General features: G+C 41.6%; 1 protein-coding gene and 1 long non-coding RNA gene across 2 annotated transcripts; one reads left to right on the forward strand and one right to left on the reverse strand.

Annotated features, from left to right (window-relative positions):
• The first annotated feature begins 25,004 nt into the window (after positions 1–25,004).
• LOC311026343 lies at positions 25,005–27,918 on the forward strand. Its single transcript, XR_014598472.1, has 2 exons — positions 25,005–26,581; positions 26,690–27,918. It is a non-coding gene; the product is annotated as an uncharacterized lncRNA (long non-coding RNA).
• LOC311026341 (polypeptide N-acetylgalactosaminyltransferase 10-like) lies at positions 27,532–90,730 on the reverse strand. Its single transcript, XM_084029855.1, has 12 exons — positions 90,395–90,730; positions 68,273–68,375; positions 67,053–67,191; positions 61,591–61,757; positions 46,400–46,585; positions 45,310–45,493; positions 38,886–39,003; positions 34,772–34,879; positions 31,435–31,656; positions 30,773–30,889; positions 29,778–29,927; positions 27,532–29,351 (listed from the first exon to the last, which is right to left on the reverse strand). Exons 1-12 carry the CDS (start codon positions 90,575–90,577, stop codon positions 29,187–29,189), a joined length of 1,842 nt encoding a protein of 613 aa, XP_083885981.1. The 5' UTR covers positions 90,578–90,730; the 3' UTR covers positions 27,532–29,186.
• Positions 90,731–144,179: the final 53,449 nt, after the last annotated feature.

Below are 144,179 nucleotides of genomic sequence, written 5' to 3' on the forward strand. Positions count from 1 at the left end.
AAAATAACTCATTCAGCTCATTCATTTGATGCATTTTTGTTCAGTTTCTCAGCTTTTTGTCTGCTTCTTTTCTTTTCTTATACTCGCATACTTTTCTTTATTCCGTCCTCCATCGGGGTTGTACAGTAGGTGCTTTGAGACTTTGGTCGACCCGAGCAGTCAGCCGGTGTCAGCTGTCAGCGCTGATCTCCAGAGAGGGAGCTGAGTGGCAGTTTGAGAGAATTATCTTTCACAGAAGAAAAGCAGTAATGAGCTCCCCTTGCATTTGATAGGGATGACATTAAAGATTGCGTCGTGACTGATCTCTATAAAAGTTTTGTTAATATAGTCTAAACAGAATGCACCCTGGGATAAAACATACTCTGTCCTTCTATTTAATTGCAATAAAGTTCAACAGCTCCACAGCTAGGTTCCCCTTAACCTTAGCCTTTTATTCTCTATTCTTGGAAAAGGAAAATGCAAAATTGCAAACAGGACTTGATTGACTTGTACAACCAAGGCACACATTTTTTTCGCATGCATTTTTTCACATTTTCATGAGGAGGGATCCATTTTTGTGAGGGAGCGGCCCTACTATCCCTATCGGTTCCAGGTGGACTTGAGGATGTCGGCGGTCCAGTTTGCAGCACTACTGGGACCGCACATGAGAACCAAGACCACCTCGATCCAATTGACCCTGCAGCGAGTTGGATGAGCTCCTCTCTACGGTGGCTCTGACTGGTCAAACAACTCTCTAGATGCTTTTTGTCAGATGCGAAAACCTCAGAAAATCCAACCTGTTCCGAAAACGCTTTTGACGGACGAAAAGTGTGAAAACATGAGGAAAACCTCTGTGTGGAAACGCCTTAAATCTGCAGCCACACTGTGGCTAACATGCTGATCCTTAGCAGCTACAATGTCCACCATCTTGACTGAGTTTAACCGAGGCTTCCACTAAAAGCAGCAGGATTTGTATCCGCTCATACCTGCGTGGCAAGCCATCCGGCTTGTTGTTTGGAGGGTTTCGGTCTGGATGATAGTGGTGGAGCCACCGGGCTGACAGACCTGCTCAGAGCTGCTACTGGGCGAAAAGCACTGACGATAAAACAGCGGTGACATTTGCAACACTGACTCCTCTTTATTCCCACCATTTGTTCTTGTGCTTTCAGTCGGCGTTTGAGAGAGGAAGTAAAAACATCTGTTCCACTTTCTCATATCTGAACAGTAAAAAGCAATATTTAGACCGACAGCAAGATGTACAACACACGACTAAAGAGATTGAACATCTCTTTAAAAGGTACGTGAGAAAGTGTAACATTATGTTCTGAGAATCTCATCCCAAACTGCCCTTTATTGTTCTGAACAGTGTTTTTTTGCCGTCGTCGTCGCTGTTGTTGTTCTCCCGCACTTTTACGGTTTTACTGTCACAGTGTGCTTTATGTTTCTCATCTTCTCTCTCTGTTTGAACTCTGAAGGAGAGAGCTCTGTCTCTTGTAAAAAAAAAACAAGCATCATTATTAACCCTGCTGCTCCCACATGCCATGATTCTGCCATTATCGAGACCTTGATCATCCCACACAAGACGATGCATGGTAGGAAGACAGAGGGAGAGAGACAAGGTCCAATTAGCATCTCTGCAGCAGTCTGACTCTCGGGATCTCCAGGTGGTCCCAGGGATCTAATTTGAAAAAGGCTTTGAGAACTCAAAAGTTATCTCAGGCGTTTTATTGGAGAAGAAAGGTTTCCAACATAATATTCATGCACCGCATACCTGCACCTGCCAATCACTGAGGTTATTATAAATCCTATGCAGTCCCTGTTTACTGCCAAGATGTATTATAGATTTTCTTTCCTTGTTTTGGAAGCTACTGTATGCATTTCTCCTTGCAGTTTTATTTTGTAAACTCCAAAAATGAAATAAATAATTCTGGGCAAAATCGCAGCTTTCAGCTACCAGGTTTCTTACAAAAAAGATAATAAATTTGACCACATTACAGCCTGCAGGTCTTTACACAAGTAAAGGACCAAAGGAATCTCATTCAGCTGAAATGATGCCCAGAATAGATAGCAAATCTCAGTTTATATCAGGTGGCAACCGTGGGTTCTGAAAAGTCATTCTTGAAGTGCCTTAAACTTGTATTCTCTCTGCTGGCCATCAGGGGGCGACTCCTCTGGTTGCAAAAAGAAGTTTGATTGCATGGAAAATGACCCAACTTCTCACTTGATTTATTGGTTTTCAAAGATAACTTTAACACTCAGCTGTAAAGTTTACCTCGAATTACGGAAGCCAGATCCAAATATAGTCACTTCCTTCACTGGTTGCAAAAATTCCAAGATGGCGATGGACAAAAGGCCAAACAAGAGCCAGTGGTGTAGTGGAGGGTATACGCAGGTATACGGGGTATACCCACCTCTTTTTCTGGCAGTTTGCAGTATACCCGCCTATCAGCCAGAAAGCCATTGGACTATATAGGAGAGTATACCCACTTCCTCCTCTGTAACCTCCCATCTACCTAGCAGTACACCCACCTCATCAACTACCACTACACCACTGACAAGAGCCTTTAGGGTGACGTCACGATGACAATGCAATATTGGTAGATGGAAAAACACTTAAATTATTTGTCATAATGAAAATTGAAAATTTTAGTTCATGATTTTCCAATATGAACTGCCATTTTAAATCTTTGCACATTAAGATAACCATTAAGTTTAATTATAACACCACATGAAAATGTAAAATCTCCAACGATCTGTGATTTTTATTCCATCCACACAGGCAACATTTTTCCCAATTTGCACTGCGTATGATTCAGCCAGCGGCTCTATGGTGCGTATGAAATGCACTACAGATGGAAAGATCGTCTCACTTTGCAGCTTTGATGTTTAAGTATAACGAGAAGTGTCTTACAAAGGATCAAAGCCCGAGGTCGTGCCTCACCCTTAAGTTGCGCCCGGATCTCTTCCTCGTGTCATTTCCCGTTCTCTTATTATTCTGCAGAATGCATTCTCAGTGACAACATCTCACATTACTCTCAGACTTCAAGGAGTCTGAAGTACATGTCTTTATTTTTTCTATTTTTCTCAGCGGCACAAATGATTCACCTCCATCTTTGTCCTCTCTCTTTTTGGTCCACTTTCCATCTTGAGGAACCAAAGAAGAAGGAAACAGCCAATTTATAAAAAATGTTTAATCAACTTTAAAATCCTCCCTCATTAGCTGTGTGCCAAGCCTCTATTATACTCATGATTCAATTCAATTTGATGATATAAATCGGAATTTCTCATCCAGCGTCTTTTTTCATTAACGTTCGCTCTTTTCACTTCGAAACACCGATGGGTGCCCTCTTCCCTCAAAGCTTCCCACAGAATGTGCTCCAAGTGAGCTTTTCTTCCACATGTCATTGAAAGCTCTTCCCTTTGATTGGATGATGATAAAGAGGACAGAACAATAGAAAAAATCCAGATCAAGCAAAGACCCTGAACTAGTCAGCGCAAACAGGATTATTTGTTTGGATTCAGGCACATGAAGGCGTCTATTTTTCGATATAATTTTTCTAGATGAGAAAGTGTACACTACTTTGTGCTTTTTCATAGCAGGGAGCTATTGGCCCTAATGCATTGTGATTAATTAACTTTTTTGTTGTTGTTTTTATTCTGGTACAAACTTGAAACAGCGGAAAGCCCCCCTAAAATAAGTTCAAAGGGATGACAGCAATGGCATCATGTCAAAGAGGAATCATGTCGGCTTTTATACAGTCTTTTGAAAGGAAACACACAAAAAAACAGTCGGATATTTTTCAGGTTTCAACAGCAGTTTGACTTTGATCATCTCGCTTTGATGTGAAAATGTCCCGAAAATGTATCGACTGTTTTTCTCCCGACGTTTGAATTTGACCACGAGGTGATGCTGAGATGGGCTAAAAGGAAAAAAGGGAAACCATACAGGTGACACTGATGATGATGACATGACTATTACACATAACACTTTTCTAACATTAGTTATTAGGTATTTGACAGTAGCTGCCACTGAATGAAACATGAATGAATGGGTCTTTACCGAGGGTCTTCACCTTTACCGAAGGTCTTTACCGAGGTCTTTACCTTTACAGAGGGTCTTCACCTTCACCGAAGGTCTTTACCGAGGTCTTTACCAAAGGTCTTTACCAAGGGTCTTCCTTTACCGAGGGTCTTTACCTTTACCGAAGGTCTTTACCGAAGTCTTTACCTTTACCGAGGGTCTTCACCTTCACCGAAGGTCTTTACCGAGGTCTTTACCAAAGGTCTTTACCAAGGGTCTTCCTTTACCGAGGGTCTTTACCGAGGGTCTTTACCTTTACCGAAGTTCTTTACTGAGTGTCTTTACCTTTACCGATGGTCTTTACATTTACCGAAGGTCTTTACAGAGGGTTTTTACCTTTACCGAAGGTCTTTACTGAGGGTCTTTACCTTTACTGAGGGTCTTTACATTTACCGAAGGTCTTTACCGAGGGTCTTTACCTTTACCGAAGGTCTTTACCGAAGCTCTTTACCGAGGGTCTTTACCTTTACGGAAGGTCTTTACCGAGGGTCTTTACCGAAGGTCTTTACTGAGGGTCTTTACCTTTACCGAAGGTCTTTACCGAGGGTCTTTACTGAAGGTCTTTACCGAGGGTCTTTACCTTTACCAAAGGTCTTTACCGAGGGTCTTTACTTTTACCGAAGGTCTTTACCGAAGCTCTTTACCGAGGGTCTTTACCTTTACGGAAGGTCTTTACCGAGGTTCTTTACCAAAGGTCTTTACTGAGGGTCTTTACCTTTACCGAAGGTCTTTACTGAGGGTCTTTACCGAGGGTCTTTACCTTTACCAAAGGTCTTTACCGAGAGTCTTTACCGAAGGTCTTTACCGAAGGTCTTTACCGAGGGTCTTTACCTTTACCGAAGGTCTTTACCGAGGGTCTTTACCGAAGGTCTTTGCCTTTACCAAGGTCTTTACGAGGGTCTTTGCTGAATGTTATTACAGTTGAACAATGACATTTTGTAACACTGGTATGGTCCTTTAACTTCGTCTTAGTTTAACATGTCATTGCGAAGATATTGTGTGTTTCCCAGCCTACAGATATAGCAGTGTAATTATTCAAATACAAAAATATATTTGGGCTTCCAAGATGATCCAAAACAATTAACCAAACTCAGCCTCATTTTTTCACAACACACACACACACACACACACACACACACACACACACACACACACACACACACACACACACACACACACACACACACATATTGAGGGTGTTATGCTTTGAGGCCATGTCTATTAATATTATAGCAGTTTCAAAATTTTGAATATAAAAATGGAAAAATGCCAAATTGAATGTTGGGCCATTCCAGCAGCAACTAATCACTTTGCAGACACAAACTCAGGACTTTGACTAACTTTTGTCCTTGTTCCACTTCAGCACCTGTTTTTTTTTTTTTTTTTTTTTTAAACAACAAAAATACAATGACTGATTGCCACAGTGGCTAATTGCAACTAAGTGCAGGGTTATACTTTGTGCCAGTTTGATGTAGATTGAAGAGATGTTTCACTACCAGGTATAGACTCTCCAACATAGCAACGCGTTGCTTGAATGGTGCTCAGCTGAAACCGTGGAGCTCCATTCGTTTCATGCTGAGTGCTGAAGAGTCCTTGAGTAAAAACAGCTCACGCTTCTCCATCGCTGCTCTTTTGACGAGTGGAGAACTTTAATGAGTTTAAAATGTTAAATGAAGAACAGACAGCTGAGAGGTAGAAACAGTCTGCAGGTGTGATACTTTATGGTGTTTTAAACACGCATGCAATAGCAAGCATATGTTAAAGTCAATATTAAAACAGTTTTCATCCTGGAAAATCAGTTAGTACCAACTCATTTCAACCAATAATATCATGGCATCCATCAATCAGTCTCACTAGACTAGAGATTTAGATTTTTTAATTCATGTCAAAATAAATACAAAAAGTGTAATACAGAAAATAAAATATTACACAACTGGAAAGCATAGAAATATATGAATAACATTTTTTTACATGTCCGAAAAGGAGTGGGAAGAATTCTACTTATTTAATCTCACCCCTTCTTCATAATTCATATCCTCTGCCATACATAGATTTGATTTATGTTTTTAGTTCATTCTTTATCATAAGATCTTTTTTTTAGCTAATCTTTTTAACCACATCAGATCTAAACCAAAGTCCTACAATGTAATGGTTTTGCTCCACACAGACCAGCTTTTTGCCCCTAAATGAAGGAATACTATAAGCCGGGTCCCCACAATGTTTGGATCATCCGACTTCTTACCGAGGAAACAAGATGCCATCTAAACACCATTTCATGTCGCCTCTAGCGGGTTGGTTTTACTTTCCAAGCAGTAACTCTGTATTAGTGGTCTTTGTGTTTGTATTGCTTCTGTTTTACAGCCTCTGCACCGACACTTACATAACTTATTACCTGTAATTCATCACACCCCAAACAGTGTGCATCTCCCAAATAAGCGAGAGGTTGTTTTTGCTGTGTTGATGTTTGAAAGTGCTGATGGAAGCAGCCAGACTTTTCTCTAAATTAAACGAAAATAACAACTTGTCAGCTTCCACAGCCGGAGCTCTTTATTGATTTTCATGGCTCATGTTTCAGCCTCATTACTCACGGAGCTAGAGTAAAAAAAAAAAAAAACAGGGCTGGGAACTTCAGAGGAGGGGAGGGGTACTGCTCACCCACACAAAACTGCCAAAATCACCAGAAGAAAGCACCAAATCCCAAACCTAATCGAGAGCCAATCAGTTTCGATTAAAGGATTTCCGTTGGGTGTGTGATTCCTGCTTTGGATGCCACTAACGGCAGCAGTGGCCCACTCACAATATGTTATCGTGCAATTTGATCAGAGTGGGTGGGGCTCCCAAGAGTCTCTCTCCGTCATAGCTTTGGCTCATTTCACTTGATTTGGCTTGTAAAAAAACAAAATGGCCAGTGATTTCTGGGGCTGGAGGTATAAATGGAGATGGAGAAGCAAAGCTGGAATTTGAGCAGAAGTTAAGTGATGGCTGGTGTTCTTAACCACATTTTATTTTTTGGTAAAAACCAAATCATTTATATGTTGCAATAAAGTTTTAAACCAAACATCAATCTTTTCCGACTGTATTTGTACCAGTTTTGGAAGGCATTGACATTTGTCATATGATTATTTAAAGGGTCGCCCATGAAGTTGTAATAATAAGCAAATGTCTTGTCTTTCATAGTGCCAAACAAATGTGATGCATGAATTCATTTTCAGCTGGGTAACATAATGTAGTCATTTCAGCTGGTCAAACGCGATTACTGATGCATTGAAATAGGAATAAACAGACGATTGTGTCTGAAAACAAAATATTACAACTTTATGGGCAACAGTGTTGTTCTGGAACGCAGTTACAAACATTTTGAAGTTTGTTGTTGTGACCTGGTTTCAAACTTCTAAATTGCTGCTTGCAAACTGCCAACATATAATCTCTTCTGTGTCAGATAAACATGAAGTCTGTGGGACGCGATCTCGCTTGCATTTGATCAAACCTCCAAAAAGATACAAAAGATGAAAATGTTTGATATAAAAGTCTGAGTGTTATTTTTCTTGTCCTGATCCCAAGGACACACACAAAAAATGACATTTCAGCTAATGGGGTCCAGCTTCTACAGACAAAATTGATAGATATTTTTCCTTACTCTTCAAATATTGATCAGTCTCCTCGGCATTGGAGAGTGACACACCTTTTAGCTACTGTGCGACGATTCAACTAACTTGTATAAATGACACGAAGCAAGGAATTGTTGTTATTGCACAAACATTGACTCAGAAAACAGATCAGAGAAGTTTTTTAAACTTCGGTGCAAAGGCACTCTGTAGTCAGTAACACTAGAACTATGTGACTGTGGTGTAGAATTGTTGTTTCTCGACACACTGATGAAACATTAAGAACAAAGCCGAAGAAAGCTGAAATATTCACAAGGTGTGTTGGATCGTCCGGAGATCAGGTTGAAAAACAAAACAAGTTAAAAATAAGGTCAAAGAAGACAGAAAGAGGAGCTGCAGATTTTTGCATGAGATAGAGAAACAACACCAATATCTCACCTGGTCAGAATCACATTTTTGACAGAAAATGCCCCTTGAAATAAATATGAAGTAAATAGCAACGAGAGGAGCTGAGAGTCGGCCGCACTTTGCTGTTTTTAATGCGTCCATCAGCCAGAAAATGGCGTCTCTGCCATCTGATCTGCTGACCCCCCCGGTATGTACACATGTTCTCTCCATTACATCTGTGAAATACACGCACACTTCATCACTCATCCCATTAAAGGAGCTTCGCTTCGTAGCGCTTAGCAACGTGATTGCTTTAGCGTCAAAAATCAATAAAGACCTGCTTCACATTGCACTAACAGCAATGCAGGTTAGTTGTTTGGGAAGGTCATGTTTTATTTTTAAAGAGACGTGGTTGGCCAGGATGCAGATTGAGTTAAAACATTTGATCGTTGCTGGTTGCTTATTAATATGTTTTCCATCTCACTTACACACAGAAACAAATTGATGATATTTGGGTCAAACTGCTCAGACTTTAGCTTTTAATAGAGTTACATTTAGAGTGGGCAATAAAAGTCGCAAATTTGCAAATTCTTAAAGTAGCAAATTTGGGAGTTTATTACGATGCTAACAACTAGCATCTATGCTAGCTTACTTCCCATGAATTTTATTTTTCTAATTAATAATCCCGACGTGTGACGGAGCCTTGTTTAGGTCCTTAGGGTGATGATGTTGATGCTTATTGTTGCTTTTATTTATATGAGGCCAAATTGTCATCTTTCACTTGTTGTCATAGCAACGGCAAACATCCTGCAACTTGTTTGAATCGGTTACACATTTAGTCCAACAGAATAATAAGTAATTTATGATATTTCCCTGATATGTTATTTGCTTTGTGATGACAAACATGACATAGTAGTACTTGCATTGCTGTTTTAAAATACTTTATAATTCTTCTTTCTGGTTGCCGAACCCTCACCATACCTTCACCATGATGAGCTAGGCTTCCTTCCTCCCCATTTTTTAAAGATCGTGACCGAAGTCCGAATCGGCAGACCTCACGTCCCATATGTCTGCCATTAAAGGCGATAAAAAAGTCTGCTGTGTTCATTTTAATCTACTAATGTTCTTGTTAATTTATAGTAGTGCTGCAGTAAACGTACACATTATAACTGTATGCTGCGATGAAATAAATCATAAACGTGTTGTTCAAATAGCCTACATATCATTTTGTGTGTGTTGATTTATTAAAGCACCTTATTCATGTTTGGTGGATGATCTCATTAAAAAAAAAACATTGTCATAGGACATAATACAGGTTTTTTCAGAACCAATAACAAAGTACTTCACTGCTGATAGCGTATAGAGCCATGAATGGAATCCCCACTGATGATAGTAATAATATTAATAACAAGAAGCCCATTGACCATCTCCACAGAATAAACACTGAATTATTTCTCTCTGACAATAGACTAGAAGAAGTAATTTGAAATATTTGTTATCATTTAAATCATAATAAAGATAGTTTTGGTAATTTTTTACCGTAATGTTTATTATTAATAATAATAATAATAATAATAATAATAATAAATAATAATAATAATAATAATAATAATAATAATAATAATAATAATAATAATAATAATAATGAAGAAGAAGAAGACGAATTATGATGATGATTATTAATATTATTATTATTATCATCATCAGAAACAAACATTATTATTTTTTAAATCTACAGGAAGTCCCCGACTGGTAACATTTTAATAAAATGTCTTTCATTTCATGAAAAACCACAATCTCAGTCTGACATTCTGCTCATGCAAAGTCGAAAATTGGATTCTTGATCTCCCATTTTTCTCATTTCTCTCCCTCAAATGAACATAAAGTGTGATTGTGATGTCGTGAATCACAGCGTGACGCCACGCGTCCTGGACCCGTTTGGTCCAGATGGCTCGGATTCCCATTCAGCGGCTCCAAACGCGACAGGTGTGACGGCACCTTCATCCTCCGGAGTGACGGATTAGACGAGTCAGCCACACAAAGGAAAACATGTCTGCTCACTGAAAAGGGGATTGTTGGAATTTTATCTGTTCTGCTTCCAATCTCATTTTTCTCTGTGTTGGATGGAATCAGACTGGTGGCGGTAAGTATTGTGTCATCAAAAAGTGTTTTCATGCTGGTGAATGAAGACTTTGTTTTAAAATAGGACAAGCCTTTCCACAAAAACGAGCAGTGGGACAGCAAAAAAAAGAAAAGAAATAAAAGGAGTATTCTGGTGAATCGTGTGATTACACACGGTTTTACATCAAAACCAAAAGCTAAAAACCACCTTGACTGTGTGCTGCTGTCAGTCAGGATTCAGGTCTAAAGCTTCAAACACACAATCACACAAACACACAAATACACAATCAGACAAACACACAAACACACAATCACACAATCACACAAACACACGATCACACAAACACATAAACACACAATCACACAAACACACAATCACATTGTTTTTTTTGTTTTGTTTTTTTTCCTGCAGTGGCCCTAATACGCCGTCAGATTTTAGGACCACTGTAGAAAAAAAAAGAAACAACAGAGCCGAGAGAGGCGGGCAATATTCTGTGAAAGAAAGTCGCAAATTTGCAACTTTATAAATAAGTATATATAGCTGATATAAACAAGTTCCACTAACACCGGATGTTTGCCATTGCTATGACAACAAGTGAAAGCTACCTCTAGCATCTTAGCCCAACCGCCCCGATCAATAAACACCCATAAGATGACAACATGGCGTCATATCAATAAAACCAACAATAACCATCAACATCATCACCCTAAGGACCTTAATGAGGCGTTGGCACGCGTTGGGATGGATTCGGTTTTTTTTTTTTTTGTATGTGAAAATGTACTTGGCTACTCCTTTCTGATTCTGATTCATATGGAAAGCCTGTATTATGTATTAATTGCACTCAACCTTTCAACGTATTTGAAAGTAAACTGATCAAAATGTGAAAACCCCGGACCGGACGATGTTTTCTTCTATGACGTGTTTTTTTACTCCTGCCTGACCGACCGATTCGGTTTTTTTCTGCTCGGAGAGTTCGGACGTTGCGAGTTTGATCCTCAAACGAGCGCTAGTTAACTTTCAAAGCCTGCGTCCGATTGAAAGAGTGAAACAAGCTCCGAACCATTTGAACCCATCAGGATGATCGAAGGCCGAGTCCGAGTGATGTGTGTTTGATCCCCGTTGAAGGAATAATTAATTCCCAAGGTCGCTGTTTTAATGGAGAGCTTTAAATCTGCTAACTGAAACAGAGCAGCGCGGAGTAATTCAATATGTCAGCCGTTTGAAGACCGGGCGGAGGGCCTTAAGGTCTCCGTTGGATCCGCATCGAGGTTCTGGAACATTTTCACGGCTCCTGCTGTCCAAGAGCTGTGTGTGTGTGTGTGTGTGTGTGTGTGTTTCTGTGTGTGTTTCTGTGTGTGTGTGTGTCCTTAAAGAACTCAAATATTGTTGGGTGTTGCATACTGTTTTTAAGGAATTTCTAATCAATACTATACTATGATTTTTTTTTTTTTTTATTTTAATTGGATGCAACTTTTTATAACTTTTTTATGACCGGCTAGTATTGCCGATACTGATACTTTTTACTTGAAAATTCCTGATCATTGAATGATTTTGTACTTTTGCCTTTAATGAATTGATTATGATTATAATAATAATAATAATAATAAAACACAGGGCAAAGATGTTAGCCAAATAAGAAAATAATATTTATCAACCCAAGTTGCAAACATGAACACTGCAAAACTGGAGAACTAGGAAATGTAAATTAAAATATAAAACATTTTGTCTTTTCAGAATGTAACAATATCTTACTACAAAAACCATGTAATAATATCAATATAACAATAAAGTAAATAGTGCAAATAGAGTGCAAACTACTACTGAACCTGGCTGGAATTATCCCTTGAATGATTTGCTAAACTTATAGAAGAGAAACTACACCAGAAATATGGATCTCATCACGCTAGTATCGATCCAATACCAATATTCACCTTGGTATCGATACTATCGATATTTGGATCGATCCGACCACCCCTACTTTTTAACCCTGACATGTAATTTCCGTTCGTGGAACCCAACGTTGTGCAGAGCAGCTGTTACTTTGCTCTATAAGGAATATTCAGCTCACACACGTCCTTCATTAAACGTTTATTTGAAGGTGCCTCTCATTATTCCCCCCTCCGGGGAGGAAAATAAATACCTGGAACGACACAACAATATGTTCTCAAACTAAATTAGGGGTAAATTAGATGTGCATTGATGAGAACAATTAGTCGAACCAGCGATCGCTGTCTGTCTGCATGCGGGGCGGCGGCGTCTTCCATCAATCAACGTCTGATGTGACACGTCGTTTGTATAAATTAATTTCATCCGTCTTCACGTGACCTCTTTCACCTGACCTCAGAGGAAAACCTGCTTCCTGTTTGAAAGTTTGTTGTGGCGTCTTTATTGCCAAGTCGCTTCCCTCGTGGCAGATGTGATGGAGTTTTAAAAACTGGCAAAGAAAATACATTTGGCCATGAAATCCACCAGATGTTGCCGATGCAGGGCAACGAATGGAATTACTGCATTTGGCTAAAGATCACGTTTGTTTACATCACCGGTATGATGTCGAGTTTTAAACATTTACAAACTCAGTTTGTGTGCAAATTTACTTTTTGGGGGGAGGTTTAAGGATGCACTTCATCTCAGTGAGCTCAAATCCAGAAACTTGAATTGATTTGTTACATTTTGAAACTTAAACTAGTCAGCCTTCAGTTCTGTGTCGGTTGATTTGAGTCATTTGTGGCAATAATTCCAGAAGTTTCTTCAAAATATCATTTGTGTGGAATAATGGGCCAAAAATGTCTTTCATAGACAAGATGGATGGATGGATGGATGGATGGATGGATGGATGGATGGATGGATGGATGGATGGATGGATAGATAGATAGATAGATAGATAGATAGATAGATAGATAGATAGATAGATAGATAGATAGATAGATAGATAGATAGATAGATAGATAGATAGATATTTATATTTATTTATTGTATTTCTCAACAACTTGCCTCAACCTCATTTAAAACATAAATTCATCATAGATTATTCATTAAATAATTATTTTATCATATAATATTCATGATTACTCTCAAAATATGACAATTGACAACACAAATGCAACAATATCAGCCAGACCGTCCGGGGACATGCTATTGTAAGTACAAGCATTTCATACTAAATAGACTATTCCTTTGGAAATGTCACTCGATTTAACTGAGACAGCTGGAATAGAATCATCACTTTTAGACATTTCTTTAGACAAACACTAGAGAGGCTGCCTTCATTGAGACAACAGAATATATTTCAAATGGACGAAAGAAAGACAAAGCTGTTTCATGAGATAACAATCCAAATCTATTTACCACAATGTGGTCATGAGCATTACGTTGGAGTATTTTTCACGACATAAAAAATACAAACCTATTTACCACAACTTGAAGTTGTCACATAAAATCAATAAATCAAGAAGAATAAAAGGCAGAATGGAGATGACCACACTGTTCAAATCGTTTCTGATGCCAAACAGACAGTTGGAGTTAGATTTTTATGCTCACTGCTGCAAACGTCGGATCGTTACATCTACAGGTTTCCCTCCGCTGTTCGTCTGCTTTAACAAGCTCCTGCTGAGAGAAACCACCTCCGTGGAGCTGCATCACTTCCTGAACCTGAGCCGGGCGTTTCCCATCATGCCCTGGGTCTGGCTCTGAAAACGTCAGGTTATCCGTGTGCATGATGTCAGGGCAGGTCGGACACAGATTGATTCTGCAGAGGCCTGTTTCCTCTCTAATCAATTTTTGAGGGGTAATTCGATTTTTGCGAACCAATCACGAGGGGCCGAGGTATCCACCTGAAAGTGATGTCATTTTAAATTGACAGGTGATGTGTTGCCTCACCCTAACCAGCCTAGATAGCCTCAGTGGAAGACAAGAGGTCATGTCCCACCGCAGACCGGAAATTATCCTTTTTATTAAAAGGAACCAGAATCTTTCCCGAACAATATCCAACACTTAAAGAAGTTTAACATTTTTGGAATGAGCTTGCATGAAAAATCTCTTAAACTCTTATATTTAACCACTAGATATGAAGCCAAGAGATGGTTAGCTTAGCTTAGCATAAAGACTTGAAACAGGGGGACCAGCTAGCCCAGCTCCATCCAGAGAGGCAGCCGGAGGTAAAAAAAATAATAAAATAAAGTCACATTGACAGAAACGTCTTCCTCTAAGGAGATCCACTTAAATAGCACACAGCCAACGTTTTAATGTCTTGGGGGGCCGACGGAGATGCTGTGATGTTTTCAAACATCTGTCGGCTCTTTTCTTTTTTTTAATCTCCCACTCTGTTTACGAGGCGGTGACATTCGGAGGCAAAAACCTCATCACGCTATCATTTTGAGACATCTGTTGATCTTCGTCTTTGATTTCTTTTTTCTCTCTCTTCCACTCACATGTGGATCCAGAGCACAGCATGGCAATCCGTTAATTACGCAGCTCCCAACGTTCAATATTTCTCAGGCCATAACTACAAAGGAAAGAATGAAAATGTATAAATAATGAATTCGGCATTCTCCGTGATTAAAGCGGAATATCAAACCAATCAGACAGTCGTTGCGGCATCTAATTCTCATTCCCACTTTATTTCCACACTTTCCTCAGCTATCATGCTTAAAACACCAGGGAACACAAAAGTGGAGGGGAAAAAAAGCATGAACTTGTTATTCATGAGTTCATTTTATTCAGATTTCCCTCCGTGTGATAGTTCATATTGAGGCCTAATATGGTCTCATGGAGACGAGCGTCTCAAGTGAGGCTGCGGAGTTGATTTCGTCTGCCGGAGACAAAAGAGACGACTTTGAACTGTTTGGACAGAAAGTGCAAAAAAAAAAAAAAACGTATTCACATTCTGACTCACAAGGTCACACACACACACACACACACACACACACACACACACACACACACACACACACACACGCACACACACACACACACACACACACACACACACACACACACACACACACACACACACACACACACGAGGGGTGTCAGATGAGGGCCTGCATCACTTGACTTAGATGAATAATAGATAGCAGCTCAATTTTAAACACTTTGTTTGCACGTCAGCGGCGTCTTCCCGCAGCACACGACCCTCTTCTTTGTTTGGAATATTTCAATTTAATCAGGAGAACTTCATGCAATCACTTTATCCCTTCCTTTCCTCCTGATTTCCTCTTTTCACCACCTTTCTCATTTTCTCCAAATCCATCCCCTCAGAACGCATTCAGACTAAAGTTTAAGTATCCGGATCACATTAAGTCGAAAGAGTTCTCCCATAAATACAAATCACATCGACGAGACTGGCCACCCGGAAGTTTCTTTATATAGAAAGCAAGTTAGCATCACACTGGTTCCCTTTAATAAACATAATCTTTATCAATGAACACCACTTATGTGATGTTTGAAGCGTGAACGCAAATCGGCAGAAGTAAGAACACTAAAGTTAGAGGTACTCCCCCTCTGCTCCTGTTTTTAAGCAGTTGGTTGTTTTTTTATATATATATATATATATTTATCTTTATATCTACTCATCTTTGTTTTTATTAGTATTGTTAATGCTTATCCTTTGTATTATAAACTCGTCATCATTGAAAATGAGGGAAACCTCAATGTCTTCAAAGTTTAAATAAAGGTTTGATGATGATGATGATGATGATGATGATGAGGTTAACGTTAGACTAGAGACGAACTACAGTGGAAACAAGAGGATGTGAAGGTGAACTGGTCGCCATGACGACGTTCAGCAGTCTCATTTAGGATTTTTTCTGGAACGACACGTAAACACTTCAAAATTATATTGAGCACTGACTTCATCAGGAGAGAACATGCTAATTAATTTCAACGTTTTATGACTCCTTTTATACCACAAAAACCCACATTCGTGCTCAAATTGATGCCGATGTTTGTCTTTTAACAAAACCATCCTCCGATCTTTTTCTGAATACCAATGTTGCTTGGAGTCGCCATGTCAGTATTAGATTTTGATCAAACAATCTCATTCTTTTATTGAATGCTGAATACAATTATGGGAACCATGGGAACCATGAAGGGGGCGCTGCAGGGAACATCATCTCAAACCGTTTGAAGGGCTTTGAGACGAGACCGGTCCAGGATCTGGATCCTTCTAATGATCGGGACATGAAAGTCATCCATCTGTGTTATTAACGAAAGCCACACAGATATTAGTTACTCAATGAGACCTTCATGATCATGTCTTTGCACCTGGATTCCTTACTGTTTTATCTCCGATTGTTGCCTCAATTCTACTGTGTTTTTAGCATAACTGTGTTATAAATAAGAATATTTTCTAAAAAACAATGCAGAGCAGGTTGCTTTTCCCCCCCGAGGGCTTCAGAATGCATCTCGCTGCTCCACGTCGTCAGAAACTCGGAGCTGGCAAGACATCAGCCGCAGCATCCTGCCGAAGCCATTAATGCTGTTATTTGTTTAGAGGCTGATGAGGATATTAAGGCAGCAGTGGGGAGGAAATAAGTGAGTAAATGGGAAGGACGGTCGGCTGCGATCTGCACGCTGAGAAAGGATGTGAAAAATCGAATTTGCTGCAAATAGAGTATAAAGGTCTTTATTGTCAACATCCCCGGATCCGAGGCGTTTGATTCACCTCATAGCTCAGATAATCAAGTTACATGTAAGAGTCACAAGCATCCTCTTAAGCCCGGATAACAACACCTCGGCCCCCGACGTGTCAGATGCACTTTGATATAACCAGCATTTTCATAACCACGTAGTTTTGCAATATAAGAGGATATAAGCTCTCCGGAGGCGAGAGAGGTTCATGTTTTCATTTCATCCCGAAGACTTAAACAGATATTTAATTAGGAAGGGATAACTACGTGCCATCAACATCACCATGACAACACCAGTGTCCGTTTACCTTCGGAAAGGTTACAAAATATATAGAGATTTTCCACATTACTTGATGAAATCATTAGGCTGCAAGTGAGAAAATCACACTGTGGCCATGGCAACAACACGTACAGGAAAGCTGAAGTGACAAGAATAAACCTGCATGACATGAGTTCCTGTCCGGAGTCGCCTTCTCAAGTGGGAAGTTATCCCATTGCTTTGGTGCTGAAATGATAGGTTTGATAATCAATAATGCGTCATATTTATCAAGAAAAAGTGTCAAACATTATCTGGTTTTAGGCTGAAAAAGCAACGTAATGACATCACCGCAGGCTCTCGGGAAAGAAAATTATTTTGTGACATTTTATACACTGAACATTATCGTTTAATCAAAAAATGTAACTAAGTAATCAATAATGGTTCAGCCCCACATTTCCCATGTCTTCTAATAAATAAACTAATACAGTACAGGGGCTCTAAGGGCAAATATGAGCTCTCTCTCTCTCTCTCTCAAAATATTTATATTTGCATCATGCCAGCAAAAATACAAATTTAAATAATTACAATTCATTTTTGACCCTTGGCCTTCTACAAGACAGGACAGGTAAAATATGCAGGCCCTGGTTCAAATTCAATATCCCAGTAAATTGTAATTTAATAATTATTAAATCAAATTAAGCACAAATTCTATGCTGTGAACCTCTTTCTTGGGTTATACTTCCCGATAATATGATGATTGTAATGTGGCATCAGTGAAGCTTCGGTACGGTTTATGCTCTCACCAGTCGCCGGTCTGTGTTTTTGTTCCTCCGTTTTGATCCGTGGCGTCCTCCTGTCAGATCGTTTTCCTGCCTTTGCCCAGTCGACACGAGGATTTCATCTTTTATCATGTGGCCCAATTAGTGGCGATGGGACGACGCCCCTCACTGTCGCCTCAGCTTGTCATTTAGACGGCCGGATCAGACGTTTTTACATAAACGTCCAGCCAGCACAGCTTTCAGCCAGACAGTCCAATAAACAAAAAGGGTTGTTTTTTTTACGCGGCTGGCAGCCGTCTGACAGTTTGTTCATCACTGCCATCAGAGAGTGAGCGGCCGCACGCTGGGCTTCTAATCATCTGACAAGGCAATCAGACTTCCCACATCTCATCCTGGAACGGAAACGGCATGTTGAGTTAAAAGTGTCCTCGGCTGCAGTTTCCCTGATGGCCACTAGGTGGCTACAAGACAAACATGACTCTATAGTGAGGCATCGTGCCATGAATGACAAATATGAGGTTTGTAGATTTAAAAACATCATTTTTCACATCAGGAATCATTTTATATCGTAAAACTCGTTTCTATGTAAACGTCTTTACATAAACTGAAGTTTGATGACATCCCGTCTCCAAATTAGCACATCCGGGCTTCCGTAGCGTTTTTTTAAATATACTTCCTGGCGAGTGTAGAGTCAACTGATTTTAAATGTAGTTTTAAAACAAATCAAGTCAAACTTTATTCGTATAGTACATAAAAAAAACAACAACCACATTTCACCAAAGTGCTCAATAAGTATAAGACGCAGATAAGCAGAAGAAACACATCTACGGTCATGCTAGCTACACTAGCTAATGCTAACGTCAGCAGGCTAGCACGCTCACAGTGACAATGCTAACATAAGGGTTTCGGTATATTGTGTTTCATGTCTGCCGTCTTAGTTTAGCATGTTAGCATGCTAACATTTGCTAATTAGCATGAAGTACAACTGAGGCTGATGGAGATGCCATTAAATGTTGTTGGTGGTAAAACAAGGAGAGTTATTATAACAATTCATCATGAAGGGGATATGAATGTTATGATTTCTGTTCATTATTTAACAGGCTACAGATAAGATACAAACTTGAATCCATTGTTGTTTTTATTTCTCCCTCTTTATTCCTGTAAATATCGTAGATTCCCTCCATGTTATGCAGATCTGTGGTGGCCGACATTATTATACAAATTATATTTGACTGCCTGCGCTGACGTTACCTGTTAGTGAAGTGCATTAAATTTAGCAGCTCAGCTGAGTAAGCATAACTGCGAGGGAGCCGGCGGCGGCGGCGGCTTTGATTGGAATTGGAGGCGATGCCCCCGATCCAGTCACAGAGACACCAGAAGTGAACCGCATTTTTGAGCCTGAGCCGGTGGATGTGGAGGTCCTAAAACGAATGTGACATCTAGTGTTATTGTTGCTCTGCCCACACGTGTCGCTGTCAGTTCTCATCTCCATGGAAACGGGCTGAGCCGCGATGAAGACGCGGAGTCATCTGCAGAAATGAGATATTAGTCCCTCAGTGGAGCTTCTGTTTATTCTATTTCTACCGTTTTTTTTATTTTACATTTCTATTTACAGTAAAGCCCCCGTGTCTCCGTCTGAACTCTGTGGCCGCCATTTTTCCCCGCCATTATTTCTGTCTTTCGGTCTGTCGACGTCCACCGCTTCCTCTTTAACTCAACTTTATTGTCAATTTCTTCACATGAACCACATATAAAAGAATCGGAAGGACGTTTCTCACTGTCCCACGTTGAAAGGGATAAAACAGATAAAGATACTTATAATACTAAAAATAGACAATACAATATAATATAAAAGTCAACTATGTATATGTAAGATGTAGCAGTCTGTCTTTGTGTCTTTGATCTCCATGCATTTGGCTATTTCCTGGTCTTTTCTACATCTCTGCGAGCCATTCTTCTTGTTTTACAAATAAAATATATACCAGCCAAACAGAAAAATCACAGAGGAGGGAATGAGGAGGAGAAAAAAAGCTTATAGTCGACAAGGAAAATCACATCCTGGGCATCGGGTTCATTTTTGATTTTCTTCTTTTCTGTAAAACAAAATACAACGTGCAGCTAATAAGAGAGCACCAACCATTTCAACCAGTAATATCAAAATCTGCAGCAAAGCTTTAACATTCAAACTTCAGCTAAACGTAAAAAAAACCCTGCAGAGACTCGATCTTCCTAAAAACTCAAACTGAGGTTATCAGCAGACGGATGGTGAGGATTGTCTCCTCCTCCTCCTCGTCTGCTCCACATCTAATTATCTCCGCTGTCAATTATTATCTCTCTCCTCATCACCTCTGCTCAGCAATCTGCCCATCTGCTCATCCCTCTCTCCCCCCCTTTTTGCCACTTCAATCTGTTATCTATTGACCGATTCATACTTTAAAAGCTTCTATCCGACGTTGTCTTTCCATAAATCTCTGAGATTATTATCAGACGATCAGGTTGACTGATCAGCTGACATAGCCGACCCACGGAGCAATTATTCCAGCAATTAATCGAGATATTGAAACTTTCTTGGAGAGACACTTTTTTGGGGGGATTTCAGCAATTACAGATGTGTCAAGTTGTCATGTGTGAGAGTTTGTGGGCCACGGAAGTTTGAGAAAGTCCAAGTGAGGTGAGATAGGAGTTGCTGAGGTTCCGGTTAAAGGAGCTCAGCGATTAGGAGACTTAACCTGGGTTTGTTGGGAGTCGAAGCCGCTCCAAACAGTAAATCTGCATCCTCTTACTTTCCAGGCACGATTTAAAATGTCAAACTACCTCCCTGTTTCTAGTCGTGGCACCTCGTAATCCTTTCACGCCGGTGGGGAGAAAACGGATTACTCACATCTCTAAGTCGTTAGCATATGTAGACGTCATGCCCCCCCCCCCAGACTTTCCTCAGCGTATCCCAGACTCTGAAACTTTAGCTGTTTTTTTTTGTTTTTTTTTAAAGCCGGGGACGATGATGAATGTAATTTCTCTGCAGAGCCAGAATCAATGCAGAGTCACCAGAGACTCTTTGTTTCACCGACACAGCGACCACGAGAATCACAATCCTGCATTCATCAATTAGGACCAGCTGATTAAAAAAAACACCCTATATCACATCAGTGTGTAATGGTTCTAAAAAAAAAATGTTCTGCCCTTTATTTAATCAATACAGGGATATAAAACTCCCTTGTCTTGTCCTTCTCACCTTGGAACCGAGGATTATGGGAGGAAACTTTGGACAAGAAGAGATGGATGTTTGCATCAGATAAATATCTTCATTTAGTTTAAGCTGTAAAGTGTTTGTTCACTTTCTTTAGACAGCTTGGGTTAGAGAGGACATTCACACTCTGCTTGCACAGAATGGAAAAAAAACAACCTAAAATGCTTCTTTTAGGTGGGGGGGGGGTCCGTGGTGGTTAATTATGAGGAATTCATCATTCTATTTTATTTTTTTAATTGCTGTGCGAGCCAAAGAGAAGCAGAGCACCAACGTTAAAAAGAAAAAGAAAGTTCTTCTCCTTTCTCTCCTGAACAGCGAGGTTGAAAACCAGAGGATTTTCTCTCCAGCGTTCTCGATAACGATGAATCGATGAGGACGGTGTTATTGTGATTTCACAGACAGACAGGTCGGTACCTGTCTGTCTGCGGGGCTTGTTAGTTTGGCTTTAAAGTGAGCTTTTGGTCGGTGATGTATTATCTCTCAGACTGGGGTTGTATTTCTCCTTCACTGAACCAACGGAGATAATAAGGCTGAAGAAGAAGAAGAAGATGAAGAAGAAGAGAACCAAACCCCCCTTTTTATTATCTTTTAATATCTCTGGTTTGCTCGACTCGTGCAGTATTCAGTCTCACACTGAGGTGTTTTTGGCTGCAGTGATTACAGATAGCTGTTCTGGCGATTGTTGGACCAAAACATTTCCTCTGTTGACTGTTTGTGGTCCCGTTTCACCTCGACTCGTCTCGTCAAGATCACCAGAGGTTTGTTTGTTTTTTAGTTGAGCGGCTGCGTTTGGATCTGATCTCAGATCATTTTTTCCAGCTTCATGTTGGCAACATGGGAGCTGCAGTCTGTTCACTACATCATAGTTGAATTAAAATAGTGTCGTCTATGAGACTCAAATCATTTATTATTATTAAATACTACAAGACCATTTTGGGGGCAATTACAACAGGTCAAAAATGTGTGCAAAAATATTTAACATGGAAATATGGAAACACTTAAGCTTAGAGTGCTGATTTGAGACCGTCCACTGGTCTACAGAGGCTGTACTTCACACAGTAGCACTTCGAGCTAACCGCTAACACCACCTTGCAAACGCAATGAAGTGCTGATTTGAAGCAGCGACATTCAATTGTGAGAAAGAAATATGAGCTTCAGAGTGAAGTTGAATTAGAAGGTTTCATCAAAAAAAGGTGCTCAAACAAACATAACGAAAGCAAGGCGGCTGCCAGGAGGCCAACCGTCCGGTGTGAGAGAGTGCTGAGGCAGCCGGGCTTTATGCTCTTCCTCTCAGGTGCAGCAGGTCAGCAATCAAGGGGATCAGGTGATCAGGTAATTAGGTAATCAGGCCAGCAGGACAAAACAGCACCCAGCATGCAGAAACCATCCATCCATCCATCCATGTTTTTTTTGCCGCCTGAAACACATGAAGACACTTTCCCTGCTGCACGAAAATGTGATTATTGTGCCGAGCCCCTTTTAGTTTTCAGTCTACACGGGAACAGATGCACTTCTTTTCTAATCAATACAGCTGTATGGCATGCAGGCTGCACCCATTTTACATTAACAGGGTTTAATTGACCATTTACATATCTGATAGGAATGAAGAAATCCATCCATCCATCCTCCTCTTCGCCATCCTAAACTTGTGTGTTCCCCTCCTCCTTCTTTCTCTAAATACTGATTTGGAAAAAACCCGTTTCCCCACCAGGGCGGCGTGCCGTGGAATCTGTCCGAGCCGCCCTGCACTCTGGAAATGTGACACACGGTAATTCAAACATCTTTCCATCTAGCTGCGTAATTGTAGGGAGCTGTAGGGCTGAGAGGGAGAGAGGTGGAGGGGGGGGGGGGGGGGGGGGGGTATTAGTAAATTATGGGAGAATTGGATTGCCTTTTTTCTTTTATAATAGTGCTGAGCCCAATAAAGAAACTTAATGGATATCTTCAGCGGAACACTGTGTTAATGTAATAGCCTGATCTCTGTCCTAGTTACAGCTCATGAGTCTGAGGGAATGCTGATTATTTGCTAATTAACTGGGAATAAATATGAATGGGGGGAACCATTATGGAGGAAAAATAACCTGCTGATAACATAACTTCAGTTCGCACACGCTGAGAAATGTAAAGACCCGAGCTTCGATAACGATGCGATAAATAAAGTATAGCCAGAAGCGGCCGGTCCGGGCACAGAAGGAAGCTGCGAAAAATGAAAGCCGCAGGCAGCAGCGAGATGTGGGATCTGAACAAAGTCAGGACTGAAACCGATCACCTTGATTCAACTCCACAATGCACCTCACATTTTAGTGATTGGACACTGAAGTCATATTCAAGTTGCTCAATAAAAATGATATCCTCCAAGTCATGGCGATGTTTGTGGAACTGCCATCAAATTATGACATCACCAGATCTACACACATTTATAAATAGTGGCGCCCCCTGTTGAACAATTTAAAAAGAGCTTGTTTTGTATTCGGTTCTCCTGGAGACGAATCCTGCAGGTTTGTGCTGATTGGTTCTAAGTTTGTTGTTGTCTTAGGTCTAGTTAAGTGTTTAGCCACGCCCCTTTTCTGAAGTTCATTGGTCAATAGCTTGAAAACAAAATTAGACATCAACAGCTTTTGGTAAATATCGATAAGCTTTGCTCAAGAATGATCCAAAGAAAATGTCGTAGTAATGAGTAAATCAGACTTGGGGTTAATTACAGCGCCACCATGTGGCTGATTGGAGTCCTATTTCTTGGGAAGCACTTGCACATCAGAACTGGGCCAAATTATCAGGAAAATAATGAAATATTATTATTATTATTAATTATAATAATAATCATAGCAAACCGACACAAACCCTGCCCTAAGAATAAAAAATAAAAGATTGACTTGTAAAGGGTTGCACCGGTAAACGTTATTCCATCAAAGTGATTGTGTAACTATGTGAAAGTCTGGCCACAAGTGTTCTCACCCCCCTCCCACCCAAAAAACCCCTCTCCCTCCTCAGAGCCGCCGTGACGAGTCGAGCATTACGTGACGTCCCGGGAGACGCCAAGAAATGGGCCAACTTGCAAAAAAAAAAAGCAATATCGCTCAAGCCACGAATAAATCAGCGGAACCTGAAAGCTATCAGAGTTAGCGGGTTGCCAGGGGAAATGATTATGGGATTAACGTTTTGGGGAAAGTGTGTTTTTTTCGCACCATCAGTCACAGAAGCGATTAAAGTAATACAAAACCTACAACAAGAAGTGACAAGGGAAGGAAATAAAGCTCTGGGCAGCCGGCGTCCGTGCCCGAGTTATTTCTAAAAGACGATTGGAGTCTGGAATGAGGAGAGTCTCAGGCCACCTGGTGCTCCGGCGTCCCTCAGCCTCCTGCACAGAAAAGTCCCTTTAATGGTTCTGTTGGGGAAGTTAAGATTTAACTGAAGAGATCTGTGATCAGATTTCTACACTTTTTAAAACCTTTTTTAGTTTGCAGGGTCATGAAAAAATTGTCAACCTGATACTCGAGACTATAACATTGGTTTAAAGGATCCGGTCACCATTTTGAGTATTTTAAATTTACTTTTTATACCATTTTTGGATAATAAAACAGAGCAGGGAACTTATTCTTCACCTAAAATGCACAAACCAGATGAGGCTAAAATATTATTCAGCTTCTAAATCATTTCAAACCAAGAGCTTTTAAAAGCCTGCCATTTTTGCATTCATTGTTTATATGATAATTGGTCCATCTGCAATTGCTGATTATGTTTCTCCTGTGATTTCATGTGTAAACAAGTTTCAACCTAAAGCTTTTGTCTGGAAATATTCTAAAGGACGTGAATGATAAACAAACCAGAACATATTTCATCACTAATTTGAAATGAAAAGCAGGAAATGAAAAAAGGTTTTCACCGTATTCGTATTCATCACCGCAGACCAACATTTTCATCCAAATATAGAAACCTTTTTTAATTTACAATTTCAGCAAAAATATCATACATTTCCAGTTTAATTATACAGTTTGTTAAATATCTAATACACTTTTACAGTTGCAATGTCAGTAGAAAAAATATTGGATGTATATATATATATATATATATATATATATTTTTTTTTTATGAGATAAAAAATGTACATTTCCCTTCACATACACGCGTGAACACACGATGGACGGGCCGACGCTGGCTGCTGATGTTAAAAACATTTTTGCACTTATAAAACAAGATTTCTCACCGAATTTGAGTCTGAAAGTTAAACCACTTCAATAAAAAGTATTTCTGCTATCACAACGGCAAGTTACGATGTATTTCACTCCTCAAACTGTGGAAAGTTGAGATGATTGTAGAGAAAATGTGTTGCTACACAGTGATGGGATGTTTAGACTTTACCACAGTGGATGAAAGCTGGAATAAAGACACCTTTAAAATTCAAGTTACAGTCTGATGGAATAAAAGCATACTTTACATTTGCAATGGAAGGTTTGGTGTACTTCAATAAGGAACAAATAAATAAAAGTTCACAATTAAACTTTACTTCAAGGGTACAGTTAGCGACATATTGGTGGAGACTTTTGTCCAAATTCGCCGGAGAGATCGTTCAAGTTCTATTTAGGCATTTATTTTTACCTTTTCTAAAGCTGAATTGTAAAAAAAAGTTGCTTCTAAAGGTTGACTTGGTGTAGAATCACAGTAATGGCACAGAAACACTTTGACATCATATCCAACCGGTAGTGTTGGCTGTGAACTAGAGCTTGCAGATTTACGTGTGCAAAGAAAAAAAAGGTGCATTTGATGTTTTGGCAGGAGAATCCGTCTTTCTAGCTACTAAATGCTCCCCGTTGTCCCCGGCTGCACTCTGGCTCTGGGCAGATAGCCCACAGTGGTTTTATCGGAGCATATTTGGTGGGAACAGCCGCCATGACACTTAAAATTTTGTGTTTCTTCCAATATGGCTGCTAAAGCATCAGCAAACTTTAATTTAATTACACTACTTATGTCATCATCGTCACCGCCTTTTAGCTACAAAGTATCGTGAGTGCAATGATTGAATGTTTAGCTGACAAGTTAGTATTTTGCTGAAACAACTGCAATGTGAGACGTTATTAAAATGTTCTGCAAAATCTCAATAAGGTCACATGACTCAACAGTCCAGATTTAAATGAAGAAGAATCGTACGAAAGTGGATTCTGGTCCCGCAGTGGAAACCCGGCTACAACAGTGACAAAGAGGTCTGAAGCAGCAACTCCCACTCAGCAACCTGACAACGTACAAGTTGTCAAGGCGTGACCTCGAAGGTCAGGAGGGAAAAGGACTGAGCTACATTTTAAACTATCCTCCTCTGTCACGAGTGCAAAGTCAGGATTTTATATTTCCAGCAAGACCGCATTGAATCAAAATGGTGAACCACGAATTTTGGCAACAAAAATAAAGACATTACTTCGTCCGGTTTAGCGCTAGCCTTGCTATTCGGCAGCTACACTGTGGCAAAGGTTGTTTTTGTAAACTTTTATCGGCAGATAAATGCCAGTTGCCATTGTTACCGAGGGCCGCAATAATGTTCAAACCGAAGCGCCTATTTTCCGCTGTCAAGATAGCTAGTTAGCTGCTAGATATGAAGTGCTAACTAGCTGCTAGCTATCGAGCGCTAAGTAGCTGCTAGCTATTGAGCACTAAGTAGCTGCTAGCTATCAAGCGCTAACTAGCTGCTGGCTATTGAGCACTAAGTAGCTGCTAGTTATCGATCGCTAACAAGCTGCTGGCTATCAAGATAGTTATCTATCACCAAATCACTAGCGCTGAATAGCTATCTAGCGTTAGCTGCTTTCTTTTCCAAAGAACCAGCAATGCAATTTTTCTATTTTATTTATTTGCTGATATGCAATTTTCAATTTCCAGTGGTCAATTATCTCCCGGAGCTCAGCTGTACCGCTTTTAAAGTTTCAATTTATTGTTTGTTTAGAGAACTTAATCTACATATTTTGGGAATAAAACATAATGTATCTGTTTTAAAACTCTATAATGACAAAATCTGCATCTTCAATACAGATATATTTGGCAATTATCATTATTATCATCGGGAAAGTTTTTAATCCAACCTGCACAAATGTAAATTCAGCAATGTGTCCAAGCTTCATTTGTGATTTAAAAGTACCTTAATGTAGGTATATTGAGGATTTGACTGTGTTAAAATCTAACAACACCTGGAGGGGAGGATTAACATAACATGTACTTTACTTCGGTCTGTTTCACAAAAACGGGATTAGAGGACGAGTGCAGGCGACGGACCAGAACATCCCGGAGAATCACGTCGAGCAGAAAACTAAATCATCATCATCAGCTGAACCGCAGGATCAAAACAAACCATAAAAGAACATTTAATTAAAAACAGAAGAAGAAGAAAAAAAAAAAAGAAACAAAAAGGATGTTAACAATTCCCGTAAAAGTACTTTTAGATTGTACAACACGACAACTTCATGTCAGAATCAAAACAGAACATTTTCTTAGGGCTGGAGATCACTTTTCAAGGCAGGAGGAAAATAGAAAAAACCCCATCATCATTCGCTTTATTCACAGCCAGCAGTTACATGTGTGTTCGTTCCATGTCCGGCACCAGAGTCGAGCTCAATCCGTGTTCAAGACCTCCAGATGAGATCCAGGAACTCTTAGAATGAACTTCCTGAATTGAGTGAACTGTCCCCGATGCTGATGTGGACATTTTGGCTCTCTCTCTCTCTCTCTCTCTCTCTCACACACTCTCACACACACACAAACACACACCCACACCCACACACACACACACACACACACACACACACACACACACACACACACACACACACACACACACACACTTTATGCATCTAGTCCTCTTCCAACAAGGCACGAAGATTTCATTCAAGTTTATCGTTACACAAGTGCTTAATGCATTTTAAACCCACATTCGTTTTTCCCATCCCGGAGCTACCTCGGCGAGCCTGACCGGAGCCATCCTTCCTCTCGCCTGCTCGTGCCGTACACTAAAGTGATGTGTCAGCTCGGCAGCCGGCCAATCCGGCGCCTCCCCCCCCCCACCCCGCGCTGCAAATCAGCTGGCCTGCCAGTCACACACCTAGTCATCCAGGCGGGAGCGTTGGTTCGTTTGCAGTCCTGCCCCGCTGCTCTGCGCTCTTGGACGAGACCCCAGCGCTCGGCAGTCTGTGACAGGGGTCGTTCCGCCGGCTGATCGAGGGTTGGGAGCAGCAAAGGTCACGCAGGAAGTGGGGGGGCGGAGGGGGGCTCTAAGAGAAGTGACAGCCACCACAACCACCACTACAAGAAACAATGCCCTTACCCAGGACAGAACAGGGAAAAAAAGGAGCATTAGAAGGGTTGCCATCTCTAGTTCACTTTCTTTGTCAACTTCCACCAGGAGACTACAAGCCAAGGGGGGGGGGGGAGAGGCACGAAGGAAGGGGGAGAGGGGGGTGAGTGAGTGAGGGTTGTAGAGGAGAATCAATTCGCCAGGTGATTTTCAGAGTGGTTCTGCCTGGCTTCACCCAGGTGTCAGGATGACTTTGGCTCAGCAGGAGCCCCCCCCCCCCCTCCCTCTCCCTCCCCCAGGGAGGTTGTCAGAGCTGGAGAGACATAAGGGGATTTGAGAGGGAGAATGGAGGAGGTGGGCAAAGGTGCAGTCATGCAGGCAGATGGAGACGGACGCACAGACGGAGGCGGACCAAGAGAGACAGGAGGTGGAGGCGGAGGATAAAGGTAGACAGAGTGAGGGGAAGTAAGAGGAAAAATAAACTCTGCGAGGGGGAAAGAAAGGCAACAGATACAACGCTGGAGGAAAAATAGACAAAAAAGGAATTAAAAAAAACTGAAGAGAGGAATGTTCAGGTAAACAATCAACAGCAAAATCAGGAAGTGAGACTGAATCTCACACACACAATCACCTTTAAGCATAACCCATCAATCAAGAGTTCAACTCTGTAGATCCTCCAACCGATCCCCGCCCCCCCCCAATAAGACCCCGCTGTCACCCTCAGCCAGGTGAACAGGGAACAAGAGTCAATGCAAACCCCCCTTTTACAGCAGCAGCAACAGGTCCAGGTCTGCCTGCCTGTCAGGAGTCTGTGTTACGGATCCGCCGGGCTCAGTTGGCGCCCCGGTTGAAGTGGTCCAGCACGGTGCTGTTGGTCTTCTCAAACAGCCACCGCTGGGTCGGCGAGGAGGCGTCGCACGTGCTCATGTAGATCCGCCGCTCGGTGTGGCTGCAGTCGATGCAGCTGTTACTGACGGAGTGATACAGACTCTTATCCTGCAGGACGGACAAGCAGGAAGGATGTCAAAATAAAACAACTGAGTGAGCTTTTTGTGAGCAGTAAATGTATTAGCAGATGTTACTTTTTATTATGCGTCAAAGAACACTTCCATTTTCCTGTCTTGACTTATTTATTGCTGCAAACACAAGCTTGTTTGTGTCGTGACGTTACGTTAAACCCCTCAAATGTTGCAAAAACACAAATGTGCTCCTGGATGGCTTATTTTTGTATTAACTGAGCTTAAATGCAGCCGCGTAATGAGGTCCTTTGAATATCCATAAGCTCCAGGGTGGGATTTGTTCAAATGTGCAAAACTTTTTTTAGAATGATTAAGTAGCCTTGAAGTCTCTTTTTTGTGTTGTTTTTCATGGAAAGAAAGAAAGGAGGTTGGGAACATGTTGAGTAAAGAGAGAGTGATATACCTTTCTGTAGCGCCACAGCTGGTTGCCCTTCATGCCGTGGCAGTCGTACAAGGTGACGGGGCTGTTGTGGGAGACGGCGTCGAAGCAGACCTTCTTAGTGTGCATGGGGTCGCCCACCCGGATGTCCTCCCTCCACCCGAACGTGAACACCTGCAGGAGACGTGTTCCCTTGTTATTCTGTCTAACTGAATGGAGGAGCATTGCTGGTATATTCAAATAAGTGGACAATAAAGTCTGATTGTAATAAAAAATACAGGCCTTTGATACTTTTATAACACATGATGATGAAAGTTGTTACTGTATATGTTTCAAACCTATAAGTCGACCTTCTGTTGGGATCGATTCGTCGAGAATAAAACTTTCATGCTTCAGTTTTGTCGCTTGTCGTCGGGTGAAATCAAAACAGCGACTAAAGTCACATGTTGTCAGATCTGTCAGCGAACTCGGGAAACAGCTGGTATTGATGCATTCTAATTTGAGCATATGTTTCGCTGCGAGGGGTCCGAAATAATTGAATTATAATCTGCTTCACAATAAAAAAAGAGACGAAGAAGTTATTCAAAATGATTTTTTGTGCTCTGATTTACAAAACTGCGACGGCCACTTGAACATGACGAAGACTTTCTGAATGACTTTCTGCTCTCCATGAAATCAAAAGACACGGACAGCTGCCAGAGGGCCTCCTGTGACTCGCAGCGAATCGATTTCCTCGCCGGGCTCTGAATACAGATCCCAACTGTGACACAGATTAAACCACAATGAGTTTTTTTTTTAAGATTAAAGCAATGAAAGTGCCAAAACAAAAAGGAGACGTTGAATCCGTTTAAGGCTGCGTTGCGAGCTCCGCATAGGGAGCGTCAGAAATTGAATCCAGAGACAATCTCTCGACAAAGGTGTAATCTCAGGAGAAAATCCACACTTTGTGTGTTTAGACATTCACAGTGTTTCTACAAAAAACCCAGATGTGCCAGGTGGATAAAACCGGCGGTGCTCACCTGTCCGTGGCTCCAGCTCACGTCGCTCCGCCCCTTCACACAGCTCTCCAGGCGGATGGGACTCCCCGACACAGAGTGTGTACTCTCCATGCACATCCCGCTGCCCGCGTTGCGAATCTGCAACATAATATTTCAGAGAATATCTTATAAACCCATAATGCCGCAGGATGTGACCAGTGAAAATGTTGCAGATTGGAGTTTTCCAATCAGGCCCTTAGTTTGTTTTATTTTCGCGCGGCGACGGCGTCCAGATTAATCTTTGATTCACGTTAAATAAATGTGTTCTCTCCTCTCCGAGTGCAGTCGGACCACATTCCCAGGCAGCAGCCCAGAAAGGATGATTCCGGCCAACTGGACGGAATTTCCTTGACAGCCTTTTCAGTTATATTAGAAGAGGCTCTTCTTAACGAGTTTTTATTTATTTATTTATTTTTGGTCTGACGGGTTTATTGAAATATCAAAACAAAAATGTTTAACCATCTGAGTATTCAAAGCTTGGCTTGATACATTTTTTTTTCTTAACTTGATATTAAGATGCATGAAAAATACCATTCCAGTCCAAATGAAAATGCTGATCAAAATCTGGCTCAAACAAAAACTAAAAATATTCCAGGAAAAAACTACATTTACACTCGAGGACAAACTGGTATGAGAGACTGTACCTCCCCCCACGCGGCAGCAGGGGGCTCCACCGGTGGGTAGTGTTTGGGTAGATCCCAGGCCACCTTGCTCATGAACCACTTGAAGTTATTGCAGTTGAGGCGGTTCCTCAGCTCCTTCTGGGCCGCCATGTCGCCGGCCGACAGGTGGCGGTACTCGGGCCGCCGCTGGTAGATGTATTCGGCGTACTCGTCCATCCAAACCTCCGCCACGCGCTTCAGGTTCTGGAATCAGAGTGAAAATGAAGCTTAAGAGGACGGTGCGCCCCCATATATATTTATTTAAAAGAAACACAAAGTAATTAACACAGCAAACTGCTTGGGAAGAGAGATCCGGGACCAACGGGTCGGATATGGCACATTTTCCCGGGTTAAAGCCATCATCAACACACAGAGACTTAAATATATTTGCAGTGGGCGGGCTTAAAAAGGAGCAGATGATAGTAGTTCCTCTGATAACACTTGAGTACACAGTCAATCTGCTAAACTGTCATTCGGGGGTCTCAGAAGCTGTAAACACAACATTATAAGGGTGAATGTGTTGTATTAATACATTCAGCACACACAGAGCAACATCAACGCTCCTATTAGCTCAGTTTTTGGGAAATATCTGGCTCTTCAGCTGCTAAACGCTCCACCTCGTCCTCCAGCTGTCTGAACATTTAGTGTGCAGCTCAGTGCTACTTCAACATATAAGCCACTTCAACCAGCGCTGATTGATTCACGTGAGAGAATATCGAACACCCATCCTTGACAGTCATTGTAGGATGATCGGTTTCAGCACTGCGTGTTACTTGAAAGTCTTCGAGGTTAACCGGCTTGTTAGCGGGTCTGTGTGTTTCTGGACATGGTGTGAAAGTCATCGTCTGTCGACGCGGCGTCCTTAATGCTTCGGTTCATCCGACATGACACGATGATCAAAGCCGCTCGGCAGAAAGAAGGCAAGTCATCATGCGGGACCCGCCGCTATGTTCCAGTAGCCGAGAGACGAAAAAAATAGAAGCAACTCAGCTCCAGTCATGAAGGCGGCTACGACGCTGAACTCAATTATGTGCTAATTTACAGGCTTGTTTCATAACAGACAGATGAAGCCTCATGAATCAGACTGAGGACTTCATTTTAAACTGACTGAATACCACAAGACTGCTCCGTGCTGATCTATGTCATCAGATAAGCATGTTCAGACCTAGAGCCTTATAGTAATTGTTATTGTATTGTAACCTATATGTCTTCCTGTATAACTGGGGAACGTCTAACGGTCTGTACGCTGGAGGAAGAAGATGGATATTCTTCTTTTTAATTTTACAATTTGCCCATACAGCAGCGCCGTGATGTCACATCAGTTTTGACAGTAATGGTGTTAGAAGCCCGGAGCACCGGCAGGTTGGAAGATAATGTGCCAAGGAACAGTGTGAGCATGTGAGCAAGAGACAGACCATTTTAACTTCAGGTAAGAGAGAAGAGAAGCAAGTGTCAAACTCCACGTATAAATATGTGTTTGCATACGTAGGTGAGAAGCATCCTCAGGTTTTTTTATGTCAACTGAAATGAATGAAAATAAAATAAATAGACGTGCAGGTGAGTCAAACTAGACGCAATGATGACTGCAGGGCAGACAGAGTCTTCAGCAGGGCTCTTTAAGCTCTGGCAATTGCAAAGCTGAAAGATTTAGACTGGAGCGATGGGAAATCCATCCATCGAAAGCCTTTGAGGTGTGAAGCAGTAAAAAACAAAACCCAGAGCCTGTCGGCCTCCGAGGTACGGACGCATGCCTGAGAATACAGATGGTCGCAGCCTTGGAGGTATGGATGGTGGAATGAATGAGAAGACAGGTTCAGCGAGCCTCTCAGGTATAAATACAAATCGTCCAGGAAAAAAAAAAAAAAAAAACCCTCCAGCCACAAACACACGCTCACACAGACTCTCTGTAGCAGAGCTCATTGCCTGCAGCCAAACCGGAGCTCCCCAACTAAAGTGCAGTTCAGCGGCTCCATCTCCCTCCACTCTAGGATGAGGAATCACACACACACACACACACACACACACACACACACCCACACCCACACCCACACCCACACACACACACACACACACACACACACACACACACACACACACACACACACATCTTTAAGAACCAAATAATGTCCTCTATGCATATTGCAAGTGAAAGAAAAATAAAAATGTTCCCACCGTGGAACACGTGAAAGGGGTGAGAACTCAACAGTGTTTTGATATTGAAGCAGCATAAAGGATAATGAAAACGCAGGTTCGATTCCCGCCTCAGGCGAAGAATCCTTAGAAACTTCCCTCCGTGAACCACGACGGGAAGCTTATCCCAAACAAACTCTCTATGAACTCCCCTTCAAAGAGTACGACGGCGAGTTGGTCCAGCTCATCCACGAAGGTGGTTCGTCCTTTTTTAAGTCTTATCTTCTTTTCTCCCTTTGTTTTCCAGAACGGTAAGAAACAGCACAAATCACACGGAAATCAGATCCTTTACATTCTGATTCTAAAAACTCAAATCAAGGCAAGATAACACAAATTGATGCAGTGTCATCCGTTCCTGACAAAACCAAACTGTTGCAGCAGTCGACTAAAACAACCGGGTCAAAGGGGAAGGCTCACTTTTTAAACTGTAGCGCAGAGAACACCGGGGGGGAATAACATAATCCATCACAGCCTCTGGTACAGTAAGAATTTCTCCATTATTAAAACCTGCTGCCTGTTTGAGATCAGCATTCAGCAGAGCCTCGGTGAGCAGCTCATGTTCAGTCGGACGAGGCAAAACAGGGTGCCGAGAGGTTTAATCACACATTCGGCCGAGCCAAACACAGCCAGGTGTCAGACAGCGGCTGAGTCATGCATAATGAATAGTGTTCAGCTCCAGGCCAGATCAACTCTTTTGTATTTGCTTCCATTTCTCATGCTGCGTCAAAGTGCTGGAGCCTGCATCAAATAAAGAAACTCGAGCTCATTATCGGAACACTGTGAGTTACATATAAATATAGAAATGCCACCGACAGCTAGCTAGTCGTGGCTAGTAGTAGCGGTTCAGTATTTGCTGTGAAAACTCGAGGGAGTTCCCAATATCTCTTCAAAGCAGCCGTACAGATTGAGATGATGTGTTTTCTGGGATGCATCATAATGCAAACGTGCACAATCATCTGGATTTTGGGTTCATTTCAGCTCGGAACTATTTTTTTCCTGGTTGGAAATAAAATAAATCTATCGTCATTGCCACGGCAGTAACCTCTCCACCTTTAATGTAAATGTTTACACAGAAACATCAAGAGCACCCGGGGGACCCTGTGTCCACATAAAGGGATCTGAGACTCACCCGGGCCAGGCTGACCCCACCAGGGACCTTGTAGGGGACGTACTTCCTGTAGATGTGTCCGACCCTGGAGCAAGGGATGTCCTCCATCCGACCACCGCACATCCACACCTACAGAGAGAGAGAGAGAGAGATCAGATGAAGACAACATCAGGTCAAGTTTTGGGTCAAAGCTGCCGTGCTGGTGTTTGTTTAACTGAACAGTGTGAAAATGAGATGAGGTCACCGACATCAGAAAGATGAAACAAACTGTGGAAGCGTGGGAAGACATGATGAAGTAAAAGCAGAGGGGGGGGGGGGGGGGTTAGGATGTGAAGAAAGGCTGGAAGGAGTGGGAGGATGACAGAAGGACGTGAAGCCATGATGTAAGGTCGTTGACCGGGTCGTCCACGGACGTAAGAAGAGGTTTGTCTCGGGGGAAAGAATTGTGCAGTTAGACCAGATTAATATTATGCTAGGTTAGATAAAAAAAAAGCTGAAATAATTGCAGATGTTAATCTCCTTTAATAGAGTGCAGGAACGAGAACAGCGTTTGGAACAACGACTCCAAAGTTCATGCGTTTGCAGATTGCATACGAGAGAGAAAGTGACATCAAAGAGAACAAGGCGAGTCAATCATGCTTAGCTTAATGACGAGGACTGGAATTGGATTCGTTCTGCTACTTTTGGAAGTCGGAGCCAGTTTAACTCCAACGGGGGTGCGAGGATTTAGACATTTTAAGAATTGCGGATGGTGTATTACTTTAAAGTTAAACAGCCTGAGGTCAGAAGGTCAGACTGTGAAAGTATGTTTACCAGCTACTTGATCTTACAGAGATACATAAACGATTATCCTGGCCCAAATAATTGCGTTGTTATCCTGATAATGATGAAAACTCATTCTACTACTTGACCTCACATTTATTCGAGAAACACAATTTAATTGCACCAATTTTAATACATTTTTTTGTGTAAATCTTAAAGGATAAATGTTTAAAAATAAATATTCTTTTTTTCTTTCTGATAATTCCTGGAGGCCTATTTTTAATTTATTATTACAATCAGTAATAACACCCTACGTCTCCCTAAATGGACTGTTTAAGCGGTGATGCAAGAGGCTCCTGGGTTCTTCATACTTTCCGTGACCCGCCTCGCCACCCCGTCCTCCACAAGCTCCCACGTCTCACAATCAACTCCTACTCCCGTCGTGACTAGAATCTCTCCGCTTTCTGGCCTGGAAATCCACTTCCATATAACCAACATTTCTCAAAGCTCAAGGCTAGCAATGTCTTCACAGGCTGCAGTCTGGTGTCTTTCTCAAGGACGCCGGTCTGATGATGGACGTAGACCGGCAACAGGGGAAACTCAGCGGGTCGATAATGAGAGCGAGATTTTTTTTTGGTGCTCTTTTCCCGACTGATGGACTTTCCTTTTGGACTTGATAATTTCCAGTCGGCTCATTGTTATTCTGCATCGCTCCGCCGTCCTGATCCTCCAGAGAAGACATCAGCTGGCTTCTATTTCAATTCAATTACGCCCTGTCAAGTTTGTTGCGCTGCTCCGGCTTGGACAAACAGGATCGGGGGAAATAACAGATTGAATCCACCCTCTCCACGTCTCGCTGTAGGGAAGGTCCGACCCGCCGTGCCAAGCCGGAGCATCGTCTTCATCCCCGGACTGAAACACTCGAGCTTAATAACGGCAGCGCCTCGCGGCGGCCGGGATCGAGGGTTTGAATTCAGCACCGGTCAAGATTAAATTGAAAGTCTTATCACTCCCCTCGAAACATGCAACCTCTACAATCTGCTCACTTATTAGTGAACCACACCATCAGGACCCGAGATGACATCTCTGTTCTCTCTTTTAAAAATAATTACAACTTTATCTATATATTGTGCTTGTGCAATGGAATGTCGATGGCCCTGTCGACCCATTTGCCCCAAATGACATCGACTGGATTTACATACACGTGATTAAGCTTCTTGTTTCTGACTGTTGGCAGTAACCTAATCTTTGAAATGTAATGCCAATGAGGACCTTTATAAGGTTAATGGAGAAGGAGACCCCTGCAGAAGGGGTTATCAGACTCTTTTGTGCATGCATACTTAGTAGTTTTGACCACAAGTATCACTACGCAGCAATGAGCACTTTTTTCATGTCCTATATTTTATATTTTATGTCATCATGGAGGCAATGCAACACAACTTGCTGCAGATGTAACACAGGTTTCAAATTCCTCCAACATTTGGCTTTGCGTATGTTTTATGAGGAAAGGAAACGATTGCATCTCGCTGAAAAAACTACACACGGTACCTTTATCAATGTTTCTTAAAGAGTTTAAGTCTTTGCATTGAAGGACAAATACTCAGTATCTGAACACTGACTGAAAACGCGTCTGTTCATTTGACCACAGATTAAACAGAAAGGCATTCGTCAAGAAAGGATGAAGGAGTTCTATGCTAAAAATAGAATAGGCCTGGGTTGTTTTGATTTTACATCCATGTTTGTCCAAATAGACCACAGTGACCTTTGACCACCAAATTCTAATCAATTCAACCTTGAGTCCAAGTGGATGTTTGAGCCAAATTGGAAGAGATTTGGAAGGGAATGGGACATCGGACGGACAACATATAGACATAATCCCTCCGGTCACAGCTGTCCCCGAAAAACACACACAAAAAAAACACATTTCAAACACTTTCAGAACTGCACAAAAAATACCTGTAAAACTGTCCGAATTCATAATGCAGTACTGAATTGTTCACAGTTCAAAAAGTGTTTTCAAACCGATATAAGGTATTCAGTGACAAATCTTTGATTTTAGTCTATCCAGACTTTTAAGGTGGACCAGCTTTTTTCGTTTCAGTGACAAACCATTCCTCTGAGTTTTAACTGATCAATTGGTACAAATTCTTATTGTATTGTATTGATACATGGTCAACGATTATTGAGACCCCTACTGTAATATATTATAATATAATACGCTGTATTATATATATATATACTGTTTATAGACTATATCATGTAGCACCTTAAGCTGTGAATGTGAACATTAATGTGTGGGATGGAAGTTTTTCCATAATCCTGCTGGCAAACTAACAAACCAAACTGAAAACATAAGCCTCTTGGCAGGTAATTAGCAAAACAGAGTGACGAAACAGTAAACACTAATATGAAGAAGCAGCAGTAGGTGAATATAACACAAATCAACAATCAAATCTAATTACCCACCAGTGGCCTTTGTGCTTAATTGAGTGAGACGACGGACAGAAGTCCTTACTCGTTCAAAATGGAATTAAATCATTGTGACGGGCCGTTCTGTCCGACGAAGGCAGCAGACGGGGGGGGGGGGGGCTAGCTCTTAACATGCCGGCCGAGTCACAGGCAGTCGCGGCTACGCAATCCAATAACTCATGCTGAAGCAGACAAAAGCATAACCTAATATGGTATTCTGAGTATGATTAATATGGAGAGTCTTCCGTGCAACAGAGTGTGTTGAGCTCAAATGACTGAAACAAGAGTGGAAACCATAATGAGGAATGTCTCCTGGGCTCAACGCATTGCTTTTTTCTTTCTTTTCTTCAGCTGTTTAGTTAAAGAGCTGTGGACAAACACATTGTTTACAAGGAAACAAACTCTTTCTCCCTTTAAATCACAATTCACTGAAAATATGGATGCAGAAAAAAGCATCCCGCCCCCCCAACCAAACCCCTCCCCTCAGTGTTCCACGATTCGACGAGGCGGGATGACGAGGAGCAGGGGAGACAAGGGGATTGGATGGAGGGTACGAGCCAATGGGAGCCTTCCGGAGCAATGGTTCCCATTGGTCAATTTCTATGCAGACCTATGGCTGATAGACTGAATGGATTTTTTTTTATTCCAAATCGTAGACCATAGCTTTAACTCAGAAGGAGCTCTGGAAGAAACTGGGACATACATCACCCTATTCTGTGATATACTGATAATAAAACTGCTCAGTGTGAGAACAAGCCGAATAACATCTTTGGGTATTTAAAATAACAACTATGATTAAATACTTTCTCTATTTTTGATAAATATATATATTAAATATAAATTACTGCTGACATTCAACATTCAAAGTGCCACCACTGACTTCAGGTCAGTTTCCAGGTTTTACCTTGAAGGAGATCTCGTACTGTTCTCCTCCCCAGATCTCCAGACCCGTGTCGTATCCTCCCAGCTCCCAGAACCACTTCCTGTCCACAGCAAACAGTCCGCCCGCCATCACCGGTGACCTGCAGGACACAGAAGACACACAGTCGGGCACAATTAGGACGCTGGGTGTCCAGAGACAGAGAGTTGAGATATCAGACATTTGCATCATAGACAGGTTTGTGCCACGTTGCGTTGTTGCATCGTCAGCAGAAACTAGTTCTTTGTTCCGCGGTGAGTTTTGAAAATGTGAAAATGGTTGAGAGTCCATATAAAGCACTTTACTTGACAGCAGACGGAGTGATCGAAGGCCGACTGTGTTCGACTGTTTGAGCGGCGTAGACACAATACAGTGAAGCAGACCCATGACTAAAGCAGTACTGGCAAGAATAATGAAAAAGTAAAATCCACATTTATTTTGGTTTCTCTCTTACTCAATAATATTCTTGCAAAACACAAGTGACACTTCTCAATATAAGAGAAGTTCAAGGGCCTTTATTTCTGTTTTATTTTCATAAGATTTGTGTTCTTCTCAGTTTTTGAAAAGCACAACATGATGATATTTAAAACTATTCATACATTTCCAATCTATTTTCACTTGATGGTGTGCCCTGGTTTATCCAGAGAATCAATTCTTCAAGTGTTCATTCCGCAAACAGTCTGAGGCGTTAAATATAAAAGGAGGTGTATGAATCATAACTGTGTTTACTTATCTGTTTTCCTTGAAAACTGTGTGCTCGTATGCTGCATGGCTGAATTTGATCTGACAAACTGGCAAATCACAAGGACCTCTCTCTGACCACGGAGGATTGAATGAATCAAGAGAAATGTGGTTAAAAGACTCTGCGAGTCAGAGTTCATTCCTCTCCAGAATTGTGTGCTCGCCTGCTGTAGGCGCCTGCATGTGTTTAACAGTGAAAAAAACAACCAGCCCATCTGAAACCAATGTGAGTTCTGTCTGGTGTAACAATCTCTGCAGAGCCGAAACATAATGCTCCCAGTGTAGAAGGAAATATACACACATTCAGTCACAACAGGGACAAGATGACCACTGTCCATTAAGTCAAGTCGTCAGTAAACATGAGCGAGCCTTTAAATAATCAGACATTAAACCTCGTTAAACCCACAAAAACAAATGATGACATCACTGATATCAGCCCTTTGTTTGGGCGACAGACCGTCTTCCAGACTCTTCTAATGCGTTATCAGTCTCGTCTTTGGAATAAAGTGCAGATCTTTAATCTGGAAAAAAAAACTAAACAGGATGGAGCGGAGACTCAGGAGGCACAAGCATTAGCCTCGAACTCTTTAAACGTGTTTGTCACACTGCTGACTTGACTTGCCCGACTGTGTAACGACTGCAGTCTGAGCTGTTTATCATCCAAGACTTGGAAGTCGTACGATGGACACACACACACGCACACGCACACACACACACTTTGCAGAGGACAGACTTCTGTCAGGAGACACAAGGATAAACAACATGGCTGCAGGGGGACAGAGGAGCACAGTGTGTGTGTTGTATGAGTGTGTGCTGCATGAGTGTGTGTGCTGCATGAGTGAGAGAGCACAGACACTGTGTGGGCACTGATTTGTGCGCTGCAGATTGTCGGCTCTTGTTTGACGGAGGGAGGAAACACGAGCACACTTCACCTCCCGGAGTTGCGTGGAAGGAAACGCGTCGGCTTCGGGACCGACGACACCGTCATCTTGCAACTTCGACCGAGCTACTGGAAGTGAGGATTATCTAAACTCAACCAGGTCCAGTTTCATTTACCAGCCTTGAACCAAAGTAGGTTCGTCACCAAATATTAGATCTGGGACAAAATACATTAATTACTTGAGGAAATGTGAATATATTTCTTGCCTTAACTCTCGTACAATCTGCTGGCTTTTACACATGAACTGTCCCACTGGAAGCTGACGCTGGCTTTCAAATTAAGGGAAGCAAAAAGGGCGGAAAACTTAGACAGATTGTCAAAAAACACACCATAATAAATCACAATGTTGGTAGCATTTGAATTTGAAAGCTGCTTTTTTTACGTGACACAGCAGTAATTAGCAGGGAGAGGCTTGCCAAAGCTATTTGCAGGGCTGTAATTAGGGTTTGCCGGTCTTGCTAGCTTAGCAACCATAGCTAACAGGGTTAACCAGTTACATTTTAAGAAATAATACTGATAAATATTTGTATGTTGTATGTTTTAAATAGACATCATGTGGTGAATTCATATTTACTTGTGCTATTAAAAAATGTATGATTATTCTATAACTTGATATATTATTGGAATAAGTTAATACTCGGTCATGAAAATCAATAGCCTGATTCATCTCAGTTTATCTCACTCTGGGAATCCGGAGGAAGCTCTCAGATGGTTCTCTGCAGTTTTCCCACAAATGCTCAATCATTTCAAGTACAACACACTTAATGGCAATGCTCTAATCACAAGTCACCACGCATACTGCTGCTCTGTTGCTTGGCAACAACTTTGTTAAGATGTTTTCCAGCAACAGGAACGTTCATTTTGTTCATACAAACACATTTTATATGACTATATTATATTTTCTGAAATAAAAACAATACGTTGATTAACAGGTCTAGAAAAGTGTAGTTGATTGCTAAAATCAATATGAATTAATATTATTATAGCCACTCTAGCAGCATGGCTCCAGGAACAGCAATGTCTCCACTTTAGTTTCCAACATCTCAACAACTATTGTGTGGATGGTGATGATGACACAATTTTGTGCCATTTTTATTCATTTAAATGTTTTAAACCAGGAAAAGCCGCATTGACATACAAAAAAAGCTCATTTTCAAGAGCATCCCAGCAAAGACTGCAGCAGTGCTTTAAACTACGTTTCAGGATAGAATAGTTATGAATACGATATAATGTCAGTCAGTGATGTGCCTTCACCCAACTCCTTCGATCTATTTTTAAAAACACTTTCAGAGAGCAGCTCTGCTGGATCGCAAATCAGTCTGCAGTAAATTTAAAGCCGCGGGAGCAGCACACCTAAACGCCTTGTTTCCCATTCCAAGACAAATGTTGGGTACAGAGAGCAAGAGTAAGTGTTGCGAAATATGTGAGAGAGTGGAGGCGATAGCTTCAAGCACTTCATCACATGAATGAATAGACATAGATAGGAAGGAAGCAAGTTCAGAATTAGCCTATAAATAAGGATTAACTCTACGGTTGAAGCCAAACCAAGCCTACTATACAGGGAGCAATGGTGAAAGAGGGTCGTAAGATTTGTTATGAACCTCAATGTGCCATGATATAGAGTATCTAATGTGTGGAGGCATTGAGAAGACGCATGTCTGTATAAAGCATCCCCATATTCAATCACAGACATACAAAATAGCAGTAAAGAATCTCCTTAGGAAAAAAGCTAAATTATTTCTCAAATGAAAACCAAGCTTCAACTTCCTCACAAGTAGTAACTGAATGTGAGCCTTAAAAGGAAGAAAAACATGAATTAAAAATATATTTATTTATATGCACATAGTTGGAAGGTTCAGTGGATTTTTCTTTGAGTTTTTAACAAGAGTTTTGTTTTATCAGGACCCATAATGAATTGGAACTCATGAAAAGTGTGTTGTACGGTTACTACGGTATCAAAAGCCTTTTCGTAACTTAGAGCCTTATACTGGAGGAGCCTTATACTGGAGGAGCAGTAAATAAAAGTATTATCCACATACAAGTTTTGCATTGGCATATTTGGACTGATGCTGTTTGCATAAATTGTGAATAAGAGCAGTCCTAGGAAGGAACCCTGGGGGACACCCTTTAATATGTTATGTGAGCTAGAGTTGATGGTTTCCGACTAGACACACTTGAGAACGGTTCGATAAACAATTTTCAAGGCAGTTTGTTCTAAGTTGATGCTTCATTATTGTGTGATTGACCGAGTAAGAAGCCTGAGATACTGAGACGTAAACATGGTCAAGATGAATCCTAACGGCTGGGGCGATCCACTGATACTTAGATGTTCTATTTTACTATTTTTAATGACATATCTCAACAGCTATTAAAAAAAAAAGTCCTTGTTGTTCCCATTCACACACGGTATGGTTAAAGCTCAGAATCAACCTGAATGATTGTGGCGCCGGCACTATGTGCAGCGAAGTTTGTCAGAACAATTATTCTGGTCGTCCTTCAGTGAGAGAACAGTGCGGCTCTGAATTTCTTCAATTACATCCTCGACCATTTGGATGTTACATTTTAGTCTTTGAGAGACGCAAATCACTCTGGAATCACAGTGGCACATTTAATTGGCACCGCAGAACTGCAGGGTCGAGCAGTTCCACTGAATTAACATTAACCAGCAGTGACTGGACCGGTCTCAACCATTCTTAAACAGTTGTAAAACAACTAGAATATATATTAGTATCGATTCACATACAGTTTGGGGTATGTATAATGTGCACTCTTTGATTAAAAGTTCGTAATTGAAATCATTTTATTTAGCCAAAGTTGTTGTTGTTCTACTCGTTTGCCAGTAGCAGGTATTAAGTTTCTTCAGCTGGACAAAATCCCTGTTTGTCTTCCTTAGTCGCTGTTCTTTGGCAAGTGTTAGTCTACTGGAGGATAAAATAAAGGTTTAAGTCAATGCTCCATGAAAATTCCAACTTACAATTTAGATTTAATTAGAAATGCTCAAGTTGATATTCTCCATTTCAGTCTATTGACCTTGAAGAAAGAGAAAGAGAGAGGAAGAGAGAGGAAGAGAGAGAGCGTCAAGGCTTGAGCTTATTGCTAAATGAAACACTGAAGCCCGAAGGAGGAAGGAGAGAGAGAGAGAGAGACAGAGACAGAGAGAGAGAGGTGATGGCATTGACAAAAGAGACAGTGACACAAGCATGGGAACGGGGGTAAAGTCATACTCCCACGCGCCGACTCACCCCTCTGAGATGGATTTTGCCGTCCCACCGTGCCTCGTTCTCCACTGCGGCAATGTCAATCAGAATGAAAACGAAAATCTTTGCGACTCAAATTGGATTTGCACTGATGAAGGTCATTTTATTGGGCAGGAAGAGCAGACTAATTCACAAAATGAGGATTGATTCTGATTGTTCTGCAGCTCATTTTCTTCTTCTTTAGTCCCTTATCTTCCTGCACCACGGCCGCCCCGCCTGATGATACCTATTTCCCAGGACACCCAAATAGTCTTTGGCATCCAGACATAGAGACTTGTTGTCTGAGCAAATTCCCCCAAGGCTCACAAATGGAGTGTCTGGCATTACATGCGGTTATTTGGCCTTACAAATAGCAAAATGTGTCTCTGGGTATAGTTTATTTATCCTGGCTTCCATTACTTAAAGGTTACCTGCCACCAAAATGCTGCTCTTTGAGGAAGCTATTGGTCCAATTTGCACTGGAGTGATGTTACCAGGAAAAGAACCAACTACACACGGAATTAAAACCAGCAAGCAACAAGGTCATAACTTCATTATTTCCATTACTAATCAATCTCACCTACTTATCAATTCATTTATTCATCATTCAGGGTATATAATTGTTATACATCAATCACATCACAATTCCTCCAAGGTAAAAGTCCAAAACCCCCACATAATATATTAACAATGTTGTATAAAACAGAGAAAATGGATACATCCAGCAAATGTTTGGCATTTTGCCCGATTGATCGCTCATTTATTATTTTCTGTAAAACTGTTTTCTTCAAATTTCTTCTAAAGCAACTCAGCAACATTAATACTTCATCAGCATCGTGATACTAATTGTATATAACTGCATGTTTTCTGCAACAGATTCATTTAAAATAATCTAATGGTCAAGAATGACCTTTCACACTTGCTAGCAATATATTCAACAACCTCAACAACAAATGACATCCTTTTTAATCTAAATGAATGTGCTGGAGATCATTAGACACAAGCAATAATACAATATGTTTGTATCCTCATCTTACTATGATCGATCTGAACGATAACCAATCACTGGCCATCATTCTTCTCCTCAGAGACAAAGAAGAAATGGAAATAAATGTACAGAAGTATTCCCTTCTGAACACCACAAACCCCAAAAATAAGTCCTGGACATCGTAGCTGTTGTTGCCCAAGAGATGAAGGTTACTTATGAAACTGGTGGATTCATCTGAAACTGTTTTGCGCCCACATTCAGGTTTTAAGGTCACTTTTTAATTGCCAGCTCAGTCAGACAGAAGGCCAGAAAGGACAGAAAAATGAAACATTTTCTGATTCTGGCTCCATGTTGATGCATTATAAGTATCTCCATGGAGAGTATTTTGCCCCTAAATGCAGCCCCAGTCATTGATCGGAGGTGTAATGGTTGATCAATGTGGAAACAGGGCTGACGCAATGAGATAAAATCCTCTGGCAAATGTCAAAAAATCACTGCACTCACTCAAAGGGTTCGCTGGGGTCGCCCTTCTGCAGCTCTGCAGGGATGGGGATCCGTTTGTAGTACATTTCCCAGTCGAACGCCCCGCGCATGGCGTCCCCGGCCTGCGTCTCGTAGCCGAAGTTATCGTGGTCGATCACGTCGATCATCGGACACACGATGGTCTTCCTGTTCTGGGCGATTCGGTCTGAGAGACAGAGAGGCAGGCAGACGGGTTGTTAGACGGTTCGTAACAGTAGATGGCGCATAGGATAGGTTAAAGCATCTTAGACCCAAGCATGATCTTGGTGATAGTCTCAGAAAGGCTACATTGCAACAAAAAACGGCTACGGATTCATAATCAAAGAATTTAATTCAGAGCACTCGCATAAGAACGTGGCAGGTTTTTGAATTCATGAAAGCTTCTCTAACTCTAACCCTCTAAAATAGTTTTTACAGATAAATAAGTTACGTTCCATTCTGAGTTTTATTAGCTCCACGCCAAGGAGGTTGTTTTTCTGTTCGGTTTCCGATTTTCAAGTACCTTGGTGGAATGGTGTAGTTTTTGGGCCCAGGAACAACCCATTAAATTTGGAGCAGATCCGAAGTCATTGGGGGATTCAGAGCCAACTGGATGTTTTATTTGCTTGGCTGGGTTCACGGTACGTGCATCAGTCAGCTGTAGCGGCGGCCAATAACTCGCCTCCGCTCAGTTTTCAACCCAGGCTTCACTGCGTTACCCAAAATTTGGATTAATCAGCTCCAGCGACTGACGGTGATGCCGTTGATGTTTAATTGATTGATGAATGATTTAATTTGTGGAGAACGATCGAGGAGATACCCGTTAAATACATGTGTGGCGGCAGTGGGTGCTGCTTGGTATGAGTGATGGCTGCTAACTTCCTTTTTTTAAGTGCCAGTCTTAACACACTGTATGTGAGCAGAATGTCCTTCACCCAGGAAGTAATAGGAACTATTGATGAATGTGAGTTTTGCGTTCTCCAGGATGCAAATGTGGCTACTCTGTCTGATGGGGTTTAGGGTTAAAATAAGGAGATAAAGGTGGCGTGAGGGGTCATGTGATGCTGGTGAGTTGCGTGCGTTTGTTCCTCACCCAGCAGCGGAGGCAGCCAGTTGACGTTGGACTCGCAGTGGGAGTCCAGGAAGGTGATGACTTCTCCTTTGGCGGCGCCGGCTCCCAGCAGGCGCGTCCTGATCAGCCCCTCCCTCTTCTTGGTCCTCAGGATGCGAACCTTCGGCAACCTCACCATGTACTCCTCCAGCGCCACCTTCAGGTGCTCTGCAGAGACAGAGGCAACAGTAATGAGAATGGTGAATTCGTCCAAATGATATAAAATGGTATGAAGTCAACAAAAGGAGGTGATCAAAACCTCTTCTGGTGGTAATTGTGTTCACATTTGGAAGTTGTCTTAAAAATGATAAAAACCTCCCCAGCATGAGATGAAAACTAAACTAAACCATCACCATCAAATAAAGACATCTGCCTTTGCCACATGTTCCCGACTGAAATGTTTCCCTCTAGGCCTACATCATGCTCTCACCCAGACTAGGGAGGGAGGAAATCACTTACTTTTTGTTATATCTTTACTGTAGTCATTAGAATGAATGTTGCCCGAAAGAGAAAGAATCCAACTGTGAGGAATGACATTAAATCAGTCCCTCCTACGTGCGGCCATAAAGCCTTTTGGCAAAAAAAAAAAAAAAAAAAAACAGTTGCAGTGATGCTCATTAACATTTCGCTCTATGAAAGAATTACAGATGCTGCGTCGCCCGACGATCCGTTCACTTCATTGTCAGTGTGTTAATCATCCAATGCAAGAGTTTTAAACGATTGTGTCAAAGCTCTTGCTGAAAGTCAATGTCGTTGGTGCTCAGATCAAAACTGACCTCGAGCCTTTCTCAGGCTGCAATACAAGTCAACAAAATGTATTGGAAGGTGGAAGAAAAGCAAAAACAAAAAATTGACAGAAAGCACTAATCAATCAAAGAGAGGGTTGTACATGCGATACGTTTTTCTCCGATGTTTCCTCGGAGCTGCCTTCGACAGAAATCAATCCTGCACTAAATGGAGCCCGTACATCTTTCTGCTCAAACGTCAAGTCAGTTCTGACAGGTCAATAAAAAAAATGTCAAGGCCATTATTCATTTGCTGTCTGACTACCGTTACTGTGTTTCTAAAGCTGAGAAACCTTCAACCATCACAGAGAAACACCATGAAAACACAATATCAACATATGTATCCTTGAAACATAATGCTTTGGAAAAAATGGTCATCAAATCTCAATCATATTATCTATCACCTCCCAGTTTCTCAGTCTGTTTCAGTCCTCAACATGCTGCTGCACCGAGTGGAGGGGAGTCGTACCTTGTACGATTCAATGTGACAAATACATTGATTGATGACATAAAGTTTACATGCAGCTTGAACTTTGCGATAGCTGCAAGGAATATGAAATTGCCTGCGATCGATCTGCTGAGAACAGCCTCATGGAAGTGATATTTGACTATTTTTCATTGTATACGCAAACTGCAAAAAGCAAGTCATTTGTTGTTTCCAGTCTAGTTATAGATCCACATTCTGTACAGAGGCTACTTGCATGTGTCGGCCTGAATTCTGATTATTATATATGTATCAGCCGTTGTGATTTATACCTAGAACGTAGCTAGTTTTACCTGGGATCCAATACAAAGATAATCACAGCAGCAGCATTATGCAAATGCAATGGAAGCCATCCCCTGGTATCTTAATTATGGTAGGAAGATATTTGTGTTTAAGCTTTTCTGCATCTGCTTCTTAACTTAAACACAAGAAAACTGGGCACGGCCTCACAAAAAAGGACCTTTATATGCAAATACAGACTGAGATGAATAAAATATCCCCTCTGTCGGTGTTCCTCATTGATAGCGGGTCTTACAAATGGGCCACTGTCACTGAGAAACCCCTTTCAACACTAGCACTAATTGGATTCTGAATATCAGAGGAGAGGATGGAGGAAAGGCAGCAGTTCTTTCAAACCTTCACAGGATAAACTGCAGCTGTTAAAATGACAGACAGAACGTCTTTATCTCGGCGCTCTGTTGTTTCCTTCCTGCTTCATTCTGGCTTTCCCTTCTTTGTCCCCTCCTTTTGTTCCCTCCCTTCATCTTTCCTCTGTCACTCAGCTCGTCCTTCTGTTTAGATGCCGCTTGGCAGCAGCTGCCTCTCGGGGAGGCACTCCTGATTCCAACGGACAGCTGAGACACTGACGACAGCAGGACCAGCCAAAACCAACAAACCTGAAGCCAGCAGGTCCTCAGATCCGTCTCCACCGCTCTCTTCCTCAATCCTCATTTCCTTTCTCTCTCCTTTGATTTATTTTTTTAATGAGCCTGATTAAATGACAGCCTATCTCCTCAAGTACCAAAAAAAACCCCCACCATTACTTCCCTGGACAAGGCACTCCAAACCAGAGTGTTTGGGCAAGACCAGATCTGACGAGACATTATTAAAGGGGAGCGAACTGAATTAGAACAGGACAGTAATCAAGTCCGGAGTGAGGAGTGCTGTCTATCAAACTGTCACACAGGCCTCGGACGGTTAATCCTGAAAGGCCATTTTGGGATGCAGTCTACCTGAAGGGCTCTGGCTCCAATGAACTTGTTACAAGTCCAGAGCCAAAAGCTTTGCTTTAAAAGCCGAGGGATGGATTATTAACCACAGTGAATATAAGATCTCCTTATGACATTTCCATACAGTGCAGTTAAAAAGTAAAGTGACAATCAGGGCAAAGTGTTGACTTCCAGCTTTGATTGGAGGGTGTTTACATCCACATTGTGGGCCTTTAATAGTCTCCAATTTTGATTGGAGGGTGTTTACATCCACATTGTGGGCCTTTAATAGTCTCCAATTTTTAGAGGCAAGAAAATAATTATATTATAAGCACCATATTAACTGGTTTATAAGACACTGTATGAATGCATGCCAATATGAGGAGGTTTTTAAGTGTCCTGGGTGTCCTTCCCTTGGAGGCGATCCAGGCGCATCCAACTGGCAGGAGACCCTGGGGTCAAGACCCAGAACACCCACTGGGGGGATCATCTGGCTTCGGAGCGCCTTAGGATCCCTTAAAGCTGGAAGTCAGCACAAGTAGTTGAACTTCAAATCCAGTCTGCTGCAGCACACAGACATGGTAAGTGCCAAGGTAACACAAAAGACATCGGACATACATTCTTCTGACTGAATTGTGCGTTGACGAATACAGTTTGAAATCTACGTACTAAATGTGATGTGTCATACTGGGTAGTGTTATGTGTTATATATTATGTGTTATTCAGGTGAAGTGGGTTAGCTCCGAAGCTAGCAGCAAAGCCGGTCCACGCTCACTTAAGGTGGGCTGACCTTAAACCAGCTATTAATGACAAACATCTCTTCTTTGCTCTGCTTTTTTAAAATAAATTGTATCTAACTGATGAATCAGTCAAACCTCTTACTGTCAAATGGTTAATAATTAACAGGCGTAAAAAGTCAAGCAAAATTAATTAATCCACCCCTCTCATTTATCTCCATTAAAATCATCAAGGTATGAAAATGTGCTGCAGGGATTTGTCACTGAAACAGAGAGCGAGCGGCCCCGTAGGGTCGGTGCCACCTAGAGAGGAAACGGCAAATCTTCACCTTCATATTAGGACATTAAATCAGCCCCGTGGCCATTAACCAGCCAGAGATTGATTCAGGCTACACTTTTGCCCTACATGGGATGATTCTTCATGATGATGATTCAACATCCCTAATGACAGCCACGGAGATTAAACAACGCACATTTTGAATTGTGTGTACAGCGCATTACTCGGGAAGGAGATTGGAGCGGGGAAAGGTTACCGCGTCTAATTCCGAATGGTTAATTTGACCCGGATGAATTGGAATACGGCTCCTGCGTTTTACAGAGAATTTGTCGGGGATATAAATCACCCTAATGAGAGCGGCCTGACGTCCGCAAACACATTACTCATTATTACAATGTGAAGTCCTGGACATGATGAGGGCTCAGACACCATCGATGCTCGGGTCACCTCCGTAGACCCCCATTTACCGAGCAGTCGAACATTCGCTACCCTCCATCTATTTCTGCGTTGCATCTTCCTCCGAGCCGTAAATTAGAAATTCAGTCACAAACACCAAAAACTAGGTAAAACGAAGACACATCACACGGCAGCCAGCTGTGCTCTGCAAATATCCATGAAGGGAAATGCATGTATTTGATGACAATGTATTATTACTAGGGGTAAGTACTGGCAAGAACCTCACGATACGATACGTATCACGATACTTTGGTCACGATACGATACGTAACACGATATCACGATATAAATAAAAATTAAAACACAAGTACCTGTATTTGTATATCAGATGATATTTATCAGTGGACAAATTGAGTCAAAACTATTTCATCAATACAGCCTCTCCATTTTATTAATTCCCATGAAATTCACTGGAATAAATATTGAATATAAAATGAAAAAGGATAAAGTACCCTGAGTGACAATGCACAAAATAATAATAAATAATAATATAATAATAAATAATGTTTCTCCTTTTGTCACTGTTTGAACACTGAACTGAAGAGGTCATATACAAATAATGTAAAAGGTATGTGTAAACGTTGAAAAATCGATATTGTATTGGGCAGCAAAGTATCGCAATATATTGCCGTATCGATATTTTTACCCACCCCTAATTATTACCATGATTTGGTTCAGAAACCAGTTGCACAAAACATGTTATACTTGCCTTATTTGATTTCATACATATATATCTTCATTTCTAACTGGGGATTTTTACTTATTTCTTTATTTTTTGAGTGAGGCGGAGGGGATTTTCAATTCAATTAACCTCAAATTACTGGATACCAATATGCCATCCACATTTTTGTCTTTCCAAGATCCTGGATAACTTCCCAGAAGGCTTGGCACGGCTAATTTAATTCCTCCAAAATATTTGGTTGCTCCTGCGAACTCCATCATACATCCCCCCTTTTTTGCCAAGTGCCAGGAATATTTGAAGCTGCTTTTTTTTTGCGACAGTCATTAAAAATAAAAGGGGGAGGGGGGGTTGCTGAGGGAGAGTCTGTGTGATGATATAAGCCGGTCTAGGGGGGATTTTAAAGACACGCTCCCCACTTTCTCCTCTCCCATCACACCAAAATACACACAGCTTAAATAGTAACCGAGGATATGAGAAGAGATGCATTACAGATACAGCACTTTGCCGCCGGATAAGCAAGAGAAGAGGGCAGACGGCTTCATGTCTCTGCCTTCAAGCACAAAAACATTGACAGCACGGGCATGCACGCCGCTGCTTCACGGCACAACCACGACCCGGATATCTCCATCGGTGCAGCTCTATTTCTGTTGCCTTTTTGGATTTCAAGGTTTTTCTTTCTTTTTAGAAATATCTAAAATACGTCCATTAAAATTCCAACTGTGATGAACAGGACCTTGCACCTTCTGGTGGAAACAGCAACTCTGTTGAATGTAAAGAAATCCTCTCAGAGATGTCTCAGAGAACTGGTTGTAAAAAATGAGAGAGGGTGGGGCTAAAGTGAAGGGGGGCGGGGCTAACCCACGCCAATGAAACTGTAGTCTGACTGCAATAAGTCACCACAACAAACGCGTCACGGGTTATAAAAGGGGGGTGGGGTACAACTATTGGGGGCGGGGCTATAGTGTAAATTGGCCAGGATCAGAACGTATTTGTCAAAGCTGTTTAGATTAAATATTTTCCGACAAATGCTAAAACCACCTCCAGCGAGAGCACACACATTTTTTTTATTATCCAATTTTGGCATTTCCAATCAGCTTTTCTAACATACTTCAAATTTAGAAAAAGTTGAATGAAATGACAAGCCGAAGAAAAACTGACTTGGAGATGGAGAAGGAGGTGTAGTCGCTGTTAGTCGGTGTTAACACGGCAGCACCGACGCCGTGTTTACTCTGAATCTCCAGACCTCATGTTGTAGAGCGGCTCTCGTGCTGCTGCTGTCGCCCGCTGTAAAAGTATCCCCGTGGGGATTGTTAGTACTTGAGAGTCATTGTCAGAGTCTGAACAGCAGCCTGCCAGCTCAGACCTGCGAGTTCAAGTTTCTTCTCATACATGCCGTCGCCGAGCTTCTGTTATGAGAGGACGAGGGAAAAGGGCTTCTCAGGCCCCTGAAGTGGTTTTTGTTGGATCATACAGAATTCATCACACGACTCCAGCCCTTCACATGAAAAAACAAACATCCGTATTGGCCACAACCCCGTGGTGACTCAACAGGTGAAATTTATATTCATTATACGTCTTTGTTTTGATATTGGTAAGATTAGCCATGTTTCATGTTCTCTGGAGACGAAGGGGATATCCGACAAGAGGCCGACAGCAGAAACAGCGTTAAATCATCCATTCAGTGCATCAACATCGTATAGGATTTTCCTATATTTATACTAGGATCTTGCCTTTTCCATGAAGCTTTTCTAAAGCGATACTTTGAAATATGAATGCTGTTATGACCCCACTTTTGAGGTACTGAAATGCCCATGCAGGCGGGAATTGTGAATCATCAATCAAAGTTTTTGAAATATGCATTTCGTTGCTTAGCTTTATATCTGTGAGGAATATTATTGATGCTCTCATTGATACTACATCATGTTGAGTTTCTGTACATTCTCACAAGCATCAAACTACCCACTTCTTTTTCTATCGTTTATCAAAAAAACTACATAAATACGCCAACTTCTGTGTGGTGTTTGCATCTCCAAGTCTTTCTCTAATTAGTATTTGTTTTACCGACTGCTATGTTTAAGGTCACACACGAGCAGGTATTGTAGTTTAACTGGGCAAGCATAGACTTTTCTCTTCGTGCATGTGTTCTCCTCACGTGCACTTTAGCCTCCCTGCAGTCTCTTTATCTTGTAGAAACATTGGTTTTATCAATCCAAACTCCATATTCAATGTCAGAGAGCTTATTCGAGATTTCCTATCAATCCTGCACTCAAAACCTGCACACATAATCAAATCCCCAAAGTACGTCATTCTTTGAATGTTATAAAAGATACATGAGCCAAACCCGGGGATAAGTAGGCTCGCTGTGCATTAAAGTCCATCCTCATAGCCATCATGAATCGTGGCACTCTGGACCCTGATTAATAAAATATCAGCCTCCTACTTAAAATGGCTACATTCAGCTGACGTACAGGAACGCGGCGACGGTTCTTCCGTCCTTCATGGCTGCTCTTTTTACAACGAGCTGAACAGCCCCAAAAAATAAAATAAAGGCATCTCTGCTCTCCAGGGAAGCCTATTAAAACATAATAACAAGTCTTTAGCTCAAACACCAGCCTGTCTCTTATTGGCCGTTCCTCTTATCATCGCTTGTTTTCCTTCCCGTTTTCTTTCGCCGTGTGCTGAACGATGACGTGGCGTTTGGGATTGTTTTGGTACCAAGATTGGCCCCTATTACGCTGGCAGGATGCCAGTTATTTCCACTATTACAGATGCTAATGACGCTCCTTGGGGAGCAGCTCCGACTCTCAATTTCAACTTCAGTTAAACGGGGGAGGAAAAAAATAATCATAACCGCTTTATGGAAACAAGGCAAGAGCGTGACTCATTCTCTGAAGTCGTGTTAGCCCGACGTGGGAGAGACAATGACTTGAGAGCGCTACATTAATGGAGGAGCACGCGTTTTCTCTAGGAAGAGGAGGTGGAACGCCAACTTTCGAAATTATTTTCTGATGGCGTTTATTAAGGATCCGACTCTCCAGACGTGCCTTTTCTACTTCAATCTCTCCCTTTTGCCAACAAGCCTGGACACTTACAGGTGCTCATGAATCCAGCCTCCCCGGAGAACAGTTCTCATCTCCAAATACTCTCTAATTATAAAAAGGGGGGAAAAGACTTGCTACTTGTGAAATTGCAGCCCCCTAGGCCCTGAATACACAGCTTTACTTAAAGGACACTCTTTATCCAAACATGGCCAGAGAGCAATTCAGAGAAAAGTGTGAAGGAAAAATGTCAAATGTGGTTTAAAGTGTTTAACTGTGTTTCGTTGCTGCTTTGAAGGCGCTCAGAGAGCAGATACATAAAAGCTTGACCCTGCAGGATGATAGGATATAGTCAGTGTGTCCATAATAAAATCTAACAGGAGCACAAAAACTCAATTTCATCAGACCAAATAACTCTGAAAGGGACATCATTGTGCTTGCATAGAAGGGCAAGTTTGAGCAAAAACATGCCGAAGGACACGATTTATAAAGGGTTCAATGAACGAAGTGGAACACGTGAAACCTCATCTATCGACTATTACATCATTATTCAATTCAGTAGTTGTTCCCCTTTAGAAATCAACAGACATGCTGTTTCAATGATGAAAGTGACTCATATCTGACAAGCCGGACCAGGCTGTTTTGTTAGTGCGCTCGCTGAATGAATTCAAAAAACTCTCTATCAATTCATTATTTCATCAAAAAGATGACCACAAGAAAGGGGCTTTCAAGATGAAAAATGCTGGTGAAGTTGCAGATCACATCTACGTCCAGCCAAAATATCATTACTTTATTTTTTTTGGGACGATATGAAAACTTCATGTCACAATGATCCTGGAAAAAAATCCCTGCAACTCACAATATCATGTGATGAGCTTCATAAAATGGTACTAAAAGCTGGTGTCAGTTTAAGATACAAATATTTGTCATCAGAGACGAGACACACATTTTTGAAAAACAATCAAATAAATCTTAAATCTGATGATCATAAAGCATAAAGTCTCCTTGCATAAATAAAAGATAGTTACATGAAAAAAATATAAATTAAAACGTTCACGTCTGCACCATGAGAGCGAGCTAGACAGCCGTTTCAAGTCAGTGATGTTTATGAAAAAAAAAAATAATAATTCCATGGGGCGTTTAGTGACCTGGATCCTCTTTGACCAGACGGTGAACTTGAATGCAGAATTGGAAGGCATCAACTTTGGGCGGATTTAGGAAACAAAAGCTAAAAATGAAACATGAAGCTTTCCTTTAACAGGAATCTGGTACACGTATCTAGGATCAGACATTAATATTGGTCATGTAGCCTACATTAATATCGTGATAACAATATATTTCACAATAGGGCAGGTTTTCTGCTAAAAAGTCTACATGAACTAACAACATGCTTTTGTGTATGCTTGTGACAATAATAAATAAATGAACAATCTGTTGACCAGTCTGTTTACTGTAACATGACTTATTTAAACTGTTTTTAACTTTGTTTTATACTGCCTACATAGTCTATTATTGTATTTTGTATTCCCCACTGTGGGACTAATAAAGGATTATCTTATGTTATCTTAAATGAAAAGTACGAAGAACTTTAGCAAAAAAAATAATGACAAATTTTGAGACATTTGAGTTACTATCTTTATAACTAACATTTACAATCCAAACTGAGGCAGCAGAGTTAGTTCTACGGTCAGGTCTACGTACTGATGAGATCCACCTGGAGAACGTTTTTTGGGGGGAGATAAGGATGATGACCCTGCAGGACCCTCGGTGAGTCACTGCTCCATGTGTGTCAGCTGTTCTGGTGTGTGTGTGTGTGTGTGTGTGTGTGGGGGGGGTTCAGCATCATCACGTGTGGCGCTTCATGTACTCCATGTTCAGACATGTAGATGACAGATGGCGAGCGAAGACGTCCGTGGAGAAAGTGGCCCATTAGCCGGGCTAACCTTGAAAGTATCGGGGAGGTTGGGAAGCCGGAGTGAGCCAACACTCCGCCTGCAGCGGGGGCGAGGGCTGCGGAAATTCAATTACAGCCTAATGAAGAGTGAGCTGACCTCCCCCCTCGCCATCACTGCCCCCCCTCCCAGCCTCCCAGCCTCCCTCCTCCATGCATGCAGCTCAGGCTCATCATGGACTGTAGCTGGGCAGGTTAGCAGGTGAGACATGTGTGCTGTCTGTCTCTCTGTGTGTTTTATAAGCATGTCACTGTTAATGAGTCGGGCTGGGATGTAACGATACCGCATACAAGGTTTTTTCTTTTTCTTTAATGCCGTACAATGAGTCACGACATGGCAACTGAAATCATTAAACAATCGATTAATGTCAAAAACAATTAAATGTGACCAATTAGACACTTAAAAAAAAAGAAGCTGAAAAACCATTTGTTTAGGATTTTTTGTTCTATGTTTTTAGTTAAATATCGGCATGTTTATCGGCAATATTGGCATGAAAAGTGCTATATGAATGAATGAATGAGTAAATGGAGGATAAAAAATGGAGGATAAAAAATGATACCAACAAAAATAATGTGTCCTCAGTTGTGTTTCAACTGGAGAATTGGATAAAAGTCAATGGCACAGCTAACAAGCTCCAAGCGCGTCCTCGGTTTTGTTAAAGGTCAGCGCCGTCGACTCGCTTGTTATTGGTGAAAAGCACAACTTGTCAAAGTTTAACAAAGCTGAAAACTCAAATCAAACTATTCAAACTACATTTACTTCACTCCCACGAGAAAATCCATCAATTCATCGATTCTCCTGCAAATTATTGTATCAGCACAGATAAGCACTTTCACGAAAATGATGAGGGGGGGAATCGAAAAGAGAACGGCGACATCGAGGGAGGGAGTTTTGTTTTCATCGTCGTGACAGCCATTTGGCCAGATTTAAATGTTCCACCAGTACCGCTGCCAAGAGAACGGCAATCCAGCCCGAACGTTTCCTGCAACGCACGGGTAAAATAATCTGGTTACGGTGGTGTTCCTTTGCCAAGACCTGACACGACCCCTTTTTGGCAACAATGAAACAATCACTGTGTTGTTGCCTCTCAACTTCTCAAAGCTGAAACTTCAACACAAAAAACGCCATTAATATTGTGATGATTCATTATCTCCTCACTTCTCACTATAATCAGCTATTACATTCATTCCATTGTGTAAGTGGCATTTCAATTAATTCCGGGTAATTTCAGGTGTGTGATCGGTAGAAATCAACCTCATTCATTGATAGAGTGATAAGTCATATGTTCCTTAATTCCCCTTATAAGCCTCCACCTCACCTCTCCGTCTCTGAATGTTGTTTCATGAGGCTTGATTGCTCCATCTCTCACTCGATGACTCCGTTTATTGCCCGTAGCCATTCATCAGCTGCCTCCGCACACGAACCGCACTTTCATTTCCGCGATAACGGCCATTAAAAAAACTAAAAACGTGTTGAAAACGCAAATAGACAAATCAGTAAACACAATAATTTGGGAATAAAATCAGAATCTCACATTAACATTCTCTCATATGAACATCTAATGTTCCAAAACTCAGCTCTCTCGTTTCTACAGCTGTCTGTTTGAGGCCGTCGGGCGCCGGACAGCGACTGAATAATTGGACCATCAATCTGGCGTCGGTGACAGCTTTCCATCGCAGCAGGTGCTCCTGCAGGGAGGCTCAGTGGTCCCGCTGATAGGGATTGTCTCTGTCACAGATCACAGTTAACCATGATGGATACATCTGAGCTCACCATGTCCCGTTTAATGAAAAAGCCACTATGAAGACGTCCAAGCCCGACAACGCGCCAGATATGAGATATGAAAAGGAAAAGCTGTCCTTTTTTTTTCGGCTGACAAAAAATCTGTCGGTAGGTTCTCGCCAGTTAAGTGATATTCATTTCTAATGTGGCCGTATGTTGCTGGGAGATCCAAGCAGAAGTGCACATAAATGCAGTAAAGTCATCCCGAATGCATAACTCAAAATGAACGTGGTTTTTTACAGATAATGTGATACCAGAACTAAAGCAAGTGCAGCTTGACTGTAATGTTAATCAACGTTTACTGTCACTCATCGTATTGGACACGGCACACAGTGAAATTCAGCCTCAGCATTTAGCAATAAAATGTCATTTTGGACCAGAAGTAACAAATGTGAGCAATACAAACGATAGTGACAGCAGGCTAGCCTTTACTCATTACCCAACATGCACTGTGGCTGCATCCTATTCTAGTCTACTGGGGGAGGAAAGATGGGTCCCTCTGCCTTTTCTATGAAGGATTCCTGTTTTTATGCTTGTAGAAAAACTAGATTGAGGGACTGACACAGACACCTGACATTTACCGTTATCAACAATCTTCCACTGGGTAAAGTTTTCAGTCAATAGCAGCAGAGATTAGCTTTTCCCCCCCAGGGGTGATACAATGGCCGGGGGGGGGGGTGAAGTTTATAAACTGAAGCTAAGTGGGTTTAGTTTACTCTTTTTATTCTATTTTTCTTTTTCTTTTGTAACTTTTTCTCTGTGACTTAACTATTTCCTTGTATATGTTTTGTCAATCAATATCATCCATTTTTTATTTTATGTCCATATCTATATTTGTATGCACTTCCTGGTGAATGACGCGGTAGAAAGACGAGGTTTGAAGTGGAGTTTTTGTGTGAGTCTGTGTGAGAAACTCTCCAACATGCCCGACTGGGCGACTAAACCCCAATATTTCAATCCCTCTGAATCATATAATAGATGCTTAGCGTGAGACTTGAAATATACTGTAATAACACTGTGCCGTTCCTTTAACCACAGTATAGACATACTAAAAAAAAAGCAGCTATTTCTCCACTCCACTTTCACATTCAATCCATTCTTAAGAGCTTCTAAGCTTGAGGAGACCTCATTCATTTAACGGCTACACCAAGCAGCAGCAAGTGCAGTACGCAAGTCAGAAGCCAAGGCTTTCAAACGGTTCGTACTGTAGTCTGTAGGGTGAACAGTTTCAGAGAAGCAGAAACAAATCTAGCGACTCCCAATGAAAGCCACGTGACCCTCGCCTTGAGTGTGATGATCCTCGACCCACAGCGAACCCCAGCTGACACGGTCAGAGCTCCTCACGGCTCATATTCTCCTGTTCTTTGTGTTTCTATGACACACCGTTTACCCAGAAAGCACAGCACAGCTTCGGCACAGAAGCCCACTCACGATGACACGGTGCAGGTAGAAAAGAGAAAAGAGTCTGGAATGAAAAGACAGCTTCAAACCGCCCGACACCCTTCAGAACCCGGAGAGGATAGTCGCCGACAGCGAAGCATGCCCGAGCGTGCAGACGACTCTCAATCATCACGTCGCCTTTTGAGTCAAATAGTTTGATTAATTAGGATTTGAAAAAAAGGAGAGAAGAGGCTGTTTCTGCAACGCCGCTCCGCAGCGAGGCTATAATTACACGACACAGAAAAACGGTGCTAATTAGCACCTCAGAAAATATAACTGCAGTCTGAAAAAGGCATCTCATCAATTGTTTATCTTCTTCGTGTCAGCTGCGAGGTACCAAAACAAAACAGCATCAATTAAAGCAACAGGGCATCAGCATTACTGCGGGCATGCATGACGCCACGGAGCTGAGAGATAGTTGTTGTTATCAAGAAATGTGACTGAGGGTTTGATGAAATGTGAAAAGCTATTTTTTATTTATTTTTTTGTCAGCCGCTCGGTGTTTACCTGACCTTGTAATTCACTTCGACGTCTGTGTGCTACCTCGGTGCCGTGGTGAGAGGAGAGGTGCAAACACATGGGAGAATCATTCATGACACCGGTATTCTGGTGGAACGTGAGAACGGACGTCAGAGAAGCAGCTTCAGTTTCTGGCATAACTTCACGGAAGTTTGGCAAAAGCCGAATAATTGCAAATGCAATAAAATTAGGCTTAAAAGGTGCTTTTTATGAAGATAGATTTTATATATGATTGGACACAAGGATGATGTTCATTTCTCAATAAAATGGTTAGTATCGCTGGAAATTCCAAGCTTTCTAATGCACCTGAATGCACCTCACATCGAGACACCTCTGTGAATGGGAAACGTTCAGATTCACAATTAACTCTATGTTCTTGTCAACATATTTCACTTACAGTGGATTGATCTTCCTTATGTTTTACCTTTCCAATGAGACCACATATATGAGCCAGCTATTAGTGATTCATTTTGGGTTTTATTATTTAAGGCATTTCACTGAGGGAGAGAAGTTAATCGCCTCACCCTCCAATCTTTGCAGTGCTGCACATACATGAAGTGAACTAGCAGGTGAGCTCTGAGACGCCCACACAGGTGTGTCCCTCTGATGCTGGAAGATTCGGGCTAAAAAGTCAAACACACCTGACAGACATTCACTTCAACAGAAAAAAACCTCCAATAAAAAATATTCTTTCATATCCTCTTTTTTTTCCTCTCTTCATATATCTTTAGTGCAACATTTAATATCCAAGCGAAGGGAAAAGTGAGCAGGAAATTATGCGTAACACCGTCTCTATATAAACCAGGCTTAATGATGAATATCTACCGCTCATACCCAGACGATAATATTGCACTTGTCCCTCGATTTATTATGCGAGGGTTCAGAGCTGTACATTAACTCCAGAGTTTGAACTGATTAAACCGCCTGCGCGAGAACACCGAGCCACACCAGAAAGTGGATTCTCTTTTCTCCCCTCGTTTAACGCGCTGACACTGGCCGGGTCACACCATGCCCTCATCATAATCACCATCTGTTCAGAGGTCACTGCAATCTTCAGCTCCAAACACGATCGTACACGCAGCCTGCGGGCGAAGCTTGGCGCCTCGCAGAGACAACTCATTTACAGTCTCGGCACAGAAAACTGGTTAAGAAAAAGTTCTTACATAGACTGAGGAGGAGAAAAAAAATTAACACGAATATTATTGTGATATATTCTTAAAAGTAAACAAGCATGACAGGCCATGGTAGTTCACTGTTAGATCTTTACAGCCTATATCTGCCCTGACACGCACACGCACACGCACACACACACAGACACACACACACACACACACACACACACTAATAAATAACTGATTGGTGGAAGGAAAATAACCCAGATTCAGCTGTGAATTAACTACTACTGTGTTGGTACCGGGAAGTTGATTCACCTCAAAAATGCTGCTGATCTACTGTCTTTTATTTCCCAATGTAAGTCCATGGAAAAGTATGTTTCATCACGTGACAAAAGCAGAACTTGTAATTCCACCATTTGGCCACTTGGTAAACTTGGCGTCCAAGCCTGGCCCTCTTCCTGGGTTTCTTGGCTGCAACACCGACCCACCACTGGGTGTGTTTGTGTCTCCTACTCCCCTCAGTCTGCTCATGATGTAAAAGGCAAGCATGTCTCATGATCACATCTGCAGAAGCCCGGCTAATGCTCTTGCTTCTGAACAGCTCATTATTTGTGCTGCAGTCGCCGATATCCGCAGACTAATAACTGGGTGGTTTGCCACATTACTCGTTACCGGCCGCGCTCCAGTATCAGACGTACCTTTGTCGCTGAAGTCGTCGACCAGTATGACCTCGGCGATGAGCTGCGGGGGTGAGCGGTTGAGCACGCTGTGTACGGTCCTCAGCAGCGACGACCAGCCCTCGTTATGGAACGGGATGATGATGCTGGTGTTGGGGAGCTTGTCTGCATACAGCTTCAGTTTACAGCTGCGCACACACACACACACACACACACACACACACACACACACACACACACACACACACACACACACACACACACACACACACACACACACACACACACACACACACACACACACACACACACACACACACACAAGAGAGATGTTAAATGTTAGCATGGTGAACTCTTTACCAGGTTTACCAGAGTAGATTTACACAATTAAAAGGAGATTTGGATGCATATTGATGTGATGATAGCAGCTTGGAAAGTAATAATAATGAAGCTAGTTGACCTTTGACTTCATTTTTAGTTGAAGCAGCAACAGTTGCTTTAAGTGTTGGCCGTAACATACTGCCGTAGTTTTACCAAATTATTTAGTGCGTTTCATTTTAAATTCCCAAATGTTAATTGACGGTGGGGAAGGAAATCTTGTGGAACCGGGGGGGCGCTGCCCTTTTCTCCAGCTCGCCGCCGAGCTCCCGACCAGCTCAACCTGAACAATGTGTCGCTCTTTTAATAAGATGTAATGAAGCGTACCACCTGCTGGCTTGCCCTTCCATCCCTCTCTCTATTCTCTGCTCTCTGTGAGAAGTCGAAGGGGAATCTGTAGAGACAGTAATTATCTCGGAGACTCTCGGGGCTGTCTGGCTGCCTGAAACTCTCTCTCTCTCTCTCTCTCTCTCTCTGTGTGTCTGTCTCTCTATCGTGTCATCCTGGCGGTGAGTGAGAGTGAAATGAATGAATGAATGCTGCTGGGAGGTCTGGTGTGGCACCTGGTTGTCAGACACCTGCCATTCTGCTGTCATTCTGACCAATCAAACAGACGCGTGCGCCCCCCCTCCTCCCCCCGTCTGGAGCGTATAAGACCTCGGAGGTCCAGACAGAGCATCCCTGACAAGGTCTGTTGTCCTGTTGAGACGATTTCTATGTTCCGTCCTTGTCGCGTCAGACCTTGCATGAGTCAAAAGCTGTTTAATTAAAAAAAGGGCTCGAAAATAAGCTGCAAAATGTTTGCTTTCCTAAAAACCCTGATTATCGTTAAAGAAAACAGCAATATGGTTGCATAAGAAACCTTCGGCAGCGTTACAAAACAAAATCACAAAGCTAAGATTGTAATTGTAACTATTGACGATATATTTGTTGCAGTTGGGTCTTTTTTCAAGGATTCTGATCTTTCCTTTTTACATTAGTTTGTAATGTAAAACCACGAACAGAACACCATCAACCAGTCCAATATCAAACAGATATGGATCCATACAGTCCAACCTGTAAAATGACCCTATCATAAGCAGCCCAGACCAATTACAAGCTTTTATGGCTGGATATTTTTCTCCTCTGTGCCCTTCTGGGTTCTCTTGTTATCAGTGTGATGAGAGGAAAAAAGGGCAATAAACGCACAAATAATAAGAAAACACTGCTGTCCAGAAGGGAAGAAGTCGTAAAGTCTCATTTTATCGCACGCTGGCTCCACAGCTGCATCGCCGCTTCAACTCAGAACTCACAAAATTAACAGCTACGAGAATGAACTAATGATTTGTTGTCATGTATTTCATTTGAAAGAAAGTGCTGCGGTTGGCTTTGTGGGAGGACGGCCGGATGGAAAAAGTGTTTGATGGTGCCGTGAGGTCACAGGATGCAGGGAAATGTAGAAATGTGGGGTGGATAAATGTGAGAGAACATGAAGTGTTTTTGTCCCGGAGAGACCTTGAGGGGAAAAAACGTTTAAAACGTCTTCCTACATAAAAGTGACGGCGGGGTCAAAAGAAGGTAGGAGGAGAACGCTGAAGGCTGGTGTGTGATGAATCGGGTCAGCAGGTCTGAAGCTGTCTAGCGGACGATATTTATAGTGTTGCTGGTGTGTTTATTTTCAGTATTGTGTTCTTTAATGAGTCAGAGGGGAGCTGGGAGACAGGCAGCAGTCTGTAACCACAGGTCCATATGGCTCATCATGTCTCCACAGCCTCTTATTTAATGCTGTCTTCTGTTCAAACAGGAGGTTTAATGTTTACTGACATTTTAGGAAATCTTAGACTCACAATGTTAAGATGTGGTACAATTTAGCCACATCAAAGCTAGTATTTTGATGATATCCAACTGTGACTTTGATACGACACCCTGCCTAAATGTCTGGCCACGGAGCGAGAAACAATACTATATACTTTATAAAACATCCTTGTTGGTGGATTATGCTTATTATATTATTTCTCATACCGTTTTTGAAGGGTATTGTGATACCTTTCTAATCTGATTTTACCTTAGCATATTGACTATGTTTAGCATAGTAGCACATAGTTAACATGCTGACATGCCATGCATCTACGACTTTTCTGCAGCTTCTCTGGGTTGCATTGACAGAAACAGGAACAGGAATTGGTTTATGCTGTCACAAGTAAAGTGCTCGACAAGTGGGCATATTCAACATGGATGAAAAGTCATTGGATCACCAAAATCCCTTGGGCTTCTGGTGGTTAGTTTCTATGAGATGTGCTCTACATGGCTGTGGCAACCAAAGGTTGTTTCCCTCTGGCGCCACAATCAAAAGGTCCATCTCCTCACCAGAAACATCCGACTTTAATGGGCAGTTTACTGTGGAATTTACTCGCACAATGAACCGGAGTTTAATGAACCGCTGCCCTAATGACGTAAAACTGCTTCCTCCTTGAAACGTCTCCCTGCAGTCGGAGTAAAAAAGCTGCGTCCATCGGTTCTTCACACCTCGCCTCAATGCCACTGATAATCGCCGTCAAGAACACGCTTTGTGAGCACATAGGTGTCGTGTGCTGTGTAATCAGCTTCTGTCGGTGTAAAGCGACACGTCTCCTGTGAATAGACCGGGCAGGTTGTTAATTGGAACAATTGTTCCGAACGGTGCTTGTTGTAATGACTTGGTACAGATCCAGCGTGGAAAATTAAAGGTGTAAACAGCGGCGTGTCCGTTAGCTTGTCATCGCGTCCCCGTTGGCGATGGTGACGGCACACAATTTATGTTTTTTTTTAGGGGAAGCCGCTATTTGCGTCTCATTATAAAGCTGTAGTTGTCTCTTGGGTATTAAAACGCTGGCCATTGAAATTAACGTTGTTAAAGCCATGTAAATAGTCTAGACAAGCATTCCTACAGTGTCTTTCTCTTCTACCGAATAATCTTAAATAAGATGTTATAGGACGTAATAAATGATAAAGTCTCCCTAAATAAATAAAGGATGAATGAATAAAAAATAGTTTTTGTGTTCTGTATTTTCTCCCAACTTCTCTGCCATCTCTGCTTTTTTCAGTTACTCGTGAAGATATTTAGGATTATTCACCACGATCAACTCATTGTGAGTGTTTTTTATTGCAATCCACAATGAAATCCTTTATCGCCCCATCATGGCACAGCCTTCGGGAGCAATTTGGGGTTCAGTATTTTGCCAAGACACAACATGTGGATTAGGGGAGCACGGATCAAACCGTCAAACTTCTTGAGACTTGAATGTTTCCGCCCTCAGGTTCTCAGAGAGTCAGGTTTGTCCACATATCCCTACTTAAAGACATTTCTAAAAGGCAAAATAAGTGCTTTAAAGTTTGATTTGGTCTAGTCAAATGCTAACATAATAAAATACATACAAGCAGTCATGCCAAAAATTATCTCTCACAATCCAAATCCAGAACAGCTTTCTCTCTTAAACTCCTAAGAAAAATTCGAATGGTATCAGCTGTTTGACTCCCTGTCTCCTTCCCATAAAAACAGATTTCCCAGGCCGGTCCCGCACTCAAGCTGGCTTCTTATCCAATAGTCAACCTTATTTTTGGGGAACAACAACCATCTGTCACAAAAGAGGGCTGGGAGTCTGCAGGTTTTCAATCCAACCAACGGCTGCACCAGGTGATTCATTTTTCCTTTCCGGCTGATGGAGTGCCAATCTGTGAAATAACCTGCTGCAGTCTTTTGGCTGGAATGAAAACCTGCAGCCTCTCGTCCCTCTGTGGGCCCTTCCTGCCCCTTATTCAGATGAAACTGCTCCTACAACACACAAGATTTATTTCTTTGTAGGAAAAAAAAAAAACAGGAATTGTGCTTGAGGTTACTGGGCGCTTTGGTGGTGATTCTAAAAGGAAGTGATTCCCGTATGGTCACCACGGCACAGTCCATAAAAAATGACTGATGTGGCAGATTGACATGGGATGAGAATGCTGCAGCAGAAACATCTCTAGTCCAGGTTCGACTGCAGGAACCTTCCCGGGGACCAGGGACCTTTTGACTGCGGGGACATTTTCCCAACAGAACAAGCCCTGGTTGGGGGGTTAGAGAGCTTCCGTAGTGGGATTAATAGGGATGTTGCTCATTCAACTCCCCTGTTTTAGGATGACTGAAGAGCATCTCTCTGTTTTTAACATTCAAAGTCAATTACGGCTTTGCTCTCGGCTTCCAAACTCATTTTAAAAAAGAGAGAACACGCATCGAATGAGAGAAAACAATAAGTGATTTTCTGATTGTTTCACGGCGGTTACGTTCTAAAGGTGAATTAAATGACCATGAAACACTCAACAGATGATTCACTGTGGAAACAGATGCTCTTAGTTTCATTCTCTCCCTCTGCGTTTCGTTCATTACATCCGACGTGCATCAGTAAATAAATGTTGCTCCGAGACAGAAAATAAGTTGTTGTTATTTCCCAGTGTGTTTTTTTTTTTTCTTTCTTCCTTTTTGATGAAACTAGCAGTCACACTGAGCTGCAAGCCACAGCTTGTGTTTACCCCGGCGACCACCAGCAGCCCCTCGTCAGTCTCCAGGTCTTAAGGTTGCCATGGAAACGCAGACAACAATGGGCTGAACGAACCTTTTAGGTATCCAGATAGATGTTTCTGTAGATGAATTGTAGACCGTGTACTTATAGTTTATCATAAAACACTGTTTTTGTGTTTTGTTCTGTCAGCTATAATACACAAATAAATAGAGATTTCATGCAAATGGGAAAATGATCTTTCTGGTTCACTTTGCCAGTAAACACCTAGTACAGAAGGTGCATGCTCGCAGTGAGCCCTCCGCAGTCTCCCTCCCTGGCAAACACACACAGAACAACACACACACACACACACACACGCACACACACACACACACACACACACACACACACACACACACGCACGCACACACGCACACGCACACACACACACACACACACGCACACACACACACACACACACACACACACACACACACACGCACACACACACACACACACACACACACACACACGCACACGCACACGCACACACACACACACACACGCACACACACACACACGCACACACGCACACACGCACACACGACTCACTTTGGGTGGCGGATGTCGGGGACGGAGCGGTTGAGGGAGATCCGGTCGCTGACGTAGATGTTGAAGCCGTTCTCCCTGTAGGCCTGGTCCACCCGGTCGGCATCCGTCAGGGGGAACGCCTTCCCCTGTTCACCGTTACCTGCATCAAACACACACACACACACACACACACGTGTCACTATGACAACAACAACAAGAGTGGATCAATTACACCACAAATGTATTGGTCAGCAGTTCTCCAAAGTCTACACAGCCTTCAAACTCTTGTCTCACTTTAATTGCTTCAAAACATTTAAATGTATATAATCTAAAGCTTTCTCATGGTAATTCTTACAGTAAAAAAACCTTTAAGGACTTTTTAAATACTTGTTAATGCTATTATAAATGCAAATTCTAATCAATTTCATTGTTGAAAAAAAGAAAACGCAAATAAGAGCAAAACGTAACAACATGAAGAAGAACAGGATCCAGGCAAAAAAGTCCCAAAACTTAAAGCAGAATTTTATAAAAACAAAGCAAGACAACAAGACATTGTTGTGGGTTCAAATGTAAGTAAAAAAAATAACTTCATAAAACAGATTTGTTTACAACTCTGGTCTGTATAAATCAAAGCTTTGATGTCTGGAGGAGAAAAACCTGCTGATGAAACATGATGAAATGAATATAGACTAATGACTGAACTACTTAAGAAATATTTCACAGCTTCATCTTGAGCAGATTTATTAAAAGAGAACAAATACAACACTTTTTACTATTATTATTATTATTATGCAGGCGCATACATTTCATGAAGCAGAAATGATCCGCTTTGCCAAAGTATGGGAAATAACTTTTGGCCTTTAACGGCTCATTTCAGGGATAAACCCATTTACACTAATTTACACTGTTTGCACAAAGGCTGATTTCCCCGAGTAGAAAATAAAAGCGACTTGCTGATGATTGTGAAGGATATAAACTGTACTTATGACAGCAGAACTGCACTCAAAGCTGAGATTTATTTGAGCTGGAGAGCAATAAGACCCGGTGAAGGATTGAGACGGCGTGTGAGAGAAGATCCGTTAATCTGGATACGAGTGGAGAAATGTGGGAATATCTTCAGTACGTGGGATTTATTTTTGCATTACTGTGACGCTCGTGTGCATGACGAATGCGTCACGCAGTCGTCGTCTGTACTTGGCAGGCTTCCTACGAGGCGGGGCCGCGAGGACCTTTGGACCTACCCGATCGAGCGGCGTCTCGTTTGATTGCATCGTAGTTGTGCCAGTCTTTCCTCCGCACGCCGTCGGGTCCCACCTGAGCCTCCTTCGCCAACCGGTTGAGCCCCTGCAGACGCACACAAGCACGGAGAAGGACGGTTCAGATCAGACATGAGGCAGCGGTGTGGAAATTTCATGTCATGAACCAAAATTAATGCAATTCACGTTATTATTAAAAACTCTTAAAATGGCATTCAAGCATCCTGGAATCACTTTGCATTTTTGTAAAGCAAACAAATCACGGATAAAATGCACATTTTTTTGTGAAAAATACTCAAATAAAACTTCACCTCAAATAAAATGATCATAAATCATATAAATAAGGTCTCCCTGCATAAATAAGGGATTTTACAAAACATATTTTATATCCCGCATTTTGAATCTTTGGCTTCACAGCGATTTGATTAACGATTCAGTAACTTTTAACCAAAACTCTATATCCATGAAATAAACATGCAATAATGCCAGTGAGATACTGTATACTTCTGAAAGGTGAAAAAATAAACATACAACAGAATTACTTATTAAACATATTTATTCTATAAAAGTAGTCCTGCATAATATTTTATGCCGAATACAAAAATGTAATTAAACAATTTTCAATCGGCTAGATGCTGGCAGGGGAGAGAGTGTCTTAAAAGTCTTAAAACATGAATCATAATTAAGAATCACAATTCATAAGATTTAACGCATTCATATGGATTATTGATGAAGCCAAAGCGATTCATTCTATTTATTTATAATCGGTAGCATGAATCGTTACACTACTAGTATTTTAGTATCTAGTAGTTTTTATTCACTTCCCGACCACACAGCTTTTTCAATATTCTTGTGATGAAATGTACGATTATCCTGATCAACACAGTCAAACTTCAGTGTTTGTGTAACGCTGTGACACACACGGACACACTCGGCTGGTTGAAAGGAGCCATTTAGTTCCAGATCACTCAAGAGCTCCGTGAAAGTAAACTTAAGATGGATGAAACTTTCCCGGAGATCCAGCAGACACTCAATCACATTCACCGCCTTGTTGCTTTTATCTCATTTCGTATTTGAAGGCGATCATCATGGTTCGGAAAGGTATAACGATGCAATCAGAGACTTTTTTTTTTTTTTTTTTAAATGCGTCATCGCTGTTGCTTTCATGCAAATGAGATGTGCGAGAAAAAAAAAGTTCATGAGCTGTTTGGTGACAAAGTCAAAAACAAAAAGCAGAGCCAGGATGAAAGTCTAACTTTGGCCACATCTCAAGATTGTTAAATGTCAACGTGTCTAGTAATGCAAGACGAGGAAGGAGATATTACAATTAATGAACTGACAAAATGCGACTGACTGAAAACTGTGATTTATTATCATCGAGCGAGCTTTCAAGTCTCAGCAAGTTCATAGCAGAGTTGATAATTAAATTTGAAAGCATTCATTTTTCCCCATGACGACGATTTCATTGGATGTCCATCGAAATTATGTCTTAGTGATGATTGTTGAAATGCAGTTAAGGGTGCGAACTGAAGGGCCACAATGGTGCATCTGCACAATCATGTACTAGTATTAGAAATTAGAAGTAGATATTTCCATAATTCCTGATACTAGTACATGATTGTGCCATCTACACCATTGTGGCATGTTTTTTTTTCTATTTCAAATTACTATTTGAGGCACATTAATCAGGTGCTGTAAATGTTGACACATACTATAGAGAAGTAAATGTGTTTTTAACTGTATTATATTTATTTATTATTTTATTTTTGTCTAAATGTCACCACAATAATTTTTTTCGTCTCCAAAAATGGTGAATAAAGAGAATAAAAAAAATAAAATACATTTCCATAGTTTCTGAATGCAACACTGAACCTAAGTACCACGTGTTTGACTTCCCACCGGTCTACCACTACCACCGCGAATACACACGAAACACGTTGAATATACACACTGTGCACTTTAAAGAACTTACACAGTTACACAACAGTGAAGCGCTCACAATAAATGTTCTATCCTGTCGGTATCAGTGTCGGCGAGGAGATTTCTCCAGAGCACCGGGCTCTCGCCATCCAACAGCGTGGTGCTGAGAGTTTATCCACAGAAAGTGTGCTCTCCCATTTCATGCCTGACGATCCTGTGAGGAGAATATCAATGCTGTGACGCACAACTCCGCGGAGGCCCTATGTACACAACCCCACACGTACCGACAGACGCGCTGCAGCTCAGCCTACAAAAGGCAGTCGGCTGTTTCTTCTCCCCACTTAGTCATTCCACACACTGAGTGACTTTCAGTGACTCGGCATCGTGAATTACAGGATCACGGCACAATGGAGAAATAATTAGCTTGATGGGAGGAGGCAATTAGTGAAACACTTAAATACAAATGGCACCACTGACTGCATGAAATATTGTGAATTATTAATCAGCCTGCAAGCTTAGAGGAATGTGACGCTGAATAACAAACTGTGTGTATGCACACACACACACACACACACACACACACACACACACACACACACACACACACACACACACACACACACACACACACACACACACACACACACACACACACACACACAGAGATGGAGAGATTTGGTTTAGGGACTCTTGGTAGGGTCGTGTTGCACTTCAATCTTTGTGAGGATCAAGTTTAAACCCCGACAGGGAGGGCATTGGTAAATAAGGACATCTTGGCTTAGGGTTCAGGAATGAGTTTGGTCAGGGATAAAGCCTGATGAAGTATCCATTATCAGGAATTTATGGACAATAGGGAGGCCAGAATTGCCGATGCTAAGTCCATTAATTCCTGATTATGGACACCTCCAAGGGCATTATGCCACTTATACAATGGTCCTTCTCCTCTCCCCAAAATATAAATAACTAACAGCATTAATCTTAAAGTTTTTATCAGGCAGCAACCTCCAGTTCTGAAAAGGAAAGCCAACGCTGAAGTGCCTTAAACCTGTATTCTCTCTACTGGCCATCAGGGGGCGACTCTGCTTTGGGTCAGCTACGGGCCAGAAAGCTAACATTGAATACAATTGACAAAATGTATTCGTAATTTGACAGCAGAAGGTTATGGTAACATGTGTAGGAGGGAGCATAGAATTGTGGGTACTCTGGTCGAGGGCTGACATCAGACAAAGAAATTCTTAGTTTACCAATCAATTAGTTGACTTAATAGACATGTTAACCTGAGTTTCTTAACTCAGAATAACACGAGGGGTGAGTATTGGCAAGAACCTTACGATACGATACGTATCACGATGTTGCGATATGAATAAAGATAAAAACACAAGTACCTGTATATGTACATCAGATGATATTGATCAGAGCACAAATTGAGTCAAAACTATTTCATTCAAAACAGCCTCTCCAGTTTATTAATTCCCATGAAACTGGAATAAATATTGAAAATAAAATGAAAAAGGATAAAGTACTGCATTCACAACGCGTCTTAACATGAATCTTTTATTATTATTTTTTTAAATCGATCTTTGGAGTTGAAAAATCGAAAAATTGTATTGGGCGGCAAAGTATCGCGATATATTGCCGTATCGATATTTTTACCCACCCCTACTCCTCCATGCAGTATCAAACTGTGGAGGTGAAACCATGAACACCATGAATCAGCCTGAATGCATTAACCTATTATTCCATCTCCTGGCTGGCCTCTGCTTAGACGCAGAGTCGCTGTACAGGAGCCCAGTTAAAAACATAAAAAAAAAACTCTACCTCTCTTAGTTTCTTCTTCTCTCCCTTCTTCTCACCTCTGTCCTTCACCCCTCCACCTCTTCTTCTCCTCTTTCTGTCACAGGCAGATGCCCTCAGTGTGTCATACAAGGACCTGACAAGCAGCAAGAGTCCATCTGTGCAAATTTATACTAAAAAGAAGCGAGATTGTGCCGCCCCATTTCCTCCTGATTACAATTTCAGCGCACGTCGCCACGATTCCTCTGGGGTTTTTTTTTTTCTTCTTTTGCTGCTCAACAAGACCTTGAAAAACAAGACAAGGGGAGAGGGAAACTTTTTCCAGCTAATGTGTGCACATGTTTAGTTTTTGTGGAGGCAGAACGGGGGTGGGTACCGAACGTGAAGATATTTATTGAGACTGACAAAGAGGATGAGTATGAACATGACGGAATAATCTTGAGGAACAGATGGAGGATGTGATCGCTTGTGTGTAATAAAAGTGGGGAAAGACGAAAGGCTCTGCAACGGAAGGTCTTTAATTCAAAACACGCTCTCCCTTAATTGCCACTTGACTTAACTTGCACTTATTGTGGATGTACTCTGGCTGAAAGACTGGACTAGAAGCTTACAATAAAGTAAATCGATACAGCATAGTATCAATACACAAACACCAAATTTCCATCTTATATATTGCCAATATATAAACTAATAATATTGGCATCACAAAACTCAAGCTTTTTGGTAACAATTGAGATTTTCCTTGTTAAATTAACACATGAATTCTTGACTTATGGTCAACAAATGTGTTTTGTGAGGTCACTGTGACCTTTGACCTTGAATGTCCAAGCAAAATTTTACAGAAATTCCCTCCTGTTGTATCTGAGATGTCACTTTGATGAGAATAACAGCCGTGAGGCTCTGTAAATGTTATCAGTTCATCCTGGAGAAATATTTTTTTCTCCAGGTGTCAGCTGGTCCACCTTAAAGATCAGCCCACCTTAAGTGGGTCCAAACTGGAGTTTGGAGCTAACCCCCTTCACCTTAATCAGCAGGCGGCAAGCAATGCACATGAATTTGACCTGGAACTTGAGGAGTTGCATTTAGTCACGACAGACAGACTAAATTCACAGCTATAACGTTATTCCTTCATACTCATCGTCACACAATGTCGGAAACTTATAAACATTATGTCGGGCTTGCAATGCACTCGCTAATGAAAGAATTGGATGACACACAGCTGACAAACTCGCAGCTTGAGTAATTGATGCAGAGGAGATATCCGGGGGAATAGGCTGCATGTGTCCACGACTACACTGCAGCAACATCTGTAGGATGGGTGAACTGAGGATGACTAAAACATGATGGATTTTACATCGGTTGTCATTGCAGCTGGGCAGCTTGTACCGCAGCACCTCTGCATGCAAGGCGGCGGCGCTAATGTTGTCAGTTAACAGTTAACAATCAGTTAACATGGGTCCTCTGTTGATAAATGTAAATTTGCATTCCTGAACAGCTTCGTTAGATTGCTGCCAAAGCTCCACGGGGGTGACGTTCCGCGAGTGCATCGCAGTAAATGAAATGCAAGAATTATTCACGAGACAGATCCATCTCGGCCAGCTCTTAAGAATGCTGACAATAAGGCAGTACCCAACGCAGTCATCCGTTTCCCTGCCGTACTACGCAGCAGAGCACTGCCTTCCTCTACTCTGCTAATCACCATCATCAGAAAGCCGGGGCTCCATGCAGTCACAAACTCATTTCACTCCGGGCACTTTTCCGCTCTATTAATATTCAAGACACAGCACAAACACACTGATAGGACGCTGGACGAATGACACCATGAAACCACACAGCTTGTTCGCCTTTTCTCCGTCCAGAACGCTCTCGTAAACTGGCGGGCCAACGAAATGTCTCACGAATGACGCGGCAAAACAGCTGCATTACAACCATACTGCTAAAAACATAGAAGCGGCGAGAAAAAGATGTGAGGAGAGCGGAGAGAGAGAGTACGGAGGGGGGCATGTAGCTCGTGTCACCTGGCAGTGTGAAGCCTCATTAAATTTAATGTAGCCTTTTAGTGGTCTGTTTAACTGATGACAAAAGGCCACATGTCAGTCAGTGTTTGCACACGGAGTAACAAAAGACAGACTGAGCGTGTCAGTTAACAAATGTGTGGGCGTATTAGCATACGACGTGGAGACGGGGACACACAGGATGCCTCAACTCGCTCGAATGAGATTTTAGCAGTGTCGGAATGAAGTGAAGGACGTATCATGTTCATGTGAACCTGATACCCGCTCTCATATACTCACCCAGAAGTAGTCCATACTGCGTTTTATTGGACCGTGTGGGAAATAAAATGGGTTTAGTTGTCTCAAACATGAAGGCAGGGTGAAGCCACAGTGATTCTGCCGAAAATGCTGGCATCGGTATCGGCGAGGACTCGAGTCCAGGCACCGATCCGATACCACGTAATTTATTAGAAATAGGAATTTATATAAGATTAAATGCCTTTTTTATTTTACAATATGGAGGCTGCACTTTTTTAATAATTATTCCTATATTTATTTAGTTAAGTTGCTGTTGCACTACTGTTTTATACTGTTCTATTCACTGGTATCACAGCACGAGTATCGGAATCGGTATCGGGAGGGAAAAATGGTATTGGAACATCTCTACCACTACGCCAACATGGCGTTCCTGTATTGAAACATATTAAAAAGTATGGTAGTCTGGGTAGTCAGTCCTTTAAGCAACATTAGAAAGCAACATTTACATTGCTGGTTCGTTACATCTTGGAATGTGGACACCTGAATGAGGCCACAGCGGAGGGAACTGAAATCACAGGCCGCCGCCGGTCCCTCCGTTTCTCCCCCAGTGACCTCGATGGAGGGATTTGCAGATTATGAAGAGCCTCTCTGAAACCCTGGCTGCCTAACCTCATTTCCATGCTGATGTGGTCTTCTGTTAATCTGCCCAACAGCAGATTATGTTCTCTGTTCAGTCCGATAGGTTGGGATTGGTGCTGCTGCTGTGGGTTTAGGCTCCCCGGCAGCTGTTGGGGGACGCTGCGCAGTAATACCGCACCGACATGCAAGAGAAACGTGAACCTGTCGGCATTTCACGTACTTTCTTTGATTCCGAGTGAAATAATATCTTCTATAACTTTTCTGCCAATCACCTCTTTGCGATTCTTTCTTTGCTACTCTTTCACTATTCATCATCAGTTGCAGAGCCTGTCAGTCAGGCTGCTATCCTCTTTATTCATGAAAGCCTGGGAAAGTTGACATTTTTTTCTATAATCTTTATTAATAAATGTCATCAGACTAAAAAGGTGTCCTTGGCTTTGCTTTAGTTGCATTCGGCTGCACTGTGAAAAGGTTGCAATGTCACCTAAGGCAAAAAAAAAAGATCACGTGCAAATACGAGCCTGCTGCCAGAATGTTGTCAGAATGGTATTTCCTTTGGAGAGGTACAGTGCCCAGGTAATATCGCTGTCACCCATGAGTGATCACCTTAAAGTTGCTGGTGAAAGGCAGGAGAAAAATAAGAGCTCCGCAGAGTAATACAAGGGTTTTTTTCCCCCTCTTCCTCAGCTTTACAATTTCATTTCCTTGCCTGCTGCCTGACATCTTCAGCATTTAGGCTTGAATGAAGCCCTGAGGTTTGGAGTAGACACCTGCATCACACAGGTAAGCACCGGTTCTCCCCTTGTAGCTATTCAAGGTTGTACTGCTGTGGAGCCACTGTTGTGTTTCTTGGTTTTCTAATCAGTGTTTCGTGTCTCCTGCGTCTCACACCAAGTCGAGAACTTCTGTTTGAAGTTTTAATATTTGCATCTTAACTCAAATGTAAAGTGATTCCAGTAGGCTATGTGGTAGTGCCGTTTTAAGAGTTTTAAATACACGATGACGTTTGGGATAATACTGTGAATCGCAGTTATTTTGACCAGGATAATTGTGATATGAATTGTTCATATCATCCAATGTCGATACCAACACCTTCTCAGTCCAATGCATCAAATAGCTTCAATCTGAACGGGTTGACCAAGCAGCACATAGGCTGCATACCATTTCTGATGAACTTGATTTTCAGTTATAGATGAAGAGCAGCACAGCCTAAAAGGTCCAATTAGGACATTGGTTGTTTTCCACTCTATTCATGCTGTAAGGGCAGCAAAAAGAAAAGAGTATCTTACAAAGTATCTTGGCCTGACAGTCAACACCAAGAGGGAGTTTTGCACTGAAAACACAGTTGACTAACTGAAACCTCTTGTTAGTTCTGGGTTAACTAAATCACTTACATAGGAAGTATATCAGGAAGGGATCTGGAAGATTACAGCAAGGGAAAACCCATTTGGCACTTAGCTGTAGCTGCACTGCATTTGTATACATGGCACACTGAAGTGAAGACCAGCCCATATTCTTCTTGCCGCATGGACTAGAAGGAGTAGAAGGACTGGTCGTACCAGCAGTGCCGTGTGTCTGATAAGAACAGAGAATTTGCTCATTGATTCTCCGAGGAGGACGAAACAGACCACCTCTGGCCAGGACTTCCCTTCTCCGAGAGTCGACAGACGCTCAGAGTGAGAAGAGGAAGCTTTTCTGTTCTTTTCTCTTTCCCTTCCCGTTTCGTCAGATCACAGGCCGATCCACCTCGACCCCCGGAGACACAATTACCTGTCTTTCCTATTCCACCTCGCCTTGCTTCTCCTCCTCCTCGTCCTCCTCCTTCTCTTCCTCTCCTCAAGCACTTCACAGACAAGTCAATTTGCCCCGGCTGTCCTGGCTCTTCACACAGAAAACATAAGCTAAAACCAATCCTCGCTTTCTAAAAATATCACACTGACTGTACCGATCCAGATCCAACAAGCTGTTGATCAGACTGTAAAATGAAGATGAATCATGGCATCTCGTCCAAGTCATCTTTGGTGTCGGAAGTTATTGCATCATGCCTCAAAATGTGGACTTTTTTTTAAAAATGTAGTCCCTATCTCTCTGGCAAAGAAGTCTTAACAGGCAAAGGAAATCATTTGTTTTCAGATAAATACCATCACGAGGGATTGTCTAGTGAACGAGTGGAGACACGGAGGAAAAAAATAAAAAGCCCGGCTCGGCAGCTGAAGTTGAGGATGTTGAGGCGGAGGCCGAGGCACCGAGACCTCCCTGGGAGTGTGGCCCAGCGGGGCTGCCACACAGTGTCTCATCTCCCGACAGCAGTCATTATCCACAGCTCCGCTGCGACCACAGATACCAGGCGGCGGACTGGACAAAGGCCACGACAGATGGCTGCTTCACTGTGCTTAATTCTTGGATGCTTGACACGGACACACACACAAAAATAAAAAATACTGGCAATTTTGAGACTTTCATGTTGTGCTAACAGTTTCAGGATGTTTATTCGGCAGAAAAACTGCGAGTTTGTGTTTATGCCAACTGCCATCAATGCAAACAACTAGAAGTCGGCTCTTTCCAACATTTACTTTACACTGTTTCTTTAGACTGTAAGCACCAAACACAGGAGGAATACAAGTGGAGCCGATGTTAACCTGCTGAAGGCATCACACCCAGCCATTTAGGTTAAAAATTGAATTTTAACAAGAGACATAGTGTGATGGATGTGTAAGAGGAGTCAGTGTTAATTTACAGCAGTGTAACCGCTGCCATGATCTCAGCTTCCCCTGGCTTCCGTCCAAACCCATCTGAGCAAAGTGCTGTTCAAATAAGCTCCTTCTTATCATGTCCGGGGGGGAGGAAGCGGGAAAATGCTGCGTGGTGACCATTAAGTGCTTTAGTATCGTGGTGCTGCCAGCTCAAAGGGGTGGCCTTGTCTCGTCCAAGCTGGACGCCAAACCTCCTCCATCATTTCATGGTCCTTGGATCTAATGCGCCAGGTCAACGTAAGGTGAAGGAACAGGAACACTGTGAACTGCTGGAGCATCCTTGAGAATACCGAGTAATTCAGTCCTGTAAAGACTGCTGGCATACAGAGGTCAGGACAGGACGGTCATCTCTGAAGGTAGAGATGATGGACAATCGTGTTGTAGTTGATGTTGACAAGACTTCGATGCTGAAGGGTCAACAGATCGCCGTTGGGAATCACCATGAAAAGGTCCAGAAAACAACATTTGAAAGCAAGAGCATGGAGGAACATGTTCACCAGGAATAGATGGTGTACACTTTAAGTTTGAGATTCAAATTGGGTGTATCAGATAAAACACGAGGCATGTTTTTATGTTATGGTAATAAAGAAAATCTCTACCCTTTAACGTTACTAAAAATGGCTAAAACATATTTTCCTGGTTGTCGGCCTGGTACCGATTTTTTGGGCACATTTGAAACCATTTACTATCACTGTCTTGCAGCTTATCGTCAAAGAAAAATGTGATTTACTGTATCCGTCTATAGGCTTTTGTACTGGATTGAAAGCACTTGGCTGGTCACCCAGTCTGTCTTTGTATGAACACCATTCTCCCAGTAACCCTCCCATCATCTGCTCTGTGTTTTTGCGACAAGCGGGCCAGTAGTGTGATTGTTCCCCCCCCTCCCCTCACCCCCTTCCCCTGGCTTCCTCTCTGGAAGCAGAATCCAGAGCCTTGTCTCATCATGCTGCCGCTGGGTTTGGCCGCGTTCAGCGTGGGAGGCCCCGTGCCATCGAGGGGACAGAGGACAGATGCGGTTTACATAACGATCAGCAAAAGTCAGTTATCTCAGTGGCCCTAATCCTACAAGCATCCCTCCGTACATCTCCCTATACGGAGGCCCTGCACTGCCAGGCTTTACTGTGCCGTGGTTGGAGCCGGGGAGCCAGAGGCCTGCTGCTCCGTCTCCCCGCTGGTCAGGACGAGTGAATCAATGAGCTCAGCGGAGAGCTCTTACAGCTCCACTGGAAAGCAATTATCAACATTTGTCAGCGAGAAGACAATCATGCCACTTGATGATAGCTCGAGGTTCAGCTGACGACCGTCCAATACGAGAGCATTATGTGAAACGCAGCGGGCGCTTTAAGAAGTGTCAGAGAAAAAGGCCCCCATTCAGTGGCTGGTTCATAATGGAATAACATGCTGTAAATCGACCAACTTGTTTCAGTCCGCTGCCTCACATCACTGCTGGGAAAAGAGAGCGATGCGAGAAACACTCACCTGAGCACCAAAGAGACCCAACAATAGCAGCAGAAATGACTCACCAGATTCAAGATTAATAAAAAAAAGAAAAGAGAGAAAAAAGAAGAAGCTGCCTTCTATAAAAAGGACCATTTATGTGCCACACACACACACACACACAGAAACACACACGGCCATTTTTTGCAAACAACTCACGACACGCAAACAAATTCTGTATTTTTATCCGACTAGAACATTAAAACAGATCCTCCAGAAGGTTTGCTGGAAGCGATGTAACGCAGCCCTGGTGAGCTTAATGTGCAGCGAGCATTGCACCAGACTGCATTTTTAAAAAAGCCTTTTATTTGCTCGATTGCTTGGCAGCAAATGGTCAGCAACCAGCTTTTACAGTGAATCATCTTCTTTTTTAAATAGTTGCTGTGTGGTGGATTTAAGTTATGCAGAAGAGTGGTTCGTGTGGTTTTCAAAAAAGGGGGCCGATAATAAATCAATGCATAAATAATGAATGTTTACATAGTTAAGAACTGCCCCTTTAAGAAATATGTTCAGATTTTTACCGCAATCAGATAGTAAGCCTATTACAGCTACAGGGCAGCCTCTGCACTCCAGAGCCTTGGAGGACAATTAACATTTTGGAAAGGTTGCACACGGTCCTTCTCCTATGTAAACACCAAAACATTTGGTTTGTCCAAGAAGGTCATGACACAGTTTTACAGAAGTATTCTCAGCTTTTCAGTCACGCTTTGATACAGCAGCTCAGCAGCTCAAAGAGAAGCAAATAATAGAGCTGTGTGTGCAACGTCAAAATCCACTGTGAGCTCTGATTTGCCTTCTCAAACATTCGCCGCACCCACATGCGGTGCAGAGGTCTGCAAACACTCGATGACCCGTTGTGACCCTCTTCCCAAAGGGAAAAGACTTCGTATGAATGGGCTCCTTTCACTCCACTGGAGTCTAATCTTCAGACTGTTTTTTTTCTTCTTCCTTTGACCATTTTAGAAGTTAGAACTTCACCAAAGTATTAACTGCAGTTGTAGTCTTTTAGTTTGTCTCCGTTGCTGCTGCACATTTCTTAAATCCACCTTCACATTTACAAAACAGGAAGTTCATTTTACACAAACAGATCCTGCAAAAACAGCCACACAATGGGTTACCCGATAAAAGCCTGTAAATTGCTCTAAATCCGCAATGTATCTCTAAAATTAAATATGCCTGGCAATTACCATAATCATGTCCTTGTGTTATTATTTCCTAAAAACAAAATGCTGATGCACTTTATGTTCAGGTTTGATGAATATGATGAAGGCTGCAATGTTTCTGTCGAGCATATTTCAACAGGACAAAGTTACACAAACGTGAGATGTTGATTGCAAGACACTGGACAGGACATGTATGCCTTTACACCATTTGTACTGTAACTTGCTGATGATTTGGCAAGCTAGCTTGCATGTTAGTGGCTGGTTTGCCCGCTCACCATCGTAGTTTGCCACTCAGCTAAATACAGGAAATAAATGAAATTAGCATCTTTGGAAATATTTTCCATTATGTCATGCTGCTACAAGAAAAGATTGTTAGGAAATCAGTTTGTTGACCTGACGCCAAAAAAGGACAAATTAAAAAAAAAGCAAACAAGATACAAGTTAAAATACAAAAAAATAAAAATACAAAAAAACAAAACGGGTAAAATGCTTAAATGCAAAGAAAAAATACATTATTTTCTTGCAAGTGTTACTTAATAAGTCAACGTTGTCATCATGCACAGATAGTGAGATGCTAATATTAGCCTCTGCACCACCCACACACCGTCAATCACCAAGCTCCCAGCAGCATATTTAACGAGGACACGCATGATTAAAATCTTGCTCCGCTGATTAACGGTGCATCCACCCTGTACTGTATGTGCCGACTCTCAAAAGTATCCAAGGAACAAAACTGCAGCACTAATGTTCATAGTAGTGATAGCATTTGAGATTGAATGTTTGCAACTGGCAGCTCAGGATGAGTTTTGTTTTCAAGATGAAGAGGAAGAGGAGGAGAGAATATGAGGATTGTAGCAAGAAGTTGCCGTTGTTTTACTTATTCATTTCAAATAATAAAAAAATACCAGTATTATACTGGTATTATCCAGTGTAAAATCCATCCAGCGCTGTCAGCAAACCAGTTGAGATGAACTTTTCCTTCATCTTTTCATCCGTCTCTTTACGTTATGTCAAAAGCATCATAAAACAATACGCCTAATTAGGATCCAAGACGAAGGCAGGCGGGATCGGCGTGTATGCGTGTCTGAAACGATCACAGCAGTGACATCACCTGCTGTTGCTGCGAGTAGCTCGGCGAGTCCAGCAGAGCAAAAAAAATAAATAAAAAAATGCAGTAATTTCTACCGGAGACGGCGCGTCAATTTCAAACAGCTGTTCTGAAGTTCTGGTGTGGCTGCGCCGGTCTGATTGCCAAAAAAGTGCCTTAAGACTGGAAAACGAGAGAGACTGCCTCGGTTCAAACTCTCCCTCTAAAGCTCTCTGAGCCAGAGGAAACGTCTATTGAGCCCATGATCTGTCAAAACGAAACAAAGTCGTCGTCACGCCTTACAGAGAAGCCGGGCGACAGGGGCCTAATGATGAGAGGAGCAGAAAAAAAGGATTTCATACTGGAAACTAACAGGTGCGCTAACGCTCCATCCTCACTTTTACAATCACGCAAAGAAGATGAAATATCAATCATATGGCAGAAAACGAAAGCTTTTGCAGCACAGCACCTGCTGCAGCACCCGGCTGTACATGAGCGGGATCTTCTTTTTTTTTTCTTCTTGATTTTTCTCAGTTGTTGTTGATAGCAGACATAGAAATCAATGTTTATGATACAGCTTCATTTATCCTTTTATTGCTGCTGATCAAGCGCCGTTATATCTAAAATTCATCCTTCAAACAAGAAGTGTTCTCTCTGTGATGCAATAAAAAATATTTCTTTCTTCACTAAATGTAAGTTAAAGTGATTCCAGTATGTTTAGTGCAATTTTAGAGTGGATAGCAAATTCTGATCATTATCAGGATAATATATGAATCGCAATTATTTTGGTGGGGATAATTGTGGCATGAAATTTTAATATTGTCCCATGCCCGATGGAACGACAGGAAGCGTTTCATGCAGATTCAATAACAAAATAAAGATGAAAAAGGCTTTAATAAACCATGTACCGGTTCCCCAGAATATAACCCTTGAACCAGATTTATCGTTTCCACTGATACTTCTGTTTCAAGTTGCCGCCGGAAGCAGAGACTAACCACATTAATGGAGAGCATGTGAACACACCACGGAGTACAGAGGTTGTTAACAGACACAGCTGAGCGAGAGCAACATACGCAGCAACCTGCCTGAGGTTAAATACTTCATCTGCGGTGGACACTCCAACTGTTCCTCCTTCCCCGTGAAGCTTAACCGGTTTTTACCGCCACGACTTCAGGTTTGCCTCATCACCGGATCGCTTACTGCTGTGCAGCCATGCAGGCCATGTGGACAAGATGCCGCTTTGTCTTCTGCACACACTCGCAGCGCTTTTTTATCCCTTACATGCACACACACAAGCTCACAAAAGACGGCCTTTAAATGCACATGAGCTGCAGAAAGACACACACTCGGTGGCGGTGCATCAAAACCTGGAGCTGGAGGAATAAAAACTGAATTATATCTCTGCAAAAACTACACTGGTGCGTCTCCCTTCAGGAAGAAAAAGAAATCATCAGAGGTCAGGTAGTGAGGTCAAGTGCACAGAGAGTTGTTCACATTCTCCAGGCCAAGAATAATATAACTGAACACAACAACTTGAGGTGAACAAGAAGAGACGGTCAGACTTCATCAGGAATGTTTTTACAGTTCACAGATGCATCTGATGACTAACTGTTACAAAAACAACAGTGAACAGGATGTGACCTTCGATCCTACTTCATGGAGATTACCAGTGGCAAATAATAAGGAGCACAAGGGTCAGAGTCCCTGTTCAAGCATACGACGGGAGGAGTTTTTAGTGAGCACAAGATACAGAGGAGTTTAACAACCTGTGTGAGACGTTTCAGCTCTGTAAATGTGTAACACAGTTTAAAAACAATTCAAGTACTCCTAATGACAATCAAATTGTCTTGAATTGGTGGAGGGCACCTTTAAATCCGATAGTCACAACATAAATATGGTAGTAATTATCTAGGAGATGTTTCTGTAAGGAGTAATATTAAAGACATTGCTTCATTCACAGTGCGGTGAAACAATTCCACGTGCTAAGCTCCTGCAGTTCCACATTGAATGACGTGCACGGTGCTGAACAATGCATGTGCAGGACTAAAACCAAAAAAAAAGATTGCATGTGTGAGATTTAATCTGTATCTGACTCAATGCGACGTATTCTCGATGAGGCTCAGGCTGGTGAAGCACATAGCTGTCCATAAATTGGCATCCTGGGATTAGTTGAATCATCTGAGCATTAAAAAAAAAAAAAAAGTAGTGCCTCCATAACCCATGTGGCTGTAATTAAAAGCCTGACTCCTCGCTCCCTCTCCACAGGCTGTCTGCTGCACCTGTCCCTTATTTGGCTGCTTGCACTGATCTGGGGCAGCAGATCCCTGACAGGCATACAGAGCAGCTTCTGCACGCGCTCAGTCTGTGCCGCAGCCAGCAACGAGTCAACGTCTGCCTTGTGTGAGGAACCTGGGGAGGAAACGCTCTCCAACAAAGTCAGCCAGAGAACAAACACCTCTTTTACCCGCTCGCGCTGCCTTTTTCCTCCTGAGGTGTTTCATCCCCCCTGCCTCTCTCTCTCCCTCCCTCTCTGCTCTGCGTGATAAAGTGCAATGACTTAAGTCTGCAGCGTGCAACTCCACTTGTCTTTGCAAATGACTTTCATCCCTCAGTGTCCCTCGTTTCCAGAGGCTTAACACGTTAAAAGATAAAAATCTCATTTCCCAGTGTAGCGGCACGGCGAGCCCACAGCTCAGCGAGACTGCATCAGGTATCGACGTAGCAGCTCGTCCCTGATCACGAGATCCTGGAGCCGTGTGGATCGTTGTCTCTCCAAACAATCAGACTGTGCATCAGACACGTGCCATGATATTCACCGCCACTGTCTGATCATATTTCTATTAATAAATAGGGCTGCAAGTACTGATTCTAACGTCTTCCAAGTGGCTAACGTGGGGTTTACATTATTATATTATTATAATTACAAAAGCAACCAGGCCAAACCTAAACGACATACGAGCTGTGATAAACCATCATCGGAAAGAAAACATTATTACAGGATTACAAGCAAATATTTTGACACCTTGTTGAGTCACTGAATAAGTCACAATATCTTTGTAGAAATATCTTGATAGAAATAATCATCAGTAATGTGGATATAGTGACTAAAGGTTAAAACAATAGAACTGCTAGCAGAGTCTGGTATGGTCATATACTTCACTGTCGCCTTTAAAACCAGCAATATTACGATATCCAAAATAAAAAATGATATAGTCTCATATAACGATAGATATAATAGTGATGTTTATTGCCAAGCCGTAGTTTAAGTGTGATTACTGAATCATTTGGTCTCAAATCGTGAATTTAAATTTCAGGTTCCAGACTAACTTCTCCCTGTCCTGACTGGCCTCACGTGGACATTATTTATTTATTTACAAAAGTACAACACCCAGCACTGTGCTGTATAATACACTCTCACAACTGTTATAATAAACCATGTTAAATTCTCTTAATCCTGCTCTCAAAGCCTCACTAATTGCTCTTAACCTCACAGGATTCACAGAGTTGATGCAATTGTCTTAATTGCAGAGAGAGCCCTCCTCCATTCCACTCACTTTGCGGAAATTCACTGCAGGCTGAAATGATTCCTAATTCCAACATGTGCCTTGAGGAGACTTTTTCCTTCAAATCCGTGTGCATGCGGGAGGCAAATCGAGCTATTTTTGCGAAGGCAGCCTGAATCCACTCAAATTCAATTGTTTTCCTGTGCACTTTGGACCGGCGCCTCCTGTAGGTGCAGCCTGGAGGTAACCGGCCGCTCTCAAAACGCTGCCTGCAATTGGCAGGAAACATCACTCCCTCTCTCCCACATGATGTCAATAGAGCAGAAAGGAGAGATTTTTCACATAACCACGGGCTAAACTCTCATTCATCTTTAACGTTTATCAGAATAGCAACAGAGGGGGAACCGACAGGGAGCCGCGGGTCAAGCAGTTCGACACCGCCGAGGAGAAAGCATCAGAATCGGATTCGTTTCGATGACTTTGAACGTCTCCGTCGGCCCCGGTCCTGGCATTTACCTTTCGAGATGAGTAACATGTCAACTTGTTCCTCCAAAAGATTTATTTGCAGAGCAAACTGTTCACGATCAATTTGTCACGCGGCTGCATAATGAACACCAACTTTATATCTACAAAGTTTCTCTGAAAATATTTGTTTTTGTTATGTAAGCCAATAAAGCAAATCATTCCATGTAATTAGTCCCAATCACTCCACCCTTGCAGCCTGATTAAAGTCAACAAGTGTTCTTTATAAAAGGTCTGAATTGATAAAAAGTCAATGAATAAAGTACTAAGTGTTTGTTTATTCTTCCTTTAAAAGGACAAATGTCAGATTTTTTTTTTTTTTTTTTTTGGAGGACGGAGGGGTCAAACAAATATCTGATTTGCATTGTGACTGTGGGGAAGGAATACATCACAAGCAGACAGCCTGTGAATTCAAAATCAGACCAAAGCACCAGGGGGATTTATTCAGAACCAGTTTGTTTTAGACTCATAACTTGCTGGTTCAACAATCTGTGACTTCTGAGGCGGAAATTAAAGATGTTTTTACAATGTTTTCCCGCTGGGATTTCAACCTTGTCCTCCGATGTTCTACATAGATGTCCTTGTTTACTTTGAGCTCTGCTCATTAATAAGACCAGACTGCGGCTGACCGACCTTCTGCCGGCTCTAAAAGCAGTGTAGGCTATATAAGTGGATGTGTGTGTGTGGGTTTGTGAGTCAGGGAGTGTGTACTGTACATGTGTCAGAGGGGAAAAGCACAAGGTCCTGCCGTGATGAATGAACCGTAATCCAGCCTACAGTGTGTGGCTCATAAATGTAGCCTCCGGTGTACAGAAGCCTGTATGATTCTCATTTCTCTGTGACAGGGCCGTGAATCTCAGCCAACTTTCCTTTCAAGAGCACACTCCGTCTTCTGGACTTTTATCAGCATCCAGTTAGCGAGAGGAAAATCCTCAGATAACTTTCCCCAAAAGTGGGTTAGGGTAGGTGTGAAATTAGGTTTTTTACTGTAGATGGTTACGGGATGATATTTAGCACACAAAAAAAAATTGCGATCAGGAGATCAGCATTAATGCTTTCTGGTCGCCAATTCCTGATAATGTGACATTGTGAGCAATAAATTCAGCTGGTAACGTTGGCGACACCGGCGCTAACGGCTAGCGGAGGTTCCATTCCGTTACATTGCGATGCGTTCATGCTCAACACATCCCTCAGGAAGGGGTGTCGGGAGGGGGTACATTACAACATTATCAGGATGTGTTCAAATGCAATCTTGTAAAATCTAGCTTTTGCCAAGAAATAAGAATAAAAGGCACAGCACTTTCAAATAGATATTAGAGTGAATTATGGCCTGTTTAACTTCCAACACTAGCTTCTCAAGCAGCTTATAAGAATACAATTAAAACTACCAATGCCAAGAGGTCTTTTATCATTCCAAACACAATATTTAATTTCCTAATTATGTCCTAATCGTGTGTTTTGTATAAATCAGTGAGGAGCCTTGTAAACCAGCTGCTGTAACAAAACAACGCAACAAAAGCGATACGGCTCATCCATTATCAGCCATCTACAGAGACTGGATCTCATTTATATCGGCAGACCATGATACAATCTGAACCGTGAGTTATGTTGCACCCCTAATTGAATATTTTTTATATAGTTGGTAAATTGTTTAGTCTAACTGTCAAAAAATAATGACTAGCACCCATAAAGGTGTCAGAGCCCAAAAGTGATGACCACTTTCACGTTCTTAACGGCCTGTCAGAGATAGCAACGCATCCTCACATCTCAGATGCTGCAACTTAAAACATTAATTATGCATTCATTTTCTCAGTCAATTGACCCATCAATAATTTACATTGGATGCATCCACTGCTGCTTCAAGGAAGGCTCGAGGAAGAGTTCAGTTCCAGCCACTGGAGGCTTAGAAGTTAGAAGTTATGGCAAACATTTGGGCGTTTTTCACCTCACATTTCAACGCATTTGCACGAAACCGCTACGCTTTTTGACAGGAGGACACGGGTGTATATCAGCCAGCGTGGTCCATCACAACAGTTAGGCGTGCTGGTCAGACTTTTTAAATGTTCCACCCGCCGCTCTTCTCTTCTCTAACCTCCACTTAACCTGAGCTGCTGGAGCAGACAGGAGGAAGCTGAGACTCCTCTGCTCCAACAGGCATCCTTAATAAGACACAGGATACGTGCAAATTACCTTTCTGTCACTGTCGCGGTGGGGATGCTCGTGTTTGCTGGAGCAGTATGAAACACTCATTCAGCCACCGTATGCACATGATTACAGCTTACGCCACGGCTGTATTAGATAATGTTGTGTTAGCACAGCGCCAAAAGGGTCGACCCCCACGGAGAGAGACACACTGTGATGTTGCGCTGAGGTCAGGACCATGACTGCATATCTCCAGCTGAGGCGGGCCTTTTTTGTTTAATCAGCATGTTGCTAACAACCAAAAGCCCTCGTGACGTGAAGTCATGAAAGTGCATGAGAAGTTGCCAGAAAGCAGGTGCATGTGATGTCAGTGAGCTATAAATATGCAGGGTTCCCCACGGCTTCCTCGCCTGGAATAAAGACCCCGAGAAGAAATCTAACATTAATCTTCAGTGGGAATGTGCAGAAGCCATACATCACCCACAAAAAGGCCAATTCCCATTATGACCAATAAATACACAGGAATAAAAAAAAATGTTTTCCTGTTTTGGCCTTTAACAGGCTCCTCTCCGTTATTTGAGGAAGTTGGCCTCATTTCTCAAATCAGCCCCGTTCGTCTCTTATCAAACCGCTGCGGAGGTTGACAGCTGTTGTCACAGCTAATATGTAACAAGCTTTTCCCGGCCTTGTAGAGATGTCCTTTAATCCCCATTCATAGCATCTCTTGTCATTTTAAGATATCAAATCCCAAACTCGAGGTTGAGGAAAAAGTAATCCTTCGGAGACGATCCGTGCCGGAATAAAGACGGCTTTATCATTCCAACGATTCAGCCTGCTAATTAGCTTTGGCTGCCGGAAAAACAACGAGACGTCGTGGAACATCAACTGTGGACTTTTGGTGGGGATTTGTACACATTAACAAAGTAAATGATGAATTGACAATGACAACAGTTGTTTGCGGAGCTATTACACATGATATTACACATCATTCAGCTTGAAGAGATGTGTATCAGACGTTTGACGAGGCGAAACTCAACTCTTCTCACTAGCTTTCTACAAATCCTTACAGTCGGGCAAGTTTGCTGGCTCTGGACGAAAACCACTACCAACCGAAACTCACATTAACACACACACACACACACTCTAACATACACACACACACACACACACACACAAACTCACACACTCACACACACCATCAGTGAAAGCCTTCCATTCAGCAGATTTGCCTCATTTGAATGAGAGGAGCTACTATTGTCTGCTAAATAGGGTCCACTTTGGTGAGGTTTGTGAATTTTTATGTGGACCAACAAAACAACACTTCCAGCTCCAGCTTGTGTATCCCGTTTGTTTGAATATGTTTTTTTTATTTGGCTTTGATGCTTCAATTCAAGCCACAGCTCCTGTTTTCCTAAAAAAAATAAAAAAAATAAAAGAGAAGTCGAACTTTGAAAAGCTCGACCAGCTATTGAAAAATCCTTTAAGACTCCTTTATCCTGCCGGTGCAGAAATATTCTGTCTCCCCGTTTAGACAAATTGATTTGACTAAATACTACTTCATCACTTCCACCAAAGAAACACTGTAACAGGAAAGGGTGTATCTCCTCCCTTGTGTTGTATGACGCAAGAAAAAAAGGAATACATTATTCGATATGAATATGTTAAGAGAAAGTAATGAAAAGTGTCCTACAAGATGGGCAAAAACATCAACGCTTTAGCTACCAATTCAGTTTAACGACACAATGTTCCGATTATACTGTTAGTGGTGCAGACCGAAATTTGAGTAACTGTGTCTTACAGTAGCATACCTCTATGCAGGATTTTAACTTTTCTTGCAATAACTTGTATCACCGATCTACTTCGAAATAAACAGTTGATGAAATAACATAACAGAAAATAAAAAGGTCATAGTTTCATTGACGTATCTTAGCACGTATCTCTGTTATATAGAAGTTATGGGTTAACTGAGCAATTGGGCATGCTTGAAACTTGTTCTTGTGAAATCCTTACTGTACGATATATTGTTGCACGTTCTTCCAAAAATTGACTTAATGTAAGTCACTTTGGATAAAAGTGTCTGCTAAATACCCTGTAATGTAAATTTACCAAAGAAAAATGCTGATTCTAGCAACTCAAATGTGGGGAATTACCTTCAGTTTTATATATTTGTAATTGCAATGCTTTTGGGGTTCGTATTGTTGGATGGACGAAAACAAAGAATTTGAAGACTTTGCCTTCAGGCTCAGGGAGTTTAAGATGAGCAGTTCCTGATTTGCTGATGTTTTATAAACTCAATTAAGCATAAAGGTTGACGAAACAACAAATGCAGCCCTACCTGCTTATTATAACATACCAATTACACCCTTTAAACTATAACTATGTAAAACCTATGACTAAAGAAGCACCATGCTGTCGAATCCGAGCCTCGTGACCACGTGACCTGACCCCTTGACGCACCTTCCTACTGTACGCTGTCAACCTGTGAACGCAGCACCGCCCACTTTCACAAATTTTTCGACAACTTCCTGAAGTCCATGTTATCGTAACTTTACTGCGACGCCCCAGCTCCGGGTTAGCTACGTGGCTCCCCGGTCCACCAGCGGCCGCCGTGACTACTGACCTCCCACACACTCGCTTCAAAACAAGGTCCATTTTGGAAATCACCGCACACACACACACACACACAGTATGGGAATGCAAACGTTGGGTGGTAAAAGCCGTTGAGTCGCGCACAGAAGCACAAGGAGGGGGGGGTACGTAGCGTTTCTGTAATACCACTGTGGCTAACAGACGTCACCCGCTTACACTGAGCACACCAGCGGCCGAGCTTCCTACCTGTATCGGGGGGATGCCGCCGCCGCCGCCTCCTCCTCCGGCGCCCGGTCCGTCCACCACGTCTGGCGAGTTGTCGAAGACCCGGTCCCTGTACAAGGACCACAGCCCGACGTTCGGGAGGAAGAGAAGAGCCGCTATAAGCAGCCCGGCGAACTGCAGCAGCCTCTTCTCCTTCCGCCTCATCTCTCCGGGAGGAAATAAAGCGTGTGGCGGTCGGACAAACTAGCGAAACCCCCCGCTTTTCTTTTTTTTTTCCCCAAGCGGAGACAACTTTCACTCTGACTGGGGGGACGGACACCGGCGCTGTTGTGACGCCTCAACGGCTGCGAGCTCCGCCGCTAGGGGGAGCGAACCGCTACTGTTGAACCGGATCCGGGGGGGATGAGAAGCTGGGAACAGAAGGTTTTAAGTCGTCTCTTTAAACCCGACGAGTTTCCCTCGCTACGTGTAATCAGAATTAAAAGGAAAAAAAGTAAAAAAAAAAAGCCAGAGGTTAGTGAACTGCTCATGGAAAGTTCTAAACGGCTGAAAACTTCTTGTGCCGCATTCAAAGACCCTCGGATATAAGACACTACCTGTAGGTTAGTTTTATACTCTGTAAATCCGCCCTGGAAAATGGCACGTAATTGTGGTAAAGCGTGATATCACACGAAAAACACTTGCTTTTAATTATTTTTTCGATCATTTATCAATATAAATTCAATATAAATTAATAATATGAATTCATTCATATTAGTTTAACACCTTTCAACTCCAGGTCATAATGGATGGACTTTTCTGTCAGTGCTAAACTAAAATCTGTCCACACTTATGACAATTCTGAATCTTAATGTTCCATTCAGGCTAGATAAACATGTAATGGCACTGTGATTAAGCCACTTTGAGTGGTTAACCAACTCCTCACCAACTTTGAGTGGTTAATAGGTCTATTAACATAAATGCCGTGCACCTGAAAACAAAAGTGTTGCTTCCTGTTGTGTGTCTTTTATTTAACCTTCCAAGGTCTTAGGAATGTCTCTGAGCCTGTTTGTGCAGCTGATTGCATAATGGCTCTTTAACATTTTAGCAGCCTTTGTGAATGCACAAAAAGGCAGATGCCGACTGTGTTGCGTTTGCCACTCAGCAGGGACTAACCACGTCGACTTCTGCTTTTAGCGGCTTCACGTGGATACGCTCCATACGGCTGCAAAAAATCTGTGCAGCTGGATTGTTTCTCCGATATCTCCTGCTTTAGTCATCGCACCTGGTTTATATATGAACCACGCAAGCCACCAAACACCTTTAACCTGTTGAACTTGTTTGAACACACATTGCATTTCAGTGGATTTTGTTAGAGACAGAGAGCTCTGCTGAGATGTTTCCCTCCAGCGCATCCGAAATAAAATCTCAGTGCGATCAGGTTGTTTTGGAGGTGTCATCAAAAGAAAGCTGCTGTAGAGCACACCGAGGAAGGTATTTACTGATCCAGGGAGGTCCAAAACAACAACAACCATCTGTTCCCTCAGGTTTTCATCCACACAGCTGAGCGATGGAAGGATGTGAAGCTTAGTCGTGTCTTGGATGGAAAATTCTACCGTACGTCTGTCGTGTCATTGGATTTCTTTTAATACTTATTTATTCTTCTTTTTTTAGATTCGAAGGCTCAACAATTAATTGTTTTATATGAATATCATGATTAAGATTTGCAAAAAAAAACAACACACACACAAACACACACATTTATTGCTTTTATGGCTCAACAGCCATAAGCCTCTTTTAAGTCCAGGGCTGTATCTGAAATCACTCACTGGTCGACTATATAGAGGGTCTGCCATGTTGTAGTGCTGTCTGAATGCTTAGTGAGAGTTATTATAGACCCTGTATAGTGGACTCAAAGCATCGAACAGTACAACCGATGGTCGCTAACAGAGCATTGTGTGACTGAGCCTGAGAATGAGGCTAGTGGGCCGATGGGTGCAGATGATCGCCGGAGGATCCAGGTTATCTGAATTTGATACAGAGAAGTTGATCTTATTTTGCATCATGCACCACTGAGAAACTATTAAACAGGGCCCCACTTCCAACGCTGCATCCGGGCCTCTTTATACATGTGTGGTCGAGTCCTGCATCGGATCCAGTTGCGACGATGTGGAGGAGACGAATGTGTCCGCTGATTGGTTTTCTGGTATTTACTGCTAATGAAGCATGATGCTTTATCCAAACCTGCAAAGAATGTTTTAAATATATATATAACTTGATATTTTCTGTGGACGCCCTGGAAACAAATGAGAAGTTTAATGTTGATTCCACTGAAGAAAAACAGTAATTTTTCTGTGCTGCCCCAGTCTTTGCCTGGTGACTTTCTTTTCTTCAGTGTTTGTTGCATCAGTATTATACCTGCTGCCTGCTCTCTCCACACCGCCGCTGCTTGTATATCTCTGCATGCAACCTGCAGTGTTATGGATTTAAAAAGTGCTTGGGAAAAAAAAAAAATCAATGCGAGTCGAGACAGAGGAGTGCGTCTGACACAAAAGAAGCCGAAGAAGAAATGAAAATGTGAAAAGCTGTTCTGAGAGCTTTTTTTTTTTTTTTTGAAAATCATAGAGCCAGAGACCAGGCTGGCAGAAAAAAATAGGGTACAAAATCTGAAAATGCACATTCATGTTGTGGACGTAAACACAATGCCTCTATCACAAGCCCATCTAGTTTTGATAACAGTGAATACAATAAGCGTTTTGCTTTAAACTTGCTGAACGCGATGATGCTGTGAGGAATAAAACAAGTTCAATCTGTGACGTTACTGGAAGTGTCTTTTGCATCTCGTTTGTGTGAAACGAACGACTTGACGATTGTTTGCGGGGCGAAACGATGGACTTCCATTTCTCATGCTTCTGCGTTGGAAAGCCACGTCGCCACGGTAACCCACGCAGAGTATCTGGACACACACACCTGATCTGTTTCTTGTCATTTCTGGTATGACATATTTAATCAGTTTTCCAACATTTGGTTGCCATGACAGCAGGAGTACCCTTCCCTCCCATCAATTACAGGCATGAGGCGACGGTGTGTGAGTTGTTTTTGACATTGCTTGATAAGACTGATCTGAAACCAGCAGCTCATGAGCTTTGCTCTCTGCTGTATCTTTATTCTGTGGAAACTCTGCTTTGTTCTGCAAGTTGATATTATGACAATCCCTCACCCATATAAGTGTTTTTTTCTCACTATTTACCCAGAAGGGGCGGTCTCCTGTCATTGCTGTCGTCTGGCAGCTTTGCACATGTTCTTGACACGCATCCCCAGTTATTTGGGTGTTTTATGACGTGTGTGTGTGTGTGTATTGAAAAAAAAACAACAAATTATCAGATTTGCCTGCAGACAGAATGTAGTCAAAGATACCTGCTCCACTCCACCGAGGCTCAGCCGAGGAACAACACAGGTGAGGAAACGCGAATCAGGAAACGTGATGTGACTATGCACTTGCTTTGTCAAAGGGTTTATTCAGACCTGTGGGTTTGTTTTCTTTGTTCTTTGAGAAATATTTTGCATGTTCTGGTGCGATTTGTGTTCGGTCCGCAATCGACAAACGGCCTAAATACCCTAAACGCCACATGCTTGCAAACTGTTTTGTGATTGGTCAGAATTGTTCTGGGCCGTTTGAATTATTCCCCTTGGGTACATTCTTGTAAAAATCAAGGCACCGTCTGGTTGCATCTAATCAGAAGACGATCCGCTGACTCCAGACTCCTCCGCATTCTGGATACATACATACTTGGACAAGTTTCAGAACAAGGACTGTATATTTTAGCCCTGATTTCATGCACTTTAAGTACATTAGGGATCATTTTGTGGCCCGTATGGACACGAGGAACAATTACAGCACCAAAAAACAAAAACCTGTTTGCAATAAACACATACTGTAAGGACATATGGGGAAAAAATGGCAGCCTATCCTTTAAAGAGCCTGTCAGCTCCCACTTTTCCCCGGCGGTGGAGTTTCCATCACTGGAGGTGCTGAACGTAAAGTCAAGCTCTAGTGACACATTTCCCGAGATGAATTGTGTCCTACAGGCCCGGGTCATCCTTCAAAACAAACTGCTCACTGATATCACTCTCCTCAGCTGACGCTCGGAATAAAACCGGCATCCGATCATCAGCGATGACACACGGGCCGAACTCTCTCCAAACTTACCTTGAGGAAACAGCGGAGTGAAATCATTTTGAAAGTTTATTCAGCACACGAGTGCACATTTAATGCTGCCGTGTCATTTTAAAGGAGTGGCTGTTGGTGCGGTTATTTGCAGGTTATTGTTGTGTTCGCTAAACTTGTTTGGCTGCTTGTGTCTTGTTGCCTTTCTGTGCACATTGTTTTTGCAGTTGTGTCAGCCATTTTTTTTTAAAATCTCCCCGAGGGCAGATTTAAGCACAAATCGACAAAGCATCGCGTTTGCCACGCCAGCTTTCCCTTTTGACCCAGACGTTGGGTCTGCTGTTCGCCCATTTCGCTTCTCTAACTTTTCATATGAGTCAAATTAACAGTCTCGCCTCTCTAGACTCAATTTTCAGTTTGTCTGCAGCAACAAAACAGTCTTGGAGGTAGATGCCCTCACACAGCTACATTTACACAAGTTAGTAGTTGATGTTTTTACAGTCATTAGGTCACAATCAATGATTGGAGCGAGATGAAATGTTGCATCCATCCAGTGGGAGATGTGAAGGTCAAAATACATGACAATCTAGCTGGTAGTCCAATCGAGACGTTAAACGCCCAAATGTGAACCACATCGTGAGTTTAAAAGTCGGGGGAATCACCAAAGTCATTAGCATTCAACCCTTTGGGAACCATGGATTTCTGTACCAAAATCTGTCCCAATCCATCCAGGAGATCAAGAGCTATGTTACAGTCCAAGTCAGTAGGTTTTCATCAAGTGTTTGTCCATTTAATCTCAATCCAATCACGTTGTTAGATGTGTTAGTCCAGATCAATGAGCCATGTGTGTAAAAATAAATGACTGTTCAGGTCTGCTAATGGGGAAACAATATCAGGGGATAAAAGGATTCATTACAATCATTCAGCAGTATCAGAACCCCGTACCTCCGTTCTGGAAACAATACAAAGATCTTAAATCAATGCCTTTTATGCATCTGACCCCGGGGCCGCGGCGTCAGAGCGCCGGCTGCTGAAGTGGACTGATGCTTACTAATTGTTATCAGAAGGGACTCGGTGCAGAAAGAACACAGCTAATCGGTTTCGGCGCACACAACAGTCGAATGCCGCCGCTCTGCCAACGGGGGAATAAAGGCACGCTAACAGGACGCTTTGCTTTGATGCGCCGCAAATTACCTTGATTCCTTTCACCGACCTCTTTGAAATCCACGCTGAGCCTGTGACACGAGCGGGAGGAGCCGCGAAGCAAAGGGATGCTCGATCAACGTAAATCCCCGCCACGTTCGGCAGGGGTTTTGGCGGGGTTCATCCATAATTCATCCGCGAGGACGCCGAACAGATTGAATTGTCACAACTTGGGCTGAGTGAGTCCTGAGCAGAGAGCAGGATTAGCGCCGAGAGCAATTTCCAACATGTCCAGAGTTCACGTCCTCTGTTAAGCTTTGCCCTCGATGACCCGTCACTTCTCCACATGTCAAAAACACAGAGTTCTTTTCATACCAAGAAGAAGGAGGCGGTCCATGAGAAATCAGGGAGATGATGAATTCAACAGTTCACCACTCAACATTTTCACCTTGGTATTTTATTTTCTCTGATCGCATTTCTTCGATCGAGATGTTTTTGGTGAGAGTGGCTGGAGAGATATCCCCCATAGAGATGTCGGCCTTCTCTTCATTATAATTGGATTATGTGACGATGTTCAAGTGTGGTGCTCAAAGTGCCGAAAATATACATTTGAAAAACTTAAGAGCAAATGTACTTTCCACCACAGTTAACTGAGGAATAATGATGTGTTCAGGGACGATCTCTAATGTCCGAGTGAACTTTGGAAAATATGGAAAGCAGATATATGAACACTGTGGAAAATATCGTGGGAAAATGTATAATTAATTAAGGACAAAAACCACAGAATTACCACAACTGCAAAGCAACAAGATAATAAAGTCCCATTGATGAAGACTTTCATATCCAAACCTTCATATCGAGTTTCATGCCCATGCACAAAATGAAAACAAAATATATTCAAAGAATCATTGAATATACAAAGAAAAACTCTTACCTAGGCCTCCCTTTTCAAGTGGAAGTGAAATATTAAGCCCCGGCAAACTGTGACTGGAAGTTCAAAGACACTTCTCTGTTACAGGTACAGTTGCAATTCATGTCTGCGGCCTTCAGTCGGACCTTTTTTAAACGTCCCACATGCTCCTCCATGTGGCCACCTGTCCATTAAGCCCGTATAATCTGCTAGATATTGATGCAATAAAGAGGCCACAGTAGAAAGGCCTGATTAGATTGGAACATCTGCTCCATATGGCCGGTTTTAGCATGCTCACTGTCCCGAGCCAGTCACAGCGTAGATCGCTGCAGATTTACCGGCGGCATCTGGGCTACCTGTTATCTGCTGGCTTGATTCAGTGTAATCTGTGTTGCTGTAAATGAGCTGGAGTGATTATTCTTGGCTTTATCGACGCGGCAATGGAAACAAATCCTTCTGATTTTCATCGTATTACGTTTAATTAATTTATCGACGAGGGTACCAACATTTTATTTCACCGCCTTTCCCAGAATCGGATGGGATTATTGGACCCTAATGCAAGAATATTTTCCTATTCTTACTTGTAAATCAGCATATTTAACAAGCTAATAATACTATAAGGCTACGCCTGTTGACCCATATATCCTATAAGGAAGTCCTGCTTCCAGCATCATTTTTAAACAGTGTCAGGAGCAGAATTAAGGCGACCTTCAAAAAAAATAAGGAATCGGAGAAAAAAATGCTGTTAATGCCGAGTCACCCGAGGGGGCGTATTGATCGTGTTGCAACTTAAAATCAAATTGAAATTGTCAGTGAAATAAAGTAAGAAATGGTTCAATATGAAAAACGTCTCGCCGCAGTGTGGCGATCGATGACTGCACCCGGAGGGGGGTCAAATAATTTAAGACCTTTTTCAGGATGAGATTTTTTTTTTAAAAAAAGCACCAATAGTTTATTCAAATGAATGGTGATATCTCAATGCTATATAAATAAACGTAGAATTATATTAGCCTATAATTCAAATTGCAGAGTCAAATTGGAGAATGTCAACCTAATTAAGGTAAAGATTAATTTATATATATAAAGGGTTTTCAAAATCAAATTATGTGACTCCTGTAAATTAAAAAATAAATTGGTGAGGCCCAAGGATACCTGGAAACCTGGATTCACCTCCAGATCCTCGCCCAAGATGTTTTTCCCCGTACGTTGGAGTTTTGAATTTTAAGCAAAAAAAAAAAAAAAAAAAAAAAATGTTCTTCAGCAATGTCTTAACTGTGACCTTAATATGATTTGAATTATGCAACCGCACGCTTACAGTACACACAGCTCCGGATCCTCGGCGGCTGAGAAGGACGTCTGGGGGACTCGGCTAAGCCGGCTGCCAACCCACACACACCTCCACCAGGAGGAACATTTATGGATTAGATGAAGATTTTATGAGGAGAAGAAGTTGCAGGGCCACATAAAATATGACCTTTTTATCTATCTTGTGTTTTCTCCTATGAACTTGGAGATTTAACAAAATATATATACACTGTTGCCCATAAAGTTGCAATAGGGCTTGTTGCAACGTTCTTCAGTCATCACAATTACCCAGGTGAAATTCATTTGCATAACATTATTCCAACTTTATGGGCGACCCTGACTATAATTTATTATTTTCCTATACTTCAAACAAGCAGGACACTCTACAGATACTACTACTACTACTATTATCATTATAGATATAACAAATTTCAATACAACATACATCCAATAAATCTGTCATAAATAAAACATAATCTGTAAAATATAAGTATCCGTTGACCTCTGACATTCATCAAAAATACATTTTGCCAAATGATGTTTGTTAAACGTCTCACTTAAAGGCCTGAAGAGAAGCTCTTCTGCAGGATCCAGCGAGCCGCACAGCAAATGTGCCGTAGCAACGAGCTAAAAGTTAATGGTGATAATTCTCTGCCGGTTCATTACTGCGAGCGAGTCTCCGCCTTTCACAAATTACACAGTCGTTTGATTCATCCATATAGAACGTGTTGATTAGCTCCAAGTTAACCGATTCTGTGAGAGAAAAAGAAGCAGCAGAATCTAAATGGGCTTCAAGAAGGGGGAAAAAAGCATTTGCTACAGCAAACATCATTACGAACGCACATCAACGGCATTGGCTTTCAGTCTCCCGAGCTGCGAAGTTAATGCAAAGAGAAGCCCGAGAATAATGCTCCGAAACAGAAAATATTATTGCCCTCGAGTCAGGATGAGAAATATTATGTCAATGGCTGTATGTAAATAGGACGAGCGAGCACTTTAAACGAACACAAATTGATCTTAAATGAAATGCAAACACAGGCGCTTGTTGTTTCCTGTCAGCGGCGTGATTTAAACGGCCGGCGCCGCTCGCTGCACTTTGGCTCCCCGGTGACATTTTAATGCACCGCATTTCCGAGCCGCGAAGGCTCGGCGCCGTTCAGGCTTAATATCGATGCCTGCTGTTTTTTTATTTTATACATAAATCAATATTGGGCCAATGTTTCTCCTTGAGTGATAAAACCCCCGCGGAGCCGGCGATGAGGACGCTTCCTGTTTGGATTCCTGTTGAATCACTGCGGTTCCAGCTGCAGGCTTCTGCATTTAGACGGAGTTCTACGGAGGGCAGTGGGGTCAGACTGGGGTCATTGATTAGGAATAAGAAGCTTTCTGTTAGCTTTTCTTTTTGGCTTATTTTTGGATGAATTATGTTGTTTTTTAACCTACTCCACCACTCCAACACAATTGTATAGGCTATATTCTTCTTTAGTGCTAGTGATATAAATAATGATTAAATATTGGGTCTCCTGGTGTAGATGGTTCCTCTATGAGGAACTAATCAGCATATCAGTACACCTGCAGGTCGGACTCGGTGTCCAAAAGCACAGAGAGATGAAATATATCACTATGATCTCATCTAGAGAATTAAATCTGTCTGTCTGCTAGCTATTAGCTCCCTAGCTGGCTAGCTATCGCCAAAGTGGTGGTTCTTCACTTACTTTATTAATATTATAAACTGTTTCTAATACACGTTACATATTTACCCTACTTTTCTGACAATCACACATATTTTACCCCGAACCAGGATCTACTCAAAATTCATGTTTAACGAAGCGCATTTGTTGCCTAAGCCTAACCAAGTAAACCTAAAAACAACATCTACTGAACGTCGGGGGTTTATTTTGAAAAGATTCATGTAACAGGAAGAAACTGTCCAAACGGACTTAGAGTGACATCATCTGAGGCGTAGCACAAGAAGTTGGGAGTCAGAACCCCCAAAGAAATAAAAAAGGTTTGCCGGTGCTGCTGATCGGCAGATCCCAAACGGCTGAAGCTCCACGTTTCACAAATGAAAGTTACGGATCCATTTGTGAGTCCTGTCTGTGCATTTCCAAACTGTGAGACATTCTGGGACTTGTAGCTTTAATGTTTTGTTGAAACAGCCTCCAGGTCTTAAGAATGAAAGCCTTTCCATGAAATAGCCACATTAGACCCACAGTGGGTGTCTGCCTTTCTTTCTCAAATAATAAGAAATGATCAAAGCAACTTATTAAGTTTGATTCAAAGGTCATTTCTCTACAATTACGACAAATAATTCGTATTTTAATACCTGTCATTTTAATAAAACAATAAATGCATTTCCCGTGAGACTAAAACATCAGTAATAATATGTTTTAACAACGTTCTAATGTGAGTACATGATGCCGAATGGGAATAACTTGAGATTCATATTTGATCTAATTTTCCTTTATCGTAGATGTATTAGTCACCTCTGTGCTTGTTCCCTAAGTTCCCACAGCTTCTTCTAATTTCCTTCCCTCGTCCGTCCACGTTGGAGGTGTTTACGTTCTCACTGATGCCACTAAAACACACTTCCTCTAAATGTTGATCCCGTAATCATTTCCCCTGGCGTCCAACAAGCTCCGATGGTCTGCAGCTATCACTGATGTGTTCATAGCTGGAGTGATATTGCTTTTGTGGCGTGGCCCATTTCCCCGAGTCCCACGGGACGTCATATAACGCTCAACTTGTCACACCGGCTCCGAGAAGGACCGTGGGTATATTAAGGGACCACATTATATTCAAGACAAGTTTTTCGGCGCCCGGACGTGTCCTCGAGGATATAAACTGTGAAGTGCAAAAGGGATTTTGGATTTTTTCTCTCTTCCCCTTTCAAGCTCGACAGCAAAAGAAGGAAAGACTAATTTATCTCCTCTGCTGTTGGAATATCTCATTTGCAAGTGTAATATTATGTCTACAGCCTGATAAGAACTTTACATTTATGCTGATGGTGGCAATCTTGCTCTGCAGTGCCAAAAACACAAGATATTTGGAGTCCTCCTCAGCACGTCAGGGAATTTGCTATGGATATTTGAATCATCTTGGTGAATGGCGGACCTTTTCTCTGGTGTCCACACAGCCCAGCCTCATGGTTTGTTTTTGTGGTTAAATATCAAGAAAGACTACTTTTGGAGGACTTCTGAGTCCGACCATGATGTTCTTCATAAATCCGACTTTGTGGCTTCGTTGCCTAAACTTCTTTTGGAGCGTAATGTCATCACGGGTGACAGAAAAAAAGTGATGGTAGATTTAACTGTTGTCTCGCACCAGGAACACGGATGAAATATGGCAGAGGTTAAAGGAAAGGTTAAAAAAAGCCCAATGAGACATTCTTGTCCTGGAGCACAATGAGTTCGGGCTGCAACTACTTTCAGTGGTCTCATTATTTTTCGTTGAAATTTAAATGACTCATTTTGACTATGAAATATGAGGAAAAATGCCAGTCACAGCTTTCAGGAGCCCAAGGTGGTCTTAAAAAAAGCTTCCTATTTCTGACCAGGAGTCAAAAACCTAAAAGATAATACCTTTAATTAATAATTGAGAAAACTCCCATTTTATATATATATATATATATATATTATGTTGATTACAAAAGTCCTTTTGGAATTCTCTATCATTTGACTTTCACAGTTAACACATTAATATATAATATGAATAATAACCCGTCCTCACAACTGACAAAATGTGCATTTGACAGCAGAAATAGCGGCGTCTCTTCCCACAAGCAGCAAACCGTAAACGGCCTCACCATGAGCAGCAGGCGAGCGTCGTGCTCAGAGAAAGCTGCACTAAACAACGTCAGATCTACGCTGTGTGCAGTTTACTGATGAGACGCTGCAGGATTTCTGTGCATTACAGCCTAAAAATATGCCCGAGCGCTGTTTGGGAGCAGTTGCTGAAGTGCGTTGTGTATTTTCTGCAGTGCCTCATCTGACTCCTAGTCTTGGTCTTTGGGGTGATACGAGCTCAGAACAGACTGCGCACCAGCCCTCTATCAAAAAAGAAAAGGTTACACATCCAGATGTCGATAGAAGTCTGGACCACGCCTCTCTCACGGTGTACACAATAATAAAAACATCATCTTTAATGAGACCAGAGGTGAGAAGTGAACTAAAAAAATAAAAGAGAAATCACCTGTTGTGTTCTCGCTGTTTTCTGGCAGCCACAATAAAGCTCGGGGTTACTGTGTGCCAAGGAAAGTTGTTTTCAAACCCCGTCTTCTACGTTACATTCATACATATTATTTCCTTGAATGATAACGATTTGTAAAAAAGTCTGAATTCACGGTTTGACAGGTCCGTAGGGGTGAGTATTGGCAAGAACCTCACGATACGATACGTATCACGATACTTTGTTCACGATATGATACGTATCATGATATCACGGTATTGCGATATGAATAAAGATGAAAACACAAGTACCTGTATATGTACATCAGATGATATTGATCACAGTACAAATTGAGTCAAAACTATTTCATTCAAAACAGCCTCTCCATTTAATTAATTCCCATGAAATTCTGGAATAAATATTGAGAATAAAATGAAAAAGGATAAAGTACTGCATTCACAACGTGTCTAAACATGAAAAATCAATATTGTATTGGGCGGCAAAGTATCGTGACATATTGCCGTATCAATATTTTTACCCACCGAGGCGACAAGGAAACAGCTTTTAAAACATTCGTTTTCTGAATGGAGTAAGGAGCAATCGCTAGGCTAAGCTAATATTTTAGCTGCTCCATTAACTCTCATAATAACATCATCGAGGCAGAAATACGGCAGAGAGTCTCAGGATTTTACACATACATTTATGTTTGGTCAAATTATTGTAGCGCTTCATCATCCTTTAACTGGAGAAACATTGAATTATGCAGAATTACTAAATATATGCTTGTCGGGCCTTTAAAGGAAAACATTTTGGACACTTAAAGGCTTAGAGAACTTCTTAAAACAAAGAAGAAAAAAGCATGGGACCCTTTAATGATATTTCCTCTGCATTTTCTGTTAAACTATTTAAAAACACTCATCCAGATATCATGTAATGTGGCATAGAGGGAAACTGAGCAGCCGAAAAACAGAACCCAGTTTAATACTTTAAGAAAAAAAGAACCCAACAGCAGAATGAATGCTTGATCATCTCAAACTCACAGCACAGCAGACTCGCTCCTCCACGTAAATCAAGGTGAAAAAAGTACATCGCCTCTTTCAAAGTCTCGGCACAGAAAGACCAGATGATGAATGAGGTGTCGTTTGGATTCTCATGCTGTGGTCATTGTGCGTGTGCCGTGGCAGGGATATAAAGAGCAGGGATGGGTCTCCGGGGAGGCTTTTTTCATTGATTCCCCCTCCTGCCAGAACTGCAGCACTGTGGAGAAATGACAACAACATTCATCATCTCATTGGACGTACAGACGCGGCAGCACTACAATACAAAGTGGCGGTGCAAGAAGTGGTCTAACGTGTGTCGAGCGTAGAGGGCACACAGACATGACAATGTCAATACATCCATATACAAGATGAAGTCTGTATTGTTCATATAGACAAACTGGAAAAGTGGATTAAATGGTAAGAACTTCCTGTAGACATTGTTTTTTTCTTTTTCAACCCCGTGTCCTATAAAATTACACTCTCATACAGATACACTGCTTTCTCAATTATCGAGGGGATCACATTTTCTCCCAGATGTCATTTTAAACAGTCAGGACTGAGGACAGCTACTTTAAACCAGAGATCTTCAACAAGGGGTCCGGGACCCCTAGGGGGTCCGCATGCGAGTTACTGTCCCTGAAATGATTTGATCCCAAACTTTTTTCGATGCTTTTAACTACACTACCTATGTATTAAATGTTGTGAACTTGTGATGTAGAAATGCCAACATAGAATTAAAATATTTCTATCAATATATTAATCTGTCCTTGGCCTGAAAACGTTGAAGACCTCTGATTTAAACCACAAGGGCAGTGAGTATCACCAATTACAGCCATGTCCATTATTCCTAATATGTTGGATATCACAGATGATGCAACAGTCTGAATTGAAGAGATTCCATTCTTACTCAGTCTAACAATCCTTTTAAATCGGCCTAGTTTTATAGCTGACCTGCACGTTGTAAATGTGACCATAATATATCATAAAAATCACACATAAATGGTAGTATTTGTGCAATTCTGGCCTCCAACAAGCAGAGAGAAGCAGCTCTAAGAGCTTTTATGCTGATCCTGTTGGTTAAAACCAACTCTGTATGTGTGTTTGGATGATTATTTGTTGTTTGAAAGCGATTCCCGTGCTAAAGCCGGCGCAGGAGGACAACGCCACAATGACAACGCTGATTGGCAACCCACCTGGGAGCAACGGGAGCGCATCAACACGAGCGAGGGCCGTCCTGGCGTTGGAATCGATGGGTTTTAATGTCGATGGGCTTCACTCAGGATCTTTAAACCTGGGCTTTGTCAGACAAAGCACAAAGCTGCTGAGGCAGAAGAAAAAAAACCCTGACAGCTGACTGGATATCAATAATCAACACGTTTAAATCCCTCAGCATCTTCATCGTCGACATCGTCCTCACACGTCGCTAAGTCCTGCAACTTGTATTCTTCATTTAATTCATTCATTTAAATGATGATTTACAGCTGTAATGTCTGAGAGTCTTGGATAGTCAATCACTAAATGTCAGAAGCGAAAAAAGGGAAAATATTATCCTCTAATACAGACTAATTTCAATGTGATTATCGAGCCTTAGGTCAGTTCACATCTTCAGTTCAGTTGATTAAGTTAACTCAGGGAAGAAAAAAAAAACTGCGGTTCATTTAGAGTTCCAGCTGGAATCAAGAGGAGTAAACAGGAAGCCGTGTGAGCGCCGGGGTTGCCGTAGAAACAACGGCAAAACAAACCACAAGGTCGCTAGTTCCACTCCCTCTTTAGCGCCTGCCTGTTGACCCAGAGATCACATGTTTCAGAGACTGACAGCGTATCTTTCTGTGTTTAATTGTCTTCTGTTGGTGTTCAGAGTCCCTGAAGACATCACAAACAGAAGTGAACGGGTTGAAAATGTACAACAACCATTATATTACAGGGTGGTAGTTAATGTGTGATTACTATTCGTGTTATGGGGGAGCTGCTAATGGACCAACCCTGTCTCCTAGAATTATCTTTCCATACAATTAAACTGCACTCTCAACGTTTCCAAGGATACAATTTTTTTTTTTGCAGTTTAATGAACAAAAAAACACAAATGATTTGGTTCAGGCAACAAAACATGATGAGGTTCAGTCAAAACATCATTTTCCTTAAATTATGATTAGAATTGAAACAAAATGCATGACTTGGTACATAAACATAAATTGCATAAACATACTTATGGCTTATATAAATGTCTTCCATGATTGCAAAATGCTGATTTCTGGAAAAAATAATGTCTCATTCTTTGATTCAAACTGCATTGTAGCTGCTTGTTTTCCACTTGAATACGTGCTGGGGCCATTATTTCCATCTCATAATGAGTTGATGATGATGAACGTGTGTGTGTGTGTGTGTGGTTCATAAAATACTAAAAAAAGAAGGGTAAAGGTCATTTTTTCCAGTTACAAGGGGGTTGCTTTCTCCTCCCCGTCCTGCACGATGTTTTGTCGGACTAACGCAGCGAGGAGAAGACATCCTCCTCTAACAAGCTGCACAAACAGCCTGCGATGCAACAGTTAATGTATAATAGTAGGAAGCAGTCAGAGAAACTGGTGTCTGATTAATAATTCTTCTTCATGCTGCGTGATTTTAAGACCGAGTCAGTGAGAGAGCACAAACACATCAACACTTAGCATATTAGTGCTGCGGTTGGGATCGAGTCGAAAGGAAACCGCATCAAACAAACCATACATTAATAATAGCCGTATTGCAGAGAGAAACCAAAAAAAAAATAAAATAAAATAAAGACAGATTAAAGAGGTTTTTGTTGTTAGGTTGTTACACCTAATTATTTCTTATTCATAAGGTCTTCATTGTCATTTATTTAATCATGTATTAAAAAATAGCTGTTAAAGATTTGCGGTGAGTGTAGCCACCGTTGAGAGCACAGACATACTGTATGTCCTTGGTGATTTTTTTATTTAAATTTGAGAGGGCATTTTTATTGGTGTTTTAGGAAATTCTAATTGGATTTGAATTGCACTAAATATTTAAAAAAGAAATCCTTTTTTTTAATTTCATCAAAATATGAAAAGATTAATTTCGCAGCATTCATATCTGTTTGGGGAGATCTTTGAAACGGCATTCAGACCTTCGTGTTGGGAAATGGAATTTGCAAACAACATAATTTGAACACCACTTTATAAACTCTTGACTTTGTTCAGGGTTAGCGAGGAAACTTCAGGATGAAGCCTCTAGGTTGCCATGGTAACCATGCTACCTAACGGAGCAAGTTAGGTTCAAGTTAAGAAATCAACCGACCAATCAAAGCTCAGCACACGGATTGTGTGATAATGTGCTGCAAATGTGAAGAAGATAAAGTCATAATCCGACTAAAAGAAACAGTTTAAACCACCACTATAGAAAGGACCGAAAAAAACAAAATGTTGAAGCAGCGAAACGAACAGCAGTCTCCTCTGTTGAAGCATTTTGTTTTATGTGAAGTGTGTGTTGCATCAAGAGCAAACGTTATCCACGACAAATAATACAAATATCCTTGAAAAGTAGAGTTGTGGATAAAGAGTCAACCAAGGCCATTTTATTTGTATAGCAAAGTGCTTTACATAAAACATTAAAAGCATTGGAGAAACCCCCCCCCCCCCCCCCATTAAAACAAGCCAATAATAAAGTAAAGTTTAAAAAAAGAAAAGAAAAGTCAACCAGCATGAAACCTGTAGAATTTCACTCTGAGGGATAAATCCGTCAGCACAATCTAACATGTTGGATCCTACAGACAAGATAAGATGGGATGCTCCGCCTGTAAGGAGAAGCCGGGATGCAGCTGTGTGGATGTCTGCCTCCGTCACCCATCCGAGCAGCGGCGTGGATGAGGATGAAGCCCGGACGCCCTGCGGCGGCCACGCTGGCGTCCGACTACCTTCAAATGTCGTGGGATGACGTTGGATCTGAGCCGTTCTCCACATGCCGGTGCTGAACAGCCAACCATCTCCTCCCGTAACACGTTGTGGTAAATGGATGGTGCACATCCCTGCGGGGGTCTAGCCCCTAACCTTTTCCCGTTCAGCGGGCCAGACCCACAGCCATTGGCCTATCTCCGGGAAGGCGGAGGATCACAGCTTGACTGTGCATCTCATGCGCTGTGGGAGCTGCCACGGTTCCCCCGTCAGCTGCCGCACCATGGTGGGAAACCGCAGAACGATCGCTGAGAGTCCTTCCTGGATCTGTGCTTCAGTGGTGGACGAAGCAGTGGAAATGGGGGGAGGGATACGGATGGTGGTCTTGTTTGTTCATGGAGCACCACAGGGAGCATTGAGCATTCAGTTGTGAGGCCTTTGGAAACCTAATTCATAACTTTTGAACCAAAGCTGCCTCTGTGAAGGGCCAGAGCTCTGGGAAGCCAGGCCACAGTGGAGGACTGCCGGTTTTAGATGCCTGGCAGGACCTGGAAAAGTTAGCACTGAAAGGAGTCAGTTGAGGTGGTTCACGCATCTGATCAGGATCCTCCTGGAGGCCTCCTGTTAAGAGGTGTTTCAGGCACCTCAAACTGGGAAGCGGTGCTAGGGTAGACCTCGAAAAAGATGGAGGGATTATACAGCCCATCTAGACCTTGAACGCCTCGGGGCTGGAAAGCGTTGCTGAGGAGATGGGTGTCTGAAATGCCCTTGGGACCCGGTCCCAGATAAGCGGAGGGCATTGGATGCATGGATCTGCCTCGGAGCCAGGAAGATAACCTGCTATGGAGGGACCCAAGCCAGCAGACCCTCATCCAGGATGCCTGAGAATTCACACTCAACACTCACTATCGTTTAAACTAAAGTGAGGAATTTAAATTCAATTAACGTCAACAGACAATTCCAAAAAATGTGGAACTAAACTTTCCCCCTCCAGGAGAGTTCAACTCTCATCTCTTCTTATCGGAGCCCCTTTTTCCGTTTGTGCTGAAGCAGGGAGTTTGAGTTTTGCCTCAGAGACACTTCCTTCTGTTCAAACCATCAGACTGTGTAAACAGCCGTCAGTGGGCGATTAATCATGCCCGATGCAGAAACACAGAGGGAAGGAGGCGATGAGGAAAAAGAGGGCAAAGATGGAGAGAAGAGCTCGTCGGGTTAAATAGAAAGATAAGTGTGGATGCGTTTGGGACGAAGGAGGAGAGTGAGAAATAGTTTAAATGTTCAAATTTAAGAAGTGTTTTAAACTGGAGGGTAAAGGAACACGAGCAGATTTGGATTAAGATACTAAATGTCACAGGGACACAGGAACAAGAACAAGAATGCATCCCGGTTTCAGAGTCCAGGTTTAGGTTCACATACAGGCTGGTAGGAAACAACAAAGCTACACTGACATCTGTTAGGGAATGATGGGCTGGTTTATACAATGCGGTGCTGATTAGTTAAATGGGAAGCAGGTGTAAGTGGGCGGGAAAGATCAGGTGATTGGAATAGGGAGGAACGAGGTTACTGCAGGGCAGGAGGGAGCAGCTGGATCTGCAATTAGTAAAGGAAAACACAGCAGAGAGGATTTTCATATTTCTCACTACAATTCATTCATGCAAATGAAGCGTCTTGAACTTCAAAGAAGGAAGTGAGAAAACACAGGAGAGAAGCAGAAGAAAGTTTTACGAGGGAAAAGAAAAACTCTCGTGTCGAAAGCACAAAGACAAAAATAACCAAAATCCTACCAACAGAGCGTAGAAGAGGAAATGAATTCACTCAAAGTCTTCCCATTCTTCCTGCTGTTTCTTTCAAAAGCAGCAAACGCCGGCGAAGGAGCCTCATTTCTGACTTTGAATCGAAATTTTCACCGTGTCATTCTGCACTTCTTGCTTTGTCTTCACAGAGTTACGTTCGCTTCGATTGTGTTCATGAATAAGACATTTTTCATGTCTTTCTTTTTTATTTTTCTGCTTTTATTTTAGTGTCCAGGTGTAAAAAAAAGAAAGAAGAAGAAGCTGAGTGGGAACAAGCCTCCATCCAGCCTGTGAATGCTGAAGCAGGAACCAGGTAGCTGCCTGGTTTGACTTTCAAGCGTAATCACAGCAAAATTGCGAATTCTTCCTCTGAAAAGCTTCATTTCCCAGCGAGCCGTTTGAAAGTGGCACGCCTGCTTCCGACGAAAATGACTGTTGGAAAATGGGGAGTCCCTGTTGCCGGTGTATTGAAGTGATTCGCAAAGTGGGACCCTTTAGTCACAAAGTAGTCATGTTTTTTTTTTTTTCTCTCAAAGATGCAATCCTCCACCATGCTGTGGATTCCTGAGCAGGGAAATTGAAGTGCAGCGTCTGGTGGCGAAACCTCTCACTTATTCATAACCCCTGATATCTGCGCCTCTGCTGGAAATCTCAATCTGGGGGTTGCAACATGAGAGGCGCCCCTGTTATCATCGCTACATGAGTAGAGAAACCTTCGTTCTGATCTGAGGGAGAAATCAAGAACAATAACCGTAGCTTGTGTTCATGTGGCAAATGTCGAACCTTTTTAGGAGTTTTGAGGAAAAGCAAGTGCTTCCTCAGGTATCCCTCAAGTCAATTTTATCCATCTGTCTGTCTGTCTGTCTGACTGTCTGTCTGTCTGTCTGACTGTCTGTCTGTATCCATCCATCCATCGTTTCTGGATTCATGACATCATCGGGAGGTGTCTCCTCGTATCTATCAAGCCAAGTGTTGGCTGGTGTGAACCAAAAATTAAAAAAAAGCAATAGCTGTGATTTAATTATACATTTATTAGACTTTTTTGTTTAAGGCTTGATAAGATAACAACATAATGAAGCAGATTTTTAAAAAGTCTGAATTCATGCTGTGTCTGGTCGACAAGCTAACGACTTTTAAAAATGCTTGTTTTCTGAATGGAGTTTTGGATCAATCAGTGCTAGGCTAACATGCTAACAGCTACTCCATCAAGTCTCAAAATTAGTGAGGTAGAATAAAGGATGGATGGGTCAAACAAACACAAGACTTTCGACCAGGAGACCACTGTTCGTGTCCCGTGTGAAACCAAAAGAGGACTTGTTTCAAAGCTTGTGTAATGTGAAGGCTGGATAGACTTGTCTCTGCTCTCACAAAATCAAAGTTATTTTCCATTAAATTAATAAGCGTGGTTGTGTGTCTTCCTGCCAAAGTTGTGTATTCACATTTTTTGTTTTTTTTGTCTGATGAAATGAAAGATTTACTATTTTTGATGATTCAAAGTTGGCTTTCAGGCCTTCACTTCAGACAAAGCAGAGTCAGCTAAGATTCTTTCATGTTATTCAAGCTTCGTTGGAATCAGGAAATGTCAAAAATATCACAAAAGAATAAGTCCCTTTTATAACTTTTCCACTTAATGATGTTGGATGGAAATGATTAAAATGTCCAGGTGCGAAGCAATGAATGTCCTCATGAAATGTCACGGCTGTTCATCAAATAGTTGGTGAGATATTTGTCATGTTTTCAGCAGGAGCAACTTTGTCTGAATTGATTTTTACAACAATTTCTTCATCCTCACATTTAAAAGTTAAATGTTTCCTGTCACATCTTAAGCACAAATTAATTACAAGTCTTTACAGTTCAGAGAAACGGCTCTCAAGGTAAAAAGGGTAAACTAATTAAATACACATAATTGTGCAATTTTCGTTTTTATATCCAAAAAAACACAACATTGCAGGGGAAGATACAGGTTCATTCATTAATTTTAAATCAGAATTCTCTAGATGATCGATTGGACTTTGAAACATCATCATTTTGCAATCACCAAGACACAAAAACTGATACTTGTAGCACAATTAATTATACTAGTAACACATGTGTATTGATTTACTGACCAGGTATGCACATTGTCTTCTTCACATGAAGTTTTAAATTCTAAAGTAGACTTTTTCCAAACAACCTACTCCTAGTCATCTACATGTATTCAAGCCACTGCACATTGAAATAGCACACTCAATTATCACCTTACCCAGAATGCACATGTGAAAACACCTGTAACCAATTAGATCCCTGAGAAATCAGAGTTGAACACTATGAATTGGATTCAACAATGGAGAGCAATTTTAAGGTGTTAGACGACTTTAATTGCAATATATTATATTTGGTAAACAGCACAAAGCAGTGACTATGTTCGCGTCATCTTCAATTATTGTGTTTGCTACCAACTATATTAAGAATAAACACATTTATTTGTGTGTTTTCCCCATTGACTTTGTGTTGTTTGTTCAATGTGTAGTTGGCGATTTCTTTGTATTTTTACATTTTGGATTTTTGTGGGTTAAGTTCTTAATTTATAAGGTTTGTGTTTCAAGCATTTAAAAAAATATATAACAGCCAATGATACGTCTCCTGGCTTGATGTGCCTTGATCCCGTGAAGTCATAATGTGTTACATACATCATGTGTGTGTTTGTGGTACGCCAGCGTTTTTAGCTTTTCCCACCGTGTGTGTTTGGGTGTGTAACCTGGCCGGGTTCGGTGCTGTGATAAGGGGCCAGCTGCCACCTCAGCTCTTCGCCATATGGAGCCCGACTGAAGCTGCTGATGCTGCTGCTGCTGCTGGATGGAGAGATTAGAGAATAAATGACTGATAGCTGAGGAGCCAGAGGGGCTCTGAGGGCATAGAGACACACATCACAACCCACTGTAAGACACAGGGAACGAAACGAGGGAGGCAGCACAGATCTCCAGGGATAAACATATTTTTCATATTCCAGTCCTGCACTCATATTAAACCATGTTACTGTAAATGCTTGACAAAAAAAGGCTTTGTTGTGCTGCTGTATTTTTTCTCTGAACTCATTGTAAGTGTTGTTGTCGTTGCCTGGTTTGAAGCCTCGACCAGAAGGAACAACACTCGAGTTCTTTGGGAAAAAAAAAAATATATATATATAGCAAGACTATATTTTGGTTGTTGGTCAAAAGATTTGTGAAAAAAGGCAAAGCGTTCTCACTCCCATTCAAATACCGATGTTTGTTCAGTGTCCCTCTACTGAAGTCGTATAAAGAGCCAACAAGTCCTCCTTGGTTCGGTGGACAGGTCAGACAAACACAGAAGCTCACCTAGGAGACCACTGTTCCTGTCCTTTGTGAAAGCAAGTCAACGTTAGGCTGGGTATTGGTACTCGATACCTTTTATTGAATGATAATACCCCGTACCAAGCAGTTTTCAAAGATTCTCCTGTCAGATAAGAGATGCAATGGATCATTTTGGTGCCCAGACTCAACTTTCTCTGATTATAAAGACTTTTATTAACAAAATTTACATAATGAAACTACTTTTCTCTATCTCCATCAAACACCATCTGGGGACCTTTGCTCAACCTCATTGGGTAATATTTTGGTAGGACATTCAAATCACAGAAACCTTCACCTACTTGTGGTCATTTTTACTTCATATCTGTCACATTCTCTGCACAGGATATTTGCCAGTTTTCTGGTGATGCACACGTAGAGCTCAAAGCTTTTTTAGCAGGAAAATTCACTTTTTTTATATCATCTTTGCTGTCAAACGTTTGAGGGTGTATACAATAGCAGCAGCTTTTGTTGGCATCACAGTTTAAACACTCCCATGCTTTTATTGTCCGCCAACTTACAAAAGCACTGCATGCAATGATATTCATTGACATTCCCCCCGTCATGAATGTATTCTTCCCCAAAAGACACCTTTCCTTGGTATCACAAAGAATCTTAACAGCTTCCCGTCTTCACCGTGTCTCGGAAAATGGGCAACGACATTACCACAGAATATAGAGCCGGACCGATTCTGATTCATGTTATTCAAAGAAGACGGTTAAAGTGAGGAAATTCACTTGGAGAGAAACAGAGCAGGCAGCTGCTGTTCTATTCAACATTGCCATTAAATGTGTGGCAACGCTGACAAGACCGTAAACAACATTGTGAGTCAGGAAGAGGGAATGAACCAATCAGGAACGACCGAATAATTAATGAATTGTCAATAAGTAGATCCTGAATAACTGTAGTTATTTTAGTAAGTATAGTTGAGGTAGAACCTTATGTGGATGTGGATCCATCTGGCTTCAGGTGTGAAGCGTTAGCGTTGTTATTCAGGTCAACATTACAGTTTAGTATAAGTCACCTTAGTAGCTAACCTGTCAATCGCAAGGTAGCCCCGCCCTAAAGCATCCCCTGCTTTCTGGTCTATTTGACTCTAATTGAACCATAATTTACTAAATGAACATCATGCTGGATTGAAGAAGACTTGAAACTAGAGATTAAGACCATAAACTCTTGTTTACAATGTTCAAGGCACTTCAGCATTGGCTTCACTCTTCAGAAGTGGAGGTTACCACCTGGTCAAAACAAGAGCTAAAAGGGGAGAGACTGTTAGACTTTAGGTGGAAATGAATGTTGATAGTATTTTGTTTCAGCTGGATCTGTACTGTAAGTAAGTTTTGTTTTTTAAACACCATAGCCAATTCTACACTCTAAGCCAGTGATTTGTCGTGGCTGTTTTTCCTCGCAAAAAATGGATTAATGTTGAGCTTGAAGCTCATCATTTGGCATTTAGCAGATCGAGTCTGTGAATCTGCAAAGAGACGCGCCGTAGATGCCTCTTTAAAAGATTCATCCGTATAAAAACATATGGATTGCAGCTATAATGGAATGAACCTTCAAGTCGCCGGATCAGATAATGGACTGAGTGCTTGTCACGGACATTAGCTGAGGTGTAAAAAAAATGTGCGTTCAACTGATGGACACATAATAGCAAAGTGCGACTGACCTTCAAAGTGCGACTGACCTACAGCTACAATTCGTTTTACTTCCAATCCATAACTCTCCGTGGAGCGTTGTGTTCCATTGTGAGTCGGTGTTGGGTTTTAGCAATTCTCATCTTCGTCCGTTGGTCTGTCCTTGCTTTGTAGTGTTTCCTGCTTACAAAATGAAGAGCTGTAACCTCGCCGATACAAGTCAAACCTTCATCGTATCCTCCATGTACTCCATCACCGTGTGCCGAGTGTCAGATCGGACGGTTGGAGGTTTGAAAAAACAAAAACCAAACAAGTTTCGGCCTCTTACTTCTTCCTAGAGGACAACGCTTCTGCCCTGACCTTGGATTTCTTTCACGCCACTTGATTTATCATCATCTAAATAACGCCCGCATGACCCATCTATGTGAATAAACCGCCATAATGCAGCATGTAGAGCTAATTCATTAAAATTTCAATTTCCCCTCACCTTGAGTATCGCCATAAAGCTCCAGAGCCAGGCGCAAATAAATAATTTGCCCTGAGCCTGCTAACCTCTCCGCCTTTTCTTTTTTTTTTCAAAAAGATAAACATGTATCTTGGTAAGCAGAGCGAGCAGACAGCATAATAAGTGAGACGAATCCATTAAAGTTTCAGCACGTATCAATTTAAAAACCACTGAACACACTGATAAACCTTGAGCTGTTGATGATGAAACCTTTCCCCTCACAAAGGTCACATGGAGCGCCCTGGAATGTACATGAAGAGTTTCTATCACTTTATATAATAATTGTAATATTTAGTTTTCAGACATTCCTATTTACATGCATCAGTAATCACTTTTGGTGCAATGATAACATGATGTGCCACAATCACCCATGTGAGATTAGTTAAGTTTAGTTAATCAAACAGTTGTTTGACGCTATTACACATTTGCCAATTATTCCATCTTGATGGCACAACCATGTATTTACAGCTTGTTAATGTTATTATTAAAATCCTTTATTATTAATTTTTTAAGACTAAGTTGTTATTTTTTTTTTATCTCAGATGATGATGACCTACTTGTGTTTATCTTCACACGTAAAACCTCCTCCGCCTGTCAAACACAGAGTGTGGTTTCAGTCTCCAGTGGGATTTGGTGCTAAGTCGGGACGAAGCCCTTACAGCTTCAGGCAGCCTGAATTTAAAGCGTTGCTCCACCGGCTTCTAAGTGACAATATCTAGCCTCTTTGACCGCTTTTGTGCTTTTATTTTATTTTATTTTTTTTTCCTTCTCGGCTGCCAAACGGTTCAGGCGGCGGGTTCAGGTGGCGGTGCCGGGGAAAGCAGTGGGGCCGTGGATTACACTGAAGATTAGACTGGGCAGAGGCGAGGCTTGCTGCGCTCCAGCGGCGCCGGGGGCAAAGCGGAGCTGCCCTGAGCAGTCGACACTTTAACCTCAGAAGATTCTCTGGCTGCTGCAACGGAATTATGACCAGTTCTCAACCTTAGAGCCTTATCGAAGACAGATGTGACTGTGTGTGTGTGTGTGTGTGTTCATGGCAGGGTTGCTCAAGGATATTACATTTTTTTGTTTGTTTGTTTTTTGTATCAGACAGAAATTTTTCCTATATTAAACATTACGTTCAGTGATCATATTTCTTAAAAAGTTTAAAACCAATTATTCCTGTCATACACTCACTTCAGACTTGTTTCATTTTCAGGTTGATTTTGTGGATTAACAATGTGTAACAGTGATACTCGTCACCCAGAGAGGCTGGTAGATATATTATGTTTCTGCATGAAAACCTGTGTTGCTAACATTAGCATGGTAAGTTAGCAAATCATTAGCATTACACTGAATGTGCTGCTTTGGTTTTAAATTATGCTTATAGTTAATAAGCCGGCTTTGCAGGATCATTGTTCTCCCTTCATTTCGATCTCCAGCCTTTGTGGTGTTTCACTTTTACACTGTGATCTGTAGCTTTCTATCCTCATCCTTTAACCTGTTTTTGACATTCCTGGATATATATCATTCAAAAGACAAATTCCAGACTCTTCCATCTGCTTCTCACCTTTTCCATCTTCCCCAAATCTGATAGTGTGTTCTTGGGGGAGTGCAGCTTTGGGACACTCCATGGTGGCTCTGACAGCTTGACGGAGTAGCAGCAAAGTTTCAATTCCAAAATGAATTTAGTTGACAATCATTGGGTTTGGTGTGGGGCTGAATGGTTTATACCAAATCAGTTCAGAAAAGCTTTTAAAATATGTATAACAGCACGACTGACAAATAGCCAAAAATCACATTTAGAAAGCTTAATGCAGATGCAATAAGTAAAGAGGAGGGGGAAAGAAAGAATAGGCAAAAATATGCAGTAAAGTAAAATTAGAAAGCTATATTGGGACATTATTATATGTGCATTGATTGTTATACGTGTGTGTTTTAGCACAGATCCAAATACACTGCACCTCAGCTCTGGTTGCTCTTAAAGTCTGGACATAAATGTGCATATTTTGGCCTGAAATATGCTACATTTTTGTATGGTTGTGTGGTTTTTGGCACCTCTGCTTCAAACTGTCAACATCATTTTACCCAAAGTGCGAACTCAGTCCAGTCATAAAGTCCAGATCCTAGAACTGTCATTTTACATCGACTGTATGCACAACTAAAATGGAAATGACTGTCTCGGTTCGTCAGCGAACAACGGACAGGAGAAATTAATCATTTTGGCGTCCTTCCTGTATTTGGTTATTACTATGACACGCGTTTTCCTCGTGAACAGCTTCACCCAGACAGCAGGATCCCTGCGAGGCTGCAGGCCCGCGTCAGCTGATGGGTGAAATTCTCATTGTCAGCTCATTTGCTAAACTATTCAGCCTCCAATCTGCCCATTTACTCGCTCTTTGTTTACGTTGCCTGGCTCTCTCCCCCTCTTTATCTCTCTCTCTCTCATTCCTGCATGGAATGCATGCTAACGAGTATTACAGAATTTCAAATAGCGAGGGGTCCGTGAGTGGGAAGTGCAGCTACCATTAGTGGCATTCACAGACTCTGCCGTAAAAAAAAATAGAGGAACCGGGTGAGACTAGAAAAGGACTATTTTATTTCACGGAATAATTGCTTCCCGGCTCACAGAGGAATTGGACGTCTGGTTTCCAGAGCAGAGCTGTAGTTTCAACTCTAAATACGACTGTAAAAGACACACACACACATTATGTAGGCTCTCATACAAGTCCACATCAGCTCTAACATTTCGGGCCTGTCTATGCTATCGCAGGCATTTTCTGACTCAGTGTCCAAGTTGTGCACGTAGCAAATGTACTTCTGGGGTGTTGGTCTTCAAATGAGGATGCGTTCAGGCACATTGTTGGTGCATTGCTGTCTTAAGGCGGCACATTTACTTGCTATTATAGGTGCATGATTCAGATAGTACGAGGCTATTGTCTCACGTCGCTCTGCTGAGAGTGAATCTGTTTGCATCCACTCATTTGTTTACATTGATATAATATGAAGTCAGACTCAGCAAGTCATATTTTAATGACATAATCATTCAATCAGTCATTTTTTGAGTGTTTTCTAATCGTCCAAGTTTCAGGTCTCTTACCAGGACTACATAAACATAACTTAATCCTTTACACAAACGTCCAATGCTGTTGTTTTTCTCTTCCCTCGTCATCATCCTCTGGCACGAGCTGAGTTTACCCCGCAGGATGGAGGCCTCTGGGCCTGAAACAAGCTCCCCGTCATCCGTCAGAGAAGCGGGTTGTTGCTGGTCTCGTCCGTGTCCTCACCTCCAGCCCCCCGAGCCGAGCGGTGTCGGAGGCGCAGCGGAGCGTGACGTGGACCGTCTCTGAAGACTGTGAAGACTCCCGTTTGCTGTGGTAGATTGATGAGGTTTATTTAGAGAGAAGCACCGTGCAGTCTGGGGAACGCAGAGACGGAGAAACACGGAGACGGGGAAGTAAAGGGTGGTAATGGATGTTCTCACCCGTTGGGGAATTAGTAGCCACGGAAAAGTTGTGCTGTGTGGACGGAGAAAGAGGGAGAAGGAGGAACGCCAGAGGTATCACTCTGGACTGGAAGCGTCCTTTTGCTGTTGCTAGGCAACTAATACAATGGCATTATCTGTTGTCAATCCAGCATCGAAAAGCAAACAGCCAGCAACTGTTTCAGATGAAACACCCAAAGCCACTTTGTCGTTGCTGCTCTTTTCTGATGGAACAAGCTGACGATAGCAAGAAACCAGGCATATTGATCAGAATCAGAAAGGAGTTTATTGCCATGTTTTCACATAAGAGGCATTTCCGACTATATTTGGAGTGAAAACATCCAGAATAATCCGGAATGCTTCTCCTACTTCTGATGAAATGATGTCCAAATCTCAGAAAATAAGGAAAGGTTGCTTGAAGAACCGTATTAACCCTGTAAAAGTGAGATTTAAAGTTTTTTACCATCAGTGCTTCTTCCTAGAACCTTTGGTTGTCTCCATATCGTTAGTTGTTGTTTTGCAGTAAAGAAAAACATTTTATTCTGTACCAGATGTTTTCCAGCATTATTGTGTTTTATCACTTCCTCCTCTGCAGTTGGCAGAGTGTCTTGTTGTCATAAACACCATTTGGTTGAGGTAAAAGGTCATTTATGTATTTTGCTGATTCGTTGCTGTAAAACAGAGGTTTTCAGTTCACTCAGATTTGCATTGGATGAATCTCTCTTGCCGTTAATATTGCATCCTTTAACCCGTTATTCTCAGCGGAGCACATGGACGGGGAGGTGGAATGGGAAGAAAGAAGGAGCGAGATGGGAGTCATTGGAGAGCATGCATTATGTATCATATCCTACAGTGAAGAAGACGGCGCGGCGAGCGGGAACGAGAGCAGCCGGCGGTGCACCGAAGGTGAACGCGGGGAATGCTAATGAGGAAAGATTCGCTGGAAGGCGGGTCTGATTAAAATCACAAGTCATGGTGAAAACAGCGCAGCGGGTTTTTATCTGCGAAAAACACACCGAAAAGTAAAAAAAAAAAAAAAAAGATTAATTTTTGGGGTATTTTTGGCTCCGCTGAAGATAAAAGATGTGATTACAGATAAAAGAGGCGAGTTATTGATGTGGTGGAAGGGAGATAAAGAAAGATGCGATAAGTCCGATTTGTTCAACAGTTGATTGTGCTTGGAGAGTTTTTTTTTTTTGCGCATGTGGTTTAAATCTACTGTATAATTGGTCGATGCTTCCCAGCGACACATTAGCATCCACAAGGTTAAGTGATTCTAGGTGTTCATCCACTGCTCTGGCACTCTGAGCTGCACGCACACACACACACCCACACACACACACACACACACGCACACACACACACACCCACACACACACACACACACACGCACACACACACACACACACACACACACACACACACACACACACACTATTGTGTCTATTTCCAGCACAAAGTAAGTTTGTCGCAATGTTGGACCTCTCCTCAAGGATAATTAGGTGAACCTGAATTAAGTCGACAGCTCAGACAAGGACGGGCTTCTTTCTCTGCGTGTGATATGTGTGAAATACTACTACTACTGTTAATACTACTAGTACTACTATACTACTACCATCACCAATTACAGATGGAACCCTAGGGTCTGGTCTGTACAAGATTTCTGCCTAAAAGCCTATAAAGGTAGTTTTTTTCTCACCACTGCTGTAATGCTTTCTCCTGGGTGATGCTGGGACTTTGAAAATGTATTGAATCCAAACATCATGAGCGTATTCTAGTCCTGCTCAATGTGTTAAGTGTCCTGAGATGACTTCTGTTGTGATATGACACTATAAATAGAATATAATTGAATTGAATTGAAAAAAAAAACGTGGAATTTCCATTTAAATGGATTGATTTTGCCACAAATGCAGATTGCTGGTGTGGTGTGGTATGTGTATAGGTTGACGGAGCTCCCTGTATGTAACTGCAGGCCTGGTATGACGTGGCTCCACACTGCTTTATCTCCTCCACTCCCTGCTGAGTTGAAGATTAATCCCTGCAGACTGAGTCTGAGGGAGCAGATTTCAGAGTGTGATTAGCGAGCAGCTAAACTGCCCAGCTACAGAGCAGTTTAGGTGTCCTCTGACAAGAAAAAAAAAACCCTGATAATAGTGCTGATGATAACGATGATGATGAGCGTGATGGTGATGATGGTGAATATGAGCCGAACGGTAATGATTATCACTGTCATATGGTCTGGTGTATTTGAAAGACCTTGCCTTTAGCCTGCGTGTAATGTCACATTAGAAGCACTCTCATCATTTCTGGGAAAAGGTGCACATCTCTGCCAGGTGTTTGCGACGACCACAGCTGGATCGTGTGATTAAACCAACCCTCCGTCTAGACGCCGATGGGCTGAGGACAGTTGGACTCTTCAAATTCAAAAAGACGGTGTGACGTATGCAGGCAATTGGCTTAAAACCATCATATAATACACTTATAATACACTATAATACCCTTACATTTCTGGGAGTTGTGGCCATGCTAATTGGCATTAATGTAAATTCAATTAATCCCATAACACCGAGTTTTTCTCCGCATTATTTCACATGTGAAGGGATGAAATGAATTATAATAACAATTTTAATGTATGATCCATTCAATTTAAATTGCATCTGTTTTGGCTAATGTTATATTAACACATTTCTTTTCTTGAATAAATATAATACATGCTGAGTTATGTTCATTTAGTTCACTATGGTCCATTTAGAGTCAAACAGACCATAAAGAAGGGTATAGGGGTTTAGGGGCGGGGCTACCTTGTGATTGACAGGTCGCTACCATGGCTACTAGCTACTAAGATGACTTTAACACTTAGCTGCTAAGTTGACCTTGAATCATGAAGCTTGTTCGCTTCACTCCAGAACCCACATGGATCCAGATCCCCCTCGTTGCTCCTCAGCTGTCCAAATATGGTCGCTTCCTGGTTGCAAAAATATTCAAAGCTACAGACCACCAACCAATGGTTGACGACCAGAAGGACTATGTCCAGAGACGTCCAAACAGATCTTTGTTAAACGTCTAAAAAACTCCATACTTAGTTTGCAGCTACCTGGGGTTGTTCCTGGCGTTTGTCCTGAAGGGCAACAGCTTTTTATTGGCCATATTCTTCCCTGTTTCCTGCAGCAGAAAGCCTTTTGGCAGCTTTTACAAGACACTCAAGTTTCCTGGGAGCGGCGGCCTCTAATGTGAGGAGAAAACTCTGAGACAACAGCAACATTTACTATCTCTCTCCTTGTCTATCTTTTTTATTTTCAATATCTTGGTTTTCCTTTTTATTTAAACTTTTGCTTACAATTTGGAGCACAAATCTCAAAATTGTGAATCATCTAACTATAAGGTCTGTCTCTCTCTTGCACATTAGCGTGAAAGCATTATTTTTCATATCTCTTCTGGTATTATATTATTGCGTTGGTTGGTTTCCCGCTGTCGATGTGCATCTTATTTCAGTTCCTCAGCGACAGAAGCAGTGAAATCAGGAGTGCGGGGTTACACTCCTGCTGATCTCAGTAGAAACAGCCAAAACAGTACAACACTGGAAGTTTTCTTTCCAGTGGAGTCGGTGAGATTTTTACCTCAAAGCTAAAGCGGAGGCACTTTGTCGAGGCAGAGCCCTGCGCTCAGTGAAAGCAAGCGTCTCCCTGCTGGTACATGAAAACATTATCTGGTAATCTGCCCGTTGGCACAGACAGTTATTCATGAGCACTTAATACTCTTTTTGGATCACCCTCCTGCCAGCTTTTTCCTTTTTATTCTTCTCACGGAGTAGACATCTGAATTGACTGCTGGGGTGATTGTATTTTGTGCGGCTGCTTAATAAAAGTACTTGAACGTCGAAGAATGAAGTGTTGAGAAAACACTGAAAGGACTTATTTTGAATTGAATCTGTCTATTAATCCCATAAAATTAAAAGTGCACAAAGGTCTATTGGAAAAACATTTTTTTTTACCTTGTACAAACCAACCATCATATCATATCATATCATATCATATCACCTTCATGCCTCCAGGTTAGTCTGGAAACGTTGACGTTCGGGGATCCAAGAGAATTCAAATGATTTAAATTTGGTAAATATTTCATGAAAAAAAAAAGACAAAACAGATAAGACAAAAGTCACTCACGGGTTTTTAAAAACATTTTTTTGAACCAATTGTCAACAGTTTGACTCAACAACGATGTCCCTCAGACAGAATCAAGTCAAGCCAACAACAACTACACGGATCGTCCACATTCAGGTTCAACACATAAGCAGGGCATCGCAGTAAAGGATGGTTTTCTTTAAAGGAGGTTCACTTCGGGTTGATGCGTGTTGTTTGACTGATGCAGATGCAAGTGAAGGGTTTTAATAGCTCTATATGATAGCTCTGTTTAAGCAGAAACTTCATCCTGCAAAGATAAAGGTTTGATCCCGATCGACTCATTTCAGCTTCCCCTTGGACGCTAAACACATCACACTCCTGGTTGCTAACGGAAACACACAAAGTCAAATGTAGGACTTTGCGAACTCAATGTCAAATCTGAAGCAGTGGTACTCGAGATCAGTCCTGGTGTCGAAACCCGGTCTCAAAGACCACTTTTTGAAGGTCTTGGCTTGAGAAGTGCCTCTGTATTTCCCACATTTTCCATCGGTTCTGGTCTTGGTCTTGGTCCTGGCCACTAACTACCTTAGTTTAGGTGGTCTAGACTCCCACATTGAAGCTCAATAAATCCTTGCTCACAAAATATTTGCATGCGGCAGCATTAGCCGCGCAGCGGTAATGGATCCCCTTATTTGAAGCGAATGAACTTCGATGTGACGGCGGCACATTTGACTCATTGCTTTTGGAGGGTTTTTCTTTCCATCAGAGTCATTGTGCTGAGCCGTTATGCTGCAGGGGAAACGGCACAGACCGAGCGAGCCATTACGTCTGCAGATTTCCGTGGAGCGAGCGCTCGCCTTCCTGCAGCAGGCGGGCCGCCGCCGTCGCTTGATTTTTTCGAGATATGGCACTTAACCAAGCGGGGGAGCCGAACCGTCGCCTTCGCCGGGATGACATTTCCAAGCAGCCCTCCTCTTCCTCTCGCTCCTTCAACCGTTATCTGTCCTGTCATATGTTTGCATCTGCATGTGATTTATATTCTCCTGCCATTGTTCCAGAAGATTGCAGGCTGCAACGGGATCCCTGATTCAACACGACTCTCCCTCCACCACAGTCTCTCCTCCCACCGTGATTCATTTACTGTCTAATATTTACTCCGTGAGAGGCAGCTGCTGCCAGAAATGAAGATTTACTGTAGATTTAAAGTCCCTCTCCGTGAGCATTTCTCAGGCCAACTCTCTCTAAAGACACACACACTGTCTTCAACAAATCAACTTTTTTACAAGCTAACACGGTCGCTCATAACTCCTGAGTTATGGACCCTCACGGTTCCACCCCCTCTCCTAGCTATAGCCTCTGTCCCACCAGCCCATCTAACTCAATGTACTTTCTCAGAAAGAGTTTAACTCATCACTCTTAATGGAAAGTTGAAAAAACAACATTAAACAACAAAAACATATAAAAGAATCCGCCGACATTTCTTGAAACTTGCAGCGAAATCTGAGAAATATGGCAGGAAAGATCAGGCAGGAAGTCTTTTTTAATAATCTGATACACGCTTCTTGATAATATTATAAATCCATTGTTCAAAATCCTTAAACCCAATTTTTCAAACCACAAATGTGGAGCTTTACATTGCACGGCGATTAATCAGCCAGAAGGCAGAGAAGAAGTCTAGAATAGCTATAAAACATGCAGGTTTTTAAAATATTACCAAAGAAATGGCTTTACGAATGCTTTATTAAGGAGGGGAACACATTCAACACGGGGCTCGTTGAGAAAGCTTTTTACGAGGAAAGTTCACAGGGCATCTTTAAATCCGGCACAGTCCCCCGTTTTTAGAGGCTCAAATGAAACTTGAACATTTGAAGTCCTCCCCGCATCGCAGTCCGCGTCTCCCTTCTGTCTTTGTCTTTCCGTCAGCGCGTCGCTAATGGCTTCATCAAAGCCATAAACAGAATTAAATGGCGGCCTGAAGCGAAGGGCAGCAAAAAAATAAATATGTCATCGGCAGTAGCGTTGAAAACGGGTGCGGTTCTCTCATTAGGAGATCAAGGCGACGCAATTTCATTAAGTGTAGCAAAAAAAAGAGGTTTTAATTAACTGATAAATCCTGGTATGAAAGAACTTTTCTTCCCACATTCCACGTCTCGCTGCAGCCGAACTGAATGTTCGATCCTGTAGTGTTCGTTTCTCCTCTCCTTGAGGCCGTCATTGAAGGTAACAGCATGCTGCTAATCACTTCATCAAAGCCAGAGATGCATGTAACAGCCCCCTGAAGTGAGGGCAAGAACACAATCTGATCAATTCTGAAAAAAAAGGTGAGGAGACGCTGCCAAAGTGGTCGTTTTATCACCTCTGTCCTTTCCTTTACTGCACTGCACTCTGTGTTGCTATTTAGACTTTTTACAATTGCTTTTTCATCTGCCCAGTTTAAAGCACGTAATTGCTGCGAAGCGCCGGCCCGTAATGTAATGCCTGCAAAACAACAGTAATCAATATTTTTCATACACCGAATTAAATGACTCTGCTACATGAAAAAGGCAGCGAACTAAAAAAAAAAGAGAAATCTCAGCATCTCGACAGAGCCAATTAGCCTCTTATGGCAGGTTGTTTTTGTGAATTTATAGAGCACACAAAGGTTTTGGGCCAAAAGATATTTTTTAACCTGCTCCTGCAGATCTCTCATGTGGGGGGGGGAACTATTCATTATATACTGGGAGCTGCTCTGCTGCTATTTGAACCGTCTTATTATATTTTACCTTTATTTTATGCTTTTTGAGATCCCATTTTTTATGTTGTGTTTCTTTATTATCTCGTCTTTTTGCTTTCCTAAGTGATGTAAAAGCACTTTGAATCGCCTTGTTATATACAAATAAACGTGCCTGCAGTAGAATATACAAGTAGAAACACATCAGCGTGTCTTCTTCTAACCCTTTGTGGTTAAAAATCAATTTGACCATAATTTGAACATCATGCTAGATTGAAGAAGACTTGAAACTAGAGATTGAGACCCTAAACTCATGTTTACTGAAATTGCTTTTTACTAATGTCTATTAACGAATAGACATTTCCCTTGGTGGTGAATCAGCATTATTGAAAGGGCTCTTTTTTCCTGCCTCGGCTACAATTTAACACCCAAATTCATTTCTAAAAAAAAGTAAATGAAAAAAAAAAACAATAATAAAAAGCTCCTCCAGACCAGCATATTAGGGCCACTGTAGGAAAAAAACAACAACTTTATTATAGCGTTCATATAGGAAGTAAACACGTTGCTTGACCGGATGTTTGCTGTTGCCATGACAACAAGCTACCGCTAGCATTTAGCCCAACTGTCCGATCAATAAACACCCATAAGGTGGCAATTTGGCCTCATGTAAATAAAACCCAACAATATCCATCAACATCATCACCCTAAGGACCATAGCAAGGCATTGTCACACGTTGTGATGTAGTTAGAAAAATAAATGCGACTATCATGGGATTTTAGCTAGCATATAGGCTGGATGTTAGCATCGTAATAAAGTAGCAAATCTGCGACTTAATAAACTTACAAATTTCCAACTTTTTTTCTCAGAATATCAGAATATTGCCCACCGTAAAACGCCGTCTATAGTCTATAGAGTTGTGTATTAAAAGTAACTTTTGCTCATAATCCCGACAACGTGCAGCCACAGATCTCCGACGGTGCATCCACACATGTGCATACGCCTCCCTGCTAAAAGGTCACCACTGTTATTAAAAGGTTAGTCAGCTCTACTTTATTAGCTAAGAAGGTAGATTGTGACAGGGGGGAAGAGCCGCTGCAACAAAGTTCACTTGTGTCTGCCTGCTGGTTCTTGGTGGGAGCCCAACCCTCAGCTCCTGCCATCTCCATAATAGATGTCCTCTAAATGGCAACCGGAAACAGCGGGCCAACCTTTACCTTGACTCTGTGCCGGGGGAGAGAGAGACAGGAGGGGGGGGACGCAAGGTGGCTTATTGTTTTCCTATATTTTGTCTGCAGAGAATGATTATGGATATACAATACCGGTGGCATATTTTCATGATGGATGGCACAGCCAAGGCGAGTGACTGTCCTGCTGGTATTGTCGCTAATTAAATGACAAATTGTCACCCAGGAAATGTGTATTCGTCCTCGGAGTTTGTATTTTCTTAATTCATTCCTGTTTGCTTATTGTGGGCATTCTGCAGGCAGACAGAGAAGTAAACGCACACATGGATTTTTATTTTTCCCCTTCTTCATTGATTTATTTCTCCTAATCTTCTCTTAAGTATCTCAGAAAAATTGTGGCTCATATGGGGCATTTTATTTTACACTCTTCCCCCATTAAAGTCCCCCGAAACCACACTGTAATGATCCACAAACCCATTAGGTGAAATAGCCACCGTTAGTGGATTGCAATCTGGACGGCTGTGTTATTATTGTCCAATCAATTGCCTCTATCTATTGTCCAATCCTCAGAGAAAAATGTGACACGGCCTCACTTTCAATAAGCGTCGTATAATATATATAAAGCGTTCATTACACAGAGAGTCATCTGAGTGCTGGCACAAAATAAATCCCTTTAAATCACACCAATGACACGCATCACTAATGCGTGGCTGAGCTGAAGGAAATACCCGGGAATGAAAGGCGCCTTCGACAGCAAGTTTTAAACATACGCTGAGTCTGTAAAGAAATAGCACAAAAACAAAACAGAGAAAAGGGTTATGATTTAATTCCCATTGGAGCTGGTAGGAGGTAAACAGTGTCTCTCTCCATGGTGCTGAAGTCCAGCAAAAACACAGAGCTTCTGTCTTGGGAATTCACTAAACTTTAAATTGTTAGCAAAGCATTCATCTAGATTCATTTATTTGTTATTGTCGCTGTCTGGATGGAACGTACAACGGCGTATGGGCCACTTTACGTAAAACTAAAATAACAAAGCCGAGAGAGGGGGCAATATTACGAGAAAAAAAGTCGCAAATTTACGAGATTTTAAAGTGTTTGCAGTTGCTTTGACAACAAGTGAAAACTACTGCTAGCATCCTAGCCCAACCACTCCGATCAATAAACACCCATGACAATTAGAAAAATAAATGCGTAGTTCCATAGGAAGTTAGCTAGCAAAATAATGGGGCTCTTTATAAACGTTTTTCTCGTAAATTTGCCATTTTATAATCTCGTAAATTTGCACCTTTTTTTCTCAAATGTTTTTTTCCTATGTGTGCCATCGTAGAAACGTCTTATCATCCTGATTTCTTTCGTAAATGAATGCTATTGGTCCTCCTTTATGTCTGTCTGGGTTTTTCTACAGAAAAGTATTTAAAAGAGCTTGTGACTGAAAACTGATGTTTTTTTGACATTCAAGCAGCGACGATATCCAACCCCTACTGTATGTTTTATTAGAGTGTGTCATACATATGTCTTTTAATACAGAGATGTGTCCATTTACCAGAGTTGTACCTCTTCAAGCCAGTAAAACATATTCAACAGAAGTCCAGAAGGGAATACGACTCTTTGATTGCCCTGCTCCCAATGAAAAGACGAGTAGGGCGAGAAGACGCTTTATTTTGAAGGGTCACGAGCCAGTTGGGAACCAGAGCAATTATATCAGTTTATAAACATGTTCTCTCAACACTTCAGAGCATCACGGTGTTAGCGGGAGGAGCTGAGTATTTATCCTCTCTGCCCTGAAATAACAAAGCTTTGTGGGGCGAATCAATCACACTGATGAAGGAGGTCGAATGAAACAAGCTGTGATATAGTAACTGAAGGGATTGGTTTCAACGTGCTTTATTAGCTGCACCTGAACACCGGTTCGTCCTCGGGGTCCGGCCTCTCTGAACTGCATCCGAGAGGGGATTCCTTTACCCTTCCCTTCCCCTCGCCATATAGAAATGCTATTACAGCAGCAGCCAACGCTGTGACCCCCCCTCCCCTCCATGTTAATATGTTATTCATACACTGCCCTCCACATACATGAGCCCATTCACTTCAAATGATAGAATCCATCAGAGCGAGGTCCCGCAGCGACCTTTAGATGTCCACGCCTGATCTGAACTCAACGTTTTTCTTATCCGACACCATCTCCCTCGCATCAGTGCACACGTGTAGAGATATGATGTCATACTCTAAACCGTGTTGGTTTGTTCCCAACTCATTGGAGATGTTTGGTCCCATCCAAACACCTTGAATAAACAGTTGTCAGGTAGTATGTGGACTAAACTAAGAAAAACGCATAATCTAGTCACCCAATAATCTAATTTATAAACAAGACTCATATTTAATCTAGGTTGATGCAGTAAAATCAACATGTTACTTGGATTAATAATGTGGGATTTTACAATCACAACTGAAGGTTTGTTTAAGACTGGTTTGAATGTCTGGATTCATAAGGAATTTGCCTTCGTCATTCTTGTTAATTGTCTAAAAACTTTTAATCAAGTATCTGAAAAGTAATAAACGCTGTCAAGTTGGAGTCCAAATGTTATTTGAATGAAATGACCCTCTGTTTAAAAGTATCCCAGTGGTTTTAACACCATTCAAATTCAAATGTTTCTGTTTATTCCTATAACATACATCTATTCAGGTTGAAGGGTTTGAGAGGAGAATATGTTTAATTGTTGTTATGATCAACATGGTGTCCTTGGAGTCCCACTATGTCCTGCAGAATTATTTTCTTGCACTTTTTGTTCCCTTATTTTATGAACAAGAAGGTCTAGTGCAGCATTAAAACAACAAAGTGCATTATCCTAATTCTGTTACCCATAAATGACTCATTTATCGGGTACACAATGAACTCTGTGCTGTAATTTGTGAAAACCCCACAGAATGGCTGTTGGAGCTCCACTCCTTTGTTGGGTGCTAGTAATGGTGATGTATGTTTGAAATAAATCAGACCTTCTACACTGTTTAGTGCTGTCTGGAGGAGGTTTTTTCTCCCTCCCTCCTCGAGCTAAACTCTAGCCGAGCTTTGCAGTTTGCTGCTGTGACAAATGGCATTGAAGCAGTTCATCATGGCAGGTTAACTAGCGTCTCCCGTCTCACTGTGACACCAACTTCACACAGTTCAATACTTTACTGCGGCACAAATACATCTCTCCACTAAACCAGACAGCGGCTCTAAGTCTGGCCGGAACCTTTTATAGGACGAGAGTCCGAGCTGAAAACCCCGGCAAACGGGCTGACATTTGATTAAACTGAATACCAGGAAGCTAATTAAATGCAAATAATTAACTGAGACCTGAACAGAGAGGGATATGTGAGGGAAGCACTTACATGCTGAATATTTAATATTACAAGCAAGTGGTTACTCGGTATCTCACTTTTCCAGGCTTGCACCTCCACAGTGAAATACCTCTTTGTACTGTATATATATATATATATATATATATATATATACACACACACACACACACACACACACACACACACACAGTAAGAGCCCCATTCAGTGGATGCATGACTTTCTGTAAAACTCCATCAGAAAAGCTTCATACTGAAAATGGATTAGTCAAACCAACACCTTTCACACACACCAAACACACACACACACACACACACACACACACACACACACACACACACACACACACACACACACACACACATTGTACCTGTAATCAGATTTTGCAGGCTGTTTCACATTCATATTTCTTTCAAAGTAAGAAGAACCTGCTTTGTTGTTTCTCTTCTTTTTATGCAAAAAGAAGCTTAAAAACAGCACATTGAGTCATAAATATATGAGCCTGTGCAGGATTTTATTCGGTGCTGGCTGGCTCTGCAGTCTGACAGGTGATGTGCTGCATACTGAGATACGCATCAGTCAAACACACAAACACTCTCAGCTGAGCCCCAGAAAATCAATATCATCACCTTTTTGGAAATGATAAGAATAATCCACAGATGGATCGACAGGAGCTTCGAGGGACCTTCCAGACCATCTGCCTGCCTGCGTGTGTGTGTGTGTGTGTGTGTGCGTACTCTGGTTGGGGAGTCATGCCGGCTCGTTCGGTTCTGCCGGTGACCTTGCCTGGAGCTCAGCTGACCTCTGCTCAACTCCTTCCTGCTGAGTCATGGTTCTCACTCAGACAACGTTTCGGCGCCCAGATGGTCACTGTTGTTCAGGGGCTTTGCTTACTTCAAAAATACCCCCCCCCCCCCAACAAAAACTTTCATTCGACCTTTTTAGATTTCAAACCAAAAAAACAAAACGATTTTACGATTAAATGAAGTTGCTCACGAGAAGCAGAAGAGTTCTGGAAACAGTTATGCACCAAGAAACTAAGGATTTTCATTCGATTCCTGTTGTACATTTAAGGAGATCCAATGTGGCCCTCGGGTGTCTGATGGACGGATATTGGATCTTTCTATGAATGACCAGAAGCTCTTTAGCTTTCACAAAAACAGAAAACTGTGAAATAGTCTATTGGGTCATTTTTTAGCATAAGATGGAAAGTCAATTTTCCTGCACTTTCTTGCCCGTAATGTCGTCCTTACTGACAAACAAAATGGTTCCGGTTCAAATGATATTTCCAATTAAAATACATGAGTTTTAAAGTCGTCCTGAGCAACAAGAAAAAGGTAATTATTGTCCTTGTAAACAAATCAGTAGATTTCAATTTCCTGACTATTTCTCAAACTGCTGTGTCGTTCCCATAGCGACACCGCTTCGATTCCCTTTTGCAGAAACCATAAAGGGAGTTTTAAGCATTTTAACGTCTCCTACTCTCTTCATCCAAGATACTGCAACGAACATGACGTCACGGTTAAAGTTGAAGGCCTACCACTTAAAAAACGCAGGATCACTCTGATGGAAAAAGGACACCGATGACACTGCTATTGTAAAATAGCAGTCATTTTGAAAAAAGAAATGGTTCATGAATAACTCCATCAATGTAATTAATGAAAGACCAATTGTTTTCACTGATGAATATGTGTGGAATCTCCGGGCCGTGACAGAGGAGGCTTTAAATCTGTGGCTTCACAGTAATAATTCAGTCTGGCTGCTGACAGGCACACAGATCCACGAAACTCAAAATTCCTTCCCGTGTCTTTTTCACAACAAACCAATCAAGGTGCTACCTGCACCCTCGGGGGACGGTCTTAAATGTGCGTGTTCATTTCCCCGCACACACGACGCATCACGAGGCAATGAGCTTCATGAATCACCAAAAAGCCGACAGATGAAACCCGTTTGACAGCCTCCCTCTGTCACCTGACAGCCAGCAGCGCCTCGTCTCGTCTCTCGTAGTCATAAACGAGTACATCGCCTCCGCGCCGCCACAACTACAGTCGTTACAGTATCCCCCTGGAGGATACACAGCGGCGTCATGAGACAGCAGCTGAACAATGATGCAGTGGTGCCTGGGTGATTTAGAAATCACATCTCTGCATGAATAACATGGAAATAGACAGAATGTGGGTGTTCGGCTCTCAGTGTTGGCTTTTACGGTGGAATAACTGATAAATAATGTCTTCCACCTAGAGTGTGTTTGTTGAGTTGGGAGTGAGAACTGGCTAAAGGACGGGCTAGAAACCTGATGGTGAGGAAAACAAGCGTCCTCTGCCTTCTGATTCATCCGTTCACCACGACAGCGAATCTGAGTCAGAAAAAGCTGGAGATCAATGATGAAAGGATGAGGATGTCTTTTTAATGTGTCTGCACACACACAAAACACACACACACACACACACACACACACACACACACACACACACACACACACACACACACACACACACACACACACACACACACCGTGCTTTAATTGCTTTCTGTTGCTTAAAGCATCGATGAAAAATGGGTTAAATCAAAATGTTAAATGATGAAGTCAAGTTTGCATTGGATATTCATGGTGGAGCAGCAATGATTAGTCAATTGATCGATTAGTGGAGCAACAGAATAGAATTTTGATAAATGACTGATTGGTTTTTGATTGATCTTTTCAACCAAAAGGACAGTCGGGTGTCTCTTTAATCTAAACTGCCATTTTGCCCTCGTTTTTCTCCGGGAAATTTGCAGGAAATTATGAGCTCAGTTTTAAATGCTATTGCTCGTCAGCAACGGGTCACTGAGGAGGCACTTTGGCCTTGTGTGCGTTGATTTATTTTTGGTATTTGGTTCATGGTGTTCTTCACAACTATGACGGACAAAGGCAATAACAGGTGAACCAGCAAGTATTTTATTTTGAAATAAATGTGCGGTGGATCTATTTTATGCCGATATGGCAACTGGTGGCCAGACACAACAGAGCTGATATGGAAGATTGACAAATAAATGTCATAATTGTTTATCAGTCTCAACAAACATCCATCTACCTCCATAAAATCTCACTCCCCAGAATAACTTTTTTTTGTGGGCTAAAAAATGACAAAATTACTACAAAATCCCCCCCCACACACACATAAAACTGCCGGTACCTGCCATTTCCACGTGCATCACATTGATCGGACAGATACCATTGAGTTTAATTGGAAAATAACGAATGCTTTACCTTGGCTCGAGGACAGCTGCCTTTCTGCGATAGCGTGGCTTTCCTTGTGAGATACATATCAAAAATTAATTTTGCCGGGAGAGAAAAATGGTTATCATTTAAATGATCCTGTCTGTCAATGCCGTGATTGTCACATCAAAGGATGTGCCCGGAAAGAAAAAAATGCTGCATATCCAGTTAAACTTTAATGTTTGATTGGGGTCTCCATGGCAACGGGCCAGCCAGAAACAGAAAGTTGTTAATTACCTGTGATTAATTATGTGATATGAATAAATATGCAGCCTTTTTTTTTCTGTTAATAAAATGCCATCAGGTTGCCGGTTTATTTCGGTCTGATCCAAACCGCTTTATTTCTAGAAGACTGTGAAAAAAAAAACTGACAGCATCGGCTTTTTTGTTAAAATGCAAAACACAACCTATGTTAACATTTTTTTCTGACAAGCAAACTCTAATTGTTGCATGAATAATGACAACCGCGCTACCTCCACCTGAGAGAAATTGATGCGGCGCTGCAGAAACCTATTAAGCAGGATTCATTGTGGGTGGTTGGATCTACAATGCTGTGACTGGAGTAATACATAATTAATTCAAATTATTGTAATCATTTTAGAGTGCCAAACGTAAAACTACGAGGTATTAACGACTGCATAGCAAATATAAATGAAATATCATCTTTTAATGTCATTTTATTCAGCTCGTTTCTCTCTAACGTGTGGATCATTGATAACCCATCTTCGGCTTTTACCTTGTTTCTAAAGGTTTCACCTTTTATCCTTCTATTCTTCACATAAAGTCTAACCTACCAAATGTCTCAGTTCAATACATTTCGTTTTTTGGGTTTCTGAAGCAGAAAAGGTTGGTGTCAGTATAATCCAGAGTCTTTTCTAATATAACGTCCTTGAGGATGGGAAAATAAACTTCATGTACATGAAACACCCATTAGGTGAAAAAAACGAACTACCTCACGGTCTCCACCAACTAGTCAAATAACAGTGACCTTGGCCTTTGACCCCTAAAGTCTGATAAGTAAAACCTTCAGTGGATGGAAGTTACTTCTCTGAGATATCTGAGACATACGGACGGACGCTTCGACACCATGACAACATAATGCCTCCAGCCTCGGCTTTTAATTATAATGACAAATTTGCATTCTCTGCACAGTTTGACATGAAACCGTGTGCCAACCTAAACTAATAATACCTTTATCCCCAGCCAAACTGATTGTATCAAAAAACCACCGCACAGAAACATCTGCCCCTTTCAACCTTGGAGCAAATTTGTTCCTGTGAGTGCACACACCATATTGTTCCCTAATCCACCCCCCCCCACCCCCACCTCCGAGTGACGATCCCTTAGATACATTCCAATACGAGTGATTTTCACAATATGTCCCGGCCCCTCCTGGGAAATTTCTCTTTCAGCACCCACCAATTCCATCCTCTCCACGAGTGAAATGGGTTTCCGGTCAATTTGCCGGCGAGAGAAAATTGTGCCGAGAGACATTTGCTGTAAATGCAGTCATCGACTTGATAGGACCCCTGTGATTATTGTGAAGTGGAATTACCCCAGTTTTATCGCAGAATGCACCTTTCTGCCATTAGGGTTAACAATAACTTCCATTCAGTTCTGTGTGGAAGCGACGTGGTGATTAGAGACAAGCGGTCAGGTTCCATTTTCACCACCTGCGAGACAGGACGCTCCCACTAATATCAGATGGATTGATAATTCCCCCTGGCGTTGACTGTGAATACATTTGCATGCGTGAGTGCACCAAGCAAGTGGGTTTGCGAGTTTTTGATCCTCTCCACAGGCCCTAATAGTGCTTGGAATGATCAAATATAAATGCTCCTAAATGAGGGCTCATTCATGTAAAAAGAAGGAAATTACTCCTAATTTGATTTTTGGATTATGTGTGTTTACTCATAATCAAAAGGAGGTACCAGGCTGAATAGTTAGTCATAAAAAAGTACTGTTTACTGTGCCTCCTATTTGTCTGTCACTCTCTGCTATACAGTGTTTAACCATTAAACGTTCCTCTACTTATGCAACAGCTGGAGCTGAAAACCCTGAAGTGCTTTCAAACACCAACTATCATGTCAGACATTCAAAGTTACTCCCCACCTTCACAATAATGTAGATTTAGCATTCTGGATACTGCCATTTATGACCCAGTATTAAGCCCTGAAGGCTGTAGGTTCCCACGGCACATGAAAGCACCACAAGCAGAAAGTGGGCTGAGATGATATCCAGAGCAGTGTTTTCCCATCACATAGGCCGACTGCATGACGCTTCCTTGAGAGTCGCTTTTTCTTTTACCTCAAGGCAGCACAACTCTAACTGCAACGTATGGAAGCCTTGAAGCCTGACTTCAATGCATTCTCACCCCCCCATGTGTCCAATTGTGCAGCTCGGTCAACTCCTAAGCTTTGATCCACGAATGCCTCTAGAATCAGGGTCGTCAATAGACGCTTCTTACATGTATAGCACCCAGGCCCGGTTCTACGGGGGTGCATAAGGATGCATTGCACCCCCAAAAAAATAGTTTGCACCCTCAATTAAAAAAAAAAAAAAGATTTTCATTTTTAGAAATATGATAAAAATAATAAAATACTTGCTCACAAAACAAATTGTAGTTAAACTTGTGACAATTTCCCTTAAATACCGTTGAGATATGAGCTTCCAACATCACTCTGACTGTTCACCAAACTGTCAAAATCACTCCGCATTTATGTATGGTGTTTTGTTTATATGTTGCTTGGCAACAGTCCGCTCAGTGGGGATCTATTTTTGTTGGCGGAAGCAATTTCATCCGTTTATATGATTAAATAAACAAACAAATCACAATCTATTGTCAATTATTATTATTATTAACAGTACATTTTACGAAATATAACTGTTGTATAAAGTAATATCACGCTCGAGGTCGCAATGTTGTCGCTTATATCAGCGCTGCTGTGATAGCCTTCGGCGGCCGGTGGCCGGCCGCGTCGTGTGTCGTGTGCAAAATGCGCGCACCCTGATACCATCTTTTAAGCACAGTAAATTTTTGTTGTCCCAACATGTCAGTAGAACTACGCAGAAGTGCTTGTCTATGGTAGAGAGGCATGTGTGTATAAAAGCGAAGTCTGAACTGAAGCTGGGTAGCTGGTTTAAGTATAGTACTGGTGCACCCTCTGTAATCTCAGATGCACCCCAAGGCATTCTGTTCTGGAACCGGGCCTGATAGCACCTATCGGAATAAATGTCCGTCTTTACAGGAAGTCAGGGTTAGGAAGCAAAACCACTGAGATTTAGGACGATTTTAACCTGACAGGTCAGTTATGGTCATAAGTTTGAACAGACAAGTTAAACCACAGTATATCTTGGTAAAAAAGCAAGTGAGGACACTGAAGAGTCGGTGATAAATCAACCAGTCCCAACTGGTCACATAGGGACGCTTGGTTAGGACCCTTTAGCATCGGTTGGCGTCACTTAGGTTCAGGCAACAAAACTAATTTTATATTATATTATATTGTCTATGCCATCATTTAACCTCATCTTCCTGAAAACATATAACATAACAATGCAATGCATTCATCACAAGGTCAATGTGTAGGTAAAACTGCAGTTTTTTTTTTATGTTTGGATGTTTTATTTGCAGCTTTGAATCACCTCCTATGAGGTGCTTGCAAACATCATGAGGTGGAGTGTTTTTGTCATTTTGTTTACTCCGAAGCAGCTTATGTTACACATTTTAAATACAAAGCTCTTGAATATAATATTTGTGAACCTCATCCACAAAGCTCCATGGCAACTTTACTGCAGCTTCCCTGCAGAACAGGAGGTGAGCTTTTAATGGACACTTATCGATGAATATTTCTTTTAGAGAAATATAACTAGACTAGACTAGACTTTTTATATAAATAACACATAAGCTTCATATCTTCAGGAGGAACCATGCAGACTCTCTCAGACCGGTTAAGGAAGTCCTAAAGTATTGACAGACATAAACAGTAGCGGTTTTGTCTTTTAATGGATTTGTGATAGAAAAATGCTTTTAAAAACATATTTCCTCTATGGACTTGTAACTAGTAATATTGTATAAATGAGGTAAAGCATTTGCTTGAAAAATAAGGGGAACATAAGCATAAGACTAATGGGAAAATCTGGCATGTCGTTTCAAAAAGTGGAACTCTTGTCAAATTAAATGTATTTTACTTTCACAGATGACAATAATGTGTGATAGTTTATTTCACTCACTGAGATACTCTGAGGCATTTCTGCACCGTCAGCCTGCATTTATTCAATACCTTGTAAGCTAATGTAAACATCAGGAAGCAAATGTTGTTTTTTAGAAATTCTACAATTTTTAATTTAAAACCGTGGAAGCTAATTTAGAAAAGAAATATACTATCCCTTGAGGTTCTTCTTCCGTGAATGGTCAAACACATTTTATTTAATTGTTGTTGCACCAAATTACATCCTAGATTTAAATGGTGTGATTAAATGTTAAGCCAATTTAAAAAAACAGCAAATTAGTACTATAAATCATGCACACTTTGAAATCTGATTAGTTAAGTCTTACCAATTAAAATTTCTATTAAAAAAAAATAATTATAAGAGATGTGCACACGTATTATTCTAGCTGTTTTCTTCCCTTTGGTATTTGCTGCTCATCCTAATTAAAGTTGCTTTATGTAATTGTTTTGTATTTGCATGATGCTTAAAGATTTTAACAATTGGCATCAGTATGAACTGAAGCAAGAAGAAGAAGAAGAAGAAGAAGAAGAAGAAGAAGAAGAAGAAGAAGAAGAAGAAGAAGGGGGTTAGGGTTGTCTAACGAGAAGTGGGTTCATAACGATACAAAGCGTAGCGAGCCAGACAAAATTAGCTACATTTAACAGCTTAATGCTTCACACTCTTCTCGTAGGGTATGAAAGCGCAGATCTAAAAGCTATCGCCAGAGGAGTGATAATTTTGCTCGGCTCATTGTCTGTGACCAGTGTAGTGTTAAAAAGCACAGTGGAATTTAAGCGCTTGCTAGCGGACAGCTGGGTATAGCTAGTTTACTAATTCGATCATGCTTTACTACTACAGTGGTGGCCAGCAACAGCAGAGGGTCTACACTGTCCCTCCACCTCGCTTCCCGCCACTCCGGAGAAGGACAAGCTATCTCGCTAACTAGCCACACATGTTATCATCATGACAACTATTATTTGTTACATGTTTGAAATCAAATCTATCTTGAAAATAAATAAAAAAATTACTCGAAGCAGCTCCTTGAGGGACGCCGACCGATCTGGATATGATGTGAACTCTCAGCAGCACCGAGGTTTGAATATCTTCATCTATATGGATGCACAATTAAACTGAGCTAGTCAAACAAATAGATTGACATGAAATAGAGTTATATAGACTCATTAAACATTATGACTGTAGGATGTATATGGAGTTGTCTGAGTTTGGATGCACACACTTCCATGTGTGTGTGTGTGTGTGTGTGTGTGTGTCGAACCGCATGAGACTTGTTCATAAAACCGCGGATCCATTTTGACTGGATGCTGGTGTTTGTTTTCAGCTCACAAACTAAATGACTAAACAAAGCGGTTGTGACGGATGAGATGATCGGCGTGTCCTTGCCAAATTCCATTTCAACTTCTCAGGGTGATGTTTCCTCCCACACCTGCCTCCGCTGTCACTTTTTTACCACGGATCACTTTGTGAAATGAGAACCGGAATCCGGAATGCAAAATTATTATCCGATGTTGACATCGCCTCTTGCCTCCGCTGAAACATTTTCCTGACAGTGAAGCGAACTGAAAAGATTAGAAAAAAACATTTGTTTTGTACGTATGACTTCATATGACCTGCATTTCAATTAATTTGATTAATATTTATGCATTACTTTTTTTCAGCTACATAATTATTGTAATGCAGAGGCATTATTTTTAGAAATAACATTTTCATGAGCTATTTTCTCAACAGCACTGTTGATTGGCATCTCCTGCTGTAGTTTTACTGCCATAGTTACTGAGATGTCAAATTGTGAGCACATCTTGGCAGATGTCAGGTTTGACCTTTCTCATCAAAAAAAGTTTTGTATGTTGAATTATTGATATTTAAATCAACCAAATCAGCTCACTTGTGTTTATAAATGCTCATTATGGTGAGGGTTCATCGGTTGTGTGCTTATTGTGTCTATGCAAATTGCAAAGGTGTTGGAGCTTCCTTTACATCTATAACCAAAACAAATATAAACAATATTTTCACATGATTTGAAGTCATGTCAGCATCAATGTGCAGAGCATCCACATGCATTTTGTCAGAAGAAATTAATTAACTATGAAGTTTTGTAGCATTTTTTGTTTAATTTGTTTTAAACTGTTTAACTAGTCCAAAAAAAAGAGAAAGTGCAAGAAATTCAAGTTTGATAATTGTTTTTGCTGCCTCTTTTGTTATATTTTAGTATGTTTGCCTGTTTGGCTGGGTCTCCAAGAGATTATTATCTTAACAGACATCCTGATCAAATTTCAAAGAAGAAAGGACACAAAATGGATTCATGCTTTCATCTCACTTCTCATTGCTGAGTAATTTTGGATACACCAGAGTCCTCCTTCATCCTTCACTCAGAGGGATACACACTCCAAACACCATGATATGGACCAGAAGTAGGATGTTCAATCTGTGGCTACACACACAGAAGAGACACTTTCTTTTAGCCGTCTTTCCATCAAAAATGCACTTTGTATTCTACTCTGTATCCTGATTTCGATTATTTTGCATGATGAAAAACAATGCTGCTGCACACATGTTTCATGGCACAAGGCGAAGACATTATTCAGAGTTGGTTCCACCAAGATCTTTGACAAAAAGATCCAAATCATTGCAGTAATTTCATGTTGTTCATTTATTTAAAAGCATTCAATCAATTTTCAATACTCACTCATCTGCTTTTATTATCTGCCCCAGCCATTTATGTAATTGATATTGATACAGATACAACTTTGCCATTCACTCACAAATATGTGACATTTAACAGATTAGATATTTGTCCCCAAGTATAAAGGAGAAGAGTCTTTGTCTGAGCTGCTCAACTGGATTTGGACTAAACTTTCTGTCCTTAAAGGAATATTTTGGTCAGACTTTGTCAATTTAGTCCTTCATTTTCTAATGTCATTGTACTTAGCGAGGTATTGCTATGATCAGAGAATGCAGCTACATCGTTAAAAATGTGGCCAAGAGACACAAATATTCAGATGATAAGAAAGGTTAAACACAAAATCAGTTTAGAAAATGGTATTTGGCAACTAAATAAAAACATATGCACTTCCATCGGGGGTGGTGTGATACAGGCAAACCAATGGGCATGTCACCAAAGGAGTTTGACAGGGCAACGCATGAGGATTGAGATAGAACTTGTGTATCAGCAATCACCACATAGATGTTTATCTGAGAAGAAGTGCCTTTGGGTGTTTGGATATTTCTTTCTTTCGCCACAGTGCAAACTCAACAACACGAATCCGAGCTGAACACCTCATCCGTTCCACTGAGGACAACACTACACAACTCTACAGCCACTTTTCCCAAGCCTACAGGGGGGATGATGTGTCTTCATGCTCCAAAAGATAGATTTTTTTTGGGGGGGGGGGGGAGACAAAACTGAGCAAAACTGTGCAAGAAGAGGCCGACGCTGCCAGCTCACCGTCGCCCCGATCGGGGGATTAGACAGCTGTGGCCGCCAGTGAAACAACAACAAAGGCAGAATCTTGTTAGCTTATCTACTGTGGTGTGAAATTTGTCTTTGAGAACATCAGAAGATACTATGTACAACAGATAACAACCAGAGCATAACGGCACATTAACTCTGTAAATTACCCCCTTGATGGATTTTACACAGTTAAAAAAAATAACCACAAGGCATACAACTTTCCGAGAAGATGTTTTTTTTGTTTTTTGTTTAATGAAATTAATGCTAAAATATAAAATGAATAAAAGGTGCATTTGTAGTCAGGACATCCCTTCAATGTCATACTGAACATGGAGCCCATCTCATCAACTGTTGGTTTGGATTCTGAAGCAGATCATTTGTTGAGTTGTGAAAAACTTTCGGAGGGAGTAGAAGGTGACTGAATGGCTGAGATCTTTGCCACCACTTGGCCAAGTTGAGAGCCGATATGCAACAATCCCTGAACCCATCAACCATCTGAATGACCGTGGATATAAGTCTCTGAGGTATTTCTGGACTTCTGGTAAACAGATATCAAGGGACACAATTTATCTTACATTCACATTTAGGACATTAAGAACACGTTTGTATCCAAAGCAACTTACACGGACCTTTGTTGGAAGAAAGTGCAACAGTATATTGCTATCAGTACAGTAAGGATTTCACAAGAACAAGTTTCAAGCATGCCCAATTGCTAAGTTAGCCTGTAGCTAGTATACTTGTATTATGGGAGGAGGAGGGGGCGCTGCATACATTAGCATCTTGAGATGAGAGACTGTTGAAGTTGAGAGACAACGTTTACGATCAGACGGTAGCCGGTGGGTTCCCAAATTGCATTTTGGGCAACTGCGTTCCATCTTCTTTCACTTACAAGGACCGTTTACATGCATTCAACAAAAGCCTGAAGTGACGGAAACCAGAACGCTTCCGATATCAAAAATCCTGTCCTGTTGCCCACAGCTTCAGCATATGAATGCCGAATCTATTTTTAGAGATTAGACATGGCCAAACAAGGCTGTTGAGGTTTTCATCGCAATTATCAATTTCAATAGTTCTGCTCAACGGATAATATGACATCATTCCCTCTTATTTGTTGCTGTAGTTTGGCACTCAGGTTACTTGTAGTCTCATTTTGGGGACAACACGTTGCTGATGGAAATATATTGTTTGCACTTGTGGCTCTTTACTCAAGGGCCTCGCTTGTCTTCTCCTGGCGGTAAACCGATCCGTATACATCCACCCACCGGTGACCCGGCACACATGTGATTTTCCATTTTGTATTTTGAGGCAGCGAGGGCCATTTATAGCAGCAGCAGTATGATTATTCAGCAGAGCAGGACTGTCGCATCTCGCCCCCAACTCCCTGGAGTGAGCCAATCACCATCCAGGAGGAGTGTTTTGTCTTACATATCGATCAAACAAGTGTCTCATCAGAGACGGCTTACATTGGATCACTTTCTTCCCTCGCAGGTTCATTAAAATCTCAAGGATGAAATGATACAGACCTGCGTCCTCCTCATCGACAGATCACAGTGTCCTTTACAACCCTGTTACTTCTCTTTCTTCTAGAAAAAAAAAAACGTCATTTAATTTTCATTTCTGTCAGCTGAATAAGTTCAGGTAAATGTGAATAGCATAATAAATTATTTTTTTCTCCTCCCCGATTGTTTTCCTTTCAGGCTTTTATTCTTTTAATTTGCCGTCTGATATTCATAAATGAAGATGAGAATTGGTCACTACTCAAAGACGTATTAAATAATAAAGGCACAGACCTTAGATGTTTTAGAAATTTAACATAAGATGAGAACAATGTTAAACTTCAATAATTACTGTGAGGATGAGAAGGAGACACATTTCAAATAAATACAACGGCCTATCATTTTCATTCACCTATTAAATACTAAAAACACCTTTATGTAAAACACTAGGGCACTAAAATACAATGACAATTCTGAAAATTATATTTCATGAATATGTTTCATATTGTATCACGCTTGCAGACATGTACAATACAATACTTAATTTGAAACAATAGGTTGGGTTTGTGCATTCAAAGTATCTCAGGTATGAAAAGAGATCTTTTTTTTTTTTTTTAAAGAACGTACCAACTTAAGTAACGTTACCTAACATAACAAGTCATCTCTGTTGAGTTTGTTTTGATTTGTCTTCAGATGCAGTCTGGAAGCTTTGAAAACACCATATTAAAAATTGTATGTTTGAAAATGATAATGCATGAGTACATTATAACTAAAGAAAAGCAGAAGGACAACAGATAATCTGGTAGGTAATGACTGGAAGTGGTGTTGGGGATGAGGAGCTGGATGTCATAGTGAAAGTTTAAAAAAATACTAATTTAACAAGAAAACATGCAGGTCTTTCTTCAGTAGCAGCTGGAAGTTGGAAAAACACCATATGTCATTTTATGAAAATCACTACTGAAAATTATTTGAATGATGATTTTGTTCCCATTCTAATTGTGGGAGTTTTTTCTTTTTCTTTTTTTTTTTTACCTGTATTGACCTCAGAGAGTGCAACTAAATGAATATTTCCCCACAGGCAGGTGTTGGATTAATGCAATAAATGAGTCAGCCAGCAGCCGAGTGCATTAATGTCTTTCAGTCTGGTACTAATGATGTGTAGGTGTATGTACGACCTGTTTTCGCTCTCAAATTGTTAAATACGCCAGCCGATGCACCTTTCTGCTAATTGCAACGGAAACCATCCGCTTCATTATCGGACGCTCAGAGCAGGGTAGAAAGAACGTGATATCCGGCGGTGGTGGTGTTGGACGGGTCATACAAACACAAATACTTTGTATTTATTTATTGGCTGCAGGATACACAGACGTATCAGGCTTATTTACATTTCTCTGTTGGTTAACACGCTGTTGTACAAACACAAGATTTGACATAGTGGATTACAGTTGTTTGCTTGGGACGCCAGCAGACAATTTTAATGTCTGAGGTCCTTTCAGGTCAAAATCACCACTCATGAATACAGGAAGCGATGCTCCATCCGCTCTTGTCATGAACTTGCTGCTCAAATTTGAAACCACCAGATTGATTGCACACAGTTACTCGGGCAATAATCCGGCAATATTTCAGTGTATCAGAGGTACAATACAATTTAATATTTAGTCCGGAGTTCAACAACAACAAAAAAAGGTAGGGTATGCCGCCATTTTTGTTGTTGTATAATTAGTAATTTGAGAAGTTTTTACTATACTATTCCATGTTTCACAAGTTTTTTTTTTTTTTTTGCATTTTAAGGAGGGCAGATTACTCAAGAGGAAGTGTGAAATTAACATTTATATTGAGAGAAAAGCAGCAACATAAACAGTAGCTTGTCACACCAATTAAACTAAAAGTCAACTGACAGACTCGTCATTGACTCGTCATTGACTCACAAGACTCGTTATGAAAGGTGAAAAATAGCTTGACCTTTATTTATTACCGTTTGTAAGCATTCTTTGAACAACATGATCACACGATCCAGAGTTGAGAATGTTGAGTGTTTTGGCCAGAATTTAATTTCTATCTTCACTGTAGACCTCAGATTAAATCTGTCGTGCCGTCCTCGTAGATCTTTCTTTGATGGCATCTCAGCCGTCTGATCGATCATCTACTGTCATCTGAGGTTGTTTTGGATTGACAATCAGTCACATTTAATTTGATGTCCCTTCAGAGGTGTTGAGGTGGCCTGGGAACAAACCTCCCCATCTTCTCCTTCTTCGCCATGTGGACAGAGTTACAAGTTTATGTGAAGATTACCCTGAGGTGTAAAAACTGTATATTAATTTCAGTTATTTTCATTTTGCATGGGAAATAGGGGATATGCCCAGTGGATCAGGAATGTGCCTTTTTCAGTTTAAAGGCAGTCAGTTTAAATGATCAAAAAGAAACATGGCGATCGTAACAAAACAAAATGCTCCATCTTGTTCATCAAGGATATTTTGTGCAGCTGGAACATTCTGGAGTTTTTTTATTTTTTAATCGGTCGTCCCAAAGACAAACTACTTCACCAGGATACACTTAGAAGACAATCGGTCTTCGTTAAGTATTCATGGCACATTTCGTAGAAATCCGGTAAAATATTCAGTTTGCTTTCAAATTCTGGGTCAACGTTAGAAGAATGTGGCAGCTATGACACAGTGTTGC

Source organism: Eutrigla gurnardus (genome assembly GCF_963514095.1).
Source record: "Eutrigla gurnardus genome assembly, chromosome: 15".
NCBI classification, from domain to species: Eukaryota; Metazoa; Chordata; class Actinopteri; order Perciformes; family Triglidae; genus Eutrigla; species Eutrigla gurnardus.

Bases quoted from the DNA above. Each gene is read 5' to 3' on its own strand.
- LOC311026341 (XM_084029855.1), bottom strand. From the start codon at position 90,577: ATGAGGCGGAAGGAGAAGAGGCTGCTGCAGTTCGCCGGGCTGCTTATA. The intron at 61,758-67,052 runs GTGAGTCGTGTG...GTGTGTGCGCAG, and splicing joins CCCGACATCCGCCACCCAAA to CTGTAAACTGAAGCTGTATG. The intron at 30,890-31,434 runs GTACAGTCTCTC...ATTATGTTGCAG, and splicing joins CTGCTGCCGCGTGGGGGGAG to ATTCGCAACGCGGGCAGCGG.